The following is a 128406-nucleotide window of genomic DNA, read 5'->3' as shown; positions in this document are numbered from 1 at the left end:
TCTTTCTCAATCCAATCTTCAGAGTGATGTGTACTGGGATAGTTACATCCATTTGCTAGAAGTTGAACATCCTCTATGTCAGAAGCCACTTTTTCATTCTTTTTCTAGGACTTCCTCATAGACAACAAGTAATGTTTGACCCAGCAGTAGACCTTTAGGACTCCGTTTTTTTGTATGTATGGTGCTGGGGATTGAGCCCAGGGCCTTGCATAGGCTAGTTCTCTGTCACTTAGCTATATCCCTAGCCTTTTATATTTTATTTTATTTTAATTGTGCTGGTACTGGGGCTTGAATTTAGGATTTGGGTACTGTCCCTTAGTGTTTTTTTTTTTGCTCAAGGCTGATGCTCTACCATTTGAGCCAAACTTCCACTTTTGGGTTTTTGATAGTTACTTGGAGATAAGAATCCCATAGACTTTCTTTCCTACCATGGCTGGCTTTAAACCATGATCATTAGATCTCAACCTCCTGAGCAGCTAGGTTTGTATTTTTATATTGAGATAAGATCACAATAAGTTTCCCCAGGCTGGCACTAAACTTTTGATTCTTTTGTCTCATCCTCTTGAATAGCTGTGGTTACAGGTGTGTATCATTGCATTCTACTGTAAAGAATCTAGTATTGTGAGTGGCAACTGTCTTGATTGGTCTATGTCTGTTGGGTACCACCTGTCAAATATTTTGAATATTATTCTTGGGATGGACATCAATGAAGATACTATGGAGAAATACCTCTTCAATTCTGGCTTGAGACTCCCCATATAATGCTGGTCACATCACTTTTTCTGATGGAATAGGGGGTAGGAGTATAAGGATGAAAAGTAGTTGGGGAGTTAGGCACTGGTGGTTCATGCTTATTATCCAAGCTACCCAGGAGGCTTGGTTCTGACGGTCAATTTTTAAAGCCAGCCCATAAAGAAAAATCTGTGAGACTATTTCCAAATAACAACCAAAAAGCTTAAAGTGAAGGTGTGGCTCCAGTAGTAGAGGTGCCAGCATTGAGGGACAGTGCCCAGGCCTTGAATTTAGGTGCCAATGCTCTCTTTCTCTCTGTCTCTGTCTCTGTCTCTATCTGTCTCTCTGTCTCTCTGTCTCTCTCTCTCTCACACACACACACACAAATCTGGGTATCTCAGTGCTTTCTGTCCATTTCGAATTACTTTCCTATTACCCTTCACAACTTGCTTTGCTTTGAAGACCAGGTACCATTAGGCTCCCTCCTGCCCCATGCCACACTTTGAAATATAATTAAAGGGTATAACCAGAGAGATCTGAGCTATTTGGCAGTGATTCTGCTGGCATACCTAACTTTGAAGAACTGTCCTAAAAGCATAGAACTGAAAGCTGATTTGTAAATCTGCAACCTCACTAAAAATAAGTATCTTTCTCCTGCGTTTTAAATTTTGGAGCTTCATATTATAGAAAAATCAACTTAGTTATCCTCCCTTTTCAACTCTAAGTGCTAATGAAACCATTAGTCATTTTTGTTGTTTGCACATGCCTCAAAATTTATTTGGTACTAACCAATACTTCAGAATTAAGATAGCTATTAGGACTAGAACTAAATCTTGTTACTTTGGTTATTTATTTATTTATTTAATGATTTTTATTAACATTCATTGTGCAAGGAAGGTTTTATAATGACATTTCCTTACAATACAGTGTGTAATACATCCTGTTCAAACCCTTTATGTCACTTTCCCTCATCCTTTCTACTTCTGAAAAAAATTCCACATTTCAGTGTTCTATTATTCATACATGCAAATGAACTCCATAGAACTTATTCATCATTGTCCCTGTTTATTGGCCATTTCCCACCCCTCTCTGTAATCCAGCCCTCTCCCCAGTACAGCCTGTTTTACTTTCCTGTCATTTTTAGTATGTATCATGGTATTTCAGATGGTCATACATTATATTGTGTTCAGAATAACTCTCCCTATCATTTTGTCTTTCCATGCCCCTTATTGATCAACAACTTTGAGATTGTGTGGTGTGTGTGTGTGTGTGTGTGTGTGTGTGTGTGTGCACATGCACAAAAGTACTAAGGTTTGAACTTAAGGCTGGTGCTCTACCAGTTGAGCCATAGCTTTACTTCTGTTTTTTATTTGAGGAGGGTTAATGGAAGATAAGACTGGCTTTGAACTGCAACCTGCAGATCTCAGCCTCCTGAATAGCTAGGATTACAGGCATGAGCTATCATTCTCAGCTTCTCAGCTTCATTGAGATTTTTTTTCCACTTGTGGGGCTTGAACTCAGGGTCTGGGCTCTCTTCCTGAGCTTTGTTGCTCAAGGCTAGCTCTCTACCACTTTGAGCCATAGCTCTACTTCCAGTTTTCTGGTGGTTAATTGGAGGTAAAGGTCTCACTGACTTTTTTGCCTGGGCTAGCTATGAACTGTGATCCTCAGATCTTAGCTTCCTGAGTAGCTAGGATTATATATGTGAGCCACCAGCACCTAGCTTCACTGAGATTTTTTTACACCTTATTTACAATAGTTGCAATGTGTTTAGGAATAATTTATTCTCAATCTTTTTCCCTTTCCACTCAGGACTGTATTTGCTACTTAGGGTTATTTATGCTTGAATATGAAAGTTTCGATTTGTTCTATCTATGTGGAGAATGACATTGAGACTTTGATAGGTATTGCTGTGAATCTGAATATTGCTTGAATCTTACTATTTTGTGCCTTTATTGCAGAAGTACATCTGAAACTGGGCATGGTGCCACACATGAAAACATGTTCAACATCATTAGGTATCAGGTAAATGAAAATAAAAACCACAATTTCACACCCACTGCATATAAATTTTTAAAATTACCAGTGTTGGAGAGAATGTGGAGGAATTGAGACCCTCAAATGCTGTTGGTGGGATATAAAATGGTTGCAGGCACTTTGAAAAACAGTTTAAAAGGTCTTTAATGAATCATTGCTTGGGAAAACAATCACTGGAAATTATATGGTTAATAAGTCATTCTTACAATTTGATGAGTTTATTGGACTTTCTTGTATCCTCTTTGGAGAAATATCTGTTCAAATATTTGGTGTTTTTAATTTTTTACATTTAAATTTTAATTTTTTTGGTGCTGGTAATGGGACTTGAACTCAGGGCCTGAGCAAAATCCTTTAGTTTTTTTTTTGTTCAAGGCTGGTACACTACCGCTTGAGCCACAGCTCTATTTCCAGCACTTTGCTTGTTAATTTGAGATCAGAATCATGGACTTTTCTGCCCGTATTAGCTTGGAATTTTGATCCTCAGATCTCAGTCTCTGAGTAGCTAAGATTATAGACATGAGACACCAGTACCAGAATTTTTTGTTCTTTAAAAAAAAATGGGCCTTGTTGTGGTGGTTTCTTTCTGGCACATTTGTTAAGTTTCAAATGGGCCTGACTCTGCCACATACATTATATAGGAACTAACCAAGGCTTGAAGACAGATTGTCTCTAGCATTTTCCCACATCAGAGATTGGATCCCACATGTGGCAGAATGTCTCATATGTTTACTTTCACTTTCTACAGACAGACTGACAGATGCTATCTGGCTTGAGGAGAGTCTGTGCTGAGGGGTGTTTCTCTATCCCTGTGATGGACTTGTTTTTTAAACAATGGGCCTTTGTCTTTTTGTTATTGAATTATAGGAATTCTTATGTAAATCATATGTATATTTAATTTCTTCTCATTATATAGATTTTTTTTCATTTCTTTCATAGTGTGATTCAAAACATAAAAGTTTATAGTTACAATAAAGTCCAACTCTATCTACTTTTTGACATTTAAAATTTTGATGTCATCTTAAAATCATCATGTAATTCAAGGTAATAAAAATATATACAGAAGCTGGGCATGGTGGCACATGCCTATAGTTCCAACTACTTGGGAGGCTAAGACAGGAGGATCATTTAAGCCCACATATTTGAGATCAGCGTGGGCAGCATAGTGAGACCCCATCTTCAATTTTTTTGTTTTTATTTTTCCTTTGTCAGTCCTGGGACTTGAATTCGGGACCTGGGTGCTGTCCCTGAGCTTTTTCACTCAAGGCTAGTGCTCTACCACTTTGAGCCATCACTCCACCTCCCATTTTTTTAATACATATGTTTTTATAAGGTTTGAAAATAGTTTTAGCTGTTACATTTTGTTTCAAATCAATTTTGAGGTAATTTTGATATATGTCTGAGGTAGCACTTGACTTCATTATTTTACATGTGGATATTGTTGTTTTTTTTCTAGGCCCTTTCTTGAAAAAAATTGTTTTTTCCCCCTTTTTTCAGTATCATTTTTGGAAATTAGCTATAAATACAAAAGCTTATTTTGAAATTCATAATTCTATTCCTTTTTTTCATTTACTATATGATATCTGTCTTTATGCTAGTACCACAATGTTGATTTTCTTTCTTCTTTTCTTTTTTTTTTTCTTTTGTGGTGCTGCCAATTGAGCCCAGAGCTTTGTATATGCTAGATAAATACTCTACTACCAAGCTACATCTCTAGCACTCACAGTGATTTGAAGTCAAAAGCTGACCATTGTCCCTGAGCTTTTTTGCTCAAGAGTAGCACCACTTGAGCCACAGTTCTACTTCTGGCTTTTTGGTGGTTAATTAGAGATAACTGTCTCATGGACTTTTCTGCCTGGCCTGACTGCAATCCCCAAATCTCAGCCTGCTGAGTTTCTAGGATTACAGGCATGAGCCCTAGGTTCCTGGCTTTTTTTTACAAGCTGACATATGAAAGTGTACTACTATTAGTCTTAGAAAGCTCTGAAATTAGAATGCTGAATGAAGTAGTTTATGTCTGTAATCTCAGCACTTGTAATGTTGATACAGGATGATCATGAATTCAAAGCTAGCTTAGGCTATATGGTGAAACTGTGTGATGGAGGTATAGAGATATTTTTTCAAGGTGCTTTTGACAGCCTAGCCTGTATTCCTGGCTCACTTCATGTCTCTAATAACTAATTCATTTATTTATTTTTTTATTGTCAAGGTGATGTACAGAGGGGTTACAGTTACATATGTATGGTAATGAGTACTTTTCTTGTCAAACATTGTTACCAACTAATTCATTTATTGAGATCTGTATCCTGCAGAGAATTGGCTTCTAGGACAATTACAGTAGCAGATATTTATCCACACTATTGTGTTGAGTTTTAGCTATGTTTTAGATTCCTTGTGGAAGCTCTTTTAGTATTATGATTAAGTCTGATGTTCAATCTTGCTGTTGCCCAGCCTCATTTGACATAGTTACATGTTTAGAGTTTGAAAGTTTACTCTAGTACATTCTCTTATTTCTACTACCCATTCAACACCCCATATTGAAGTAAATGATGAGGCACTGGCATTGGTTATATTTATTCATTTATTAAAATATTTTAAGAAGCAATACATCATTAACTTTGAGGACTGGTGCTCCATTTTTGGGGTTTGGGGAGAGGAATAGGCACACTTTGTGGATCTTGTTTTCTGTTTTGTTCCAGTTATTCCATGACTATTCCCATTTTCCTCCCCCAGCCAGCCCCTGGCCCTGCTTATTTGCAGAGGCCTCTGAGGAAACAACAACAAAAACAAAATCACAGGAAAGAAAACAATGAATTACAGATTAGCAGATTAATAAATATAATTCCACAAACCATATAGCCAATCAAAGTCCCTTATAAGATGGAATGGTGTGAATGGTTTGGTTGCTTTGGTATTCGTTTCTATTTGTTATGAAACAAATTCTATTTGTGTCCTGAGGGAAGATGATGTTGACTTGAGCTGTTTCTTCTAACTTCATCATTAACCTGAATCTCTTCCTTACTCTTCCCTTGTCCTGTATGTAAAATCCAGTACAGGGCCTATTATGGATAACTGCTTATCTCCTATAGTATTGACACCAGAAGTCATTAGTGGTAACTCAAATCTATTAGCTTTTTCCTTCCCTACTTTTCTTCCAACCAGGAATTACCCACCTAGCAATTCTTTTGCAACTGGTATCAAAGATGCAACCAAACCTCAGAGCTTTGGCTCCTAATGATTTCTGGGCATAACTGAGATGGATGTTTGGTGACTGGTCCCACCACCTGAACAATCATATTATTGCAATCATAGTTACAATGAAGTCCTGAAAGGAGCTTATGTTCTCAATGGCCAAGGCAACTCTCTGAAGAGAACCATCACTTCTTGCTTTGTGTGCAATTTAGTACATACATGAGCAGGTGTTCAGCAAGAAGGTAGCTGAGTGATTTAGCAAGCCATTTCTGCTCCTGGGCCTTGTTATCTAATAGTTTGGCTCCATTTTTGGCTCTAGTCCCAAATCCAGGTGGTTTGATTCAATATCATTCTGACTCAGGTGGAAGGACAGAGAGGATGAAAGGGAATCCAGATGGTACAATAGAGCAATATCAGAATTACAGTGCACATTGATCAATAGTAAATACTTCAGCAAAGTAAGCACAAGAGATGGATTTCTATTACAGTTCACTATCATCAGTGATCAAAATAATTACAAGACATAGCCCTGCCTAGTCACTGCTAAGATAAGACTTCCTTCTATTTCCTTAAGTTTGTCTGGAAATTTTCCCTTTGGGAAAGGTTCCTCTGAGAAGAATGCAACTTGGTTTCCAACTCTGTGAGTGTGTGTTCAGATGTTAATTTGTGCAGCCAAGGAGGAGCCAAGTCAACTACAATGGAGATCTTGCTAATTAGATTGAATACCTCCTCCTGGGAAAAACAAGTGAGGCAGAAAAAGCCAAAGTCACAGCAACAGCACACTCCCCACTCAGATACTCTAAGTTAACACATTTTGATGCTTAAATGAATTTAAAAATGTTTTCTGTCATATTTTCACACTGACTTTCTTCTTTAGTTGTAGAGCTAGGACTTTGTTTTTGGTCTGGCACAGCCATCAGACGTTTGGAGACTATTCCTTTTTTTTTTTTTTCTTTTTTTAGTATTTTTCTCCTTACCCCTGCAGAGGTGGAACACAGGTGGCTGGTTTAAGTGGGTTAGGCTGGTGTTTCTAGAGTTGAGAACCAGTGCTTGAGTCAGGATTGTGCACCTCAATGAACCAGCCATTAGACTGAGTCAGGGGACTGAGACACTAAGTTGAGAAGTGAGGAGAGGCCAGTTTTCTGAATTTCTTTTGATAGTGGGAAGGGACAACTTCTCCAAAGATATGAATTGAGGATGAGGTGTGGGTATAAGAAGAATATAGAGAAAACCTCTCTGGTGGTGGGTTTTGAGTAGATTTGTCTGACTATGAACATACATTAAAAAAATCAATTTAGAATTTGGAGCAATTTAGGCTTAGTTTGTTTTCACAAGTACTTTAGAACCACGATGGACTTTTAAGTTTTTATTTCCCCAGGTCCATGTTCTTTCTAGTCATTCTGATTGGCCCTCTGTTACTCAAGGGAAAGGGACAAGATGAGAGCTTTGAAGTTAATTTGGAGACTGAGTCAATATGGAGAAGAGTGTAGGCTGTGACTTGATTGTAAGACAGTCCCTAGCTTGGGCATCCAAGCAGCCAGAGCTCAAGATCTGGTTGCTCCATGTAGTCTTTTTATTGGGGAAGAGGGCAGTATACATTGGGGCAATTGCTGATGTTGTATTCAGGACAAAGCATAAAAGGCAGCATATGCCCTCCTAGCCCCTTCTGTAGGACATTAGTATTTTTGTTCCCCTTCCGTGGCCTGGTTCAGAATTTTAAGTGGGTGTCAGATTCAACTGGGATATAGATAGATCCCAGCTACTTCTAAGACACTAAAAATGCACCAAAAATTAGAAGCTCCACCAAGAACTAGGGCAGAGATGTATGTGTGTGCAGAATAATGGGAGTAGGGAAAGATTCCTGGGTTAGCACAATAAATTAGAGGGTCACTTAGAGGTTGAGTTGTATTTTCAGTTCTTAAAAATATATTTATATATACATATACATCTTTATGTCTTTCTATATAATCTATACTGCAGCACAGCGGCAAAACATTTAGTTAAAAATTCAGCGCAAATGCAGGGAAACTCCATGGAGGCATGTGAGGCAGCAGGAAGGGAGCCTGTATGGTTGCCCTGAGGGGTGAATTCCAACCAATGCACCCACCCAGCCACCAGAGCACCACCTGAACATGTGCAATGACATACATGCACACAAGGAAAAATATTTGCAGAGAGAGAGAGAGAGAGAATATATAGGAGAGAGAAAGTAAGAGAAGAGGATGTGAGAGAAAAAAGTGAGAGCAAGAGATTATAAAATAAGAGTTGAGAGTAAAAGGAAAGAGAACAGAATATGAGAATGCAAGCAAGCTAGCAAGTGAGAGAGATTGACTCTCATGTCTGAGAGGAAAGATTTCAAATAATCATTGTAGCAGGCAAGCAGAAAAGCCCCCAGGACCTAGATCATCTTAATGACCCAACTAGGGGACATCTTTTGAAATTTCAATTTGTAGTTGGCAAGGATTGAGGAAGAAACTCAACCAAGTTTAGCTGTCCTTCCCCTATGTTTTCATCTCTCTGAGAGTCATTCATTCATTCATTCATTCATTTGGGTTAACAATTTCTCTGCCAGTAAGATAAAGCCATTCCCAAACTCCCTGATGAGGTACCCTCCTTGGATCCCTATAGACCTCAGGCCATTCAGAAAGAGCTTATCCAAATACACACTGTAGTAGTTGCTCAAGATACACAAAGAGAAGGGGAACTGAACAAGACAACTCAGAACAAGAATCTTTGGCCAATGAGAAAATATAAACCTCTAAGGAGACCTGATTAAGTCCAGGGACAATTAATGCAAGGAATTTGAGGGTCTTTCTTGGTGGTGCTCATGTTTGTTCAGAAATAATTTAGTCCAGCCTATATTGAGGTTTTCAGAGTTTTAGTAGAATTCTAAGTGCTTTGAGTTCTTCCAGATCTCAAGGGCTACAGTTGAGAACTTGATGATGTTGGAAGATCATCACCCTTTGTTTCATCTTTGCGATATCTGCGATGCCACAGATTCCCTTCAGAGGAAAAAAATAAGGATGGAAATAATAAGGTTAGTACTTTGCCAGATGCTCAAATATGTGAACCTCAAAGAGAGTAAAAATTCTATTAGGAGATAAACTGGTTTGCTTCTATTTTATCAACCGTCTCTGAATCATTGAGAAGGCCAGCTGATACCATATGAGCTAAACACAAAAGGAAGGAAGTTTTTGAAACTAAATACATTTTAAGCCAGGCACTGGTAGCTGATGCCTGTAATCCAGCTATTTAGGAAGCTGAGATCTGAGGAATGTGGTTCAAAGCTAGCCTGGGCAGGAAAGTCCATGAGACTCTTACAATTAACCACCCCAAACCGGAAGTGGAGCTGTGGCTCAAAGTGGTAGAGCACTGGCCTTAAGCAGACAAACTCAAGGACAAGGTCTCAAACCCTGAGTTCAGCCCCTTGACTGACAAAAAATACATTTTAATAGAAAAACAAAATACAAGATAACTCTAATCCTTTTCTGGGAAGAATTTTTAAAGCCTGATATTCTATGGAATAGATATCAGTTCTTTCAGTCTTTAGAAACAACTGCTCTCAAATACCATGGAATACCATCTGGCAGATTCTTAAGGAATCAAACTAGGTTGACCATACTTGGGAAAATACCTCTTATTCCAAGATATTCTCTCTTGGTATCTGGGTGAACTCTTAGTTCTTCAAGACCAAAACAAACTGATACCATCGAGCCTTTTTTCTGATGCCTGCTACTGCTATTATCTCATAAGTTTTCAGGTTGTCTGGGGCTCTGGATTTAGTAGAGACTATAGATATCAGAGTTAACACAACTAACACCTATAAGAACTTTCTTTAGTTCACATTGACTTGCCAAAAATGCTTAAGAGCAATTATGAAGGAGGACAAGATAGAACCAAAATCAAACAAATCTGTAGAAAACTTTTATTTCCTATTTCTAAGGACTGGCTATATACATAGCAGAAAGTATTTAGATGGATAATTTAACCTTTTCCTATGCTTAGAAATGATTCAAGCAGAAAAATAATTGTTTGATTGCATTTTCTTTTCAGTTGTGCATAGAAATTGTTGTGCTACATAGAAATATTCCTTCTCAAGTTGTCCCCCTACTAGTACCATAAAACTTTTTAACTCTTACATTTTCTAAGAGACTGCTTGACATTAACTAATATTGAAAACCACTTGGATTCTCCATAACTACCACACCAATGAATATTTTAAATGGGGGCATCAGGTTCCTTAGAGGCACCCAAGCTACTGGGTATTTTTCCATGAGCTCTATGCTTATAGAGGAGACTTACCAAGAAAACCATGGAATCTTGGGGCTGCTTTAGGCTTGTCTTCCTCTTCTAGCTTTTTTTTCCCAAATTTGAGAAATTTAGCTTTTATCCTGAAGCTTCTACTATCAGTATCAGAAGACTTTTCCTGGGAAACAAAAGCAAGAAGAAGGTTGAAATGGTAGTTACTTAACATTCCAAATAATTCCTATGGGTCCAGTAAGGTGGTGAACAGGAGAGCTACACAATACAGGCTGATCTACTCTCTATCTAGATATGGGAGACACTCCTACTCACTGGACACATCCTGAGAAAAGAATTGATTATTACCAAGAGCCTACTCATTGCCAGGTACCTTGCTAGATAGGTCAATAAATGTTCTCCTATAAGCTTCAAAATACTCTCATACACCAAAGTGTTTCATATAATTTTTATATTAGAAATAAAGCAGAGGTTCAGGGAGATTTAAATATTACATGTGAAATCATATGACCAGGGATTAGAAGTGTGAAGCGATCAGTATCTTAGCTAGCTCATGACACTTGCATGAATTAGAAAAATCCTCTCTTTCTTTCATACATACAGTTGATGAATCCCTGCTCAATCTCTTAACCAAGTGCCTCCTATAGGGAAAAAAACCTGGCCTTCCAGGCTATCCACTTCCAGTCTAGAATGCAAAGGACTCTAACCACATCTCTAATTATGAATATGGGCTCTCTTTTTTGCAGATAATGTAAGCCTGCTGGTTGAGTCTCACTCCTAAGAAAGTGTTATCAGTATGCTATTAGTCTCAGCATAACAATCTGAGGTTGACTTTCTTGCCATAAAATCCAGCCAAACATATTCCAAGGCATTGGGGTCATCTTCCTTTCAGGATTATTTATACCTCCAATCCTCTCTATTAGGAGAAAAGTATAAACTTATCTTCCTCCTCTTCCTGCTCTGACTTCCACTTTACCCTCTATGCCATACTACTACTTCTGGCTATGTATACCAGCTTTCAGAATTAACCTTTCAGAAGTAACCTCAAGAAAAGGCACAAAACTGTACTTGCCACCAAAGCCTTGAAAAGCCCAATGAATAATTGACTCTTAATCTTGTTTTCCCCAGCAAAGTCGCTGGCTTCCCTCTGCCTATCTTCTTTATAGCCTCCTTCTGGAGCTCAGAAAAGAGCTTATGTCCTAGGCCAGGGAGATTCCCATATAAATTAGGATCTCAGGGTATAAACTGTTATTTGTCTAATTTATTTTAATATCTATCCCATTTGCCTAGCTTAGGAGCTTGGTAAGACATAGCTGTACTAAGTAATTATGTAATGGGGATAAAGAGATTACCTTTCTTACTCTCTAACAGTAAGTTTTCTTTCCCCAGAGTATTACTAATCAAGAATATTGAGTACAAAAGGCCTAAGGTACTTGGGTCATCAGCAAAAACATGCAAGAAAATGTTTTCATTTTTAAGATATGTTATTTATATGGATTGTTCTCCAAAATGACAGTACACATGTCTAAGTATGTGTACATAGCTTGTTCACATGCATATAACTGGTATTGGAACCAGAAAGAAGTATAGTGAGGGGGCAGAGATTCTAACAGATTGAAATGAATGTTTCTGTGGTAAGGAATTTTTAAGAAAAACTGAGAGATCACACAGAGATAATTTAATTATGTGTGAGCATATTTGAGTTATTTAATTTATGAAAAACAGATAATTCTTCAAAGTTAGAGAAAAGCACAAACTCAAAGCACAACTCATAGTTGTCAAAAATGACATCATCCTTATAACTATGCTATTGCCATTCTTTTTTTTTTTTTGTCAGTCCTGGGCACTGTCCCTGAACTGTTTTTGCTCAAGGTTAGTACTCTTATCACTTTGAGCCACAACTCCTTCTGGTTTTTGGGTGGTTAATTGGAGGTAAGAGTCTCACAGACCTTCCTGCCCAGGCAGTCTTGGAACTGCAATCCTCAGATCTCAGCCTCCAGAGTAGCTAGGATCATAAGCCTGAGCCACCAGTGCCTGGCCATTCTTTATTTTCTCTTAAGCCACATATCTGCTGAGGCAGGCACTGGAAAGATCTTGCTAACCTCACAGTGGCAGGAGTCAGGGACAAGGTCACAGGCCGGAAGCAGCAGGGAGAGATAGCATTTGGAAGATTTAACTATCAATATGACCTGAACATCACTTAAACAGTTGTTGCCTGTAAACAGCTAGTATGGCCGTGCTGGTATGAACCAGATGAACTTTAAGCACTGGTAGCAGGTACTGAGTAGGGAAAGTTTACAGTCAGAATAACATAAAAAAACAATCTTGCCCTTCCTTGTTTTCCATTTTCTTGCTTTTTTTCTTTCCCTTTCCTCCCTCCCTCCTTCCCTCCCTCCTTCCCTCCCTCCCTCCCTCCCTCCCTCCCTCCCTCCCTTCCTTCCTTCCTTCCTTCCTTCCTTCCTTCCTTCCTTCCTTCCTTCCTTCCTTCCTTCCTTCCTTCTCTCTCTCTCTCTCTCTCTCTCTCTATTTCATTCATTCTTCCTTTCTCACAAGCCACCACTCCACTTTTAGGTTTTTGGTGGTTAACTGGACGTAAGAATCTCATGGGCTTTGCTGCCTGGGCTGGCTTTGAATCAAGGTCCTCAGATCTCAGCCTCCTGAGTAGCTATGATTATGGGTGTGACCTACTGGAGTCCATCCCTTTTCTTTCTTGAACATGTCCTGCTATAGGGTTGGTCTTTTTTTTCTGGTTATTTTCCCTTAGTTATCTAACTTTTCATGTTTTCTGCCTTCTTAAGGGGAACAGGATGTCCCATCCAGGTTGAAGTTGAAAGCTGCGACTAACTCCCTCTATTACATCAGGCACTATGTAGGGACCCACATGGAAAGGTAAGGAATCAAGGGAAAATTCCTTTCTTCCTTTTTATTTCCAACTTTCCAGGTTACTCACCTCTGGAACAAGGATAGGATTCATCCAAGCGATCTCTGATAGTTTTTCAAACTCTCTATTCATGGCATCTAGAGCATTTTGTAGTGTGGTGTTATCTTCAGCATTTCTCAACTAGTACAGACAGGAAAATCAGTGAGTGTCCAATGCCCAGCACCTGCCTTCATAGACTCTTGTTCTCTTCCCTACTACCAGTCCCTGCTTGTGGGGAAGATACTAGAGGGTGAGAATTTATAGCTCCTTTGGTCTATAATCCATTTTTTTTTCTTTTTCAAGAAAGGTAGGATTCTTCTTGGGGCTGAGCATGCTCACAGTTTAGCAAGTAAAAGTTTTTTTGTTCAGCATGAATTAGCACTGAGTTTTCCCTTACAGCTTAGGGTCTAGGACAAGAGTCCTACACTTCACCTCAAGTTCCTGGAGCCATCCTAGAGTCCTTCTAGAATAATAGCTACCAAGCTTTGAGCACATGGTGTATGTTAGGCACTGTGCACACAATGTTATTCCAGCTTCCACAATAGCTTTATAATACTTACCAAGATACTTTGATTCTCATTTCATAAGTGAGAAATCAGACTCAAAGAAGTTTAGTGCTCAGGATCAAATGACTAATAGAACCATATCTCAAGATCCTACCTTTCATACAACACTGTTCTAGTTGGCTAGATGCTGGAGGAATCTGTATTACATACGTTCTATAATTTCAAAGCTATTTTGTGAAGTGAGGAAAGAGAGCTAGAGATACACTGCCTCAAATATTTCCTTTCTGACAGAGGACCCGCCTCAATAGGCTATGCTGTAACCCCTAGCCATTTTCTCTTAGTAATTAAAAACAAGTTCCAGGTGACTTGTTCCATAGTTTTGGGAAACCAAGCTTAAGTGTTCCATAGTAGCCACCAGAACCCACAGTATAAACTCCAAATAATGTCATAGAAGATTAAAATAGATTTTTCTAAGACAATCTCTAATTCAGAAGATTATTTATATTCAAGTAGGTAATGAGCTTGGAACACAGAAACATAGTTATATATTTAACTCTGACAGTCTTACAGACAATCTAACCTGGCCTTACTTTCCTTCCTCATTATCTACTTTTCTTTCAATAGAACTTTTGTGGCTTTTTGCTCAAGGCTGATGCTATACCATTTGAGCCATACCTCCACTTCTAGCATTTTTCTAGTTAGTTGGAGATAAGAATCTCACAGACTCTTCTTCGTGGGCTGGCTTCAAACCACAATCCTTCTATCTCAGTGTCTTGAGTAGGTAGGCTTGAGTCACCAGCACTAGATTATAATAGTTTATTAAATCTTCACAACAATCTAGACTGCTAAAGATTGTAACTCATATTTTGTAGTTATGGAAATAAATACCCAGAGATGTGAAGTTACTTCACACAGCTAGTATTTTGAGTTGAATTGTGTCCCCTCAAATGTTGAAGTCCCAGTTCCCAATATGACTTCATTTGGAATTAAAGTCAATGCAGATATAATTATTGTTGAGGTCATATTGGATAGGGCAGACTCCAGCTCAACATTACTCATGTCCTTAGAAGACAGTAAGACAGACACAAAGAGATTGCTATGTGAAGCTGAAGACAGATTAGAATGATAGAGCTATAAACCAAAACACACCAAAGATTTCTAGCAAACCACCAGAAATAGAAAAAGGAAAGAAAGTCTTTCTCTACCAGTTTCAGAGGGAGTACAACCCTGCTGACATCTTGATTTGGGATTTCTAGCTTTTAGAACTGCAAGGCAGTACGTTTCTGTTGTTCTAAGTTCTTGATACTTAGCTATGGCAGCCTTAAAAATATATAAGCATTAAGTAACAGGTTTAAAATTTGAGCCCAGATTTCTCCAGTCATCCCTTTATTTCAAATTGCCTTCTTTGTACATAGAGGAAGAGGTATGTAGAAACTTGGGATCTATAAAGCAGCTCAGAACTCACTCTTTTATGTTGTATAAGGTATGAAGAGAACAACACTCTACGTTTGATTAGCCTAATCTACCTGGGAGATAATTTGCCAAGGGAGAGATTTTCTTTCAAGGGTATGTAATCCCTATGACTTAGCATTATCTATGAAATAATAAAATCAGTGACAATCCTGGTTGACAAAGCAAAACTTCTGGGCAGGCAAAATGTTCCCATGTTTCCAGTACCCTTGAGTTAGGTACAAACTGTCTCCATCTTTACATGGGATGCTTTGCCCTCCCATGCTCCAACCCCCTGCACTCACCAAGTTTTCTTCCAGGAAAGCTTTGGTGTCATCGTAGAGCCCTTTAAGACTAAATGTAACATCTACTGCGTCATTTCTGCTTAGAGTCTGAGAGAAGGAGGAAAGGAAAGGAATGGAAAGGAAGTGGACAAAGACAGAGGAGTTGTTGGTTAGTAAGCATGCAGTTGGCTTCTCCATTGGAATGTAGGAACAGGCTAGTAGGATGTGGGCTCTAAATGAAAAAGTAATATTCAAAATATAGCACAACAAGTGCACCAACCAATCAGAACTGATACTAGCTTTAACTAGTACAGGTGCATCCTATAAATTGGCACGGCACAACTTAGCTTTTAGCATCCTTTATTAGGTATAGTGGGTATAGGAAAATAGGAAATATGTAAACCAGAGAGCAAATATGAGGAGATTAGTCCTGCCTAATAGAGTTAGGCCCAACTATATAGGCCTTAGGTTCTGGGCCTCCTCTAACTAAGTTATGGCCAAAAATAGTCAACACACATTTTAGCAAACCCTGGCTCTATTATATTTTATTGCCTATATTTTTGTGCCAGTCCTGGGGCTTAAACTCAGGATCTGGGCATTGTCCCTGAACTTTTTGCTATCACTTGAGCTACAGCTCCGTTTATGGCTTTTTGGTAATTAATTGGGGATCAGCATCTCATGGATTTTCATGCCCAGGTTGGCTTTGAACCATGGACCTCAGATTTCAGCCTCCCAAGTAGCTAGGATTATAGGCACAAGCCACTAGCACTTGCCTTAAAATTATCTTTTTTCCAGTGCTGAAGATCTAACCCAGGGACTTTTGCCTTCTAGCCAAGGGTTCTACCACTTATCAATATCCTCCAGTTCTAAAGTTACTTTTCTTTATTTTTTAACAAAAGGACTTTTTATTGTAAAGATGATATACAAAGCTAAAGTTACTCTTTTTATTGTTGGTTTTGGGCTTGAACTCGGGGCCTGGATGCTGCGCCTGAACTTCTTTGTGCTCAAGACTAGTGCTCCACAACTGCAGCCACAGCACCACTTCTGATTTTGGAGTGGTTAATTGGAGATGAGTGTTTCACAAGGACTTTTCTGCCTGGGCTGGCTTTGAATCATGATCAAAAGATCTCAGCTTCTTGAGTGTCTAAGATTACAGGCGTGAATTACTGGTGCCTGGCCTAAAGTTGCTTTCTAAAGCATCATTTAGATCTCTTGAGAGTGGATAAACCATGAGATTCTACATTTGACACTTAAGTGTCTTATCTGGACCTTTCCTACAGGAGGGAAGCCAAAGCACTCTGAAGCTCTGGTTACAGTGGTGAGAGTCATCTTCTGAGGTTACACAGCAAACCACCTGGGATAAGGAAGGTCTGAGACTAAGTTTCTATCCACTCATTAACATTTTTTCCTGAGGCTATGGATAGCTATTGGGAAAGAAATCTTGTCCTCAGATGGATGAAACCTGTTGTGGGATTCCCTAAGGAAGTAGCCTTTTTCTTGCCTTTCAAAAAGTCAAGGAATGCCTTCCTTCTCATCTACTCTCTTCATTGGATCCAGGTGCTAATGCACAACCTCTGGTTCACCTTCCTTCCCTTTCAACCCTTTTCTTATCTAATTTGACTCCTGTCCTTCATCTGTCCCTTCCCCCTTACCTCAATGGGAGTACAGAAAACTGCGGCTGCCTCACTGTCAGTGTCTTGTGGATAAAATAGATCATTCAGGATGTTAGTGCTGGCATTTACAGAATCCATGAGGACAGATACATGCTGGTGGACCTTGCTCAGGTCATTGAGGCTGTAATAAAGTAAAGAAAGATAGATGAACTAGAAGCTTTAGGTTTCTGGCCTAGATGCTGATGGGTAAAGTATAGAAATAAAAGCTCTGGGTACTGGATTTTAACTCTTTACTCCTTCTTGTTATTTTTGTTCTCTACGTTGCCACAAATAACAGAAAATGTTTTTACTCTTCTCTAAGTATTCATCCTTGTTTATGTTTTTTCTCCTGAATTTAGATACAGATATAGGAATTTGAATAGGTTGAGGGGCTACAATAAAGAAAGGTAGCTCATTCCTGAAGAAACTCCAAGGCCTTTCTGATAGTTAAAGGCAAGGATAAACATTTTTAGTTCTGTTGGGTTGGCAGCAGGAGGAAATCAATATTTATTTCTGGATCTAAGGAAAAATCTTGAAACTAGCTAAATGCTGAAAAAAAAAGAATATTTCATGCATAGAATTTTCAGGGCTGTTAATCTTCAGAGGATTGGATAAGATACCTCTCTGAGGCCAACTTCCCCAGTAGCTGACAGACAAAAATTGGCTGCTTCACACTGTTCCTTCTTGGATTTCCTAATCCTGTATCTAGTCAGTCCACTTACCTGCTAATGAGGTTTTCTGCAAGCTGAGCTAAATGCTTCATCTGGGCATATTCCTCATCAGAGAGGCTGTCTTGAGATTCTTGGGAGTCCAGCTGGGGTTGAGGTATAGCTTGAATTTCAGTATGTTTGTTTTCCCATATTTTCATTGAATTCTCAAAGTCCTGTAGATGGGTACAGTGACATATCCTAATGATTGCTGTAGTTATGAGGGCATGTGACAGATCTGAGTCTGACATTTGTTGGTAATGTGTGGGTATAATGGTTAAAAAGGAAGCAGGGTCCGCTGTTCATTCCTCTGTATACCATCTATGCCTTTCTCTATTTAATCTTTTCTGTTCTAGGTACTTCTAGTTTTTGTTGTTTAGACTCTGGGTTATAAGAGATCAGTCTTAAATTACACAGATAATTGCTTTCAAGAAGCTTGGATATGAAGACACAATTACCAGCGAGTAGAGTACCTTTCATACTCCTTTCTTTGTCAAATATAGGATATACATTATGATAGAATTTAGAGTAAGACTATCAAATATAATTTGTGTGTGTTGTGTTTGTGTGTGTGTGTGTGTGTGTGTGTGTGTGTGTGTGTGTGTGTGTGTGTGTGTGTGTGTGCCAGTGCTGAGGCTTGAATTCAATCCCTAAACTTTTTTGCTCAAGGTTAGCACCCTACTACTTGAGCCACACCTCTACTTCTAGCCCTGGTATCTTTCTCTTGGATAGTGGTTTGCAAATGTCATTATGTATTTCAATGTCTTGAGGAATTTCTTTACAAAATACAAGCTCTAGGAACCCCTTCTCTCCATTCTGTTCATTGGGTCTTCTGTGGGACCTAGAAGTATGTATTTATAACCAGCACCCCAGGTGACTGGGTTGCAAGGAGCATGGAACTTCCTTTAGGGGAGTTCTTATTTGCATACTCATGTGCTAGCTATAAATAAAGCAGTGTCAGGATCCAAGTTGGGCCTGTCTCCTCTTACCCGATCTCTCATCAACATCTGGGCAGCATTTTTGTATCTAATCTTTATTAGGCCTGGCCTCTGGACCCAGGCTTCCCCATCCACCTGTACTGGAATACCTTCTTCACCATCGATGGTTATCATCACCTCGCGGCACTGCCAAAGAAGAGGAGAGAGAATAAAGAAGAAAAAAATGAAGTAATCACAGTAGACTAATATAGATAATCTCATAGTCACAACCTGAGTCTGAAGTAGCAATGGAAAAGTTATGAATCAGATTGTTCCAAGGAGAAACACCTGTTTCCTATGACCTTTTATTCTTTAGTCCCTGTCATTTCCATCTCTGTCCTCAGCCAGCACTTTCCTGTCTGCCAGATAACCAGCTTTCTTTCACCTTATAACTCCTATACCCAAGTAATCTCTGGTATTACCCCATGACCCCAAAAAACTCAGCCCCTTCTTGGTGCCACTCCAACCCCATGCATACCTGGGCAATTCGATGGTGATGCAAATTGATGATGCGGGACATGGCCATCTGCACAGAACCAAAGATTGCCACGACCTCCAGCTTCCCATCATCTATTGCTGGAGCCTCATATTCCTAAGGAGGAAGAACTGTGTCACATCCCCTCTCCCCTTTGAGAACCATACTTCTTCTATAGCCAACAATTGTGCTTTGAAGACTCCTGATGATATTTTTCTAGTTTATGTAGAGTGGGAAAAAGTTATTAAAAAGGGAAAAGTTGAGGTGAGGAAGCTAAGCTGGGAAAAGGATAATGATATTGCAATAACTTTGTAGTCCCCTTTAAGATGACAACTCAAAGCTGTTTTTCCCCTTGTTCAATTTAGCACTATTAATACCCAAAACCTCATGGCCTTCTTGGGTAAGTTCAGAGGAAATTGTTCATGGTTTGTTTCCCAGGAGATTTTGTTGGTAGACCCCTTTAGGAAAAAGAATACAGCCTGTAACCTTTTGAGGATCTGTCAAGGCTGAGGAGTGGGAAATTTAAAAGCCTAGGCATCACCTAAGAATTAAACTAATCTTAAAGCATTTAGTTAATTCTGTGCTCTGGGATGGTAGTTGCCTAGGCCTGTGGGTATGGCTTCAGTGGTAAAGCACCTGCCTAGCAAGTACCAAGTCCTGGATTTTAAACTGCAGTGCTGCCCTTTAAAAAAATAGCTATGACTTAGTTGCTCTGGGTCCAAGAATTTACCATCAAGCAGCATCTCCACAGCCCAGAAAAAGTTACTCAGTTAATTCTGATATGGAATTTGTCTAAAAAAATGATCCTACAGCTGCTGCTGTTAAAGATTTCCAGACCATTTCCTTTTCTCCCATTTGCCATTTCCCACTCCAGCCATCCTAACTCCTTTCTGAGAGACTACCAGGTTCATGCCTTCCTCTCACCCTGTTCTCTGTTCCATACTCACCGTGGTTGCTGTATTGCTTCCCCAGAAGTTGACACCTCCAGCATAACTGGTAATATTAAGCACTACAATTCCTTGCAGATTTGGCAAGGAGATAACTTCTCCATCACACTGAAAGAAAGAAAAAAAAGAGTAGCTGTTACTATCTTTTGCGTGACTTGTCTTTTACATGCATGCTTCCTTTTGTCATTGGAATGTCCCAACGTGAAGGGACATTTTATATTGTGGATGAGATTTTAACTCAGTTCCTTGCATTTACAAAGCAGGTGCTTTACTACTGAGCCACACCTACAGCCCCAAATATCCTTCTTAAGGCAATATTAGGTTTGAACTTAGGGGTTTTCGCTTGCTAGGCAAGAGCTCTACCACTTGAGACACATCCCCAGCCCTGTGAAAGGAAATTTAAGGAAATTGGAAAGGGCTTTCTTTCTCTTTTTTGTCTTTTCTTTTTTGGTACTGGGGATCAAACCTAGGATATTGCACTTGCTAGGCAAGTGCTTTGCCACAGCTACATCTCAGACCTCTCTTTTCTTCATGCTATCATTTTCTTATCCTTAAATGGAAATATGTGAAGTACTGGTAGCTCGCACCAGTAATCTTAGTTACTCAAGAAGTTTTAAGCCAAGACAGGTAGGAAAATACTCTTATCTCCTGTTAACTGCCAAAAAGCTGGCAGTGTAGCTATAGCTTAAGTGGCCCAGCACTAGTCTTGAGCAAAAACACTCAGGGATAGCCTCAGGAACAGCATACACACACAAAAAAGGAAATTCATCCTCATGCCCTCCCCTTCCTTTCATGCATGGTGAGTGAGGATCACAGAATCAAGTCTTTGATCATAGGAGAAAGTTAGTTTCCAAGGCTATGTAATTTCCTTTTTCATACACAGGAAGGACCATTCTTGTTTCTTTTTTATATGACAGTTTTTTAAAATTACCATAAATCAGTTACACAAGGAGGGTTTTAACTGTGACATTTTCACACAGTATACATCATATACTGTTCAGCCTTACTCTATCATTCTTCCCATTTCACTCCCCATTAAAACTTTTTCAACAGGTCTCATTGTTTGATTTCAACCACTTCCATTTCTACTAACCTCCAGGTGCAATCGTTCTTCCAGTTTCCTGTAAGACCGCTGCAGTAGTTCCTTGCCTCCCAGAAGACCATACCATATCTTGTTCTTAAAGCGACTACTATAAGGAGATTAAGGAAGAGAAAGATACTCAGGAGGTAGGATAATATAAAGATAAATGAATGGGGAAAAGGAAAGGGAAACTATTTTATTCATAAATGCCTTCTTATAGAGGGAATCATGTTAGATGGTAGCTGGTCAGAAGAGGTCTACTAGGACTGGTATTCTCATCTAGCTACTTCTGGAAACTGATTGATGAGCTTCTCTGAATCTATAGTATTCTGTTGCTAGATAAAATTTCCACTTCTCAAGCTGGTGCAGGTGGTTAATGCTTATACTCCCAGCTACTCAGAAGGTTGAGATCTGAGGATTGTGGTATGAAGGCAGCCTAGGAAGGAAAGCCCGTGATACTCTTATCTCCAATTAACCAGTAAAAAGACAGAAGTAGAGTTGTGATACAAGTAGTAGAGTACCAATCTTGAGCAAAAATCCTAATAGACAGTGGTTAGGCACTGAGTTTAAGTCCCAGTACTAGCATAGACAAAAATCCCACTTCTCCTTGCTGCCAGTATTGGTCCAGACTTAAAAGAAGCAAGCTATATTTAAAAAAAACAGTGCTCAAAAAATAGCAATGCTCATAAAAATCTATGAGCAGAGCTAGCTGACTTACAATAGCTATCCTCACAGTGCCCTTCTAGGAGCACAAGATTTTATTTGCTTGGGATCAATTTTATTTTAAACAGCTGGTTCTTTGTAATATTTTGAAGCAGTGACGTTTTGGCAAAGTGGAAGTTGTTTCTAAATAAAAAAAACAATATATTAAATACTTAATTCAGTGTCATAGAACAGATCTCGGCTTAGTAAGAAAAATTTAGAGAGGAGCCACTGGAGGAAATTTAAGACAAGAAAAGGTCAGGAGACTTGAACTGGAGTTGGGAAGAACAGGGCCTTGCTAATTGTAGGATTTCTGATTAAAAGCAGGCAGGGAGCTTACAAGCACTAGGTAGATATCATTTATGAGCTTTTAAAGCAGAGCCACAGAAATGAGGTTTAAAGTAAATGTTTTCTGGGCATTTTAGTTCACTCATTTATAAAAAACATACAGTTATATGGGAATATAAAATGACTAGAATAATCAAAACAATTTGGGGGGGAGGTAAAGGAACAAGATTGGAGGATGTTTTCCTCCTGATTTCAAAAATTACTATAAAGCCACAGTTATAAAGGCACTGTATTACTTGCATAGAATGGACACATAGATCGATAGGACAGAAGAGTCCAGAAATAGACCTGTACATTCTGACAAAGACATCGACACCGTTCACTGGGAAAATGATAGATTTAAAAAAAAAAAAACAAACAAAAACTGTGGTGGATCCAGTGGCCCAGGCCTGTAATACTGGCTACTCAAGAAGTAGAGATTAGGAGACTGATTTGAGGCCATCCCAGGCAAAAAGTTCCCAGACCCCATCTCATCAGAAAAGGTTGGTTTTGGTGGAGTGTGCCTGTCTTACCATTTATGGCAGGAAGTTTAAAGAAGAGTATGGGTCTTGCAAAAAGCAAGTCTGTATCTCAAAGTTAACAGATCCAAAAGGGTTGTAGGCATGACTCAAGTGGAAAAGCACCAGTTCAAACTGCAATACTGCCCCCAAACAAACAAAGACTATGGTGCTAAGATAATCAGGATGTCCTCATGTACACAAAGATTAATCGAAAGTATAACATGCACTTATGTGTAGGAGCCAAAACAATAAAACTTAACAAGAATACTTAGGAGCAAAATTTTAAGACCTTGGGTTAAGCAAAAATAAATAAATAAATAAATATTATCAAAAGAAGCCAGCCAGGAGCCAGTGGCTCACCCCTGTAATACTAGCTATTTAGGAGGCTGCGATCTGAGGACTGTAGCTCAAAGCCAGCCTGGGCAAGAAACGCTGTGATATTCTCATCTTCAATTAACCAAAAAAAAAGCTGGAAGTGGAGCTGTGGCTCAAGGGGTAAAGTAACATCCTTGAGCAAGCAAGCTCAGTGCTCAGGCCCTGAATTCAAGCACTATTTTGTGCATGCACGTGCGAGCGCACATGCTCACACATACACACACACACACACACACACAGAATCAAAAGCATGGTCCATAGAAAAAATTAATTGGATCTCATCAAAATTCAAAACTTTTTTTTAACTTAGAAAGATACCACTGGAAGTGGTGCTGTGGCTCAAGTGGAGAGTGCTTACCTTAACCAAAAGAAGCTCAGGGACAGTGTCCAGGCCCTGAGTTCAAGCCCCAGGACAGGTAAAAAAACAAACAAAATAAAACAAAAAGATACTACTAAGAAAATAAAAAGACTAGTACCACGTGGAGAAACTATTTGTTATCACATATCTGATAAAGTAATTTTTCTTTTCATCCTAGAACTGCTCTAAAGAAAGAGTTACAGTGGCAAGTATATTTAATTTACAAGTACTCTGAGGCTGCCTTAGGGTATATCTGCCTTAAGGTACAAAGGTTCTAGAAGATAAAAAGAGGAAAGGTAAAAGTACTAGATAAGGTAAAAAAAAAAAAGTACTAGATAAGGTAAAAAAAGGTGGACCCTTTGCAACACTGAGATGAACAAGTCGTTATGTCAAAAAAGAACTTTACAAATTTGGTGGGGGTGGGGCAGGGAGGATTGGGTGGGTGGGGGGAGGATGGGAAGGGATGGGAAGGGGAAACAAAGAGGAGGTCACAATGCTAGATAAGAATTGTACTCATTATCTTGCCCATGTAATTGTAACCCCTCTGTACAGTATTTTCACAATAAGAAAAAAAAAGTACTAGATAAGGTAAAATCCATGAATGAGTAGAACCAGGTTAGGAACACCCAGAACTAGTAAGGAAATGTGTGTGTGCGTGTGTGTGTGAGAAAGAGAGAGAGAGAGAGAGAGAGAGAGAATGTGTATCCTGGGTGCTGTTCTTGAGCTTTTTGTTCAAGGCTAGTGCTCTATCACTAGCCATAGCTCCACTTCTATTTTTTGGAGGTTAAGTGGAAGTAAGTATTTCATTGACTTTCCTGCCCAGTTGGGCTTCAAACCACCATCCTCAGATCTCAGCATCTTGAGTAGCTAGGATTGCAGGCATAAACTACCTGTGCCTGGTATAATAAGGGAATTTTTAATACTTTTTAGCTTTACCAAGCAAAAATAGGCCTAAAGCTACTACCATGACTCTTGCAGAGAGAACAAACCTAGACAAGTCACTAAATGTATTAATATTTCATGCCAATGATACCAATATCTATATGTATACATTAATCTATAAGTATAGGCTAGAAAGAGCTCCAAGTTCAGGATGCCATTGGAGTCCTTACAGATAAGCTCACAATTTGGGACAAACTGACCCGCTAGGCTAAGCTTGAGACCAACACATTTTACCTCCCAAAAACCTTTTGTTTTCTGTTGTTTCTCTGAGAAGTAGGGAAAGTAGGAACATATAAGATCTTGTAAATCTGTGATTTCATGCAGAGAAAGGAGCTTCTTTTCCTTACTTGTATTGTCCTGGGCGTTCTTCTCTTCTGGTGTTGAACTCCAGAGAAATTTTCGCATCCAGTCCAATTCCAAAATAGTTGTTCATGACACACTTTTCTTTGAAGCGTCTGAAATCAGTCAAGGGAAAAGACAAACACTAATGAAGAAAAGAAGTGCTTTTGCCGTTTGGTTTAGCAGATATCATCTGCATGGTTAAAAACCACTGAAAGAAGGTCTTCTCTACATTGTGTATAAACAATGTTCTTGAGAGGTACATTGAGATTTTCTGTTGTATTAACACTTGATAACTGAGAGGACCACTAAGCTAGTTGGGAAGTGTCTGTGGGATTGGGACTTATAGTAAAGAAGTATCATTTATGATTTTAGCAATCTTTGAAGACCTCCAATGTGAATAGCCATATATTTTTCTACAGGGAAATATCACTGGATTATTCCTATGACAAATTTTTGAGCATCCATCCCAGATAAAATGTATCTTGAGAGTTAAGTGTACATCAAAAGGCACATATTTGGGGACAAAAACTGAAAAAAGAGGGCATATAAGTACACAACAACAAAAAAGGCAAGTAGTTTTTTTGTGTGTTACTTCCATCTATCTAGTGTGTCATATCAAAACCCAGTACTGTGCTAGAGCCAGTTCATACTATGCATGTCAACTGATTATGCATAACTGTTCCCAACTGGGTTTTTTTTTTTTTTGTGAAAATACTGTACAGAGGGGTTACAATTACATGGGCAAGGTAATGAGTACATTTCTTATCAAGCATTGTTACCTCCTCCTTTGTTTCCCCTTCCCATCCCTTCCCATCTCCCCCCACCTCGCTCCCGTCCCCCCCTTCCCACACCAAAGTTGTAAAGTTCATTTTTAGACATAACGTCTTGTACATCTCATTGTTGCAATGTGTCTACCTGTATCTCTATTTAAACAATTTGTTTTTTCCCTTCCCCTCCACAAATTATACCAACATCAAATACAGTGAAAACAGGGTTTTTTTTTTGTTTTTTGTTTGTTTGTTTGTTTTGCTGGTCGTGGGGCCTGAACTCTGGGCCTGGACGCTGTCCCTCAGCTGCTCAGCTCAAAGCTAGCACCCTACCATTTGAGCCACAGCACCACTTCCAGCTTTTTCTGCTTATGTGGTGCTGAGGAATTGAACCCAGGGCCTCATGCATGCAAGGCAAGCACTCTACCCCTGAGACACCTTCCCAGCCCTGTTCCCAAATTTTAATTCGAAGACATATCAGTATCAGTATCTTGAAATAGTTCATAGTGGGAGGGTTTACACAGGTAACAAATCAGTGCTTCTCTCCCTGGAGAATTGGTTGTGAAACACTTGCAATGAATGTTGATCAAGCCTCATTAGTAAGATCACTGAGACCTCAGCCATGAATATAAGCTAATGGTGAAGTGCAAGGGAGTTGGTGGTTGGAGGTTAGGAGTAACAATAGTTTTCTTAAATTATTTAAGGAAACATAAATAATGGCTATTTGTGTTCTTTTGAGAAACTAGAAACAGGTATGTTTAGCTATTTAATAATAGGTAACATTTTAGAGATTTTTATCAGCACATATTAGTTGTATAAGGAAGAGTTTCATTGTGACATTTTCATACATACATATATATATATATAAAATCACATTCATTCCCTCCATATTTCTCCCTCATCCTTTTTCCTCCTTCTTAAAACAATTTCAGCATGTTCCATTTTTGTATTTTTATACATAAAATACTTTGACAATACTTTCATTTGTCCTTTCCATTGGTCCTCTCTCCACTAATACCCATCTCTAACATGGCCTGTGATCCCTTTTTAATTTTTAAAATTTTAAAAGTAGTTGTTATCTTTTCAAATAGTTACTAAACTGACCCTATCTCTCACATAAAAGATTTACCTTCCTTCACCATAGTCCAGAAATTGGAGTTTCTCTATCTAATATCTAAACCAATGTTAACTGGACTCAAAAAATAAATGAATGTGCCAGAATTTGACTGCTTGGAATAGTATAAGGAAGTAGGAGAGAGAGAGAGAGAGAGATGTCCTTAGATTTGCTACCCTGCCCCTTAAATAATCATTTGTTATTTAGACTCTTCAAGCATTTATAGTTGGTGCTGGTGGCTCATGCCTGTAATCCCAGTTACTTAGGAGGCTAAGATCTAAGGATTGTAGTTTGAAAACAGCACTGGCAGAAAATCCATGAGATTATTATTTCCAATTAACCAGCCAAAAAAAAGTAGAAGTGAAGGTGTGGCTCAAATGTAGAGCTCTAGACCTGAGTGGAAAAAAACAAGTAAGAGCACAAGACCCTAAGTTCAAGCCCTAGTTTTAGCACTAAAAAAATTACAATTAAGAGAAAAAGTAGAAAAATAGTTCTCCGAAGTAACAACTAACACTATTTATAACAATGTTAGTAACTGCTAACACATATAACACTTAACTGTGGATACTCAACTCAAGAACTTTTCATATATAAGTAAAAAAACCTATGTGACAGTTTCTTTGTCATTATATGTGAGAAAACTGAGGATAACATTGGGAAAGGAAGTGGCACTGTGGCTTAAGTGGTAGAGCACTAGCCTTGAGCACAAAGAGGCCCAGGTCTTGAGTTCAAGCCCCAAGACTGGAGAAATATATTGTATGGTTATATGCTATGACACTTTTGGCTGGGAATGTGGCTCAGTGGTAGAGTGCTTGTCTAGCATTCATGAAGCCTTGGCTTTGATTCCTTAGTACCACATAAACAGGAAAAGCCAGAAGTGGCAACTGTGGCTCAAGTGGTAGAGTGCTAGCCTTGAGCAAAAGAAGCTCAGGGACAGTGCCCATTGCCCAGGCCTGAGTTCAAGCCCCAGGATTGGAAAAAAAATGGGTAAGTCATTATCTAGTTCATATGACTAGTAAAAAAGAGTCAAGATTTGACTCTTAGTGAGAGGTGGGGTGGGGTGTGACACAGAAATGGACAGTGGGTACCACCCTTGTCATGAGAGGCTAGCTAAGACCCGAGGAGAAGCTGCATCACCTTCCTTGCCAGTCATTCCCCCCCCCCTCCCCCCAGCCTTCCCCGTTGACACCATGCTGCAGTTCTTGCTTGTATTTACTTTGGGCAACATGGTTGGTATTTATCTGGCTCAGAACTATGATATACCAAACCTGGCTAAAATAATTGAAGAGAGAGATCAAAAAGGACTTCAAAGCTAAGAAGAAACCTAGTTCCTGAGGCACTCTCCAGAACTGCACTTTAGATACACGGATTCTGCCCAGCTGCCCTGGAGAGCTCTTTCACCTATTTCGTCTCAGCCATTGCTTCCTTGCTAGACCCTTGGTGTTGCCTCAGAGCAGATATGGGGCCACAAGTTCAAAACTCCTTTCTGTTTCCAACAGTCTTGCCTCTCCCCTATCTTCCTTCTGTCTACTTGGGAGGCTCTAAGACTGGAATTATGGTGTTGTATTAGCAAACAAGACCTTTACTTCATAGTTTCTCCCCTGTTCTTTATAATTTCTACTATCTTTTGTTAAAGAAAAATTGATGAGTTTTTTTTTATAGCTGATCAAATATAAGTAATGCTGATTCCATAGTTTAGCAATTATGATGGGTGTTTGTTAAACACTTGTTACTAAATTTTGTTGCCTCAAAATAATTAGAATTAATGTATAGAAGCAAAAAAAGATTTGACTCATAAAAAATAAAAAAGTAAAAACGAGTAAAGAATTTTTTTAAAAACCCAAAAGTAAAAAAAAAAAATTGACAAACAAGACCACACTAAAGCTACCAGCACAACAATGTTTATTGCAGCATTATTTACCATAGCTAAGATATGGAACCAACCCAGATGCCCCTCAGTAGATGAATGGATCAAGAAAATGTGGTATATATACACAATGGAATTCTATGCCTCCATCAGAAAGAATGACATTGCCCCATTTGTTAGGAAATGGAAAAACTTGGAAAAAATTATATTAAGTGAAGTAAGCCAGGCCCAAAGAAACATAGGTCCCATGGTTTCCCTTATTTGCAATATCTAGTATATGTATGAGTCAAGCGGAAAAGGTCAGATAAAGTGATGTCAGGAAAATGAACCCTTAGATATGTATTTTAATGTTTTTTTCTTTCATGCATGTGTTTCTAACGCATTTATAAGATTATCTCTTTGTTGCTTTGTATGTCCCTCCCCCGCAGTATAACCCCTGCTTTCACTATATTTGATGTCAGTATAACTTGTGGAGGAGATGGGGAAAAACCAGTTGTTTAAGGATACAGGTGGACCTGTTGCAACAATGAGAAGTACAAGTTGTCATGTCCAAAACGAGCTTTACAACATCGGTGCAGGGGGGGGGGGGAAGGGAGGGAAGGAGAAGGATTGGGATTGGGGGGGAGGGGGGAGGCTGGGAAGGGATGTGAAGGGTAAATCAAAGGAGGAGGCTGCAATGCTTGGTAAGAAATGTACGCATTATCCTGCCCATGTAATTGTAACCCCTCTGTACAGTATGTTCACAAATAAAATTAAATTTAAAAAAAAACCCAAAAGTAAAAAAAAAAATTGACACTTAATATTCTGATACTATGCTCTTAACCAAACAAAGGAAGATACCATTAAAAGATAATCAGTTTAGAGCCAGTGCTCGTGGCCCACATATGTAATCCTAGCTACTCAGGAGGCTGAGTTCTGAGGATTGAGGTTCTAAGCCAGCCTGGGCAGGAATGTCCATGAGACTCTTATCTCCAATTAACCACCAGAAGTATTGCTGTGGACAGTACCCAGGCCCTTAGTTCAAGTTGCAGGACAGGCACACACACACACACACACACACACACACACACACACACACACACACACACACACACACACACACACACACACACACATCCAAAACCATAATAGGGTTAAATACTTACATTGTTTCAGGATTAAAATGTAGATGTTCCAAGTTAAGGTTGTCTAGGTCCTCACTCTTGAGAGAAGGGATAGAAGACAGTGTACCATGAAGAGAACCTAGACACAAATATAACATTGGAGTCTGATGCAAACAAAAACCTCTTTCTCCCTACTTGTGCTCAACCCTGTTTTCTCTGCTGGAGGAAAGTTAAGCTCAATGACTTTCCGCTAAATAATATTCAGAGATCTCATTTGAAAGGGGAATCTTTTTTTTCCAGTCCTGGGTCTTGAACTCAGGGCCTGGGTAGTGTCCTTGAGCTTCTTTTGTTCAAGGATACCACTCTACCACTTGAGCCACAGTGCCACTTCCAGCTTTTTCTGTTTATGTGGTGCTGAGGAATCAAACCCAGGGCTTCATGCATGCTAGACAAGCACTTTACCACTAAGCCACATTTCCAGCATCTGAAAGGGGAATCTTCTTAGAAGGACAGTGAAGCTGGGTGCTAGTGGCTCACACCTATAATCCTAGCTACTCAGGAAATTGAGATCTGAGGATCACCATTTGAAGCCAGCTGGGGCAGAAAAAGTCTGTAAGACTCTTATCTCCAAATAAATCACAGAAAAAACTGTAAGTGGTACTGTAGCTCAAGTGGTAGAGTGCTAAGCCTTGAACCAAAGGAGCTCAGAGACAGCGCCCAAGCGCAGAGTTCAAGCCTCAGGAAAAAATAAAAATAAAAAATAAATACCAAGATTATGCTACTTGCTTGTTGGCAGTTAAGGCATTCCCTAATCTTGGTTCTCATAAGGATAGCCTGATATAAGATAATATAGAGGGATCTTACAGTGTGGGGTTTCTGGAAAAGAGGGAGGTTCCTCCCTCTACTTCAAAGAAGGATTATGGCTAAAGAGGAATGCATAACAAATATTTATTTTCTTCTTGGGAACTAAATGACAGTGATGAAGGCTAGAATATTAGAAATAAAGAAAGAGTCTTACGGTGTCTTGGGCTCATCTGGTTAAAATCTTCTGAGTCTTCATCTCCCAGGAGTAAAGTTGATGTAAAGTTCTTGACTGATATTGTTTGTCTGGTTTCCTTGTCCAGAACTACAAAAGACAGGGAGGGAGGATTAGTCACATTCATTGAACATTTGTTGAGCATCTGTTTAATGTATTAAATGTCAATCAGTATGTAGACAAGGAGACCCTCATTTTCACTACCACCTATCCTCAGTGATGCTTTAAGTACTTCTGGCTTCCATATTGCATTGTTGCCATGTCTTTTTCATGCCCAAACTTTCTGTTTCCCTGGATACTCTGTTCATCACCTACCACACATGGTTATGAGTAGAACCTTGAGTCCTGGGTAGGGATAACAGAGTAGAAAATACTTTGCCCTTCTACTTTCATTCCACTCATTCATTTATTCACATGACTTGTCCAGCCATGTGCCTCTAGGATCATGCTACCCTTTTACTTAGATATCTCATCCATACCTACCACATCTGAGGTAGTTCCTTCCTTTCAGCAATCTATATGTTTTATAGTTCTGGTTCTTAGCCCGTACCAAAGCTCGTACATTCAATCTGTCCTTTATAAGGAAGCATTTATTTGTCCCTTAGACACAAGATTCACTTCTAAATCTAATATATGTGTTAGTGAAACAGACTGAGGGTCAGTTGTGACAGTGATGGCTGTGTCAGATTAATCTAACTTTCATCATATAGAAATAAAGGCTACGTGTTTAATTCTTTCATATTGAAGAAGAGAAGTTTCCTTTCTTTCTTAGCAACATGGTTGAGGTTATATCTAAAGTTATCTAGGCAGGTTAAGGTATCACAAATAAAAGTCAAAGGCCAGGCAAAGGGGATTCCTTTGCTTTATGGAACTTCTGCTTAATTTCAATAGATTAGTTGGTACAAAATTTTTACCAAAGATCAAAATTAGGATACTCTGAATCTTATACTATCTTACCACTCTGTTTTTCAGTCATGATAGGGAAGAGATAGTCACCAAAATGTTATATGAGGAAGTTGAGGCACCTGGTTTTTTTATACTTAGTTTGAAAACTATCAAGTGTTCTGAGCAATGGCAATCTGTGTCAGAGCCACCAGGATAACTCTTGGGGCCATTATGCCCAATTAATACTGTCAGACATGCAGAGATGAGCACCATTTTTTAAACAAAATAGTCATAAGCTAGTGAGTAGACCTGATGGTTAGAAAAAGACACGAGCATGTAGAAAAAAAGTCCATGACTACAGGTGAAATCCCACAGAGCTTTGAGCCAGGCCACTTAGCACCTGTAATTGTTTAGTGTGAATGTTCTCAAAATAACTAAGAGGGCTGGGAAGGTGGCTCAGTGGTAGAGTGCTTGCCTTGCATGCATGAGGCCCTGGGTTTGATTCCTTAGCACAACATAAGCAGAAAAAGCCAGAAGTGGGGCTGATACTCAAGTGATAGAGTGCTAGCTTTCAGCTGAAGAGCTGAGGGACAGCACCCAGGCCCAGAGTTCAGGCCCCACGACCAAATAAATAAATAAATAAATAAAATAAAATAACTAAGTAGAGATAGTTGAGAGGTTAAGAGGAAGAAGGAGTCAAAGGAATTGCTCATAGGGACTGATTGTAACTTTTCACATGAGTTGTCTGAGGACTGACTTCAAAAAATACTTATTTTTTTTTAAGACTGACTTCAAGTGAAACATGAATGCAGAATCTAGTCAAGCTTTTGGTAATGAGGTCAGATACTGTTCAATCCATTGAAACTTTCTCTTTCCCCTACCCAATTACCACACGCCTGGTGTTCTTACCTTGTTCAACTTGGAATATGATGAGTTTCAAGGATTTCTGGAGATTCTTGGCTCTTGTGGCCAGATCCAACTTGCATTTGGTTATTTGGTCCGTTTGAGAGATGAAGAAGGGCGTTCCACTTGCTATGCCATCATCTTCACTTTTCTCAGCTGAGGTAGCTGCTGCCTCCTCAGCCAGGATATCAATCAGGACACTGAGCTTATCATACATTAAGTCACTCTAAAAATGAAGAAACAAGATGGGACATTGTCATGAAGGACCAGTGCTTGAGAGGACAGAATGAGGAATGTGGATGTATAGGGAAGGGTGGCCATAGTTGCACAGAAATGCTGAGCACACAAAGTCATGTGTGAGGTGATGAAGTACAGAGGGTAAAAACTATACGGGTAGATGTGATACCAAATGCATGATAGTGGAGCAAATACATTAGTTTCTGAGCAGCCTGAAACATCTATATAGGTTTCCTAATCTATCTCAAGTCAGATTGGCCTATAAAATGATGATGCATAACATGGCAAGTTTAGGAAAGAAACATGTCTACAGTGGCACATGCTTCTATAGATATGAATGTGCCCCTCTCTCTCTCTCTTTCTCTCTCTCTCTCTCTCTCTCTCTCTCTCTCTATATATATATATATATATATATATATATATATATATATGATTGAGGTTGTAAATCTGCTGCATGAGTTAAGACATTGATTCCTAGAGCCATCATTTAATGGATGAATATGATGTAAGGTAAGTTACTTGTTCTTGAATGAGCAAGCTTTTATTGTTTTAATAGTAATCATAGAAAGTACAGATTTTGTAATTAGTGAAGAACTGATCACAGTTTTTTTTTTCCCTTCCCCTACTTCCCTCTTCCAGATAAGAGCAGCTTCTTCTTCACTGAGTTCCCAAAAAGATTTCTGGCAGACTTGCTCCTTTGTCAGACTGATTAATCCTTTTTTTTTTCCTTTGTGCCATTACTGGGGCTTGAACTCAGAAGCCTGGGCACTCTCCCTTAGTTTGCTCAAGACTGGCATTCTACCACTTAAGCCATGCTTCCACTTCTGGCTTTTTGTGATTAACTGGAGATGAGAGTCTCATGGACTTTTCTGCCTGAGCTGACTTTGAACTGAGATCCTCAGATATCAGCTTGTTGAGTCGCTAGGATTATAGGCACATGAGTCACTGGTCCTGGCATACTCATTTTATTAAAAACTTTATTTGGATTCAATATATCATAAAATCTATCTTTTTAAAGTGCATGTAATTTGATAGTTTATAGTATATTCACAATGTTATATAGCCATCACACTATCTAATTTTACAAGATTTCCTCCTTCCAAAAGTAACCTACTACTCATTATCAGTCATTCTCTATCCTCCCCTTTATATTACCACTCATCTACATTGACCTCTATGGATTCAGGCAAGTTACTTAACTGTGTTCATCCATACTCTACAGCAACTCTGAGAATTAAATAAATTAACAAACACATCAGAAGCATGCAAAATCTTCTCTGGTACAGAGTAAGTGCTATATAAATGTTGGCTAGTGTTATAGAGGTGAATATAGGCATATTTCTAGTGTGTATTTGTAGGCGTCTATTTCCAAAAATCATCTCATATATAACCAGAGTGCACATATATACTTGGGTGTATGCTGTGAGTGGATGCTTGTGGCACTTGTATATGAATGCATAGCATAATTTTTCCATTTGGCAAAGATGGAAAATGATGAAATTGGACCTTCTCTATTAAGAAGGCTACTAGCTGCTTCTCTCTGTCTTTCTTTTACAATTTCCAGTAAGAGGCACATTTGCTTTTATTGAAAAGAGGATCTTGGTTCCACAAAGAATATAGACAAAAGGAAAAGAAACTTTCTTTCTTTTTTTTTCTTGTCAGTCGTGGGGGCTGGGCACTGTCCCTTAGCTCTTCAGCTAAAGGCTAGCACTCTACCAGCGCCACTTCCTCCTTTTTCTGCTTATATGGTGCTAAGAAATCAAATCCAGGGCCTCATGCATGCAAGGCACCTTCCCACCTTCCCAGCCCCAGGAAACTTACTTTCAAAATCACAGACTCTACTGCTGTGTTGTTCTGCTTTATCTGCTGCCAGGTCTTTACAATATCAATCACAAAATCTTCTGCTGAAGAGCATAGGAATCTGGAAAGATAAGATAGAATGCATGATGTGCTGTGCTCTGTAAATCCCAGAGCCCTTTTATCTTATAAAATCATTAGTCTCTCTTTCTCTTCCTCTTTGTCTCTTTTCTGATCTCCCCTCATCACTTCCTTCTTTGTTTTTTTTCCCATTGTACTTATGGCCAGATAAGTTCTATCTCCATTTAATTTTCACACCACTTCTTACGTGAAATACTTAAGGCAGATTGACTGGCATTTCTTAGTCCTATTTCTGAATCTCCAGATTCATCTCTGGTCAGACGTTTTATTCTGCATTAGTCAGCTGAGATGATAAAATACAAACATAGTGACTTTAGGAGAGCTCTTTTGTGAAGAGTATTACTCAAACGAGAGTTCTGGAAGGAATAAATGATCCACATAGAAGGGAGGATGTGTTACTAAGTTATACAATAGCTGCTAGTTATAAATAAGTGCTACAGAGACCTTTTCCAGTGTCAAAGATGGAAAACAAGGTGTCTATACTGTTGAATGGTCTGGCATGTTGTGCTTCTCTTTGTAAGGTCTGCACAGGGACACCTCTCTACCTCTTGTCTAAGTTTCTGCCCAGTATCTGTTACCTAGGTAACTGGCAGACCTGGAAGCAGTCACCTTCCCCTCTTGCTAGGTCACATCATGGGCCACCTCTAGTCACATACCTCCCATCTGACATTAGGAGGGTCCCTGACCCTGAGGTCACATCCAGAATCAGTATGGCCACACCTTTCCCCCACCTGGCCACACCTCTTCCTGTCCCTCCCCTAGATAAATCCTGACCTAGGGTGGGTCACCCCCTTTCCTTTTCAGCCATGCCTCTCCACTATGCACGCTGGGGGCAGCAGTTCAGTAAATAAATTTCTGCAGTTCAGTAAATAAACTTCTTCTCCTGTCTGAATAGCGCTTGATGTTCTCTTCATCAGCTACCTAATGAAACCTACTTATTTAATATACCTTACATTCTTCTGTAACATTCCTTCCAAATACCTGGCTTATGACTTTGTCTTTTTAGATCAGCAGGAAGCCTCACCTGAATTTCATCTTTCTTTCTTAAACTTTCTTTTTCTTTTTTATTTTTGGTCTGGTCGTGGGGCTGAACTCTGGGCCTGGGCGCTGTCCCTCAGCTCTTCAGCTCAAGGCTAGCACTCTACCACTTGAGCCACAGCACCACTTCCGGCTTTTTTCTTTTTGCTTATGTGGTGCTGAGGAATCAAACCCAGGGCCTCATGCATGCAAGGCAAGCGCTCTACCACTGAGCCACCTTCCCAGCCCTTTCTTAAACTTTCTAATCAGAGATTTGAGTTGGGAGAAATCTGACTTGGAAATATAAACATATTTTCCTTGGCCTTGACACTCTGCACTATCAAAATGAGCCCCATATCTGACCTTGGAACAGCCCATAAAGACTAAGAAAATGCACCAAAGGAAGACTGACCTGGTAGCGATGATCATCTCTGTGGGATACTTGGCCTTTAGGACTTTGTTGAGCTCAGTGGCTGCAGACTCCAAGTGTTGGATAGCAGCAGCCTAAGGGAAAAAGTGCTCAGTCCCAGAATCTTAACACTTGCACCTTGTGTGCTGTCTACCCTCATTCCCTACAGTCTTATTGCTCCCTCATGCTTCACCAACAACTCTGCTTTAATCACAATTAGAGAATTCTCATAGAAGGGTACCAGAGATCATCTTGGATCTGTAGTCATTCTAAAACTACTCTAACTTGATTTTTCTAAGTTAAATTAATCAATTAATCATAAAAAACTAATGTAAATGGGTTACTGTTTGTTCCATGTTTTGGCTGAGTAAACAATCTTATATAGCTAGTAAATAAATTTGATTTATATTCATATCTTTTCAATATCAGCATGTTACCTCTTAAATAATAATATTACTACTAATAACAGTATCTACTTATATATGTTCTAGGCTTTGTTCTGTTTTATATATATATATATATATACATATATATATATATATATAGTTTTTATGTAATCTCAGTAACTATATTAACAGATTAAGATTATCCTCATTTCACTGAGGAGAAAACTGAAGCACAAAGAAGAAGAAGCTTAGACTGGATTCCAGCTAGTCTGGGTCTTGTATATGTTCTCTTAATTACAGTTACTTCATGCTCTCTATCACTCCTTACATTCAAAAATTTACTAAGTCCTGATAATTCTCATTTTCCATTTTGTCTCAAATATGTTCAACTCTCCTTATTACTGTTACTACTTCAGCAGTTGAAATCATCATCTCTTGCATAGGCAATTTTAGCATCTCCTAGATTTTCTTCCTGTTGCTAGAATTATAGAAGCAATTATAGAACTATAGAATCCCTCCACTTAAAACTCTATTGTTATATAGAAGCATGGATTGGTTGCTGGATATGTATTAAATCAAATAGGGTGAAAAATATTGATGATAAAATCTACCATTTCAGCTCCTCTGCTGAAATGTCTAGAATTTTTTGGGGGGAGGATGGGAATGGTACTGGAACATGAACTCAGAGCTTTGTACTTGCTAGGTGAGTATTCTATCACTTGAGCCACACCTTCAGCCCTTGGAATTTTTTAAATCATAAGATACAGAAGAACCCCCTCTAGAATTCTCATTAGTCTTAGGATAAAAGTCTAAACTTCCTACCATGGTTTACAAAGCCTTCCTGGTCTGGCCCCTTATTGCTTGTCTTGTCTTTCCTCTCTCCTCTCCTCATCTTCTCTTCTATTCCCTGTCTTCTTTCCTCTCTCTCTTACCCTCCTTCTCTCTCTTCTCTAGCCATTATAAATATGTTTCAGTTCTGTGATATTCTATACCTATTCTTACCTTTGGAACAATGCATGCCTAATCCATTTGTCTATAACAGCCTTATACTTTCCAATTTTTCTGCTTAACTTGTCCTAGTCTCTTCTTAGATGGCATTTATTCTAAGAAGATTTTGCAGACCCCACCCAGATTGATATAATTTCTTTCTTTGTCTCTCTCTTTCTTTCTTTCTTCCTTCCTTCCTTCTTTCCTTTTTCTTTCTTTCTTTCTTTCTTTCTTTCTTTCTTTCTTTCTTTCTTTCTTTCTTTCTTTCTTTCTTTCTTTCTTTCTTTCTTTTTCTTTCTATCTCCCTTCTCTATCATCTATGTGTACTTCTACTTCCTTATGTTCATATTACTTTATTATTTTTCTATCTCTCCAAGTATACTATGTGCTCCATGACAGCAACAACTATGCCATTCTTCTTTACTCACTAGCATAAGAACAACTCCTAGACTAGTATTTTACATATAGTAGTTACCTCATAAATATTTTGAAATAGCTGAAGGAATTCTATCCCCAGTGCCTAACACATTCCTTAACTGATTAACTTGTTCATAGTCCTCAACCATCTCATCCTTATTAAGTCTGTAGAAATAGAAAAGCTTCTTTTGGGGAATCTGCCCACTACTTCATTCGTGATAAATATGTTGACCTGAATTACAGCACGGTAGTAGTTACCTCAAATTCTGGTACATCCATTTCAACCTGTCCTTTTAGCAGTGGAACTTTTCTGGGAGTCTCGCGAATCATCACACTCCATCTGAAATGAAGTTCAAAGGCAGATATTTAGAGTTCTGCTTTATCATAGGTTGGAATCCACGTATCATGTCAAGAAAGAACTTACAATGTTTGTGTGGTGGAGGGAGGTGGGTTATAAGGAGTACTTTAGCAACCTCTGGCCACCTGGTCTCAAAATTTACCACAAAAGGAGACTGCCTCATGATTACTCTAGGCCAGTGGAATGGAAATTATTCTTCCCAGGGCTCTCAGTGAACAGTGATTCCCAACCAAAGGTAGCATCAAGATCATTGGAGGTGATTTGGTAACATACACATAAACAGGACCCTGCCCAAGTCCTACTAAAGTCCTTTGTATTGGGCCCAGATAAGTATCTTAAAAGAGTACCCCACTAAAAAAGAGTGCCCTACTAAATCTTTATGAACAAGCATAAAACAAATACCTGAATATTCTGTAGCCTAGAAAGTCTTCCTTTTTGGAGATAGTATGGCAATAGTCTCTCTTGTCTGCAATTATTAACAAACTTTTCCTTTGTTTGAGAATCTGATATATATAGATAAGATTTCCCAAAGGAAAACTACTCTTTTGGTAATTAAAGGGGGTTCACAGGATCTTTGAAATATAGCTGTGAGATCCCTTCTCACAGATCTTTTAGGTTTGAAGAGGGGCTTCAATGAATTTAACAGATACATTATAGACTCTGGCTTCCCAAAAGACGAACTTGCCTACACTGAGTCCAAAAAGGATGCAGGGCTCTCTGTGTGAGAATATTCCTGATGGAGATGATAGAACTGGGAGTAACTGATATGAACTGGAACTCACCTGTCAAGAGTCCTCACGCTAGCCTGTTCCACTCTGTTGAGGATGTCAAGTGGTGATTTGCTTTTGCTCCAGAATGCACCCCAACCCAGGACACGGGACAGATCATTGCCAGTTCCAAGCGGTATGACTGCCAGCTGACACTGTATGAATAGAAGGAAACATCCTTTAGATTCTAGGAACTATAATAGAAGGATATCAGAAGTTGTATGTGATTGTCCTTAAAGAGTTGGACCTCACTTTTAGCAATAAACTACTCAGTAAAGTAGAACGTTACTGGAATACATTAAAACTCCTCAGAAAAGAAAAGTACTAGAATCAGAATAGAGGGGCTGGCTACCTAGAGACTGGGGGAGAGATCAAAGAAAGCTTGTGGCCCCTTTGTTTTGTTTACTCTCTTCCCTTTTGGCTCTTCATTTTCAAGTTTAGGGAATGATTACTACTCATTTTTTTGCTTCCTACTCTTTTTTTGTTGGTCGTGGGGCCTGAACTCTGGGCCTGGGACTTGTCCCTCAGCCTTTCAGCTCAAGGCTAATGCTCTACCACTTGAGCTACAGCACCACTTCCAGCTTTTCCTGCTTATGTGGTGCTGAGGAATCAAACCCAGGTCCTCATGCATGCAAGGCAAGCACTCTGCCACTGAGCCACCTTCCCAGCCCCTGCCTACTCTTTCCAATCTTTTTCACATGGGGAGATGACTGGAAAATGGCTAAATTTGTCAAATTAGCTTTTGGCCTTGTAGAATATACACATTTTATTGTCAGGGAGAGTAAAAACTTTGGACTTTTTGGAGTGGCCAGTTCTGTACCCTTGATGTTTCTAGCAATGGCTAAACTGAGTCAATCAAGGACTTACCCTTTCATGTAATCCAAAGGCATCAACCAGAGATAACACCCAGCTCACACTGCCATCTCCACCGCAGACCAGAACACGAAAACGAGCAAAGTTCTTGAACATACACAGCCTGGAAAGAAGATAGGGAAATGATCATTTCATGAATAGCTATATTAAAAAAATAATTGTCCTACAGTGTATCAAGACTCAAGTGCTAGGATATCCCTATAACAGACTACTTGCCTTCTTTTCCTTAGCCTCTATCTCTGGGTATACTCACAGACAATCTCAGAGATCATGCCTTGCCTCAACTTATATTCTATTGTGTCTAGCCTTGCTGTGGAAGCTATTAGTAACGTATTCTAGCCCATTTGCAATGCATTGCAGAGTGCCAGTGAACTCAAAGCAACCAGGACTGAGCAGCCAGATGGTCTAAAAATTAAATAGGCCTATAGTAGTGATGCTTGTGTGTAATCCCCAGGGAAAGAAAGAACAGATGGACAGAAATATCCATTTGCTGCTTCTTCTGAAGGCATAATTTTATTTTTTTGCTGGTCCTGGGGCTTGAACTCAGGACCTAGGACTGTCCCCGAGCCTCTTTGTGCTCAAGGCTAGCATTTTACCACTTGAGCCACAATGCCACTTCTAGCCTTTTCTGTTTATGTGATACTGAGGAATCAAACCCAGGGCTTCATGGATGCTAGGCAAGTACTCTACCACTAAGCCACATTCCCAGCCCCTAGTTTTATTTATTTTAATCAGAAGTGGTAAAAAAAAATTGGGGAGCAGGACATGAGCTTGAAAGGATTTCTGAGAAAGAACCAAAAGTTCTTCAACTAATCAAACCCAAGTGCTCTGGAGGTATATGCTTGTGTACCTGCCCAGGTGCAAGGATTGATTCTAGGAACCTATTCTAGTCTAGAATGTATAGAGGAAAGCTCTATTGCTTACATTGTACTTACCCTGCTTCAGGCCCGCCCTTTGATAAATCAAACACTTGAGACGGATTAAGGTATTGCTTGAATTTTCGGAGGAAGACGATCCCTTGATGATCGCCACTTTTGGAATTAATGAAGATGAGTAAAGGGCATGAACAAGCAGATGACCAATCGAGATTCCAGAAGTCTGAAGATACTACTAACTGGCCTGAGACAGACAGAGAAAAAAAGAGAAAGGAGAAAAAAAAACAGGTCATTTTGATGGAAATGAGAAAAAATAATTTAGCATCACATTTTGAAAAAAATTTATAAAAGCAGTACTGAAAGTTGAATTCAGGACTTCATGCTTATTAGGAAAGTACTCTACCACTTGAACCAAGACCCCAGCCCTTTTTGCTTTAGATATTTTTTGGATAGGATCTTACATTTATGCCCAGGGCAGCCTGGACTATGATCCTCCCATGTATACTTCCCACATAGCTGGGATCTCAGATGCGCACACACACACACCACATTCAACTATTGACTGAGATGGAGTCTCAGCATATTTTTGCCTGGGCTGGCCTTGAACCACATTCCTTCCAATCTCCAACTCTTAAATAGGTGTGATAACAGGCATGAGCAACTGTAACTAGTTTACAAAGACTTTTTGAGCACAGATCCTAGTCTCTTGAGATTAAAGGCCAAAGTCAAGACCTCAGCAAAAGGGACTTGAAAGTCTTTTTCAACTATTTCTAGACAAAAATGCATTGTTGTAGCAACTATTACATACTAGCTCTTGCCCCCAAGCTGAGGAGACAAATGCATACACAAACAAGTGGGTTAAAATTCAAGGAGTAAAGAAACATATGCCACACCAAATGTTAGTGAAACTCTGTGGAGAAACTAAGGAAGGAGAAAACTGAGAGCTTAGGAGAAAGATCAACACTCCAACTAGTTCTCTCTGTTTGTGTTACCTCAGTTCTCACAGTGAGAAGATATCAGGACAGCAGAGGGGAAAGAAAAGCTGTCATTTAGGGTGGAGGTAGTTGGAGAACGTATTGGCATGTGGTGAAACAAAGAATTATAATCACTTCTCTACATCTCTGGTAGAGCCAATTCAATGTTATCAAACCACTTTCAGAGGAAACAAGTCTAAAGAGAAATTATCTGGAAAAGAGAGAGGCTTTTAATAATCCTCAACATTGAGGTCATCCATGGAGAAGTGGAGTTGTAACACTAAATAGCCAAGCTCTGCCAGCTCATGAGCTCAGTCTTGATGTTGGCAGGGAGCTAGGCAGGAAACAGTGGCCTCCTAGGTGAGGGCTGCTGGACAAATAGCAATTCCCCAAACCTCTGAGTTCATAACTTTCCAGAGATGACCCAGTAAAAGAGGATTCACAGGGGAAAAACATGTGGCTCACTTCTAAGTAGGATGTGTGGGCTGAGATATACGATTTATTGTAACCTGCATGAAAAGGAGCCAGAAGAATATCTCCTTGAAGAGATTTCATGGCTGTTTGGTCTGGAAAGAGTCTATGAAGTCTTTCTCTATGGGACAATTCCCATTCACTGGCCAGTAGAGTTTGAAGGCATTCTAAACCAAACAGTCAAGCACCAAAATTCCAGGGCTTGTCAGGACTTGGAGCTACAAAAGGAGCCTACTGGGTCCCATCAGTAGTTTAGCTTGGAAGTAGTTACTTTCTCTGAGTACAAGTAATATCCTTATCAGCATTTTTAAACAAATGTTGATGTAATGCTAATTCTGACACATTGATGCATCCATTCATTCAACGAAGATGCACTGATGCTTTCTCTTGGCCTTTACACCCTCCTCCTTCCCTCCCTCCTTCCCTCCTTTCCCTTTTTCCTCCCTCCTTTCTTCCCTTCCTCCCTCAGTATATTTCTGAAGTTAAGATTTAGCTACTCACCATCGCCTTTGGGATCGCTCAGAGCTGTGGGAGGGACTATGGATGAGCGATGAGTCCCGAAGCAACATTCCTTGGAAAACCGTCTCCGACAGTCACTGTGCACCTGAAACGATAAGAACAGAGCAGAGAAAAAAAGGAGGGGGAGAGAAAAGAAGAGCTTTGATCAGTTTCGAGTTCCAATACAAAGAATTAGATAATATTCAAATCTCCCTTTCTGACCTAGCTTTATATATACTAATTTACCTGACTACCCCTACTTCACCTTGAGCCTGCCCTGAATGCGGAAAAACATTGGTCCTTTCAAAGGTGAATTTCAGAAGATACCTATCTACAGGTATTGAGAAGTCATTAGTTTTGGTTCAATCTTAGAAACCCACAGAATGAGAAGCTTTCTTTCAGTATGAGTCCTATTCCTGGTAAAATGGTTTTACACTTCAGTCCTTACAACAATAATGTATGATAAAGAAGACATTATTAGATTCATCTTGCAAAATGAGCATATGCCAAAGGTAAAGGGTCTTGTTTAAGGTCAAAGAGCTGAGAGCTGAAAAAAATTGAATGGCTAAAAGTGGTTATTCTTCTTAGATTTCTGGCATTTCTGAGGACTGGATAATTAATTACACAATTTCTATGGGGAACTGGAACTGGTTGGGTTATTCAAAAGCAATTAAAAGAGAGTAAATGGAGAAACAAGAGTCTTCAGTGAAGATTCAGGCTGAGTTGAACACTGGTGGCTCATGCCTGTGATCTAGCTACTCAAGAGACTGAGATCTGAGGATCAAAGTTTGAAACCAGCTTGGGAAGAAAAGTTCATGAGACTCTTATCTCCAAATAACCAACAAAAGTTGGAAGTGGGGTGTGGGCCAAGTAATAAAGTGCCAGCCTTGTGAGAAATAAACCAAGCAAGTGTGAGTTGCCCTGAGTTCAAGCCCCAGTACTGACACCCTCAAGGAAAAAAGACAAAAAGAAAACAGTTTGAGGGATGCATTTAACAGAAAGTCTAAATTAGCATCTCTCAACATCAGTGTTGATATTTTGGGCTAGATAGTTCTTGGCTTTATCCTGTATATTGTAGGAAGTTTAGTAGAATTCTAGGCCTCTACCTACTAGAGGCCTACTACTACCAACAGCACTTCTCCTCCCCTCAAGTTGTAAGAATCAAATATATCTCTAAGCATTGCCTATGACTTCCTGGCTGGGGGAGGAGGGACAAAATTACCCCCAGTTAAGCACCACTGGTTTAGAGGCATGGCAGTGTTTGTAGTTAGCAGCCTGGTCTTTACAGAATTATGTAATAATTAAAGCAATGTTTTCTGGTTGCATGATCTTAGACAAATCACTTCACCTTACTTAACCTCACTTTTCTCACCTGTAAAATGGGTACAATAAAGTCAATTTAAAATTGTTGTAAGGACTGATATAATGAATATAAAAATATTCAGTACACAATAGTAATGATAATTTGTTCATATCATATTATAAGCCATTATTAATTTATAAAGATTCCAAGTCTTTAAGGAGTATTGAATGAAGAAGGAAGAAATTTCTTAAGGATAGACTCTGAATTCTATTTTTAATTGCCTATTCTATCACCATTAGAAAGTTTAGCTTTTCACCCTCGCCAAAATAGCTCAGTTGGGAGAGCGTTAGACGGAAGAAAGTTCAGCTTTTACTATTTGCTAGAAGATCCCACCAATTAAGAATCATCAGATTTAAGCATCTTAAATCTTTCTCCCACAGATTCTATAGCTAGATCTAGAAGGACAAGATACTGAAATCTATACTGTGGAATCTATATAATATATTGGGATAAGGGAATCTGAAATTTCTAGCTATGTCTGCACTATTAAGCTTCACTCCACCCCTCCTCTAGAAGCTAAGTTTTTTATCAATGAGATGGGAAGAGTCTTACCGTAGCATTGCACCAGAGACAGCGGAAATCTTGAAGTCTTTCATAACTGCCACAGCTCTCATGACATACTGCACATTGAGAGCTGATAGGCATATTTCCTTCTACCCACTGATGGGGCATTGTTTGCTGAAAGGAACAAAAAGACAAAAAATAGATGTTAGTGATGAAAGGAAAGAAGGGCCGGCTGGAATAATTGTAGGATGCAGGGAAGACATTAGGTCAAAACCTCAAGTTCTTAGTGATCCTGCTCTCCCTATTCCAATGGTAGTAACCAATGAAAGATAGAAGTGGAGTTTTAATTATTTGAGTTTGACTGGATTGAGAGCCAGGGAAAAAGGCCTACTTTGCTTGTCTAGTGACAGGAAGAAGTCTTCTGTTTTTTAAATTAAGAAGAAGTCTTTCTATTCTTATGTGTCATGCCTGAATTGAGGGCACAGGAGAGGATGACTATGGAAGGGCACAACTAGTACTTACTATTTCATCTGCAGGCAGCAGGAGGTCATCAGTAATAGACAAGGTATTCCACTTGCAATCTTTGTTAGCTCTCAAAGCACATAATCTGTGAGATTTAACTTTGCACACTGTGAGAAGAGAAGAAAAAGAATGGACGTGAATCTAGTGACAACAATTTGAATTCCCTTTCTTAAGCCACTCTGAAAGTTAGAATCCACATGATTCTAATTGGTTCTGACTCACTTCCAATGGCCTTATTTCAGATATAAACCAGAACCTTTTGATTCTTTCTTTTTATGATGGCACTGGAGGTTGAACTCAGGGCCTGGGCACTGTCCCTTAGCTTTTTTGTTCAAGGCTAGTGCTCTACCACTGGAGCCACAGCTCTACTTCTGGCAATTTGGTAGTTAATTGTAAATAAGAGTTTCACAGACTTTCCTGCTTGAGTTGGCTTCAGCCTCGTTTTGATTCTTAGTGGTTAAAATTTGTATTCTCCAACTTGAATGGAACTTAATGGTAGGAATGAAGTAATTTTTGCCTTTCCAATCCTGTAATTATATAGTCCCATTCTCTCATACCCAACTCTCCTTTTATACACGAAAACTCCCCTTTGTGCTAGTTTCTCCTTTTCTTGGCCAGCGTTAACCATATACATAGTCTGTAACCTAATATGAGTCAATGATACTAAGGGTACATAAACTTCACTTCTACCTCCACCTACTGAGGTTCATTGAAAGGAAACAGATAGGTACCTTCACAGATGATGGCATCTCTAGACAAGGCAGGAATAGTCTCTCGACAAACATTGCAGTGCTGTGTCCGGGGACTGTGGCTGGAATACCAATAGTGCATTCCGATAAGGAAAGGATTATTTTCTGCTGCAGGTATCTAAAATAAATAAAAAAGAAGAGAAAATGGAGGATTAATCACAGAGATGAATTAGGGAAAAAGCAAGGAAAATCTGCTGCTAGAGCTAAAATGGTCTGCTATGCAGGTGTCAGAGCATGCCAAGGAGAAGACTGAAAGTTGGAGCCAATTCCTGGCTTTATTCTTGGTTTGTTTTTGCTTTGCTAGTGGCTTTAGAAAGGGCAAAATAGTGGAAAGGATCCTGATATAGGAGTTGAAAGCAGGAACAGTGCTCTTTCTACTGCTTGGCCAAGCACTAAACTTATTTAGAACAAGCAAAATTTGTTCTTTTAGCCTCAGTCTTTGTTCTTTTTAAGTAGAAAGCAAAAAGGGGGTGGTAAATTGGAAGTGATTTCCAAGTGCTCTGTCCAGAAAAATGGGAAGTCAGGGCTCTGAAGGCAGGGTAAAGGATTACTTGTCAGGTTTTAGGTAAAGGATTACTTGTCAGGTTTTAACTACCTCTTGGAGGTACACATTGCTGCCAAGTGAGTAGAGGTTGCTTAACCTAGGCAACAGTTAAAGGATCTTTAGTTCCCTATCTCAGGAGCTTCTGATTCAAGTATTCTTTTCTAAGGACCATGCTCTGACTGCCTACAGCAGTCTCCCAGTTAACTTAATTCATTTAATAAATTATTCATTTATTAAACACACATTTGTTGAATGACTACTATATTGTTGGTACTTTTTAAGGCATTTAGATGTTTTGATGAACAACACAAAGTCTCTGTCCTCATTGACTGACATTCTGTTTGGCATCAACAGTACTGTATTTAGTATTATTGTTAACATGCTTATGAATCCTGTATCTGTATATCACAGCCTGACTCTCATGATTGGGGGAAGGCATCATGTATACCAGCAATACATTTGTGGTAAATTGGAGAAGGAAAGAGTGATCACTGAAAACCCTGACTTTGTTCTGGGTATACTTTTTTCATAGGACTTTCTAATTCCTGTGAATGTCTGATTTTTCTCCTTCTCTGCCTTCCTTTAGAATGTATACATAGACATAGAAACTGCTTTTCATTCTTGACATTATACTGTGTTGAGTGTATAAAGCTATGAAAAGACATTGAAAAGGACTATGTATTCTCCTGGATGTCAGTTTATAGTAGGTCATTAGAAGGGGAATTATTGAGGGATCTCCTAAGACTTGGTCATTGAATAGAAGTTAGGCACAGCTTGCACATAGCACTCTATGATCTTCATCTCTTCCCCTAGCAGGCTACATATGTACTAAGTTACTGCTGTACTGACCTGGGCATTTCTAGAAGTAAAAGCTATTCTGATTATCTAAAGGCTTATCAAATAATAGCCTTGAAATTTTTGTGAATGAAATGTATTTCATGTACCTTGAGACCTTAGAATGCTCAAAGAATATCAGTAGCAAGTGGGTTGCTTGATGTAGTTAGTTCTTCCAGCCTCTTTCTACTCATCAAGTTATTGTACTGTAGCTCTAACAAGCATCTTTCCTCCTTCCAATCTATTCCCCTCCTTAAATAATTACTACAAGATTCCATTGTGTAATGTAATAAGCCACAGTTGTTGCCCTCCAGGAGCTCATCATATGCTGGAAAAGACAAATTCTGAAAGATCATTCTAGTATAGAGTCACAATTGCACTGTTTAATCCTGCACACTATAATCCTGGCTACTGAGGAAGCTGAGGTCTGTGGACCACGGTTTAAAGTCAGCCTGGGCAGGAAAGTCTGTGAGACTCTTATCTCCAATTAACTACCAAAAGCCAGAAGTGGAGTGATGTCTCAAGTGGTAGAGCATCAGCCTTGAGCAAAAATGCTAAAGGAGAACACCAGGGCTGGCACCAACAAAAAATTGCAAGGTTCTGCAGAATCAGGTAGAAGAAATTCAGAATTCTAACTATGTAGTATGTTGAATATTATTAAATATAAAGGAATGAATTGAATGATATTGCTTAAATTCAGCAAATAAATAGAATTTATATTTCTGTGTTCATCTTATTCTATAAGAAAATTTATAGAATAAGATTCTCGTTCAACCCTGGATAAGAATATGTGGTACTTTGAATTATGTCCCCTAAAATATGTTTGAGTCTTAATCTCTGGTATTATGAATATGACATGGTTTGGAAATAGGGTCTTTACATATGTGATCAAATTAAGATGAAGTCATGCTGGATTGGAGTGAGACCTAATCAAATGACTGATGTCCTTATAAGAGGTTAATATGGACACATTCATAAAAAAGACCTTGTGAAGATATTGAGCTCACAGACATGGCAAACACATGATGAAGGTAGAAAATGAGTGATGCATCTGAAGGCCAAGGAATGTCAAGGTTTGCCAGTGATCTCCAGAAACCAGGAAAAAGCATAAAATGATCCTCCTGTAGAGGTTTTAGAGAGACTATAGTCCTGTCAACACCTTGAATTCAGACTTTTAGACTACAGAAATATGAGACTACATTGCTGATTTTTTAAACAGCACAGTTTGAGATTATTTGTTACAACACTCTTAGGAAATGAGTAAGATTTTTGTAGAGTATGTAGATGCTTCTGGAACAAATACCTAAAAATATGGAGGTAGCTTTGCAGATATGTAATGGGTAAAGGATGTAAGAAATTTGAGGCACATGATAATAAAAACCTAGATTGTCTTCAACAGAATGTTGCTAGAAATAAGAATATTAAAGAGGTTTCTGTCCAGGAAATGGAAATAAAAAAACTGTTTCTGGTGAGATCTCAGATGGAAATGAGAAACATTTTAGAAAACTGGCAGAAAGGTGATCCTTTTTATAGAGTGACAAAGAACTGGCTCTGTGGTTGGGTAGAAAGTAGAAAGTGTAAGTAATAAGCTGAAGGAAGTATGGAAGGTAAAGTCTGATTACTCTCTACTTTCATATAAAATACAAGAGGAAAGAGACACATTGAGGAAGGAATTTGTATTAGTTCACTCAGGATTCAGTGGCTTAAACAGTAGAAATCTCTTTTATTTACTTATTTATTAGCATACATTAATACAGCAAATTATTTTCTCATATAATTCAAAGCTGAGAAATCCAAGAGAAAAGTGTCAACTAATTTGATTCCTAGTGAGCACTGTCTTAACTGATTTTTGATGGTCACTTTTCCTCTTTATGCTTACATGGCTTTTCCTGAATGTATGCATGTGGAGAGTGCGTGAAATCTCTCTTTTCCCCTTTCTTTTCCTATGAGGCTAACATTCCTATTGGATCCATTTAAACTTAATTGTCTCCTAAAAGTTCTGTGTTCAAATATTCATTTTAGAGGCTAACAAGTCAATATATGAATTTTGGAGACTAGTAGAATACAATTCATTACAGAATAGAATTATTAAGTGGATCACATCTACTCAAGAGACTGAGATTGGAAAAATTATAGTTCAAGGCCAGCCTGGGAAAAAAGTTAGCAAAACATCATCTTAACCTATGGCTGGGTATAGTGGTACATGCATGTCATCTCAACTGTGTGGGAGGCTGAACTCAGAATGATTGGGCCACCTCAGGCAAAAAAAAATCTCATAGATTTCCATCTCAATAGAAAAAGCTAAGCACCAAAGTGCATGCCTGACATCCAAGCTTTTGTAGGAAGTGTAAATAGAAATATTACTATCCAGGCCACCAGAGAACAAAGAAGAGTCTATCTTATATTTTTTTTAAGGGCTGGAGGTATGGTTAAAGTGGTAGAGTGCTTGCTTAGAAAGTGTGAAGCCCTGGTTTCAAACCTCAGTACTGCTAACTCAGTGCTGGCCAAAAAATAAAGAGAGAGAGAGAGAGAGAAAGAAAGAAAGGAAGAAAGAAAGAAAGAAAGAAAAAAGAAAGAAAGAGAAAGAGAGGGAGAGAAAGAGAGGGACAGAGAAAGGGAGGGAAAGGGAGAGAAAGAAAGAAAGAAAAAGAAAGAAAGAAAGAAAGAAAGAAGGAAGAAAGAGAAAAGAAGGAAGAAGGAAAGAAAGAAAGAAAGAGAAAGGAAGGAAGAAGGAAAGAAAGGAAGAAAGAAGAGAGAGAAAGAAGAGAGAGAAAAAAGAAACAGAGGGAAGGAAGGAAGACTGGAGAGAAATACAGAGAGAAGGAGAGAAAGAAAAGAAAGAAAAAAAGAAAAGAACTTGAAGATTTGGAAAATTCTTAATCTAGTCGTATTACAAAAACAAAGGAGATTATATTCTGGAAAGAACATCAAGTACATATCTGGAAAACTTTCTAGGAGAGATTAGGTGTAAGACACATGGATCTAATAAACTTTCATTTGATTACTGTCATTATGAATAGAAAGTATAGGCACAGGATAAAATGAAGGAAGACAGATGAGATTCTACAGCATGGAACAGAATGATAAAACTATTCAGCTTTGAACTTGTATTATCCTTCAGTGAAAGAGAAGAATGACTTCCAAGTATAGCTGAGAAGCCATTAAGTCTGCTAAGAGAGGTTCAGAAAGGCCTCATAGGGGTGTATGTCTATGGAACAATGTCATCGCTTCTTTGACTCCAGAAGATGGAATTGTTTTCTAGGTTCCAGAAGGTGGGTCACTGGTTTGGTTATAGAGAGAGGATGCTACTCAGGTGAGCTGTAAGGGTGGAGCCAGAGGACAGAACATTAAGCCACAGATAATTATGCTCAAGCCAGGAAACCTAATGGGAATTTGCATTTCAGGTTTTTTATCTTTCTTTAGACCAGTAGCCCTTTTACTCCTTCTATGTTCTCCCTTTCATAATGGCAATGTCTGTTCTATGTCACTTTCAACATTGATTTTTAGAAGCAAATAACTTGTGTTCTAGGTTTCATGGGTATACGGGTAGAGAAGAATTTTACCTAGTGTCTTACACACGGATAGAAGGTAAGATTTTGGAATTAGAGTTAATGCTCTAAGAATTGGCTAAATCCATTGATGATGTTAGGATAGGGTGAATACACTTTGTACATAGAGGGTGTAGTTCAAGTCCAGACCTCTGGTATTCGAAAATAGGATCTTTGGAGATGTAATCAATTTAAGATAAACTCACTTTGGATTGTAGTTTGGCCATAGGCCAATGACTAGTATCCTAATAAGAAGAGGGAGATTTGAATACACCCACCAAGTGGTCAATTTGTGAAGATACAAGGCTAACACTGTGTGATCACTGATGCACATGTTAGAATGCTATGTCTACAAGCTACAAGCTAAGAACAAGGCACTTTAGCAACTACCAGAAGCAAGGAAGAGGCAAAGTTATCTTTCCTTAAACCTTCAGAGAGATCATGATTTCTGACCTCCATAACTGAGAGAATGTTTCTCAGTTGTTGTTGTTGTTGTTGTGTATGCCAGTCCTGGGGCTTGAGCTCAGGTCTTGGGCTTTGTCCTTGAACTTTTTTGTTCAAGGCTAGCACTCTACCACTTGGGCCACAGCTCCACTTCTGGCTTTTTTGGTGCCTATTAGGAGATAAGACTCAGGATTTCTTGCCCCTTAGATGGCTCTGAACTGTGATTCTCAAATTTCAGCCTCCTGAGTAGCTAAGATTCTAGGTATGATCCACCAGCACCCTGCTAAGTTTCTGGTTTTTGTTTGTTTGTTTAAGTCACAATTTGTGTGTGTGTGTGTGTGTGTGTGTGTGTGTGTGTGTGTGTGTGCTGGTATTGGAATTTATAGGGTTCTTCCTTAGCTTTTTGACTCACAGGTAGTGCTCTAGCACTTTATCCATGCCTCCAGTTGTGGCATTTTGCTGATTAATTGGAGATAAAATTGTCAAATTTATCTCCCTGAGCTGGCTGCAAACCAAGATTCCAAGATTTCAACCTCCCAAGTAGCTAGGATTATAGGCATAAGCCACTGACATACTGCTAAACCACAAATTTTGTGGTAATCTGTTACAGTAACCCTAGGGAACTTAGTAGTAGTTCTGAGGTTTGAACTTAGGGCCTTGCACTGACTCAGCTTGTTTGCTCTACCATTTGAACCATGCCTCCAGACAAGCTTTTTTCTGGCCAACTCAAGGTGGAATCTAGTGGACTCTTCTGGCTAGACTGACCCCCAAGAGTGTTCCTCAGGATTTCAGCCTACTGATTAGTATTATAGGCATGAGATATTGTCACCCTACTGGCCTTTCTGTTTGTGGATATAGATTTTTAAATCCATTTTGAAAATAGATTCAAAACTGTAGTATGTAAACAAACCACAAATCTCTAAATGCTAAGTAAGTCATGCTGATTTAAAGCTTTCAGTTTGTGGCTTTTGGCTATTTGTGTTTGATTTTTATCATCTCTACCTAGGTGAATATATTCACCCATAGTCCATTGTTCCAATCAGAGCACTTAAATGGAGAAAACTTTATGTAGACCTTCCCTAATTCATATGCTGAAATCCTAACCCTCTATATTATGGTGTTAGGAGATAGGGCCTTTGGGAGTTCATTAGGTTATGAAGATGAATGGTATTAGTCCCTTTACAAAAGATACCAGACAGCCAGGCCTGGGTGTCTCCTTCTTGTAATACTTAGCTGAGGCTGAGATCTAAGGATCCAGGTTTGAAGCCAGTCAAGCAGGAAAGTCTATGAGACTTTTATTTCCAATTAACCACTCCCAAAAGCCAGGAGTGGAGCTATGGTTCAAGTGGTAGAGCACTAGCCTTGAGCACATTCAGAGACAGTGCCCAGCGGCCAGGCCCTGAGTTCAAGCCCTAGGACTGGCACCAAAAAAAAAAAAAAAAAGACCCTAGACAGTTCTCTCCTTTTACCATATGGAAACACAGAAGACTGTTACCTGGGGAAAAAAAGAAGTACCACTATAACAAATACCCAAAATGTTGAAATGGATTTGGAGCAAAGGTGCTGGAAGAGTTTTGAGGTACATGCTAGGAAAAGCCTAGGTTTCTAAGAATGAGACTTAAAGGCCATTTTGGTCAGCACTCAAAAAGAAAAGAGAGTACCTACCAACATTTTTAAAAGATAATTGGGAAAGGCTATTCTGTTGAGGTCTCAATGCAAATGAAGACCATACTATTGGAGAATAGGAGAAAGTGGCAAAGAACTTGGCTAAACTCTGTCTGTATTCTGTTTTGTGGAAAGTAGAATTTGGGATTGATGAAACTAGATTTTTAGCTGAGGAGATTTGGTCCCTTTTGGTTTGTTGTAATGAAATGTAAGAGGAGTGATGCTAGCAAGATGACAAAACAGTTGTTCAACTTTACTCCCTACCCAGAATATCTAACTAAGAACTACTCACAGGCAAAAATATGAATTTCCTAGGACTCAGCCCATCCCACCCTGCCTTGGACTGCAGAACTAAAAAAAATCTGTGACAGGAAGGTAGGAAGGGTGGATTATTTTTTAAAATTGCACTCTGTTTCCCCAAGCTATTACATTACCACATATAGAGAATTTCTTTGAACACACATTTTCTATAGTGGAGAAAAGTTTTAGAAGTGGACGTTCAGCTTTCCCACTATCCTGGGACTCTTTGCAGAATGCTCACTGCTGTCTTTTCTCATTAGAAGTATTGTGACTACATGCAAGGCAAGACCACCTGGGTTCAATTAGAAACAAAGATCAGAGATGGGTTTCATATGTACATTGTGTGGTTGCTCTGGATGCTAGCCAACAGAAATATCACACCAGAGAAACTATCCAAACAGCATCACCCTGAAAGAAATAGTCCCTGTCTTCCAGGTCCAAATACCCATACTGCTTAGGTAATTTTGGGTATTTCCCAGGTAGAGGCAACTGTAGGTCAGAAATTACCCATAGAGGGTAATTTCCTATCTCAGTAGCAAAGAGGTGATCTAAGTTCTGGTGCTTCTTTAACTCTTCCCTAAACCAAGAAATTCTCCAGACCAAGGACAGCAATTATTTGCTAAGGAAACATCTGGCCTCATCTCACTGCTGTTACAGACGGGTGTCAAGGCCTTGGTGCTTTGTTTAAGTCTACCATAAGTCTGAAGGTGAGCCAAAACCCACACATAGCTGGGGACCAACATTTTTGCCACCCTATGGGATTGAGTAGCAACTCCAGAAACCTCATCAAACCATAGAACCATTCATCCCATGGCTCTGTCCAACTAGAAAGTCCAGTAATAGTACTGCCCAGCTAAGGAAGAAAACTTGTAACCCTGCCCAGTCAGAGATAGACTGGCTACAGAACCAAATCAACAATCTCACCTAATGGTAGAATCCTGCCTATGGCTTCACAGGACCATGGAACAGAACCACTAAAACCACTGGACCTCAGAATCCAGGCAGTAACCATGTCTAAGTAGAGATATCAAGACTGGCCAATTTCAGTTGCTACCAGTTGACTCAGGGTGAACTATATAGTAAAGACCTATTATCACCAAAGAGTATCTGCAGAGGCCAGAAGAGTTGGACATCCCTAAATAAATAGCCATATGAGGATGCAAGTATGCAAAATCAGGAAAATGTGACCACCAAAAGAAACTAATAAAATTCTAAAAACAGACCCAAAAGAGGGAAAATAGCTATTAAATATCTAGTATGACTTTATCACAATACTTTTTAAAAAGTTCATAAAACTATCAAAAAACCCCAGAGAAATTTGGAAAATAATTCATGAAGGGAAAGAGAAGTTTGATAAAGAGAAACAATTAAAAATAGATAGATAAGCTGGGAGCCCGTGGCTCACACCTGTAATCCATCTACTCAGGAGGCTGAGATCTGAGGATCATGGTTCAAAGCCAGCCCAGGCAGGAAAGTCTGTGAGACTCTTATCTCCAACAAACCACTAGAAAACCAGAAGTGATGCTGTGGCTCAAGTGATAGAGTGCTAGCCTTGAGCTGAAGAGTGCCAGGGACAGCGCCCAACCCCAGACAGCACCCAAGTCCAGAGTTTAAGCCCCATGACCACAAAAAAAAAAAAGATAGATAAATTCCCTGGAGTAGAATTGTTGGATCCTAGTGTAGTTCCATGTTTAATTTTTTTTTTTGAGGAACCTCCACATTGCTTTCTATAATGGTTGAACAAATTTATATTCCCATCAACAGTATTTAGGGTGCCCTTTTGGCCACAGTTTTGCCATCATCTGTTATTGTTTGTTTTTTTGAGAATGGCCATTCTAACTGGGGTGATTTGGAATCTCAATGTTGTTTTAACTTGTATTTCATTTTTGGGCAAGGATGTTGAGGATTACTTCATGTGTCTATTGGCCACTTTTACTTCTTCTAAGTAGACCTTCTTTAGCTCATTTATTTATTGGGTTGTTGGTTTTTAAATGACTTTATTTTTTAAGTTCTCTCTATATTTTGGATATTACACCATTGTCTGATGTGTAGCTGGCAAAAACCTCCCATGTAGGCTGGCTTTTTATCTTGCTGGCTATATCCTTTAGCCACCAGCATACCCATGTTTATTGTAGCACTATTCACCCTAACCAAGGTATGGAATCAGCCCAGATGCCCCTCAGTGGATGAATGGATCAAGAAAATGTGGAATATACACAATGGAATTTTACTCACCTATTAGAAAGAATGATATTGTACCATTTGTAAAGAAATAGAAAGACCTGGGAAAATTGTTAAATGAAGTAAGTCAGGCCCAGAGAGACAAAAGATGCATGTTTTTCCTTATATGGGGAAACTGGATTTAGCTTATAAACGTATAAGTAAATGTGTTGGGTGGTATGCAACTGTATACAAATGTATTAACTGAAATATAGTGGATTCAAGGAAGGGCTCAAATAGAAAAATTCCTTAGAAAGACAAAGTCAAAATTCAGCAAAATAAATTACCAAGAAGTGTGTACTCAAAAAGAATGGAATGAGGTCAAGGAGTGGACAAATGAAGAGAAGAGGGGGAGAATGCAATCAATAATTCAATGTACATCTTAAAAAAATAACCAAAGTGAGGGAAGAGGTGAATAGAGAGGGATGGATGAGCATATTGAAAGGGGTGACAATCAAGATATAAAGCTTTTTTTAAATTATTTTGATAAATATTATTTCATATTGCCAGAGGCACAGAGGCATTGTGCCTTTGTGTTCCTCCCCTAAGAGATCAAGATATTTATTAACTGCTTTGTTAAATGGCAACTCCTTTGTACAACTACTTAAAGCTAATAAAAATATCAAAAAATAAATAGAATCCTACAGATAAGAAGTACAATCACAGAAAAAAACTCAGTAAAAGTTCAATAGCAAATTTTATCAAGCATAAAACAGAACCAATAAGCTTAAAGACAGGGAGTTTGAAGTTATCCAATCAGTGGCCACAAAAGAAAACAAAATGAAACAGAAAGATCTTTAAGAATTATGGGACACAATAAAATGAGCTAACTTTTGCATAACGGAAGAGAAAGAAAGAGAAGGGCCTAGAAAACAAAAGGAAGTAATGGCTGAAAATCTTTTTTTATGTGTGCTGGTCCTGGGGCTTGAACTTGGCCTGCGCATTGTCCCTGAGCTTTTGTGCTCAAGGCTAACACTACCACTTTGAATTTCAGCTCATTTTAAGCTTTTTGGTACTTAATTGGAGATAAGAGTCTCATGGCCTTTCTTGTCAGAGCTGGCTTTGAACCACGATCCTCAGGTCCCAGCCTCCTAAATAGCTAGGATTATAGATGTGAGCCATTGGTACCAGGCTGAAGTTTTTTAATGTAAGCAAAGATGATCATATTCATATATAGGAAACTCAGTGATTGCCAATCAAATTCAACCCCCAAGGATGTTTACCAATGAAAGTCAAAAAATCATTAAGAATAAGGGATAATAAATTGATACTAAAAGCAGCAATATAAGAAACAAATGGAATTCTAGAAAACTGCCACAAAGCTTTCAGTGAATTTTTTAGCAGAAATCTTATACGTCAGGAGAGGGTAGAATGATGTCATGGTTTGAATATGAAGTAACCTCTCCCCCCAAAAATAACTTCTGTGTTGAAAGTTTGGTTCCCACCTGGTGGGACTATTGATATGTAATTGGATCATGAGGGCTTTACCTTCTTCAATGGGTCAATCTACTTATGAATTCATACTAGAAGGACAATTAAGAAGTGGGGTCTGTTGTGCAATGGTGGTTCATGCCTGTAATCTTAGCTACTCAGGAGGCTGAGATCTGAGGATGGAGGTTCAAAGCCAGCCCAAGCCAACAAATCTGTGAGCCATTTACCTCTAATTAACTAGAGAAAAGATAGAAGCACAGATGTGGCTTGAGTAGTAGAGTGCCAGCCTTGAGCAGAAAAGCTAAGGGAGGGAGGGTATATGAGGCTGTGAGTCCAAGCCCCAGTATTGGCGTGTGCACACACACATACACACACACACACACACACACACACACACACACACACGCACGCACGCGCGATATGGGGCCTGGTTGGAGGAATTAGGTAACTAGGAGTGTAGGTATCTCTTTCAAGGGAATAACTTGTCCCTGCCACCACCACTACTTCTTCCTTCTTTCTTCCCCTCTTCCTCCTCCTCCTCGTTTTCTTCTTCTTCCCCTCTCTCAGTCATATCTTCTCTCACTCTCATTCTCCATCTTTCTCTCTCCTTCCCCTTCCTGGCTAACATCAGGTGAGCAGCTTTTCTTCATCATGTCCTTCTTCCCCAATGTTTCTGCCTTGCTACAGTCTGAAAATGTGAAGCCAGCCAACCATAGACCAAAACTAATGAAACCATTAACCAAAATAAATCCTCCCCTGCTTAAGTTATTTTCTCAGGTACTTTATCACAGAGATGAAAAGGTGACTATCACAGATCATTTACTCAAAATAATGAAGAAAAAAGAACCCTGCCAGCAAAAAAACACTTCACCCAACTAAGCTGTCCTTCAGAAATGAAGGATAAATAGAAACACCCAGAAACAAAAGCAAAGGAAAATCATCATCACACATTGCTTAAAAAATTCTTTAAGCTATAACAAACAATGTTAATTAATAACAAAATATATGAAAATTTAAAAATATAATGTTTATACTGAGCATCCTCTTATACTGAACGGGTGGTGTATAAAGCAAATTTTTTCCTACTAGGAGAGTCAGAAAATGAAGCTATTAAAAACAACCAGAGACATAATAAATTGTTGAGGGATAAATTTAAAATAGACAAATGCCAATGTTCATATTACAATCATAAAAGATAAGGAAAGAGGGAATGAAAATATATTTTGTGTGGACAAATAAGGCAAGTGATTGTTAGTTTAAGGAAGCCTATTTTAAGAATAAGGTATTTTATGTAAGCCTCCTGGGCTAATCACAAAGCAAAATCCTGTAGAGGTTGCATAGAATATTAAAATAATGGATTCAAGCAATATAATCACCAAAAATATCAAAACACCAAGGAAGACAACAAGAGAGGAAGAATTAAAGGAGCTGCAAAACATTCAGAAAACAAACTGCTACATGAAAGTAGCAAGTCTTTGCCTTTATATAGTTGTCTTAAATGTAAATAGATTCAATTCCTCAATAAAAAGGCATAAAAGCCGGTGAATGACCAGAAAAGCAAGATTCAACCATATGCTGTTTATACAAGGTTCACTTTACCAGTAAGGACACACATAGACTGAAAATAATAGGATGGAAAAAAGGCATTTTATGCAAACAGAAATTAAAAGAGAGAAGAGGTAGCTGTGCTTATATTAGATAAAATAGACTTTAAGTCAAAAACTATGAAGAGACAATGAAAATCATGTATGATGATAAAAAAGAGATATGAGAACAGGCAGGCAAGGGAAATAAATAACAGGCATTCTATTAGAAAAAGAAGTAAAGAAATATCTTATTTGCTGATATGACCCTATATTCAGTCCACATAGACTCTAGCAAAAAACTGTTAGAACTGATACTCATTAACGTTGCAGGATACAAAAATCAATACAAAAGCCATTAATGTTTCTACATAGTAATTATGAACTACCCAAAAAATTAGGAAAATAATCTCATTTATAATAGCATAAAAATCCATGGTGAATTAAACCAAGGAGGTAAAACTGAAAATTATATAACTATGGTGAATCAAATTGAAGAAAGCATAAATAATTGAGAAGATATCTGTATTCATCAGTTATAAGAATTAATATTATGAAAATGTCCATGATATTCAAAGTTATATACAGATTCAGTGCAATCCTTGTGACAATTCCAAAGTCATTTTCACTGAAACACAATTTTGTATAGAACCACAAATACCTCTGAACAGCCAAAATAATCTGAAGTAGGGAAAACAAAGTTGAAGGTATCCCCCTCCCTGATTTCAAAACACGAAGTGATTGTAGTCAAAACAGCACAGTACTGACATTAAAAAGACATATAAGCCAATAGAACAGGATTAAAAAAAAACAGAAATAAACTTGTGCATTTACAGTCAATTAATCTTTGGGAAAGATGTCAAGAATACACAGTAGGAAAAAGACAGTTTTATCAATAATGATGATAGGGAAACTGTACATACATGTGCAGATGAACAAAATTAGGTCTTAATTTTATACAAAAAAAGCCCTCCTTCAAAATAGGTTTAAGACTTGAATATGAAGAAGCTGTAAAGTTTGTAAAAGGAAACATAGGAGTAAAGCCACATGACATTGTTCTGGATTGTGACTTTAAAAGATAAAATTATCCAAAAGTACAGAGAATGAAAAAAAAATAGACAAATGTGATGGCATCAAACTAATGCTAAAACACAGAACAATAAATGATTAACAAAGAGAAGTGAAAGCCTTCAGAATGAGAGAAAATAATTGTGAATCATATATCTGATAAAGATTTAATATCCAAAATGTATATGGCAAGCCAAACAACTCAAAAGTAAGCAGAAAATTTTTAAAAATTTAAAAAGTGGAGAAAGGGCGTTAAGTAACCTTTCTCTGAAGAAGATACGCAAATAACCAAATACATTGAGCACCATTAATCATCAGAGAAATACAAAGTAAAACCATGGTGAGAATGGCTACCAGCAAAAAAAAAAAAAAAAGAACCACGACTATAACAAGTGTTAGAAATGATGTTGAGAAAAGAGAGCCTCTATATACTGTTTGGGAGAATGTAAATTAGCATAGGCATGTGTGTGTTTGTGTGTGTGTGTGTGTGTGTGTGTGTGTGTGTGTGTGTGTGTGTGTAGGTGTGCTCGGGAGCTCTCCCTTAGATTTTTCCTCTGGTCCTGGTGCTTGAACTCAGGGTCTGGGCACTGTCCTTGAGTTTCTTTTGCTCAGGCTAGTGGTCTACCACTTGAGCCACAGCACAAGTTCTGGCTTCTTCTGTGTAGTTTATTGGAGGTAAGAGTCTCACAGATTTTCCTTCCCAGGCTAGCTTCAAACTGCAACTCAGATCTCAGCCTCCTGAGTAGCTAGGATTACAGGTGTGAGCCACTGGTGCCTGGTTCTCCCTTAGCTTTTTCACTCAAGGCTGGTGCTCTACTACTTGAGCCACAGCTCCATTTTGGGCTTTTTAGTGGTTAATTGGAGACAAGAATCTTATCCACTTTCCCACCCAGATTGACTTTGAACCAATATCCTCACATCTCAGCCTTCTGAATAGCTAGGATTGCAGGCATGAGACACGGACATTATGCCAGCTATCATAAGCATTATGGAAAACAATATAGAGGTTCCTCAAAAACATTTCAAACAGAACTACCATATAAGCAATAATCCCACTTCTGAGCATATCAGAGGAAACAGTACTCCCAATTCAAGCCCAGCCCAGACAAGGTTAGAAGACCTTTTCTAAAAACAAAAGCACTTAGTGATTGTGATAAATCAGTGAATATTTTTATAAGCTACCCAGTCTTCATAGACAAAACCTAAAAAAGTTGAACTTATAAAAGTAGAGAGCAGCCAGGTGCTGGTGGCTCACACCTGTAATCCTAGCTACTCAGGAGGCTGTGATCTGAGGATCCTGGCTGTAAGCCAGCCCGGACAGGAACGTCCTTGAGACTCTTATCTCCAATTAACTATCATACAACTGGAAGTGGTGCTGTGGCTCAGTTGGCAGAGGGCTTGCCTTGAGCTGAAGAGCTCAGGGACAGAACCCAGGCCCAGAGTTCAAGCCTCATGACCGACAAAAAAAATAGAGAGCAGAATGATAAGTGAGGGGATGGATATGGTAATCACCTTTATTTAATCATGTCAGCTTATATACATAAATCAAAACATTATATGAGGTGGGCACTGGTGGCTTGCACCTGAAATTCTAGCTACTGGGAGGCTGAGATCTGAGAAATAGGTTCAAGGCCAGCCAGGGCAGAAAAGTTTATGAGACTCTTATATTCAATTAACAAGCAAAAATCCAGAAATGAAAATGTGGCTCAAGTGGTAGTGTACCGTCTTTCAACAAAATAAGCTAAGGGAGAGCACCCAGACCCTGAGTTTAAGCTCCAGAACTTGACATACACATTAAGAAAAAAATTTAGATGGTTAAGTGGGGCATGGCTAAGTAGTGGAGCACCTGCCTTACAAGTAATACAAGGCCCTGAATTCAGTCTCCATTAACAGCCAAAAAAAGTACAAATAAGGACTGGGAATGTGGCTTAGTAGTAGAGTGCTTTACTAGCATGCATGAAGCCCTGAGTTTGATTCGTCAGCACCACATTAACAGAAAAAGCTGGAAGTTGGTGTTGTGGCTCAAGTGGTAGAGTGCTAGCCTTGAGCAAACGAAGCTCAGGGACAGTGCCTAGGCCCTGAGTTCAAGCCCTTGTGCTGACTAATTAATTAATTAATTATAAGAAATAAGGCTGATGATGAAGCTCAGTATAAAGCATTTTCTTAGTACAGAAAAAGCCCTGAATTCCATCCCTGTACTGACAAAAATAAATAAATATAATAGTCTGCTAGTCTTTTAAATTTTGACTACAGTTGAATTATAACATTATGAATATATATTTGGTTAATTATTAAAATAAAAAACAAAGAAAAGAGATTAAAAAAGAGATGAGTTTAAGGTGGAAATGTTCAGCAAATAGGAACTCAAATTTTAAGATTTGGCTAACTCAGCCCATATTACAAAACAATGAGAAAATATGTTTGGAAGGGTGTGACAGACTCACTATCTGATTGAGAGCTTAGTGAGGATATGAATGTCAGATTAATCAACCATAGGAACAAAAGCCAGTAAGAGATGAGATTATATTAGCAGATTATATTGCAAGCTGAGACTAAAGGAAAGAGAAAATGGAACAAAATGAAAGGAATACTGTAGGATTTCTTAGACATTAGGGGACTGGACAATAGAAATATTTGGCTGCAAATTCAGGCTATTCTTCAAGAAGAAAGAAGGGCCCCAAAGGTGATTCCTGGATCATCAGGGCTGTCACTCTCACCACAGACTCAAAGTACTCAAGCTTAGAGAGTAAGACTGCCTCAACTTCATTCCAAAGATTAGCACCAATGTCTAACAGATCTGCTCTGGTTAAATCAGTTTGATAGACCTTGAGGGAATGAGCCTTGTACCAGCAAGTAACTGTGGCCTGGGTGAGTCACTGCAGAAGGGCACTGTATTGGCTGATCCCTCCTGATCTGTGGTTTTATTTTGCTATCCAAGTGGGTCTGGAAAGATTATCCTCTGTTCCAGTGGGTTTGGGATGTGGGATTGCCACATGAGTGGGTCTGGAAGGCAAACCATCAAGCCAAAGAAGGTTTAAGTCTTAAGATCTTAAGGTATTTGCCAGGTTCTATTGGCTCACATTTGTAATCTTAGCTAATCAGTAGGCTGATATGTGAGGGTGTGATTTGAAGACAGCCCAGGCCTGAAAGTCTGTGAAACTCTTGTCTCCAATTAATCTGGTGGAAGTGGGGGTGTGGCTCAAGTGGTAGAAGGATCTCTAGTTTTGAGTGAAAAACCAAGCAAGAATGTGAGGCCCTGAGTTCAAGCCCCAATATTGGCACATATACACATACAGACATGCACATACAAACTTGCAATCTGGCATCCCTTTCTCACATTTGCCTTTTAGAATAAGAATGCCTGTCCAAAGCTTGTCCCATCATTGTGTGTTGGAAGCACATAACTTGATTCACTTCACAGATTTACAGCTGGAGAGGAACTTTGCCTCAGATTGAATGTTCCACCCATATCTGATATAAATATTTAGATATTTGGGGTTTTTAACTTTAAAACGAATGCTGAAATGAATTGACTTTGGGAGTTGTTTGATTGGAATAAATTTATTTTGTATGTGAGAAGGACATGAGCTTTAGGGAACCAAGGACAGATTATTCACACACTGAATTTGTGCCCCTTACAAAGTCATATGTTGATAGAAGAATTCACGCTGTGATTATTATAGGATGTGGTAGAGTCCTCATTAAGTGAAATGAATACTCTTATTAAAAGGAATCACAGGTAGCTCTCCTGCCCTCTTTTTGGCCATATGTGGACACAGAGAGAAGCCAGTTATTGTGACCCAGGCTCTAACCAGACATAAAATCTACCATAGCCTTGATCATGGACTTCTCAACTCCAAGAAATCTGAAAATAAATGTTGTTTAAGCCAACCACCCACTCTATGGTGTTTTGGTTATATTACTATGAACTAAGACATTGCTGTGCTAGGGCAACTAGGGCTATTTCCCCAATTCCAACATCCCTTTAAAGTACAACAGGGACCTAAAGTGTGTGCATTATTTGTACATGCACTCTTTCAGTCCTAGTGCTCTGTAAATTCTAAAGGCTTATCTAAATGTGATGATTTAATACTATTAAATATTTGAAAATTGCATAAAGTGTCAGTTGAAACATCCCATAATACACACAAACTCTTCTATAGTTATAATTCCTTTAAAGGACTTTTGTTTGGAATGGTTTATAGAATGAAAAGGTTGCAGGTTTTTATTTATGTAGGGGTTGGGGGTGGGGGGGGAGGGGTTGGTCCTGGGGATTGAACTCAGGGCCTGGGCACTATCTCTTAGCTTTTGTGCTCAAGGCTGGGACTCTACCACTTGAGCTTCAGTTCCACTTCCGGCTTTTTGGTACTAGATATTCCTGCCTGGGCTGGCTTCAAACCATGATCCTCAGATCTCAGCCTTCTCTTGAGTAGCAAGGATTACAGGTATGAGCCACCAACAACGTTTCTGTTTCTCTAATCAATAGTTCCATAATAGTTTGTTGGGAAGAACAAATCTGTTAATGTAGCCTTCCAAAGAGCTCCTTATTTCAATTTTTCCTCTATAGACCTTGTTTAAACCCCCCAGTCTCAGACTTTTTGTCTGTAACTCTTTTCCTTCCTTCCTTCCTTCCTTCCTTCCTTCCTTCCTTCCTTCCTTCCTTCCTTCCTTCCTTCCTTCCTTCCTTCCTTCTTTCCTTCCTTCCTTCCTTCCTTCCTTCCTTCCTTCCTTCCTTCCTTCCTTCCTTCCTTCCTTCCTTCCTTCCTTCCTTCCTTCTTTCCTTCCTTCCTTCCTTCCTTCCTTTCCTCAGTGCTTTTGGACAAACTTAGGGCTTCTTGCATGAGACACAGACACTCTACCATTAAGGTACTTACTGGTACTGGAGTTTGAACTTAGGGCCTTAAACTTGCCAGGCAGTTTCTCTACCACTTGGTTCACATCTCCAGCCCTTTTTGCTTTTGTTACTTTTTGAATTGCCTCTCAGTTTGGTCCAGCCTGAACCACAGTCCTCCTATTCACAACATTCTCAGTTTTTTATTCGTTTAGGTATAGGTCTCACAAATATTTTGCCCAGACTGACCTCTGATTGCAATCCTGCCAATGTCCACTTCCTGATTGATTAAAATTACAGGTGTGAGTCACCATGTCCTGCTGCCTCATTCTTATGTTTAAGTTCTCCCTTTTCCCCAAGTTAGTATTTACTATTTGTCCCCCTTTCCTATCCTCATTCTGGGCCTTAACTCTGTGTTGCCTAAATTGATCTATAGCCTGCTCTCTGATTTCTGGTCTCTAGTTTTCCTGTTGTCTAACCAATCCTACATTTCTTTCTTTCTTCTTTTTTTTTTTTTTTTGGCCGACTGTGGGGCCTGATCTCTGGGTCTTGGCACTGTCCCTGAGCTATTCAGCTCAAGGCTAGCGCTCTACCACTTGAGCCAATGCGCCACTTCCAGCATTTTTGCTTATGTGGTGCTGAGGAATCGAACCCAGGGCCTCATGCATGTGAGGCAAGTATTGAGCCACTTTCCTAGCCCCCTCAATCCCATATTTCTAAAGAGTCCCTTTAACCAACTGTCTTCCTTCTCCAATTCTTCTTGAAATGAATTCTAATCATATTATCTTCCCTTCCCTACTCTTAGCATTGAAAAGCCTCTCTACCTTATCTCTACACATGTTTTTTTTTTTTTTTTTTGCTGGCCCTGGGGCTTGAACTTAGAGCCTGGGCTCTGTCACTGAGCCTCTCTGTGCTGAAGGCTAGCACTCTACCACTTGAGCTACAGTGCTACTTCTGGCTTTTTCTGTTTATGTGGTACTGAGGAATCAAATCCAAGGTTTCATGATGCTAGGCAAGCACCCTACCACTAAACCACATTCCCAGCCTTTACACATGATTCTTGTGCTGACATTCCAAAACTAAACTGGTAGAGTAGATTTATTCTTTCACTGTTTCTATAAACGTTCTGTTTTCCTGTTACTCTGTATTTCTTATCCCAGTTCTCCTCCTCAGGACTTTACCCTGCCCCAGTCCCTTGGCAATAATAAAATCTTATCCATTTTTCAAGATTAGTCTCAAATTTCCTATCTATTAACTCTTCTCTGGGGATTCTAGCGTATTTACGTTTCATTCCTTGAAGTTTTATACAATTTTGCTTTATTCATCTGTAGGTCAATCATGCATTGCAACATCTATAAAAACAACTTATCTTAAGCTGGGTGCTGGTGGCTCACACCTGTAATCCTAGCTACTCAGGAGGCTGAGATCTGAGGATTGTAGTTCAAAGCCAACTCCAGCAGGAAAGTCTGTTAGACTCTTGTCTCCAGTAAACCACTCAGACAACTGGAAGTGGCACAATGGCTCAAGTGGTAGAGCACTATCCTTGAGCTGAAAAGCTGAGGGACAGCGTTTAGGCCCAGATTTCAAGCCCCATGACTGACAAAAAAATTTATCTTGATCACTATCATGTAATGGTTTCTTTTGTGTGTATTTTGTCTCTCCAACAACCTAAAAGCTCATTGGGGCCAGAAGTCAGAATACCTTCTTTTCACTCTCTAGGGTACAGAAGTGAGCACCTAGTAGAGGCTGTCTCAGTAATGTATGCTGAATAATTTCCAATAGATTATCCAATTATGTTGTCACTACTTTGATAGACCACTAAATCCATGATTAATCTTTCCACATCCTATTTGTCAGGCATTGGTGGTGACAGAGGGTAGAAGGAACTGTCAGAGATAAGGTATATCTCAAAGAAAACCTATGTAGCTATTTAAACCTCAAGCAAGATGAATTGCCACAATGCTTATGGTGAGATATTTTTCTATCAGCTAAATTTTATGTTCCACAGAGGTAGTGATTACAACCTGATACAACTCTCCTAAGAGAGTTAAGCAGGAAGATTTTTTTCCCTTTTAACTTCATGCTGGGTAGTCAATATGTAGGCATTTAATTCAATGGAGTCAGGAATAGCACATCAATTCTCTGATGACATTCTATAGCATTTTTTGCATTCCTGAAGCAATAATTGAAATTAAAAATATACTTTGTGACCTTTTATGCCAAACTGGAAAATGTTATGTGATTCTTAAGAAGCATTTCAGTTTGAACAGAAGTAATCAAGGGAAAGACAGAAATTCCAGAAATGAGAATGGAAACGAAGTATAGAATGCACAACTCTTTGTGATTACCTCTAATGCTATGTCATATTGTCCACATTGCCAGATAGAGGATGTGCTTCTCAATCAGGAAAGAAAGAATAAAAATTACAAAAGAATTAACTGCTAAATGCTAGTTATGTGAAAAACACCAGATACTGAGCAAAGGATCTCTCAATGAAATGTGTACATTATGGGCCTGGGAAACCTTGACCATATGGCATGTTCCCATATCATAGGGTAGCAGAGTATATAGTTATGAGACTAAAAAGCCCAAGACCTGAGAAGTCCTACATATGTGGGGATAGATGGCTCATCTCAATGTTATTATTCTTTTATTTCTAAGCTCATTTTTAGTGAGTCACAGTGCAGGATGCTCTGTCCCAAATGCCTCTAACAATTATCTGCCCTCTGCTAGTTATTTAAGCTTCAGGATCTTTTTCTCCTTGGCATTACTAGGAATAGGACCTAGGGACTTGTGCATGCCAGGCAAGTACTCTGCCACTGAACTATGCCCCCAGGAAGACATCAGAATCTTTTAAAGTTTGTATTTATCTTCCCTTTTTTCCCTAAGACCCTAAAAGAACTTTGCTTTAGGATGAACCATGCATCATTCCCTCTCCAAACTCAGTCATTTATTCATTAAAGATATTTATTGAGCCTCTGTTTTGTGCTGGACACTTTCCTTCCTTCCCTCCCTCCCTCTCTTCCTCTTCTTTTCTTTCTTTCTTTCTTTCTTTCTTTCTTTCTTTCTTTCTTTCTTTCTTTCTTTCTTTCTTCCTTTCTTTCTTCCCTACTCTCTCTTCCTTCCTTCCTTCCTTCCTTCCTTCCTTCCTTCCTTCCTTCCTTCCTTCCTTCCTTCCTTCCTTCCTTCCTTCCTTCCTTTCCTTCTTTCTTTCTTTCTTCTTCCTTCCTTCCTTCCTTCCTTCCTTCCTTCCTTCCTTCCTTCCTTTATATTAGCCCTAGAGCTTGAACTCAGGGCTTGAGTGCTGTCTCTGAACTTTTTTCCTCCTCAAGGCTAGTGTTCTACCATTTGAGTCAGAGTTCCATTTTCTGGCTTATTTTTGTTTGATTTACTAGTTAATTGTAGATAAGTCACATAGATTGCCTGGGATGGCCTTGAAAAACAATCCTCAGATTTCAGCCTCCTGAGTAGCTAGATTACAGGTGTGAGCCCACCAGTGCCTAGCTATATTCTGGACATTTTAATTTTGCTTTTTTGGGGGGGGGGGGTCCGATCGTGGGGCCTGAACTCTGGGCCTGGGCACTGTCCCTCAGCTCTTCAGCTCAAGGCTACTGCTCTACCACTTGAGCCACAGTGCCACTTCCGGCTTTTTTATTTTTGCTTATGTGGTGCTGAGGAATTGAACCCAGGGCCTCTGGCATGCAAAGCAAGCGCTTTACCACTGAGCCACCTTCCCAGCCCCTATGCTGGACATTTTAAAAATGAAAATTAGTTGCCTTTACTGTGCTAGAAACAATATTATAATATTATTGGCATTTCTTCATATAGAAGTTAGCTTTTAGTAACTAATTGCTTTGGTATGACAAAACCTAAAACTAGCTTCATTGTCTCCAGACTAGTTTCTTCTTACTGATCTTACACAGCTATATGTGCTGGACATGTTTCTAAGTTAATAAATGATATAAAATCTCCCTCTTGGAACTTATATAACTATACAAATATAAAAGATCAGGCTGAAGGCAGAACCAAGAGTTTAAATGGTACCAATATTGTTAGGGATCAGTGACCAGAGATTTGATATTGTCAGGGAGGAAAAAAAGAACCCTGATAAGCTTTTGGGAGGACTGCATGTTATTCTTCCTTCTACATTTGTGAAGGGGGAAAATAAGAAAAATAAGATTCCTTGCATAGTAGTTAAGGTCATAAGCTTTGGAGTCACACAGACTGGGTCTAAAATCTGGTTCTGCTACTGAATATTTATTGCATATTAATTGGTTCCTTCCTCTTTCTGAGATGCAGTTCTCTTGGTTGTTACTATAGTCATTCAGCAGACCCAATTCAAGACCACTGGTTGTAGCTTTGTTAACATACGGGCATCTAAGGTAGCTTCTCACATATCTTTTGAGTGCTTCATTCCTTGGTCATATGGTGACATCTACATATCAAGTGGATGTGTACAGAAATATCTAAGTTGCAAATTTATCAAGGTTTGAGTCTAAGTGAGTTACCTTTATTCATGAATAGTTCTAAACAAGTTCCCTAATGTTATCTATAATTTCAGACCAGATTGTATCTGCTTCCATTTTATTTTTTCTCTGTTTGAAAAGTGGCTTAACTAATGTAATTAAGTATTAACACATGAAAATTATATGCATTCTTTATACTTTCCCTTACCTTGCGAACTTCTCCTTGTTGGACAGTTTTTAAGATATTAATCCATTCTTCCATGTCTTTTCGGTTGGATGCGGCCAGGGTGACTTTTCGTTCTGGTGTAATAACCTGAAAAAAATCATATTATTAGTTGATTCTCATTCCATGGCATTTCCCCCAAACAGAGTCTGTGTGCTCCCTTAGGAACTAGACATATCTACCAAGCACATCCCTAATCTCTTCTTCAATATAAGACACAAATTCTCAGGGCCATTCATAGCAACTTAGATAGCCATCTAAAAAGGATAATAATGATAATAATTAAGACTTTAATAGCCCTTTCTGTGTGCCAGGAAATATTCAAAAGCACTTTATAGGTATATTATTTAAATCCAACTTCATTACAACCTAATAAAGTAGGTATTGTTATTTTTCCCATTTTATAGCCAGGAAAAAACTAGACAAAGAAACTTAAATGATATGCCAGGGTCACTCAACAGGTAAAAAGCTAAGCCATCATTGAAAACCAGATTTTTTGGTCTTTGAATCCATGTTCTTACATATTATGCCATGTACTTACTATTTATTATCAAAACTGGGTTGCTGCTCTGTCTACCTGAAGTAGTAAAAGTTAATTTACTTCATTAAAGTTTGTCTCTTTCTGTTTGGGGAGAAAAATGAGATGTCTCTAAGTCCAGTTTCTAGATTTCTTATGGAAAGAGACAACCTGAAGAGATTTTACAGTGGTCTCAATCCTAGAGAGAGAGGCATAAACCAATATAGAATATAAGAAAGCCAGGCTGAAGGTCTAGCATACACATGGTAAACTTGGTCTTTTCTAACTATGGAATGTCATTGCATTGATGCATCTATTTGTTTTTATCACCAATGCCTCACCTCCCCAACAAGCAAGTTTATTTTTCCTTTCTCATGCAGCACAGGGTAAGTATATTGGGATCATGATCATAGACTTCTTTGGTCCTGACTCATTCTTATTTGGGGATAATGGACGGTGCTTCTGTGTTTTCATTAGACTAAGAGAAAGCCTAAGCCTTAGATTTCTAAGTGGAATAGAGACCCAAGACATTAGCCTACAGGCTCTTCATTCAAAGGTGCCGATTAGGGGGAGACCAGTCAAGGAAACCCCCAGTTTTATCCTGGGCCAATGTGATGTAATGAGATAAAAACAAAAGCTGAGGCTCTCTCTTCAATTTAGCTGCTCTCATTTCAAAGGATAGAACATGGGGTAGCCCTAGAAAAAAGGCACAGAGTCTGAGACCTTTTGATATGCTAAATTATCCCTTTCCTACACAAAGGATAACACTAGTCAGTTTTGGATGAGTTGAGTAAGAGAGTCCTAGGTCTATGGACTCACTATTTATCAGAGTTTTATGGTCTTGAGTTCACTTGAATGACTCAAACCACATGATATTTTGAGCACAATAAGCCCTGAATACTTTCTTAGAAAATCCTCTGCTTTCTTTGAGGTACTCTTTCATTATTAATCTCAACATGGAATAGATTTTAGTTTGTATTTAGACTCTTATCTAACTCATCAAAGGAAAAGATGTCATGTAACTTGATTATCCTGATGTTTTCTATGGCATGTTAGTCTCTTGAAAGCCTCTCAGTGATACTCTTCTAAATCACCTTTAGCAGGAAGACTGAATTTTATAATGGTCACAAATTCCTTAAACCCCTGAAATCAGCTTAGTTTTATGTTAGGCTACTAATATGGAACAAGGCCATTACTTTCTCCCTCTATCAGTAGACTGGTAGACATTTGTCTGAATAATGACACTTTATGATAGAAGACGACTTGGGAAGCTTGATGTCCAGATGTAACAAGTTGGTATAGTAATCCACTTACTGGATTGCCTAACCACTGTGGTTGCCTAGTTAGCCCTTACTCAAGTCTTTAGTCATTCCAAATCTTACTTACACAAAAACTGTGGCAAAGATTTCTACAGCTGCTTTCTGCCAAGGTGACTTGCGAAAGATCAATTGTTTCAAAGTGTACAAACTGGAAAAATATAAGAAGGAAAGGGAAAAGAGACAATTTGGTTAACTGGGCAAATACAGACATTAAAAAGGGAAACACATACATACATACATACATACATGCATACATACATACATACATACTCACACACACTGAAAGGGCATTTTAGGGCAGTCATGATTTTTTTTTGGTCTTGAGGGCTGGAATTTATTTAGCACCATTATTTTTGTGGATATATTTTGTGACAAAAAAACTAAAGTACAATATTCTCAAATCTTTTATGTGGATTTATAAGGAATGTTTAGTTGGTCAGCTCAGAATTAGTCAAATATAAAGGTTAATTCTAGAGAAGATAATAGAACATTGTCTAGCAAAAATGCCTAGTAGTATAGATTGTTATTGATTCCTATTATTTTGAGTGGCAGCTTTTGATTATATTGCTTGTCTTATTTAGTGTATGCCTCTATCACTTTATACATTGGATGTAATAGATACTACCCAGCCAGCAGCATGAAATCAGTACTACCAATATACACAGAGCTAGTTTCAGCAGTCATCTCTGCAGTCACATAGGATCCTGTGTTCAGAGGGCCTCACACTTGGTTTGGTGTTCTGCTATCATCATCTTCAAATTCTTTTATTTTTTGTCCATTGTGAGGCTTGAACTCTTTGCCTGAGTGCTGTCCCTCAGCTCTTCAGCTGAAGGTTATCGCTCTACCACTTGAGCCACAGCACCACTTCCGGCTTTTTCTGCTTATGTGGTACTGAGGAATAGAATACAGGGCTTCATGCATACAAGGCACTCTACCACTGAGCCACCTGCCCAGCCCCCATTTTCAAATTCTTACTAATAATTTTATCTTTGAGCTTGTACTTTATAAATGAAGTCCAACGAGACAACGAGCCATGCATATGAGCATAGGAGATAGGGCTCAATATGCTTGTCTATCTACATGTCTTCCTCATTACATTTGCATTTATGAGTATAAAAAAATCCAGTAGAACTATTACACTGGGAATTTAGTGTTGCAGCCATGTTTCTAGGAAACATTAACAACCAGGGAATCCTATTGAGAATTTTTCTTCCTAATGTTTCTTCCCTGTGTCAGCCAATCATTTATGCTATAGTGTTTTAACTTCCATCTTATTATTTGTCAGTATACCTTTACCTATTTGTTCTCCCAATCCACTCATACACTTCTTGGCATCCACTCACTAACTCAAGTGATAAGATTCTATGTATTACCGCGGGATGATGTGCAAAGTAGAGCTTCTGTCCTTGAACTAAGAAATATCTAAGTTTCCATCTTTTGAAGGAGGTGCAGTTCTTCAGCAGAGGTCCTTCCTTCAATATTTTCTGAAAGATAAGAATCAAAGCAGTTGATTGATTAAATCAGTTTTCAAGACCGTATTACTTGTTCTCTCAGGTAGAAAAATAGTTATCTATAAGACTGCATCTCTAGGCTGGGAAGGTGACTGAGTGGTAGAGTGCTTGTCTTGCATGCATGAGACTCTGGGTTTAGCTCCTCAGCACCACATAAGCAGAAAAAGCCGGAAGTGGCACTGTGGCTCAAGTGGTAGAGCACTAGCCTTGAGCTGAAGAGCTGAGGGACAGTGTCCAGGTCCAGAGTTCAGGCCTCATGACTGACAAAAAAAAAAAAAAAAAAAGACTGCATCTCTGTCCCATGGGCTAAGAGTAAACACAAGGAAGTTAGCTCTACCATAAAAAGCATTATTTACCCACATATAACACATTTAAAATGATCTAAGCTTCAAGTATCTTAGGATACATGGCCCAAGAACTGTGGAGAACACCTCCATTCATGGTAGAACATAAGAGGGAGAAACCTAGACATAAATATAAAAATAACACTTCTAGGACATATTTTTTCCAAAGTACCTGGGTTATTATCTCTAGAATAGGGTCTTCCTATCAGCTCTTTTACAGTACCTCTTTTAGAATATTAAATGGGATTATGTCCTTTCCCTGCTTCTAATCCTCCAATAGCTTTCTAATACTTTTAGAACCAAATATAAAGTCTTTACCAAGGCCTTTAGGGGACTCATGATCTTGTTAAAGAATTGGCACATTAAAAGAACTCCAAATGACACCTTCTTGTAGCATTCTTTACATAACTCCTAGGCCACTGATTTTGAAGTTACCTGCAAAACAGACTGTCCTAATGAAATATGGAATACACTTACCACTTTCACAATTGAATACATTCTCTGTTATGTTATAGGATACAAACTAACATAGCATGGATACAATTTGGAAGAAATAATCAATCCCACCAAGTCCAAAACAAGCCTACACTAACTAGACAAAGTGCCAGATATGTAAATCTCCACATCAATTCTTTTTTCTTTTTACCTGAGTTTGCCTTTATTCTTTTTTTAAATTTTATTTTCTTGTAAAGATACTGTACAGAGAGGTTACAGTTACATGAGTAAGGTGATGAGTACATTTCTTGTCAAGCATTGTTACTCCCTCCTTTGTTTTTCTCCTATCCCTTCCCTCCCCCACCCTCCACTACCCCCGCCCCCTGAAGTTGTAAAATTCATTTCCAACATAGTGTCTTGTGAACATTGTTGCAATGGGTCATCCTGTGTCTTTGTTTCAGCATTTTGTTATTCCCTTTCCCCTCCCCAAATTAGATAGATGCAAGGTACCAAAATCAAATACAGTGACAACAGGGATATACCATAGGAGGAAGAACATACAAAACAAACAAAAAAAAAAATCACATAGTACATTAAAAACAACAACAAAGAAAAACCTCTTGTATCCATATCTTGGGGTTCATTTCGCTTAGCATCATTTTATATGGTCATATGTACATAGCTTTTGGGATTTTCTGTTCATCTGATAAGATTATCTTAGACATATACTAATTATTGCAAATAAGGGAAACCATGGGATCTATATTTTTTGGGTCTGGCTTCACTTAATATGATTTTTTTCCAAGTATTTCAATTACCTAACTAATGAGGTGGTGTTATTCTGTCTGATGGAAGCATAGAAATCAATTCTTTACCATGAATTACCCCTATCATCTAAATTAGAATTCACTACTGCATGACTTCAGAAGTGTTTTGCTTGGCTTACCTAATATTTTTCAAAGATTTTAATTAGTTGATATTTTAAAGGTAGAATATTTCATATAAAGTTTAGATTTCCTGTTTATTTAAAATATCAAAAAATCCAACAACAGTGCATTCTCATATGACAACAATGTGATTCAACTATATAGCAGTTGCTCTCCTCAGATGGAATGCCTGACTCAGTAGGCATTTGAATTTGAGACCCTGATCTAAGCAATTATTTGCCATTCCCATTGCCCCCATACAGACACACATCTATATATTCTGGTTCTCTAGCCAATTAAATAGCACTAATGGACAGAATCCCTGTATGTCAACTTATCCATCAGTTCATGACCAGTCACAATTTGCCTAAGTCTTTGTGATAACTTAGGAGAGTTTCAAGGTTATTGTTCTGCTCTCAAGATGCAAAAGAATGGAGCTGAGGAGAGGGACAGAGAACAATAAGACCTTGAGGGAGAACTGGGTACCTATGGCTCATACCTATAATTCTAGTTACTCAGGAGGCTAAGGTCTCAGGATCCTGGTTTGAGGTCAGACCAGGCAGGAAAGTTTGTGAGACCCCTATCTCCAATTAACCATCGAAAAGCCAGAACTGGAACTATGGCTCAAGTGGTAGAGTGCTAGGGACAGTGCCCAGGTCCTGAGTTCGAGCCCTAAGACTGGCAGGGGAAAAATACGATCTTGGGGAAAAGGAAGACATGGCATAGAGAGTGAGAAATTGTATTTAAATGGTTGAAATTGAGGTATCAATACGAAAACAATACATCTAAGCATAATGAATATGTTTTCTTTCCTGTCTCTTGCCAGGTGACCTATAGTAGACTATTTAAATGAGGGCATTATATTTTCTCTGTTCTAACTCTCTCACTTCTGCCATATTATCATCCACATTAAGTCTTTGTGATACCCAGAAGGTCATATTTACCCCATTCTGTTAAATACTTAAATTAAAAAATTTAAATGTTTCACTTCTATTATAAACTGAAGCCACACCCATTATTTCTGTCCTTTCCCTCAAATTATTCAGCTCTGTCAATAATTAAATACTTTCACAATTCTTATTTTGTCATATATGATGCATTAGTAGTATGCTTGTTTTATTGTTTCTGGTCAGCTATTTGTCCCTTCTATATAGTTTCCTTTTAATTACCACATATTAATATAAAAAGTAAGAGGTCTTATTGTGATTATCAAAGCATGCATATAATATATTTTAATCATGTTCACCCTCCATTATTCTTTCCCCCTTCCCTTAGCTTTCTCTTTCTCCTTCCCAGTAATCCTCCTTTTACATTCATGACCTTGTTTTTTACCCCTAGCTTCTACAAATGAGAGAAAACGTGATATTTTTCTTTGTAGGACTGGCTTATTGCACTTAGTATGATGAGCTCTAATCCTATCCATTGTCCAAAAAACTACATAATTTTATTCTTCTTTATGGCTCATAAAACCATTGTGTGTATATGCTACATTTTATTTATTCATTAATCTATTAACAGACACTTAAGCTAGACCTATACCTTGGCTGTAAACTATAGCTTATGAACAGTGCTGGAATAAATGTAGGTACTTATAAAACCTTCCTTTGATTTTCAGTTTAAAGCCTATAACTCAGATTGACAGATATCTATACAATTACATTCTCTTCTGAAAGGTACCCTCCCTTATAGAACCTATAGAGCAGTAAGCCAAGATCTCCTATGTTGTAACCTGTGAATATGATAGCCCAAGAAGACTGAGATTTTAGCTTAGGCATATCCCAAGCTCTTTCAAGATATTACTATAAGGAAGAAGGAGAAAAATGATATATTTCTTTAAGTTCCTATGTTATTTACAATTAGACCACATCTCCAGAAAACCATACATAACAAGGACTTCTCAATAACCCAGCCTCCCATCCCTATGTCAGGGGACCTTAGCCAAGCTCTACAAATCAAGGGGTCATTACAGGTAACAAAACCTTAGAGGAGCAATTTTTCAATATATCATTATAACTAATGATAAACATGAAGTCAACTCCAATAAGAATTATATTGTGGGGCTGGGCATAATTGTACATGCTTATAATCACAACTACTTGGGTAGTGGAGGAAGAGGAGGTAGAGGGATGGAGGTCCAAAGTCCAAGCCCAGACAAGGAAAATGTGTAAGACCCTATCTGAAAAATAAAGCAAAAATACTAGGGGCACTTTCCTAGTAAGCACAAGGTCTGAATTCAGGCCCCAGTACTGCCCCTAAAAGATACATATTACAAGCTCTAGAGCAACTATCAAGAAAATAACTTTAAAACTTTGTTAAACTAGGAACCAGTAGCTCATGCCTGTTATCCTAACTCCTCAGGAGGTTGGGAGCTGAGGATCATAGTTTGAAGCCATCTGGGGCATTTTATCTCCAATTAACCACAAAATAAACAAGAAGTAGAACTCTGGCTTAAGTAGTCAAGTGCTAGCCCTGAGCAGAAAAGCTCAGGGACAGCACCCAGGCCCTGAGTTCAAGCCCCAGAACTGGCACACACACAACCACCATGAAATGCCACTTATTAGAATGGCTAAAATCCAACATGTTGATAATACCAAATTCTGGCAAGGATGTAGAGCAACAAAGACAGTCATTTATTGCTGGTAGGAATGGAAAATAGTACAGCCAGTTTGGAAGACAGTTTAGCATAAAATTTACCCATTGCGATCTTTGGTGTTTATCCAAATGCACTGAAAACATGTTCACACAAAAACCTGTGTATAAAGTGGGAACTGGTGGTCCTAGCTACTCAAAAGAGGCTAAGATCTAAGGATTTCTGTTCAAGGTCAGCCTGGGCAGGAAAGTCCAAGAGATTCTTATCCTCAATTAACCACCAAAAAGCCAAAAGTGGAGTTGTGGCTTAAGTGGTCAAGTGTTAGCCCTGAGCAGAAAAGCTCAGGGACAATGTCCAGGCCCTGAGTTCAAACCCCAGGATTGGTAAAAAAAAAAATCTACTCACAATAGAAGTTTTACTCATAATTATCTATCCAAGTGTTTCTGTGTAAAATTTGTGGTTTTCCAACAGTAGTAACTTATTGAAAAATTTAAATATCTGTTTGTTTGTGTTTCTAGTACTAGGGTTTGACTCAATAGTCTCACATTTGCTAGGCACATACTTTACCCTTGAGCTACACTCCTATTTCTTCTTAACTTTAGTTGTTTTTTTTTTTTCAGATAGGGTTTCTTGTTTTGCCCAATTTGCATCAGACCATTATCATCCTACCTATTTCTCCTGTGTTGGTAGGGTCCCAGATATACACCACCATGCCTGTCTTTTTGGTTGGGATGGGTTCTTGATAACTTTTTGTCTGGCCTGGTCTCAAATGGTGATCCTCTCTATCCTTGTCTCTTGAATAGCTGGGATTTGTGTGTGTGTGTGTGTGTGTGTGTGTGTGTGTGTGTGTGTGTGTGTGTGCTGGTCATAGGGCTTGAAATCAGGGCCTGGTCATTGTCCCTGAGCCTCTGTGCTTAAGGCTAGTACTCTACCACTTGAGCCACAGCTCCATTTCCAACTTTTTGGAGATAAGAATCTCAGGAGCTTTTTTGCCTGGGCTGGCTTCAAATGGCAATCCTCAGGTCTCAGCCTCTTGAGTAGCTAGGATTAAAGGTGTGAACCACCAGAGCTTTTATCTTTTTTTTTTGTGCCAGTGCTATGGCTCGCTCAAGAATAGCATTTTACCACTTGAGACAAAACTCCACTTCTAGATTTTTGGTTGGTAATTGGACAATAGAGTCTTATTAACTTTTGCTGGGCACTGGTGGCTCACATCTGTAATCTTAGCTACTCAGGAGGCTGTGGTCTGAGGATCGCAATTTGAAGCCAGTCTGGGCAGAAAAGTCTGTAAAACTCTTATCTCCAATAAACTGTTCAGAAAAAGCCAGAAATGGTGCTGTGGCTCAAGTAGTAGAGCTCTAGCCTTGAGCACCGACAGTGCCAAGGTCCTGAGTTCAAGCCCCAGGACCGAGGTGTGTGTGTGGGGGGTGGGGGTGGGAACGAGTCTCACATACTTTGCTCTCCACGTTGGCTTCGAGATCCTCACATGTCAGCCTCCTGAATAGCTAGGATTACAGAGGTGAACCAGGCCTACTCTGGGTCCTGTTTATTTGTTTAAAGCAGCCCCAGGACACCAGTTTGAACAGGCAGAAGCTAAAAATCACTCAGTCAGTGGATTTTCTCAATCAATAAAATATATGCAGACAAAACAATCTTTACCTACTTGAGGCTACTAAATTGAACAAGGACTTGAGAGGAAAAGTAGAAGAAGCAAGCATATAAGCAATCAATCCATGCTTTTTACAGATAACATTTTCCCCTTCATCACAACCAAGTAGAGTGTCTTTTCTAATTTCCAGATGTTAATTTTGAAAACTTGGGCATTTTTCACTACTTTGGTCAAAGACTTCCAATTACAAAATGCTGATGGACTCTGTGCTTTCTTTCCCTATGACAAGGAAACTGGGAGTGCTTGATTAATTAATATGTACAGAGCAGAGTGAACACATACCCCATCTTACCCCCAACTAAACTTTGTCCTAAAAGACAAGGCCCCAGATAGCTAAGAATTTAAAAGTTATATAAAAACATTTTTAAAAAGGAGTTCTGTAAACAATTCTGAATACTCATAACTACAACTGAGTTCATGCTTCCCTTGAAGAAGCAACAAGCAATACTTCTTTATCTAGAGACCTAATGTTTCATGGTGAGTGAATGAGTATTCTGTTTTTTTAAAAATAAGTGTTCAGGGACTGGGAAGGTGGCTCAGTGGTAGAGTGCTTGCCTTGCACGCATGAGGCCCTGGGTTCGATTCCTCAGCACCACATAAGCAGGAAAAAAGCCAGAAGTGGTGCTGTGGCTCAAGTGGTAGAGCACTAGTCTTCAGCTGAAGAGCCCAGGGATAGCACCCAGGCCCAGAGTTCAGGCCCCAGAACTGACAAAAAATATAAATGTTCAAAGCCAGGCACCAGTGCCTCATGCCTGTAAGCCTAGCTACTCAGAAGGTTTAGATCTGAGGATTGCAGCTCAAAGCTAGCCTGGGCAGAAAAGTCCAAGAGAGGGCTGGGAAGGTGGCTTAGTGGTAGAGCTCTTGCTTGTCTTGCATGCATGAGGCCCTGGGTTGGATTCCTCAGCACCACATAAGCAGAAGAAAAAAAAAGCCAGAAGTGGCACTGTGGCTCAAGTGGTAGAGTGCTAGCCTTCATTCAGCTGAAGAGCTGAGGGACAGCACCCAGGTCCAGAGTTCAGGCCCCGCGACCCGACCCTTCCCCCTCAAAAAGAAAAGAAAAGAAAAGTCCAAGAGACTCTTATCTCCAATTAACCAGCAAAAAGTCAGAAGTGGAGGTATGGCTGAAGTGATAGAGAGTACTAGCCTTGAGCGAAAAAGCCAAGTGAGAGCATGAGGCACTGAATTCAAGCTCCAGTAATGGACCACACACAAGATCGAGTATTTAAAAAATACAGCAGTGGTCCTCACTAGACACTATATGGAAAATGAACTATACAAATGTGGGTGGGGGGAAAGAGCAAAGGGTTCACATGACTTGTGTAACTATAACCCCTCTGTATATCACCTTTATAATGACAACAAAATACAGTTTATTAAAAATCAAATGTTTAAGACTGACAGAAAGACTAACTGGAATCCGCATGTATACAGTGCCTTGTAATTAATAAAATTCATTTATTTTCATTATGAAGTCATTCTAGCAGTCCCCTGAAGTAGATAGAAAAGTCATCTTCTAACTTAATTTTGTCCTATGAAACACAGGTTAAACTTTACATTTCTTTACATGGCTTGCCCATATATTTTTATTTTAAATGAATTAACATAGAATTTGCCATTTTTTCTCTCAAATAAGATAGCTCATTTTGCTTTTCACTTTTGAAACTTTGCAGCATCCTGGAGCTAAAACACTTGTCAGAAGAATATATTTCTTAGGTTAGTGTGAAAGGTAATGAAGAATGGGGAAATTTTCTGGGTGGCAATGTTTATAAGCACATAAATGTTTTACAAAATAAGACATACCTATTATCTTCTTGGTTTAAACTCCGCATTCTTATGGCAAATATCAGTGATATAGCAGATAGGGAAAAGTCAGGAAAGGTTGCAGGACCCTTGTGCATATTGACACATGCTCACACCACCCACCATCTTGCACTTCTTAAACTACAACACACTGTAGACACTGGCATCAAAACTCAAATAATACCTTGGTCTCTGCTACTAAACTCTCAAGGCCAGATATTTTTCATTGGGAGCGAGTGTTAGTACTAATGAGTCTATTGTCCAATTTCAGACACTACAGAGATCAGGAGGCTTCATTCAGATCTCAAGAATTCAAGATTCCAAAACTGGGTGTTGGTGGCTCATTCCTGTAAATCCTAGCTATTCAGGAGGCTGAGATCTAAGGATTTCAGTTCAAAGTCAGCCTAGGCAGAAAAATCTGTGAGGCTCTTATCTCCAGTTAACTAGCAAAAAACCAGTAGAGGTGTGGCTCAAGTGGTACAGAGCTAGCCTTCAGCTAAAAAAGCCAAGTGAGCATGTGAAGCCCCAAGTTCAAGCTCCTGTACCAGCACACACACAAAAGAAAAGAATATAAGACTCCAATTTAAACTTTGTATGCAGCCTTCACACAAAATGTCTGCCAAAATTGTAGCAGACTTACAAAAAAAAAGAGCTTTGGGAAACTGTTTATACTTCATTTTCAATTTTCTTTGATAAGCCAGTCCCCAAATCCTATTATCCTAGAAACTCCCACACCTGAACAACAGGTAGTCTCTCTCCCTGATGCTCTCTACAACTCATAATGTATACATTATTTCACAACAGTGAAAGTAAGCATTTCCTTTAGCCCATACTTATAAAAGAGGTTTTATAAAATATCTCTTTAAAACAGCCCAGTTTTCTAGATATAATTAATGTCTACCTGCTGCTTGGGAAAGAGCAAGTACCATTGCTGCTATGACCTTTTCCTATGCTCCTTCCAACTCTCCAAAGCTTCTAACTATTTTCTATATCTCTTTTTTCTGTGGCTTGGTGGGGTTTTGATGCATGAGGCTTCAGGGAAAACTTTACCCTTTCCTGGCTAATAGAACCCTTATGACATAGCCACCCCCACCCAAGCAAAAGTAGGCAAACATCAGAACATGCACTGCTACCTGTCAGGAGCTGGCTGCTCTTCTGTTTTACTTGCTCATGGTGCTCTTGTGAGGGAGGCTGGATCAAGATGGGGGGATGATCACTCTTTAAATGAGAACTGGACTCCCACTATGGGCACAGCTGCAGAGGTCAGCTGGATTTTTGCCTATGGCTCCTTTGGTCCCCAAACCTAAACTATATGTTCTCTTTGCTTTGGGGGTAGGGGGATGGGAAGAAAGTCATTTCTTAACACAGGCTTGCCCAAGTTGCTTCAGAGCAACAGTGTTTGACTTAGTTAAAATGCAACTCCATGTGCTTTAGACTTTAAGAAAGGCCAGACTCTCTGCTTTACTGAAAGCTTTACATTCCCCAGGGTCAAGTTGACATGGCAAGAGTCAGACAGACTGGCTCCAGCACTTACTAACTGTGTGACCTTGGGCAAATCACTTAACCTCTCTGGGCCTCAATTTTCTTGTCTATTAAATGAAGATACCCTGAAAAGCATGTCTACCACTCTGTGAATCCTTTGTAACTTGAAGATTGTGGAGGTAGGGGATAAGGTATAGGTCCACTCACACCACTATGAGAATCATCCCTCCATGGCCGGCTAAGGGCTGCTGCAAAAGGATGAGAAATAGGATGACTTGATGTCTGGCTTCCTTAGGAGTTTCAGCACTAAGACCAGGATAATTGCAGCAAAATAAGACCTGATGATTAGCCTAGCACTGGAAAGCCAAATCTTTCTATCTGCCAGGACTGCAGGTACTATAGCTATAAATCCTCTTCTGCTACTTGCTGTGCTAGGAAAGGACTATAGAGGATCATCTGTGTGTCAGCTCTTTATCAGGGAAATGAAAGAAGGCCAAGGATAATGCTGTATGCATTTATTTTTTCTAGATGTGTAGAAACTGTTACCAGTTCTTCTTGTATCATCCTAAAATAATTTATACACATAAATATATAATCACATGATTAGCAACTTTCTGATTGGGTACAAGTAGAATTCAATTTAGCTATGTAAAAGAGGATCCTTTCTTTTCCTAGGAAAGAGTTAAAAAATTCACTGAAGCCTCGTGCATCAAAATTCTACCTAGCTACAGAAGAAGAGACACATAAATCAGTATCCTGTGTATAATATTTCTTGCTTTACACATTTAATATATTATGGAGCCCTTACAATATTGGCATTGCTGAGTAGCTTCATCTCTTTTTACTGCATGGATACATAATGTCATTTGTTTAAATGGATTTAATGGGCAATCACTTCAGATATCATTCTATTACAAACAAGACTGCACTGACTTTTTGTACATGCATGTCATTTTTCTCTGGTGTAAGTACATTGATAAGATAAATATCAAGGGCTGATGATATTAAAAGTAGTCCACTGAGATAATAAAGCATAAACACTCATAACTTTGGGGGGAGCTAACATCTTAGAAGCAAGAAATGTAGTGAAAGGAACAGTGTGAACTAGAGGCTTAGCCTAGAAGCCCGTGCCTTCTTAAATCTTTATATGCCTCCCCCTTTCCCTTTTCTATTACTGGAGTTTCCTAGGAAAGGTAAGGGCTACTAATTGCTGAGAAGGGGGAGGTAAGCTATCTGGGCCCAGGATGACAGTAGAAAGTAGAAACTTGGCTCCTGGTAATTAGCCAGCATCCAGAAAGGGAAAATAGCTCAGCTGAGCCTTCTAAGACCTATACACAAGTATGCATATTAGTATTATTTTTTCCAAATATGCAGCCTTTATTATAAAGCAAAGAGATACAAATGTTCCAGGGTAGAGTACAGTCAAAGAACCTCCAAACCAGGACAAAGTGTCAGCACAGATCGACCCATAGCGGCTCCCAACCCCACACACAGGTTGGCTCTGGCCTCCTCTTAGTCCATGTACATTTGAAGAAAACCAGGGCAGCAGGAATCTGCCCCTAAGGAGTGGTCTTCTGACCTCTTGGGGGGTAGAGTTAAGGTCAGAGCTTACACTTCCTTTTCTTGTGAGTGCTTCTAGATGCCTCTGTCCACTGTCCTGAGATGGCCTTAGCTACTGAAGAGGAAGAGGGCTGTAGGGCTGTTGGCTTTTGGAAAACCTGGAGTGTGTGCTTGTCTGTGGGGAACCTTGCTTTTCCACTTTAAGCCCTAAATGAGGCTTCAACTCCAGTTTTGCTAGTTTTGTTACATTACTGGCTGTGCAGCCCTGAACAAGACATTTTACTGTTATGAGTAAGTTGGCTCATGGGGACATAAACTCTGATCTACTTAGTTCAAAGTCTGTGCTATTGCCACAAAATTTCCTTTTAACTTTCTGAACAAACTTTGACCTTAGTAATTAATAAATTATTTTAGACCTCTTTACCTCATTAGAGATGTTGAAAATACAGCCTCAAATCATGGTTCCAAGCCAGCCTAAGCAGAAAAGTCTATGAAATTCTTACCTTCACTTAACCAGTAAGAAGCCAGAAGTGGAGATGTTGTTTAAGTGGTAGAGTGTCAGCTTTTAGAAAAAAAAAAAGCTAAGGGATAGTGGGAAGCTTTGAGTTTAAGCCCCGTAGTGGTGCAAAAAATAAAGAACGAATGAAAGAAAGAGAGAGGGGGACAGAAAGAAAGAAAGGAAAAAAGGAAGGAAGGAAGGAAGAAAAGAAAGAAAGGAAGGAAGGAAGGAAGGAAGAGAAAGAAAGAAAGAAAGAAAGAAAGAAAGAAAGAAAGAAAGAAAGAAAGAAAGAAAGAAAGAAAGAAAGAAAGAAAGAAAGAAAGAAAGAAAGAAAGAAAGAAAGAAGAAAGAAAGAAAAAACAAAAAAAAGAAGGAAGGAAAGAAGGTCTTGGGAGAGGCTGCATGTACTCAAGTCAAATAGCAAATTAGAGACAAAATTTGAACTGGGCCTTTGACCACCATATTTAGAGGAGGCTTTTTCTTTGAAGTGATGATGAAATGTTTATTGTTGAGTAAAATCTATAAGATAGGTGGCTATACAGATATGCATTTTATACTGGTTTATACTGGTTTCTATAAAAGAAAATGCATTTTATAGCAGATTAATACCTACATATCCTTTGTTTATTGTAAAGGTGATGTGGAGAGGCTTATAGTTACACAAGTCAGGTAATGAGTACATTTCTTTTTGAAGTGTTACCCCTCCCTCATTTTCTCCCAGTTTTTTCTCTGCCGACCCCTCTCCCCCGAGTTGTACAGTTCATTTCCAACTAGTGTCTAGTGAGTATCACTGCTGTATTAGTTCACCCTTTGACAAAGGAAATTTGTTTTTGCATCTTGGAAGAGTCAAAATGCCTAAGAATCAAGAAGTGTAATGAAACACTAGTGTAAGTTTAGTGGAAGACCTCTACTACAACAGTAGCAGTTTATTGTCAACTAAGTAAGGAAATTCTGTGGTCATACCAAGTCCCTAAAAGAAAAGTACCAGGATAAATTGGACTCTAGTCCTTACCTTACCTTAAGTATAAGAGAGGATACCAATTAGATTATCTAGTGCTACCAGCTTACAAAGAGTGACAGAACAATAGCTGCTTCCCACTGCCTTTCCCCACCCTTCCAGTAGCCATTAACTACCAGAGATAAAGGTTCTAACATTCTAGTAATGTTTCCCTTCTCAGGGATTTTCAACTCACTACTTCTCACTTACTTTACCAGTAAGCTACCTGTCTTCTATCTTAGCCACATACTATAGACCGGTAACTCCTGTTCTGACTCTGATGAGGTTTCTCATTAGAAGCAATGGAAGCAGCAATTTCTTCTTAAGTTTTTTGTCAATCATTCTCTTCCAAAGAAGATGGTTACATCTGGCTGACAAATGCGTGTTATTTTCTCTTGCTTTATATGTATTATTTTAGTTTTTGCCCAGAGGAAGTCTTATGAGGACAATTGAAAAGTTGAGAGTTAGAACAGTTAAATGACTAGTGCTAAGTTATAGCACTAGTGATTTGACCCTCAATCTGTTTGATCTACTGCCTGTACCCCTGTCTATTAATAACAAATATACACATGGTGGGCATCATGACACTTGGGTGACAGATCTAACTTAGGGATCACTTCAGCTGACTTATTTTATTTTATTTTTATTATTATTATTTTTTGGGTCCAGTTGTGGGGCCTGAACTCTGGGCCTGGGCGCTGTCCCTCAGCTCTTCAGCTCAAGGCTAGCACACTACCACTTGAGCCACAGTGCCACTTCTGGCTTTTTTTCTTTTTGCTTATGTGGTGCTGAGGAATCGAACCCAGGGCCTCAGGCATGCAAGGCAAGCGCTCTACCACTGAGCCAACTTCCCAGCCCAGCTGACTTTTTTTAATCCTAGGGGCTACTGTTGTACCTAGCAGGAAATGCCAGAAACCAGCTTATACCTGTGGATTTCCACCTAGTTTTCTTGAATTTCTTGAAGGAAATGATGTATAGAAAATAGTTTCACAAACAGGTTGAATAAAAAAAAAATCACAGTCCTTTGGAGAGATATAACTGAACTGTCATGAGTTAAAATTTTGCATCTATCAATACTTAGTAACAATATGATATATGATATACCATGCCTAGGAACTATTAAATCTGGACATTTTTGTTTTCAGGGTGAATTTACAAATGCTTTTAACCTAACACTAAAAAGGAAACTATTTGGCTACAACTCCTTCAAACAGTGAAACAGTGAAGACTCAAATTTTGTGCTTTCTGTGCTCTAGTCTTGCCAATAATTGCTGTAAATGTCTCTTAGATTGTGGAGGTATTGAGTCTATATGCTTAACTATACATACTTAGGAAGTAGATATTTGTTGAGTTGGTTAAATTGCCTTATTGCCAAACTGGTCCCATGCAGCCAGCCATCTGAAGGCCCATGTAGGAAGTAAGAAAACATTCACTACCAACTTCTCTAGGGATGAAGTTGTCAGATAATAGAGGATGTCAGGGTTTGGCTTTTTTTTTTCTTAGCCTAATGGAGTAGCATTGACAAACTTGAAAACAGTAGACAGGAACTGATGCCTAACCAGCTGATTCTGCATGCTTCTTGCAGCAATTCTGATCTGGAGCGATGAAATCCACAAATTCTTCACTAGTGGTTGTGTATGAAAGATTAGAATGAGGGGCGCGCACGCGCGCGCGTGCGTGTGTGTGTGTGTGTGTGTGTGTGTGTGTGTGTGTGTGTGTGTGTGTGTGTGTGTGTGGTATGTATTTGAGATAGAAAAAAAAGAATGTTTTATCTGATCTGCCTTTCCATAGGAAGGTAAGAATATGAGTAAGTTATCAGGTAAAGCCAACTCAGAGGTGGAATTGGCTTGGGGATAGATTGAAGGAAGATTCAAGTCAACCCTGAAAGCTGTGGATAGCCTTTATGCCTTTAAGAAGGAGATGGTCCTTGCATAAGCAATATTAAATGTAGTCAGAAGCAAATAGGGAAAGGGAAGGAAAAGCTGTGATTAAAAGAAACACTAAAATCTGTCATAGAAGAAGCTGCTGTGGACCTTGGTTCCAGAGAAATTACTGGTAAGGTAACAAAGCTGGAAACCTTGCCAACTGGTAAAGGAGGCCTCCAGATACAAGCTTCCTGGAATAGTAGTTGTAGTAGTAGTAGTAATACAAATTTCTAATTCTTAGTGAGTCCTTCACTGTGTGGGATGATCCTAACAACAACACCAAAAGGTTGTTATCATGATAATCCTTATTTTGTAGTTGGAGAAATTTTATAATTATCTTGCAGAGACTAACTAATTTCTCCAAATTGAAGAGCTAAAATCCTCTTGGTCTTCACAGGACACGAATGACCTATTATTTACTCAGGATGAAAAAGTAAGGTTTAAATCACTGGTCTTATTTCAAGTTATACCCTTATCTAAGTCAATGGTAGTTATTCTTCACTTTTGTTTTTAATAGTGAATGCTAAAGTAATTGAGATCATCACTATTTAATTTACACAGCATTTACTAGACTATAATGATCTTGAAGGTTCTCAATTGACTCTGAAGATATCTCTAAGAGATAAGCAAGATAAGCATTGCTACTGGCTCTTATTTCAGGTAAGAACACTGTTACACAGGAAGTGAGGTAAATGAGGTTCCCACAATCACTTTCTGGTAAACTAGTTCTTACTTCCCCACTTCTGGTACAGGTCTCTTTTCACAGTATCTCTACATTTTATATTATCTATATTTGATACTATTTTAATCAGCAGTTCGTAGTTCAAAGCCTGATTTCTATATTTTTGCCATCCTGCATTATAACTCTGCCATCATTGTTGACAAACAAGTATAACAATAAAAATGGATCATTGATAGGTATCTTTGGTTCATGAGGTTAATGCTATGCTGGACCAAAGGGAAATTCTTCTCTGATCTGGATACGTCCTAGTAATATTTAAAAAAAATAAACTCAGCCATGCAACTTTTGCACAAAATCATCCCACAAAGATCTCCTGTTCACTCATCCCTTGCCCTAACCTTCCCTACTTGGCTGCTGTTTTGAAGTTTGCCCTTCCCCAAATTGGGATTTTTACTACAAATCAATTTTATACTGATTAAATCAGTCCTGCAGTACTTGATTTAAAAAAAAAAAAAAACCAAACCAAAGCAAAACAAAACAAAAAACAGAGCAGCCAGGCACCGGTGGCTCATACTGCAATTCTAGCTACTCAGGATCTGAGATCTGAGGATTGAGGTTTGAAGCCAGCCTGAACAGAAAAGTCGGGGACTCTTATCTCCAATAAACTACTAAGAAAAAGCCAAAAGTGGCCTGTGGCTCAAGTGGTAGAGCACTAGCCGTGAGTACAAAGAGGCTCAGAGACAGCACCCAGGCCCTAAGTTCAAGCCCAGGACTGGCAAAAAAAAAAAAAATTGAAAGCTCTGCTCTTGTAGTTGTCTTCCCCTCCCACAAACCACTTCCCACAGCTATTAATATGTCTTCCCTTAAGACCTACAACTACCCTTGTATGCTTTAGGGACCTGCATTTATTTACTTCCTTGTTGAAATACCATCCAGATCAGTATTCTTTTTCTGCATCTCCCTGCTGGCAAACACCTGGTAAAATCACACATTCTACTCCACTCAAGCCAGGCTATATGTAAGGGATTAAGGCTTCTCAACTCCTAAATGGCCACTGCTTATATTAATTAAATTCTAACACCCACTGGCCAGCCTTTAGAGCAAGCTGGCTGTTACTATGAGGATTTTGTGCTGATTGACTCTTGATAGCCTATGCAAAAGGGATGGAGAGAAAAGTACAAATTGACTAAAAGAGGAAATGGGGAAAGAAAGAGAGAGAAAGATCAGTGGTATTATAACTCAATCTTGTAGGCCTGGAATGGGGAAGAAGAGGAATAAAAAGAAATCAGAATATTAAATTGGAGAGCTGGGCAAACACTCACAGTCTTATAGATCTTATAGATATCAAGAGATGCTCACATCTCTGCCAATGATGCATAGGATTCCCACAGGTCCTGGAACAATCTCAGAACTACCTTGTAGTTGGCTCTGAGATTATATACCCTAATCAGAGTGTGCTGTTCCCTGTTCAAAGTTGTTAGGGAAAAAGCAGCAGTGACTAAAATGGGAAGAGAATTGTTATCAGCTGCAATCTGAGGAACAGCTAGTCTTGAATTGCACAAAAAATAAACAGTGGGCAAATTTGTCCTGGGGGAGGGGAAAGGGAGGGGAGAAGGAACTGTCCTTTAATTGGAAACAGGTCCTTACAGGGCTTAAGAAAGGAAAAGATCAGGAGAAAATCCAGTTTGAAACAAACTCACTAATGGCAAATTGAAGCATAGAGAAATAGAGACTCAGTTATCCCCCACTTACCCTTTCTGTCTCTATATACAAATTAGTGAAATAACATTCTCATCAGACTAGCATCTGATACCCACACCTTTTCTGAAACATCCTGCTAGGATTTTGTGTAGATTAGTGCTAATACAACAATATTGTAAGGAAGGAGTACAAGTACAGTATCTCCCTCCTACCATAAAGCACTGAAGTTCAGAATGATGACCCAGTTCTCAAAAATCATACATAGTTCCAAACAGCTATGAGTTTAAACTTGTGTTTCTGATTCCAAAGCCTGATTTTTATTTATTACATGATATATACTATATAAACTGCCTCTGTATCTTGGAAATAAAGATTGGTTTTAGGTGAGAGAGAGAAAGTGGATAGTCTGAACACCCATAAGAGATGAGAATGAGCCCATTTGTGAGTTTCAATGCAGCATTTGTATACAAGTACAATATGGACAGCAATAAGGCACCTGGGAGATATGAGGGCCTAATTGGCTCTAGATTCCATGGAGTTTGACCCTCAGTAGTAAGATGCATATAAACAAGTCACATCACTTCCCAAGTTGCTATCTCCTTGTTTCCTTGCAAGGAATTGTGGATAAGGATAAAATCAATGGAAGGTAAGACATAAGCGAGTGGGGGCGGGGGGAAAATTCTAATGATATCATTCAGGTCTTTTGACATAGAGTAGCTTTCTTCTGAGGTTTAGATTGCATGTATAGCTCTTGGGCATAGAAATAGGAATTTTTTCTTTTTTTTGGGGGGGGGGGTCCAGTCATGGGGCTTGAACTCTGGGCCTGGGCGCTGTCCCTCAGCTCTTCAGCTCAAGGCTAGCGCTCTACCACTTGAGCCACAGTGCCACTTCCGGCTTTTTTTCTTTTTACTTATATGGTGCTGGGGAATCGAACCCAGGGCCTCATGCATGCAAGGCAAGCGCTCTACCACTGAGCCACCTTCCCAGCCCAAAATAGGAATTTTTTCAAAGCAAAGAAAAACCTCAGCAGAAAATTCTCTTGGTAAATTACAGTATGTGTCATAGCTGTACCTAACAGGCACACTACCCACAATGCCACAACTTAGCCATAGCAAATGCTAGATAGATGTTTATAGAGTGCAAATCAATGGTGAAAACTCATACCTAGGGAAGACAAGGAGAAAGGGCATTCTCAAATGTTCAGGAATCCAGCACTTACCAATTAAATTCTAAAACTTAATTGTTCTTACAGAAAACTTGCACATTCTTTATATCCCACAACTTATATGTAAGCCAAATCCAATTTAGTAAGATTAAAAGGAATGCAGTGTTTTTGGACTTAAGCAAAACTTGAAAATCAGCTCCATTACTTACAGTACTAATTGTAATTAATTGTATTTGGAAGTCATTTGATATACAAACATTAGAATTTTTATCTGAAAAAGTACATATAGTGACATTCAACTCTAATAAGGACCAAGATAAGGGATGGAAGTACCTAGTGTGAGGTAGAAATGTAATACATATTTTTTTTCTTCCTTTTTATAGATACAGAAGTCATACTTTTTGGGCCAGTAAATTCGAACACAAGGCTTCTCAAATGTGCGTATTTTTTTGTTGTTTTGGGGATTTTTTGGTCAGTCATGGGGCCTGAACTCTGGGCCTGTGTGCTGTCCCTCAGCTCTTCAGTTCAAGGGTAGCACTCTACCACCTGAGTCACAGCACCACTTCCATGTTTTTCTGCTTATGTGGTGCTGAGGAATCGAACCCAGGGCCTCATGCATGCAAGGCATACACTCTACCACTGAGTCACCTTCACAGCCCAAATGTGCACATTTTAAACAAGATTTGGTAGCTTCACTTGAAATCAATGTTTGCCTCAAGTTTGGGAGCATAATTTACATATAATAGTCCAAGTTGAAGGAGGTCTTTGCTAATACAGATAAGGGTGCTTTCACTCTTTGTGAATTAGTCCATGAACATGAGTATTATTTTCTTCCCATGAGCAATAAAGTCAGGATCACTGGGAAAGGAAACAAAGCCTATAAATAGAAAATCAAATCAAGTCTTCAGAGGAATTTGTGACTATGTCCCTATAAAGACCCTCATTGCGCTGGGATATATGAGTTCCTGAGAAAAAGCAGAACCTAGAACATCAGAAGGACTTCTGTCATAAGTATGAAGATTTAGGGTAAGTTCAAAATAAAATTATATTTAAGACTGGAAACTTAGAAACTTAGAGACACTAGAAACTTAGAACAAGTGGTGATAAGCACAGTTAGTGAACACAAGTGCTTGTATCTCTTTAAACTTAGCATGTAGAATTTTCAAATCGAATATGCTTTAATGTTTATATTGAAACAAAAAGACAATTAATTTTCAAAGTCCAGAAAGGTTGACTGAGTTGAAAATATTCTTCTTTGTTGTATTACTTTACCCAAGCTTTGGGAAACATAGTTTCAAAGGGTAATATAGTATGTCATAACTAAAGTACCATCATTTACCTGTTAATAATTTCTTCTCCTCATGTGATATTCTAATTCTGGGCCAAATACCTAGGAGGAAACCACTACCTTTAAAGACTAACCTTGAAAACTCAATACCAGTTAAATGAAGAAAGAGTAAATATCACGAGTTCAATTTTCCACATGACACATGACTTTAAGGAGCAAGCAGGGTTTTATCTATGACTTTACTGCCTAGCATTTAGAAGTCTACAACTATGTACTAATGTTTTTGACATATACAAAGACAAAATATTGTTCTTGTCATTCAAATACTTTGGGATCTTAAGAGAAGTCAAAATGTACATTTCTACAATGAAAGCTAGCAAGTGCATCTTATTTTATTTTTATAATTTTGAAAAGCTTAAAAGGGTTGGAGTAGACTACATGATCAAATATCCTTCTCATTGCTTGTATGTATACGGGATGACTGTGAACTTAAGCCATCTCAAGTAGCTGTTCTTCTCTTTCTTAAAGATTTCTCTTCCTCTAATCCTTGATATAGAGAAACTGTTTGTTCATTCTACTTAGTTTTTATTTCAACTGAAGACTTGCTATAAAAACATGAGACCAATGGAAAACAAAGGATATTTTTTTGCCAGTCTTGGGGCTTGAACTCAGGACCTGGCACTGTCCTTGAGCTTCTTTTGCTCAAGGCTAGCACTCTACCACTTGAGCCACAGTGACACTTCTGGCTTTTTCTGTTTATGTGGCACTGAGTAATTGAACCCAGGGCCTCATGCCTGCCAGGCAAACACTCTACTACTAAGCACATTCCCAAACCCCAAGAATATTTTTAATGCAGAGCTAGTGTAGAGTAAGCAGACATAGCTCAGGCAGATAAATTCTCTCTGGTTATTACAGAAAAATTAGGTATAAGGGAACTCCCAGTGGTTTTCCAGATGAGAAAAACTTTCATCTTAGTGTTTCCAACTTGATGTTTGCTTTTTAAATTTTGGTCCAGATATTTCTTACCTGGAGATATGGCCAGACTCTGTTCCAGGCTAATCATGACTCACTAAACTATATTTACTCAGAAGTAGCATCTTACATAATAAAAATGCCAAGGGAAAGGTGAACTGAAAACCTCAAGTAAGTATGAAAGGGAACAGTCTTTCTTACCTCAAAATGTCTGAAGTACATAAACATACTATCTTTTCATTCAAGGACTCTGAAGGATCTTGGGTTCCCTTAGGTCTATTTCAGTTATTTAATTGAGTCCCACATGTACGTGGCCTCCAAATAGCATGTTTTGAGCTAAGTGGATGTGCTGATTGATGGCTTTAAACTAGGGTACTTGAATGAGAGAAGATGATTCTGTATGGAGTAGATAGTAGCATCAAAGACAGAAGCCATAGAAGGAAAATTGTCAGTGAAGAGATAACAGGAAAGCAAAATTCAATGTATAAAACCTTTTACTGGATGGAAAATGCATATCAAGCACACAGTTGTCATGAAGCTTAAAATGTTTTATACACTCTGCCTGATTTGTCCTTTCCACATCCTACAAAGGCAATTGAGGAAGTAGGTTATCACTTTTATTATAACTCATTGCCTCAATAGATAGTTTATAATGTAGAAAACGTCATATTTTCTCAATGACATCTGTTTCAAAGAAAGTGAAATGTATTAAAGGCAAAGTTCATTTTGTATTATCACCTTATCACTGTATATGTGTATGTGTGTATATATATGTATACGTATGTATTTATATATATATATATATATATATATATATATATATATATATATGTTGTGTGTGTGTTTATAAAACTGGATTTTATGGCTGAAGGTCCAAAATCCAGGAGGTCTGTATACCAGGTCTGGCCACTTGTTCTATACACTAAATAAAGAGATAATGATGGTGAAGGGCAGAGGAAGGAGATTTATTAGGTAGCAAGGGCAGCCACAGGAAGAAAACACTTCAACCCATGTTCAACTATCTTTGGGGTATGATATGAGCTATAAGTTTAAGTAGACAAAGAACTATTTCGGAGACAGAAGGAGAGAGGTATGCATAAATAGTCTCAGTCACACAGTTATGTTTTAGTGGTTATAGGTGGTCATGGCAAGTGGTTTGACAACCCCATTGTCTCAGGATTGGTGAGTCACTGGTAGCTGGCAAATGATTTGGTCTCTAGTCTGCTCATTCCTGAGTTCCAAGATGGCTGTAAAGTGACTACAGAAGAAAATGACTCAGGGCAAAAGATACATGTATAAAATGTAAGCAAGAATGCCTAGCTTTTATCTTGCTTTTAGTTAATTTGTGAGCCTAAGTAAGGAGTTAGTGCTTTTCAGTAAAACTAGCTTTTAAGCACACAGGTGTTTCTTTCTTTCTTTCTCTCTCTCTCTCTCTCTCTCTCTCTCTCTCTCACACACACACACACACACACACACACACACACAAACAAACATGTAAACTTTTTAGTAAATTAGAATAAATAAGTAAAAATGATGCCATTTGCTGTGCAAAATGCTTACTATACCAATGGATCTTAAGAAATTCCATTGATAAAATCCTTTATTGTTTCCTTAAGTTCTATATTCCAATGCAAACTGTAGCGCCCACAGAGGTTTTTGAATCAGAATGCTCAATTCCCCAAGGTAAAAGTCACAAGACTATTTCCTCATAAATAAATCATAACTATATAGAGCAACTAAAAGCTAAGAAATATGTGTGATGCTCATCTTTTTCAAGCCTTAACAGGTGTTCTACTTACATTGTGTCTAAGATATACTGCTGTTTTCGGAATGGAATATGTCATCAATCAGGGTCACATACCCTTATTTAAGGGAAGCTATAAAACACATTCTAAAAGTCAAATACACTTTCATTAGTCATGCCCCAATTGAGAACTGATTATTATAAAATCTTAACGAAACAACCCTATTAAGATTTTCCATTCAGCAAATCCTTTGTACAACTACTTAAAGATAATCAAATATTTAACAAATATTTTACTTGTTAAATAAAAGATTCAGTTTAACAATGAAACTGTAAAACTCTGGGATCATCCAAGTCTAGTATCTATTCTCTTTATTAAGAAAAAATGACCCTGCTTCAGGACATGTGATCAGCAAGACAAGTGTGAAGCAGCTCTTTTTACTTCTATTTCAAGATAATTAGCTGGTGCTAATTAGCCACGTAGGCTCATGTCTATAATCCTAGCTACTCAGGATGCTGAGATCATGAGGACTGATATTTGAAGTCAGTTCAGGCAGAAAAGACTCCATGTGCTCAAGGCTGGTCCTATACCACTGGAGGCATAGCTCCACTTCTGGCTTTTGGGTGGTTAATTGAAGATAAGAGTTTCATGAACTTTCCTCCCCAGGCTAGCTTCAAACTGTAATCCTCACATCTTAGCTTCTTAAGTAGTCACCAGTGCCAGCAAGCTTTTGCTCTTTAAATTTTGATTTTTAGTCCCTTTTATTAAAAATTGTAAGCATATACTAATAGTACAGATGAATAAGCGTAAATGTATTTCCATACATACATACTGTGCACACTGATCAAATACAGCCTCACTTTATCTGCTTATCCTATCCCTTTTCCTTTTTCCAACCTTGAATTATTCTAATAATTACTATTCAACTTTTAGGTCATCAGAATTTCATGAATTTTAGATTTTTTTTTATAGATTATAGATAAAGGTTCTTTTTTGTATATGTGATTTAAACATATTTTCTCTTAGCTTGTAATTTGTGTTTTCATCCCCTTAGCAAGACCTTTTCCCCAAAAGACTTTTAAATTTATCAATTTTTTTCTTTTGTAGATCACACTTTTAGTAGCACCTTATTATGTGCTGGCTATACCTTTAGAGAAATATTCCCTGAGAGTTTTTTTCTGCTGTTTTCCAAGCCTTTTGAGATTTTATGTGTGTGTGTGCACATATACGCCAGCATGTATGTGAACACATGCCCTCTTGTGCATAATTGCTAATACACATATACTTTGTACATATAGAATCCATAGAACCATAGCTTCTAGAACTGAACATAATACTTCAAAATATAATTTCTATTTAGTCATGGTGGCTCTCGCCTATAATCCTAGCTATTGGGAAACAGATTGGAATGGAAATTTGAGGTCAGCCTGTCAAAAAAGTTGGCAAGACTCCATCTTAATCAAAATACTACTTGGTATAGTGTCATATGCCTGTCATCCCAGTTATGCTGACAGCCTACTATAGGATCACAGTTCAGGCCAGCCTTAGCATAAAGTGATATCCTATTCTTAAAATAATGAAGGCAAAAATGACTAGAGCTGAGTGGTAGAGTGCCTGCCTACCAAGTGTAAGGCTCTAAGTTCAAATTTCAGTATATTATCTAGTTTACAATGTCTGATGTGAGCAAGAGAAAAATGGCTCATAAAGTTACAAATATAACTGCCCTCTACATAGGGAAAAGAAATAAGGAAGCCTAATACACACACACAATGCAACATAAATTTATGAGATCTTACCTTGGAAAATATGGGGCCATACACAAGCAAAACAAACAAACAAGAAATCTTTTGTCTAAAACTAAAGATCTCTTTACTTCTAGTAGAAACAGTATATACTTTTACAGTAATTGAGCCCTGAGGCTGACATATAACAAATTCTTGAGAAAGTTACTTTACTAAGACACTAACATGAATCAAAATTTAGTAAATTAGAACTCACAACAAAATACTGGTTTTATTGTTTTGTACAAGAACAATCAGATTCAACAGTTTACATTGTAAGCTGCTGTCTACTTGTCCTTACCAGCCAATTTTTTTTGTACTAGTACTGGGGCTTGAACTCAGGGTCTAGACATTGTCTTTTAGCTTTTTCACTCACAGCTAGGGTTCTACCACTTAAGCCACATCTCCACTTCCAGCATTTTTTTTGGGTCCGGTCGTGGGGCCTGAACTCTGGGCCTGGGTGCTGTCCCTCAACTCTTCAGCTCAAGGCTAGCACTCTACCACTTGAGCCACAGCGCCACTTCCAGCTTTTTTCTTTTTGCTTATGTGGTGCTGAGGAATCGAACCTAGGGCCTCGGGCATGCAAGGCAAGCGCTCTACCACTGAGCCACCTTCCCAGCCCCTCCACTTCCATCATTTTATTGGTTATTTGGAGTTAAGAGTCTCATAGAATTTTCTGTCTAGGCTGGCTTTGAATTGTGATTATCAGATCTCAGCCTCTTGAGTAGCTAGGATTATAGGCATGATCCATTAGATCTTGGCCAATCAGTCAGCTCTTGAAACCCTACTTGGACCAAAGTAGGGCTAGATTTCTGAGGTATCTCATGATTTCTACTAATACTTAACTGTTGATTCCTGTTATTTTCATAATAGTTTCTTGTGTTTGGGGGAGACATAAAGTCAAAGTGACTTGGTTGGATTCCCAGTGGGAAATTCTCTCAGGAATGGGGGTACAACAGCCCAAAACTTTTCTGAACTCTTTTTGAAAAAACTTCTGGACATAAATGCTGCTTTCTTTCAAATGAGTATCTTAAAGATCATCTAACAAGTTAAACATTCGATATACTATTGTTACTCCAATTCACATTCAGATAACTGTGGTGAAAGTTTATTTGGGATCCTTATGCAAACATATCAGCAAAGATCTTTTTTTTTTTGGTCCAGTCCTGGGGCCTGAACTCTGGGCCTGAGTGCTGTCCCTCAGCTCTTCAGCTCAAGGCTAGCGCTCTACCACTTGAGCCACAGCACCACTTCTGGCTTTTTTCTTTTTGCTTATGTGGTGCTGAGGAATCGAACCCAGGGCCTCAGGCATGCAAGGCAAGCACTCTACCACTGAGCCACCTTCCAAGCCCCTCAGCAAAAATATTTTAACCCTTTGGTAAGTACAAATTAAAAAGGTCTCCAACCACAGGGTTGGCTCAAATTCAAGAGCCATTTATATGGTATTTCCCAACATTAAAGAGAAACTAGGCATCTGACAGGGGCTATAACATCCTTTGTTCATAGAAGGGGTGTTTTTAACCTTTTGTGAACCTTTCTCTCCTCTTTTTCTTTCCCATCTCTAGGACCTCTAGCTTGCAGGTTCTGGCCCCAATATCTTTTTCCTAGATCTCAAACAGCTGATTTTAAATTGGGTTATTTAATTTGGGGGGAGTTCTCTAAAAGGCTTTTATTTGATATGAACCTTTTTGGAATCAGCCTAGTCTGCATAGGGACATCTGGAGGTATGAAATGCTTTCTAAGCAAATTGCTCCATTAATTCTCCTGAGAACGCCCCTCATAGGACTCGACAAAAAAAAATAAAAATAAAAATAATATGTATAAACTAGTAAATATATATTTATATATTCCTACAAAGAAATACTAACTCATACTGGCAGGAATAGAAACATACTTATATTATCAGGGATAAATTTATATGAATATACATAAGTATACAGAAAGGCACAAATTGACTCAGTGCATGGATGGAGGTGAAGTAGCAGGTGACAAGCTTAAAAATAGATTTTCTTGTCCTTTTGTGGGCCTGTAAAAGTCTCCATAACTATCAAGAGCTCACCACGAGTATTAGATAACCAACATTCCTTAACAGTGGTGACTCAGAAGATCAGGTGCAAGTTATGAGTCATGGTCCAAGGTGTCCCAATAGTGACCCAACAAGTTTCATTCCACAAAAGCTAAAGACTTCCTGACCTGGAACTCCCCCTGCAGGATTACCTGGGAATAATCACTTTTACTGTCCCAGAGGGACAGTATCTATCTATCTATCTATCTATCTATCTATCTATCTATCTATCTATCTATCTATCTATATTGTGTGTATGAGTCCCAGCACTGGGGCTTGAACTCAGGACCTCAGACTCTCCCTTAGCTATTTTGCTTAAGGCTGGCACTCCATCACCTGAACCACACCTTCTCACTTCCAGCATTTTGCTTGTTAATCGGAGGTGAGTCTCATGAATTTTTCTTGATACGAAGATCTCAGCCTCCTGAGTAGCTAGGATTACAGGTGTGTGCCACTGGTTACTGGTGTAAAGTGGCATTTTTTTTTTTTTTTTGCTGGTCGTGGATCCTGAACTCTGGGTCTGGACACTGTCCCTCAGATCTTCAGCTCAAGGCTAGTACTGTACCACTTGAGCCACAGTGCCACTTCTGACTTTTTCTGCTTATGTGGTGCTGAGGAATCAAACCCAGGGCCTCATGCATGCAAGACAAGCATTCTATCACTGAGCTACCTTCCCAGCCCCATAAGTGGCATCTTTACCTATAGTTAGTCTTTAAGCTTTTTTCTTCTGGATGAGGGATTGTAAAGCAGAACTCATTGTTGTCAGCCTCTGTAGTCTGCCAAAGCAGTTTTATTTCTCGCAAACATTACCAGTGTTTTTATCACTATATTGATACTCTTGGGCAAGAACTCCAAGCAAGCTCTTAAACAGGAATTATATGACAAAGCATGTGGTGACACACAAAAACCCCAAGGACTATGTGCTCCTCCTCAGGGAACGGGCAGAGAGAAATAAGTAACAGCCTCTAAGACATTACCCACTTGAAGCCTCCTGTCTTCCCCTACTCCTCCCACTTCGTTATTCCTCAAGTACAAGCTGACAAGGACCCTCTCAGGTGTAATGACATAGTCAAATGTCCCATCAATAGCCATTTCTCAAATGATGTATCTGCTATGGTGGAAGCCTTGATCAAAACAGCTAAAACAGAGTTAAACAGCAATAGGACTAGAAGACACTGAGGAAAGAGAAGACACTTTGATTATTTGTTTATTGTTCTTCTCTATGTCCAGAGTTAGAAAGAAGTTATATGCCAGAGAACAGAAAGTTTATGCTGCCTCTGAGCAGAGTATAGTGGGTTCAGAGCAAAGTAGAGTGGGTCCTGGTCCTAATTATCAGACTCCCTAGAAAAAATAACACATTCTGGCTGTAAGAGTTGAGGAAGCTTACAACCACCCATCCCTATACTGTTCTTTACACAACTGGTATGATGTGTTCATAGCTTCTACAACTGAGTTGAAGCTTTCATGGATGACTTCTCCAGCTATATTGATTAATTTTAATATGTATAAGAGTGTGTGTGTACGTGTGTGTGTGTGTGTGTGTGTGTGTGTGTGTGTGTGTGTGTGTGTATGTGAAGCTAGCACTCTTATCACTTGATCCATAGTTCCATTTCTGGTTTTTTGGTGATTAATTTGAGATAAGAGTCTCATGGATTTTCCTGCCCAGGCTTGCTTTGAACTACAATCCCAAGATCTCAGCCTCCTGAGTAGCTAGGATTACAGGCGTGGGCCACCTGCACCCAGGAATTTTATTAGTTAATTGTACAAAGGACTTTTACTGTGATCTTTTCATACATGTATATAATACAGTTCAATAAAATTCACCCTTTCGCTGGGCACCGGTGGGTCAGGCCTGTAATCCTAGCTACTCAGGAGGCCGAGATCTGAGGATTGCGGTTCAAAGCCAGCCCGGGCAGGAAAGCCCATGAGACTCTTATCTTCGATAAAAACCACTATAAAACAGAAAGTGGTTCTGTGGCTCAAGTGGCAGAGCGCTCACCTTGAGCTGAAGAGCACAGGGACAGTGCCCAAGCCCAGAGTTCAAGCCCCACAACGACCAAAAAAATTTTTTTTCACCCCTTCTACTACTCTTTCTTAATCCACTTCCCTTCTGCTCCTCTTTTAAATGCTTTATAGGGCTTAGTTGTGCTATTTTCATGCATACATTTACTGTACTTTGATCATGTTTACATGTCTCCTTTTCTTTTTCCTCTTCCCACTATTGTCCCCCCATAAACAATTGCCTTTTTACAATGTTGCCATATTTTTTAGGCCTAGATTCTGCATAAGCAAAAACACAATCTTTATCTTTCTGAACTTGGTTTATCTTGGTCTACATGATGATCTCCAATTCCATCTATTTTCCTGCAAATGGCATGATTTTATTCTTTACAGTCCCAATGCTTTAACTTTCCTTACACAAATTTCCCTGGTAACCACAATAGAGCCTGTAAAATTGACTTTAGGCTAGAAAGGATATACTTTTTAAACATTTTCTTCCATAAATCATTTTTTTTTTTTGGGTCCAGTTGTGGGGCCTGAACTCTGGGCCTGGGCGCTGTCCCTCAGCTCTTCAGCTCAAGGCTAGCACTCTACCACTTGAGCCACAGCGCCACTTTCCGGCTTTTTTCTTTTTTTGCTTATATGGTGCTGAGGAATCGAACCCAGGGCCTCAGGCTTGCAAGGCAAGCGCTCTACCACTGAGCCACCTTCCCAGCCCCTTCCATAAATCATTGAAAACATGCATATCAGCCTTTTGAGATGGAAACAATGGACATATCTTGTCATTCATGCTGGAAATGTGCTACAGATGAGAGTGATGACCCGTCATGTATACACATGGCTATAAATATACAAACCCTATCCTCTACACACAAACCCTATTTTTGAGGCCAGTCTTGTCCATTACTTATGCCAAGTGTTTTCATACCTTTGTAGCTAAGATTCATTTTATGTCTTGGAAGCTTTTCTTCATCTTCTAGGCTTCTCAGGATCTTACCTCTTACTATGCCTGCTGTTACTTTCTAGTAATTGTATATCATTCATACAGCATTGAATCAGAAGAATCAAGGTGTGGTAGGAACCTGGATGTTGCTGGCATAACTTTTATATGGTTGATCTATTCCATCAGTGAGCTCTAAGTGGCAGCTTTCCACTGCATGTCAACTGTGGACAGATTGATTCTGTTATAGGATAAAATGTAAGCTGGGTCTGCTCATACTTCCCAGAGATACAGACCTGTCTCTCCATAACCAGTTATAACCATTTGCTTGGAACTCAAATTTTATTTGTGCCAGTTCTGGGGCTTGAACAGAGCATCCTCTGCTCTCCTTTTGAATGTTTCTTCTTGAAGCTGGTGCTCCACACCTTGAGCCACACCTCAGTTTCTGGCTTCTTGTTGGTTAATTGGAGATAAGAGTCACATGAACTTTTCTGCTCAGGCTGGCTTTGAACTGTGATCCTAAGATTCCAGCCTCCTGAGTAGCTAGGATTACAGGCATGAGCCACTAGCACCTGGCTAAATATTATCATTAAACTACTAAATCTAAGAATTGTCCATAGGACAGGCAATATGTGCTGCCATGATCATCCTCTATGACATCTCAAGGATTCTTCATGCCATGGATTAAATACTTGAATTTCTTGTGGTCTCACCTCTTGGTGGATAATTAATTGTACAAGAATCATCTACTCCTAGGATCCTCAGGATCTTGAACACATTTTCAGGGCAGCCAAAATTAATGTCACGGTTCAGATTTCTTAATATTAGCAAGTGTTACACTACCAATTACTAAACAGAATATACTTATCTGCCTAGTTTTCTGCTCACTCATATCATTTCATATGTGGGAGATGTGGCTCAAGTAGTAGAGCTCCAACCATGAGTGAAAAAGCAAGATGAATGTATGAAGCCCTGAGTTCAAGGCTCAGTACCAGTAATCCTATGTTGCAGTCACAAACTACAAGGCAATCCTTGTTTTTGGTGGTTGATTCAAAACAACTCTTATTAAAAGAGGTGGTAGAGGACCAAGAAGCCAGTAGCTCATGCTTGTAATCCTAACTACTCAGGAGGCTGAGATCTGAGGATTGTTATTTAAAGCCAGCTAAGGAAGACAGGTCTGAGAGACTCTTCAATTAAGTACTAAAAGAAGCTGTAAGTGGAGTTGTGGTTAAAAAGCTGTACATGGAGCTCTGGTTCAGGTGGTAGAGTACTAGCCTTGAGCAAAAAAAGCTCAGGGACATCTCTGAGGCCCTGTGTTCAAGACCCAGTACCTGTAAAAACAAAACAAAACCACTCAATAAGGAGAGAGAAATCTCTGCTCTAACCCTGTCTCCATACACTTTACATTTGTCATTTTTTCTTTGTCTTTTTTATAGGTTTCACTTTTTAGCCTAGGCATCCCTCAAACTTCCCATCTACTTGTGTCAGCCTCCAACTTTATATGGACATTATATTTATTTTAAAGCTATGCATTGATTTACTGAATTTGTAAGGCATCCTAGATACTCTATGATGAGAAGTATGCTTATTTACAAATGGATAAATAAGAACTGAGCGATTAAAGGATATGCCTCAAATCACAAAGGCACACCTAGGAGTAGAATCAGCCTCTTAAGTTGCAATTCTGAGCGTACACCACTACACTAGTGTGTTTTTAATCCATTAAGCGCTATAGAACTCTTTGACAATTCTGATTTTAGGAAGCCAAAAACCATTTAAAAGATGAATCATTACAAATATTCAAAATCAGCTTTTACCTTTTAAAAAAGACAATAATTACAATTACCTTAAAACTGTATCTCATCTTAAGTCAATAGTTTGGTTAGCTTTAAAGAAAATAAGTAGTACTAAAATGAAAGCAGGTGGTCCCCATTTATTTCATTTTGGTTAAAGGAACATGAATAATTTCTGGTTTAAAAACTTTATACTAATAAGCTTGAGATGGGTTATGGATTGCTTTTTAGTCAGAGGCCTTGAACTAGAATCTTTAGTCCTTTAGCTTTTGTTTTCCTAAATGAAAAATAAGGATGGAATTGATATGGTTAATTCCAGGGTTAGGTGAGCATTCACTGATATAGACTATGGAAAATGTGGCCAGGCGCTGGTGGCTTATGACTGTAATCCTACCTACTAAGGAGGCTGAGATCTGAGGATCATGGTTCAAAGCCAGCCTGGGCAGGAAGTCTATGAGACACTTAAAAACCATTAGAAAACCAGAAGTGGTGCTGTGGCTCAAGTGGTAGAGTGCTAGCCTTGAGCTGAAGACCTGAGGTCCAGCACCCAGGCCCAGAGTCCAAGCTCCACAACCAACCAAAAAAAAATTTCAAAAAAGAATATGGAAAATGTGAAAACATTTTGTAAGGCTGTAGATACAAAAATCAAAGTCTAGAAAAGTCTAGAAAACCACTATATTTTATGGTTATCACATGCTGAATTTGCAATGTCAGCATTTTAACCACATAAGGAGGGCCAATTAGGAGTAGCACCTTCTACATGCATGACAAGACTTTCCAAAGATATGGCAATCGTTCCCTCCCTCCCTCCCTTCATCCCTTTCTTCCTCCCACCCTCCCTCCCATCCTTCCTTCCTTCTTTCCTTCCTTCCTTCCTTCCTTCCTTCTTTCCTTCTTCTCTCCTCTCTGACTCTGTCTCTGTCTCTCTCTCTCTCTCTAGTACTGAGGCCTGGGCACTGTCCCCTAACATTTTTGCTCAGAGCTGGCACTCTATCACCTGAATCACGACTCCACTTCCAGCATTTAGCTGGGTAATTGGAGATAAAAAATATCACATATTGGGGCTGGGAACATGGCTTTGTGGTAGAGTGCTTGCCTAGCATGCATGAAGCTCGGGTTTGATTCCTCAGTATCACATAAACAGAAAAAGCCAGAAGTGGTGCTGTGGCTCAAGTGGTAGAGTGCGAATCTTGAGCAAAAGGAGGCCAGGGACAGTGCTCAGGCCTTGAATTCAAGTCCTGGGACTGGCAAAAAAAAATCTCACATACTTTTTCTGCCTGGGCTGGTTTCAAACCGCAATACTCAGATCTCAGTCTCCTGAGTAGTTAGTATTAAAAGTATGAGCCACTGGCATCTAGCAGTTCCTCCTTCTCCTGTTGCTTCTCCTCCTCCTCTCCTCTACCTCTCCTTTGCAGTATTGGGGATCAAACCTTACCTCTTAATCTTGCTAGCAAGCACTAGAACTGAGCCACATCCCCAGACTCCTGACATATGCAGACGGCAAAACTGAGTCTCCTGAATACTACTGATTCAGTATAGCTGCTGCTTTGTGTAGAAATTGGTCCTGTTTGAAATGGACAGGGAAACTGATCTTTTCAGACTAGGTAATTTCTGAAAGTCAATCAGAAGTTACTGAAAAAAATTATTCAAGATCTCTTTTATTTGTGCTGGTCCTGGGACTTGAGCTCAGGACCTGAGCACTGTCCCTGAGCTGCTTGTTGTTGTTGTTGTTTTTTTTTTTTTAGCTCAAGGCTAGCATGCTACCACTTGAGCCATAGCTCCACTTTTGGCTTTTTGATGGTTAACTGGAGATATATGTCTCATAGACTTTCCTGCTCAGGTTGGCTTTAAATGGCAATCCTGAGATCTCAGCCTCCTGAGTAGCTAGGATTACAGGCAGAAGCCACTCACATATGGCAAGATCTACTCTTTAAAATAATTTTAAACTATTATACCTTTTTCTTCTCCTTTATCTTCTAGTAGTTCAACCTCTAATTCAAGTATTTTCTCTAAACATCATTTTGCCTACATTTATCTCTCTTCTCTCATATGATCCTACTGATTTAGTTTTATTGCTTTTGATGCAAATGGAGAGTACACATTTTTCCACCCTGCCTACCTTTTATTGAAAAACATACACACTTTGGTTCTTTAACCCATAAGTTCTAGTCTCTCTTTAATCACTGCCTTGAGCTTAGCCTCATCAGCGCCTTGAACTCAAATTCTCCAAAACTGAATTCCTAATCTCTTCTAGTTGTTACTTAAGCCTGATCTTAATTTTACAAAGTTCAGAATTATCATGGTTTTTTTTTTTTTGGTTTTGTGTTTTTTGTGTTAGTACTATGGCATGAATTCAAAGCCTGGGTACTGTGCCTTAGCTTTTTCACTCAAGGCTAGTGCTCTACCACTTGAACCACAGATACACTTTAGCTTTTTTGGTGGTTAATTGGAGATAAGAGTGTCATGGATTTTCCTACCAGAGCTTGCTTCAAACCACAATTCTCATATCTCAGCCTTTTGAGTAGCTAGGACTACAGGCATGAACCACCAGCGCCTGGACGGAGTCACCTACTACTCTTCTCTCCCTAATCAACCAACTGCAAACCAAATCCTAACAGCATCTTCTATAACTTCTTCCTGTATCTATTGCCTTAGGTTTAAGCCCTCAGTATCCTCTACCTAGACTGTTACTTTCTTGAGAGTCTTCTTTCTAAAGCATTATATATACTGACAGTTTTACTTAATCTGAACCTGATCATGTTGATTTCAATCAAAAACCTTACAGGATTCTCTATTACTTAGGGAAGAAAACACATATTCCTTCTCCAGTCATATAAGTACTTCTCCAAAGTAGCTCCTGCCTGACTTTTCCAACCTTTCTTGCTAATACACTAAAACTTCCAATCATACTTGTGGGATTTCTGACTCTTCCATGTCTATGTTCAAGGTATTCTGTATGTATAATGGAAGTCTTTTCTCATGTCCATTAAAGTCCTACCTACTCTTCAGATACAACTTAGACTTTGCCTGCTTCAGACAACCTTTATAACTGAATGGCTTTCATTTCTACATAGCACTGTTCTTCATCACTAGTAAACCATCAGTAAAGATTTACATAATTAAACTCACATAAGTGCAAGCAGACTTTAGGAAACTCACTGCTTGTGGAAATGATACAGGCTAAAATATGTTAAGTAGGATGCTGAGCAAGGAGTTAGCAACAGGGCTCCTTCACTCCTTCGTATGCTTCAAAATCTCTTTCTCTCTCCTCTTCTCTCTCTCTCTCTTTCTCTCTCTTTCTTTTTCTCTCTCTCTCCCCCTCCCTCCTCCCTTTCCTCCCTCCCTCTCTGCTGTGATTCTACAACAGGCCCATATTTTATAAAATAGAATAAGTGCTCCCCTAAATCAAATCTCTATTGGTGCACATATGCATGCCTACTGGGCTATTCAGCAATTGGAATACATATATCTGGGTATGTTTCTCACAGTGAATGTACCAGTATGTGTTTGTGGCTGCTTGAGCCATTAAATTCCTGTTTTGATTCTTTGTTACACATGTCTGTTGTAAAATGGTGCTCAGATTAAATGTGATATGAAATATAGTGGGTACTTCTAGAAATCAGTCTGAGCATATTATTTCTTGGATTCTAGGAAGTTGTCATGGAAGCCATTGTATTTACTCATAATGAATTAGTATCAAGGTCAACCTACAAGACACTTTTGGCCAATCATGAAAAGATAGAGTTTCCTAAAGATACTTCACTTTAATTTGTCACATTGATTTTGTTAGAGTAAGGCTTTTGACTACTATCTGCCATAAAATTGTTAATGATGATAAACATCTATGATGTTTATGATCTATATTATCTTAGGAATGGTTCCTTCATATAGAGTCCAACCTACATAACTATGTGGTGATCCTGCCCTGCAGAAATTCTGGGAAGGGTAGACATTTTCTATTTCACCTAAAAAAAAAGCTGTTTCCTTTTGTTTGGATACAAGATGACTGTTTGAGTACTGTGCCCTCTGAATTAAGATTCAATGTTCTTTTTATAAAAACTAGACTACTTTCAACATCATGGGTGTTAATCTTATCAGAGGCACTGGTAAAACAAGTTAAGACTTTTCCTATAATTAGTGAAAAGCTATTTTGGACACAGGTTGGACTGCCAAAGGAACATCAAAGCTTAGCTGCTACTTCTCAGTTCTTAGGAAAAAAGGAAATCTTGGAATAATCCCACTGACACCTAGTTCCAAATTCAAGTGTGGACTACAAGAGAAATTTAATACGAAAGTAATGAGTTACATTATAATTAGATTAAATTATGATTAACAATTAAGATTAATGAAAACAATATCACATGATGGTTATTTGTTTATACTTGCTGTTTACAACAGCATAAGTAACCATAAACATATGTATATAAATATAACATTCCCAAATTTTAATAGCATTGAATATTTTAACAAATCCTTTTTGTTTTTCTTGAGAACTGTCTAGATAGTTTATTGTTTTCATTTTTTATCAAAATTAACTATGTCTATGACTGAATACTAATAATTCAAGAGTATATAATCAGAACACAGCTACTCCAAGTACATAAAGTACCTCTAGGAGTCACAGCTCTCTGAGAAGATAGAAGACAGCTCTGCTTGGTATCTACCACCTACTTGTAAGGCACCTGAATTGCTAAGTCTATTTTTTGAGAGCTGAATATATTAAAACATATTTACTTAATTAATCATATAATGTTAAGAACAAATATCATGGTCCATATAGAAATTACACTAAAATAGACTAACATTTTCCATATTTTAATTTTTATTTATTTATTGTGAAAATACTGTTCCATATTTTTATTTTTAAAATATATAAGAGCTAATTTTTCAGATGGATATTTGAGATGTTGGATAGGCCAGTTATCCTGATCATTGGGTAATATATGGGAATATAAAACTATTCTATAAATATATACAAGTACCATGTCAACAGTAAAATTTACTTTTTCATCTAACCTTTACAATATTTTTCTAAGATAGTTATGCTATTATATGCTACTGTACTACCTAGCATACTATGCAGTATGCTAGGTCCTAAGTGCCTTGTTGTTATACACAATTTGGTGATCTCAGTATATGGCACATGAGAAAAGTTTGCATCTGGTGTTCTGGGAACCAGAGTAAGGGTATCTACCCAACATAGGGTACTATTGAAAGCTTACAGGAGGAAATACCTGAGCTTAATCAATGGTACATTTTTAAGCTTCATTTAAAAGAGACATAAAAGGGTAAACAAAGGAGGAGGCTACAATGCTTGATAGGAAATGTACTCATTATCTTGCCCATGTAATTGTAACCCCTCTGTACAGTATGTTCACAATAAAAAAAAAGAAAAAAAAGAGACATAATCCATGAGAAGAGCAAGCCATTTAACTTACATTGCAGGACTCTCCAAAATAGAACCATGCTAGAATCAAAGAGAAGTTACTCTTAATCTAAGAAAGAGTCACCAGGTGCTGGTGGCTCATGTCTGTAATCCTACCTACTCAGGAGGCTGATATCTGAGGATAACGGTTTGAAGCCAGGCTGGACAGAAAAATTCCTGTGAGACTTGTATGTCCAATTAACCACTAAAAAACTGGTAGTGAAGCTGTGGCTCCAAGTGTTAGCATGCTAACAAGAGAGCTTAGGGATAGCTCTCAGACCCGGAGTTCAAGTCCCATGACCAATGGAGGGGGAGGGGGGGGGAGGGAGGAGGAGGAGGAGGAGGAGGAGGAGGAGGAGGAAGGAGGAGGAGGGGGAGGAGGGGGAGGAGGGGGAGGAGGGGGAGGAGGGGGAGGGGGAGGAGGGGGAGGGGGAGGAGGGGGAGGGGGAGGGGGAGGGGGAGGGGGAGGAGGGGGAGGGGGAGGGGAGAGGAGGGGGAGGGGGAGGGGGGGGAGGGGGAGGGGGAGGGGGGAGGGGGAGGGGGAGGGGGAGGAGGGGGAGGGGGAGGAGGAGGAGGGGGAGGGGGAGGGGGAGGGGGAGGGGGAGGAGGAGGGGGAGGGGGAGGGGGAGGGGGAGGGGGAGGGGGAGGGGGAGGGGGAGGGGGAGGAGGAGGAGGAGGAGGAGGAGGAGGAGGAGGAGGAGGGGGAGGAGGAGGGGGAGGGGGAGGGGGAGGGGGAGGAGGAGGAGGAGGGGGAGGGGGAGGGGGAGGGGGAGGGGGAGGGGGAGGGGGAGGGGGAGGGGGAGGGGGAGGGGGAGGAGGAGGAGGAGGAGGAGGAGGAGGAGGAGGAGGAGGAGGAGGAGGAGGAGGAGGAGGAGGAGGAGGAGGAGGAGGAGGAGGAGGAGGAGGAGGAGGAGGAGGAGGAGGAGGAGGAGGAGGAGGAGGAGGAGGAGGAGGAGGAGGAGGAGGAGGAGGAGGAGGAGGAGGAGGAGGAGGAGGAGGAGGAGGAGGAGGAGGAGGAGGAGGAGGACGACAAACTTTTAAACCACTGGCTACAGTATATCATTGAGCCCCATGAGAAAATAATATATTTGAGAATGTTCTATATTGGTGTGCCTGGCAGGCACTTGTATTTGTATATTAGAAAATGCAAGCACACTTAAATAACCCAAGCCTACAGCTTTCTAGGACAGCTAATTAACACCTATACTACAATTCTGGCAACCTTCAGTTCTTAATTTTGTGGTTGCTATTGCTTGCTACAGGAAGATGTACTACATAAAAATGAGGTATCAGCTCAAACTTCCTCAGATACCAACTTTAAGAGGCCTGAGTCATTCAAATCATTCCCCAAAGTCCTTCAACTACCCAGAATCAGAAAAAGTACTGCTAATTAAATGTGCAATTAGAGTTTATTATAACTGCCACACATTAGTTTTTAAGTCTCAACACTACTTTGTATTTTCTTTGTCCTGTTTTTATTTGGCTTAATCGTCCTGATATACATATAATTCTATAAGATATATTCTTCCTGGATGAAAGAGTATAAATTCTCAACAATAGATTCAATTTATGTACAGATGACTCTTTTATAAGCTTCATGTATGCATTATAGTACACTAGGGTACCTTACAAAATCAGTGTGTAGGCTACATTTATGCCCACTTATAGGACTTGGAACAAGTTTGTTGTTTTAAATGTTTATGGAGGCTTTTACTACATATTTTAAATTATCTCTATAATTTACTTGGTGTGCTGTCCTTATTCAGGAACACAATCCTTAATAATAATGTTTCTAATAATATTTCTATAAGCAAAAGGAACTGTAATGCAAATCTACTTTATAGGATAATTCTAACACATTTGGGGGGGTGAGAAAAAGGAACTTTCAAAAATGACTGTATTGAAAATAGGCTTTTACTATGTTCTAGAATATGACAGGCCAAATTTTAGATTTTGATTTCCCTCACCAATATGCTCCTAAGTCACTAGTTTTCTTGCTAAAGAGACAGGAATAAACAACCCAGTGGGTTGCCTACTGCATTATTAGCCTAAAATAAATAATTAGGAATATAATTCCATTACAGCCCTATTTTTGCATAGAAGAAAACCAATGAAATACTAGTTGTTTATGTTAAATATCAAGTTTCATTTATGATTTCATCAAGAAAAAACTAACAATATACCACTAAAATGTTTTAAAAACATTGAAAAGCTGATCCTCAAAGACCCTTTTCAGTACATTTTATAAATCTATAATAGTGATTATATGTTTCACTGGATTCCCGATACGGTATCATATTTTCATTGTGGAAAACACTGAGATATGAAGTAGAAAAAAGTATCTTAGAGAAAGTAGACCAGACTTACAAAAAGTGAGATATGGGTCAAAGAAGGCCTGAAACAGTAGAAAAATGGCACTATAATTTGTAATTATGGCCAAGTATCAGTGGCTCATGTCTGTAATCCTAGCAATTAGGGAGTCTGAGATATTTGAATCATGGTTTGAAGCCAGCCTGGGCAAGAAAAGTCCATGAGACTCTTATCTCCAAAGAAGTACCCCCCAAAAACAAAGCCAGAAGTAGAGCTATGACTCAAGGGTAGAGCATTAGCCTTGAGCAAAAAAGCTTAGGGAAAATACCTAGGCCCTGAGTTTAAGCCCCAGGACTGGCCAAAATTGTAATTATGTTTGCCTACTTTAGTTTTATTTAGATTTAAGTGACATATAAACACTGGAATATTCATTTTTTAATTATATGCCACATCAGTACACCCTCCAGTTCAGCTATGTTATACCTATCAATAGGCTTCTAATGATTACATCATCAATCAGATATATAAAATTTTGACAATTTTCTTCATAGTTTCAGTAAGATTTGTCCCATTAACTTTATTTTCCATAATATTTCAATATGTGTCTTGTGATTCTATCAAAATTCCTTTTAGAATTTTTTTCTTTGCAGTCCTAGGATTGGACCTCTGGGCCCTGTGCATACTAGGCAAGCACTCACATCCCCAGCTCCAAAGAGTACCCATTTTTTTTGAGACCAGGGCTCACCATGTAGCCCAGGCCGGCCTCAAACTCCCAATGCTCTCTGGAAGAGCATCTTATATTAACTATTCATCAGAGCTTCACTCTTCTGTCTCCTGGCCCTGGCCTTACCTGTCCAATTCAAGCACAACCTCACTTCTACTGATAATTTTTATGGCCATTGCTTAATTTTATTTATATATCTATTTTTATTTCCATAAAAAATACCTCTCAGCCAGACACTACTGGCTCAAACCTGTAATCCTAGCTACTTAGAGGAGGCTGATATGTGAGTATCGTGGTTCAAAGCCAGCCAGGGAAAGAAAGTCTATGAGACTCTTATCATCAATGAACTTCCAAAAAAGTCAGAAGTGGAGCTGTGTCTCAAGTGATAGAGCACTAGCCTTGAGCAAAAAAGCTTAGGGAGAGCAGCCAGGCTCTGAGTTTAAGCTCTACCATCAGCACTTCCCCCAAAAAGCCCACTTCATATCAATGTCTCCCATCAAAGATGGGAGAAATTCTTTAAAAGTTTAGTGCTGAAGGGATAATGGAAAAGCAAAGTAAGACCTTTTCAGGGATTTCTAGTGTGAGGAAATCTGAGAAGAAAGCCATTAGCTGAGTATTTTTATTCCATGTGAAACCAAAGTGAATCTCCACCACCACAAGGTCTGGAGATCTTGTCATCAAGTTGAATAAATTAAAGCAGAAGAGACCACATCGACATCAAAATGATCATTTTAATGAGTTTTAACAGTCAAATAGCATAAGCAGTTTGCTGCCAGAGGTGGAGGATAGGAGAAAGGTAGAGCAATATCCAAATTTGGGGGTAAGAGAAAAGTTATGTTCTACTTCATCTGACAACAGGGAAATTGTCACTGTAAGCATTAGTTGAGGTTAGTGAGAAGGTTACCAAGTTGTTAACTTTTGGAAAGCAAGAATCTCATTCTGTAGCTTCATTTACTTTTTCCTTAACTGTTGATGCTTAGTTCTTATAATAAAGCTGTATAGTATTTACACTACAGGGAATGTGTATAATGATGTAAATAAACCATGAAATAAGGTTGAAAGTGCATATTAAATGTAATTATACTTATCAAAGGAAAATTAACACTAAAGGTCTTTATCAAATGGGATGCTGAAACTACTACTGTTAGAGTTAAGGTTCAGAGAATGGCACCCTGGTACAAAAGCTAGGAGGACTCAACTGACAGATACCAGGGCTAATAGAAACAGTCTTGGGGTTTCAAGTCTCTATACACAGTCAAGTAACTTAACCAATTTTGTTCAACAAGTACTATTAATTTTCTGCCACAAAAAAGAATCTCAGAAGAAAACAGGCAGATACATGAGCTGCAGGAGAAAGCAAATTAATGAATAGGATTAGGAAGATGCTAGTTAAGTCCTATAAGTAGTATTTTCATCCTCCTTCTCTTCTTGGAGTGGTCCCCAGGACCCTGGCTCTTGTTTTGGAAGAAATCTGCAGTTTGGGGCCAAGGAGCAGCAAATATATCTCTCAGAATACCAGTTATTGATTAGGAATCTTCTGACTCTGGCCCTGTGCTTGAGGGAAAAGAAGTGTGAATCTCTGTCCCTTGGGGCCAATATCTCTTTTGTAGGCTCTTTAAAGCTAGAGGCTTAAACACTAAATGCCTATAATGCTTTGGAAGATGAAAATCTCTAAGTGCTACCCAGACAAGGCTGAAGAATATGATCTTACTCAATAATGTATTACACTTGCCTTTTAAAGTAGATGAATTGAATATTCTATTTCCTTATAATAATTGATAATGTCTTCATACATATTTTCCTTCACAGTAGGAAGTATCCAGCTGATCATGATATGGTAATTGTATTAGAGACAAGGACATGAGTAACTTTTTGCATGTGGTTAAAAGTGATCCAAACAGAGGCCCAGAAATTTGGGCCAGGCCTGGTAGCCTAAGTTACACCTGTAATCATGGCTATTTGGCAAGCAGAGATTGGGCAAAGTTTAAGACCAGCCCTGGCTAACTGCAAGATACTACCTGAAAAATAACTGAGGATTTAAAGGGCTAGGAGCATGGCTCAAGAGGTAGAATACCTGCCAGATGTCAAACACCTCTATGACTTAAATTTACTTTTGGGAACTTAATAGTGGAAAGATGGTGGAGTTCATTCTAGATCCTTTTCTCCAAGGGCAAGTCATAATAGCTAGACAAATGACATCTGTGTATCCAAAAAGTTGAAATCTGAGATAAAACTGACATTTTTATATGGGAGCCTCTAAAATTCTGTCTCCAAATACATATACTCATTGCTTTACATAGCACATCCATACCTAGATTTCAAGTATATTTCTCTCTCGCTCTCTCTCTCTCTCTATATATATATATATATATATATGCACATATAATTTATTGTTATTATTAAGGTGTTGTGCAAAGGAGTTACCATTTCATAAGTCAAGTAATGAGTACAATTCTTTTTGAGCAATGCCACCCCTTCCTTTGCTTTCCCTCAGTTTTCCCCTGCCCACAAGTTGCACATCAAGTACTTGTTTACCAATGAAATCATATAGGAGTCAGATGAGATAAATTAATACATGTTTCCTAAAAACAATGTATACAATGACTAAGTTACAATAATTACATGTGTGGGATGGGTGAAGAGAGGAACCACTCAGGAAGAGGAAGGCTATGACACAACTGTATATGACCTGAAGTCTTACTATGTAGACTAAAAGTATATATTCTAAGAAAATAAAAGGAAAAATATAGCATGATATTAAAGGTGATTAACTGTCAGAGGTGGAGTGCTAGAAGGCTTTTATTTACTTTTTGATACCTTCTTGATTTTCCACATTTTTCATCTTTCCTTTTTTTATACTGGTATCCGGGCTTGAACTCAGGGTCAGGGTACTCTCCTTTAGCTTTTTCACTGAAGGCTGATGCTCTACCACTTGAGCCACACCTCCACGTTGAGCTTTTTAACAAAATTATAGATAAAGGTCTCATGGATTATTTTTTGTGTGCCATCCTGAGGCTTGAACTCAGGATCTGGGCTCTGTCCCTGATCTTCTTTTGCTCAAGGCTAGCATTATGCCACTGGAGCCACAGTTCCACTTCTGTTTTTTTGTGGTTTTTTTTTTTGTTTTGATTGGAAAAATTCTCACAGAATTTCCTACCTGGGGTGGCATCAAACCATGATCTCAGCTTCCCAAGAAGCTAGGATTACAGATAGGATGAACCACTAGTGCCATAGCACATTATCTTTATTGCATTAACTTATTTGTTTGAGAAGAGGTATACTAAGAGGTTATTAATAGTGACTATCTTGGCAAAGCATCTGGTAAAACAAATAATCACCACATATTTTCATGTTTGTTTTGGTAATTGAGTCTTTTACTTACTAGTTTGATTTAAAATAAGTCTCACCTATGTGATTTTGTTGAATAAGAAATCCTCAATGTTAGCACATGGTAAGAACATGGCACATAGAGCAAGTATTAAATTCAAATTTTAAGTAGCAAATGAATTTTAAAGTTTGGAGAGCTAGATGGGCACCAGTGACATATACTTATAATCCTAGTTATTCAGGAGGCTGAGACCTGAGGATCACAGTTTGAAGCCAGCCTGGACAGAAAAGTGTATGAGACTCCTATCTCCAACTAACTACCAAAAAGCCAGAGGAGAGGTGTCTCACGAGTTAGCCTTGAGCAAAAAAAGCTGAGAGACAGTGCCCAGGTCTTGAGTTCAAGCCCCAGATCCAGCACAAAAATAAATGGAGGGCTAAAGTATGGCTCAAATGATAAAGTACCTGCCTAGCAAGTACAAAAAGGCCCTGAATTCAAACCTCAGTACCACAAAAACAAACAAACAGAAAAACAGAAAAAGAAAAACATTGAGTCTTATTTCTTGTGTGTGCTATTAGTGGGACTTGAGCTCAGGTCCTGGTGCTCTCCATTGGCGTTTTTGGCCAAGGCTGCAGCTCAATCACTTGATCCACACCTCCATTTCCAACACTGAGTCTTATTCTCTGCTTATAAATGACTTGCATGTTTTATAGGTCTGTGAAAATCAAGTCCTTTATCACCCTACAAGAAGAGACATCAAAGACAGTGCATAAGGGGACTGCAGCAAGATAGTATGTCAGCCCCATGATGGAATTGGCTAAGCATCCTCCCCTGCTAGGTAGGGGCATGTGTCTTATTGTAAGTAAATAGCAAGATTGTCACTACTATAGGTTTTATGATCAAGTCTTGATTCTCATCAATGGTAGACGAAACAAGGATGCAACTAAACTATAAGTCATTTCTGTTTAGTCTGGAAAATAGGTATGTGGCTTTTCTCCTAACAGGTTTACCTTCCTCATTCTTTCTCCTTGAACTGAGTCTGACTTTCCTGTGTTCAGCCAATAAAAAGGTAAGAACAACTGAACCTGGAGCAGAGGGAAGGAAGCCTGGGATTAGTAAACATGTAAACAGCTGAATCTGAGGCTCATTGGCACCCGCCAAAAATGGTATATATTGCCAAAACACTAGTGTCTCATACCTGTAATCTTAGCTACTTGGGGCTGGGGGGGGGGGAGTCGCTGAGATCTGAGAATCATAGTTCAAAGCCAGCCTGAACAGGAAAAGTCTGAGAGGCTTTTATTTCCAATTAACCACAAAAAGCCAGAAGTGGAGCTGTGGCTCAAGTGGTAGAGCACTGGCCTCAAGCAAAAGAGCTTAGTGACAGTGCCCAGGCCCGGAGTTCAAGTCCCAGGACCAACACAAAAAAATGGTATGCATTGCCTTTCTTTTGTATAATAATAGTCTGAGTCTGTGGAAGTGATAGGTGGAGAGATGGATTTTGTTTAGAAGACAGACCTGAAAGGACTTTCTCTTTTCTCTTTGTTTTTGAAAAATCTTATTAAAGCAAGAAAGTTCCAAGGTTTTGGTGAGATTATGACCAATTTGCTTTGGGTTAAAAGGGTTTCTCTTTTTTTTGCTTATCTTTTTTCCTCTTAGGTGTGTAGAGAAATAAAGTCCATCCATTGGTTTTAGTGAAATTGAAAGAATTTCCTCTTACGATAAGATTTTTATTTAAAGTATATACCTGTGGTGAAGCAGTAACTCTTTGCTTGCAGTGGAATTGAAGAAACAGTCCTTTTCTTTTGTTGGTTGTGGGGCTTGAACTTAGGGTCTGGGCACTATCCCTGAGCTTCTTTGTGCTCAAAGCTAGCACTCTACCACTTCAGCCACAGTGCCACATCTGGTTTTTTACTGATTTGTTGGAGATAAGAGTCTCCGGGGACGTTTTTGCCTGGGTTGGCTTCAAAGCAGTATCCTGAGATCTCTGCCTCCTGAGTAGGTAGGATTACTGGCGTAAACCACTAGTGCCCAGCTGGAGCAGCTCTTTTTAAACCTGAAGGACTTCCATTTGAAAAAAATAGAAGCTGAGCATGGGATCACACCTGTAATCTCAGCACTCAGGAGGCTGAGGCAGAATTGCCTTGGCTACAAGCATAGTTCCAGGCTAGCCTGGACTACATAGAGAAACCTTATATTTTAAAAAATGAAAAGAAAGGTAGAAGAAAGGGATTATGAAAAACAGCTACAAGTGAGAACCCCTGGGAAACCTTCCAAGGAAGGTTTTTTTTAAACTTTTCTAATAGAAATAAGTTTTTGGAAGAAATTATATTAGGAATACCTCTCCTTGACAAAAAATTCTTTTTCTTTTTTTTAAAAAAACAGTGAAGGCTGAAAGATAATGTGTCCCTTAAAGAGGCTAAAGACTTTTTGCCTTATTGTACGTAAGGCTGAATTGACCAGAAATAACATTAAATGTCTTCAAGAAGATAGGTGTGGAGTCTGGTCAACGTGGCTCATGGCTCCTCCCCCTGGAGGGAAATTATGAGGTTTGCAGTTATAGCAAGCATATGTAAAATCCAGACCTTCAACAAACAACTTGGGCATGGTGGTGTGAGCCTGTGGTCCTAGCTGGGGGCGGGGGGGGGGGGGGGGGGGTGGAGAGGAGAGGGGAGGAAGGCTAGGAAGATTGTGATCTAAGGCCAGTCCCAGGCAAAGACCAGAGAAGTTATTTGAAACGTAATTCAAGCAAAAAGGACTGGAGGCTGGCATAAATGATAGAATGCTTGTCTAGCAAGTTTGAAGTCTGAGTTCAAACCCTAGGAATGCCAAAAGAAGACCCTGAGTTCAGTCTGGAGAACAAAGGGTATGTACGTGTGTCAAGGGGTTCTGAGAAATCCTCTTGCTTTATCTTTTTTTGTTGTTGTTGTTGTTGATTGTGGGGCTTGAACTCTGGGCTTGGGCACTGTCCCTGCGCTCTTCAGCTCAAGGCGAGCATTCTGCCACAACACCACTTCTGGTTTTCTAATGGTTTATTGGAGATAGGAGTCTCATGGACTTTCCTGCCCGGGCTGGCTTTGAATCGTGATCCTCAGCTCTCAGCCTCCTGAGTAGCTAGGATTACAGGCATGAGCCACCCCTCTGGCTGTCTGACTGTGTACCTATTTTTCCATGTTTAAGATAAAACCCAGGGCCCTGAGCACACTAGGCTCCACCACTGAGACACACACACACACACACACACACATATACACACACACACACACACACACACACACACCAGCCCCTTTTATTTATTTTCTCATTCTCAATCTCCTTCACTCCTTCTTCCCTCTCCCTTCTTTCCTTTCTCTCTTCCCCTTCTTGATAGGTCTCCTTTTTTAAATTCTCTCTCAAACCTCACCCCCCTCTACAGTATTCCTCTTTCCATTTTGTCACTCTTTCCTTTGATTTATCTCCCCATTTTCCTTCCTCTTGTTCTCTATTCCCCTCCCTTTCTCTATCGCTCTCCTTCTCTTCCCTATTTGCTCTCTCTCCTTGTTTCTTTCCCTTTCTCCCACCCCTTCCTCTTTTGAATCTTCATCTCTCAGGAACACATCTTCTTCTTACAGCTCTGTGTCTGCCTTTCTTTATCTTTCTCTCTCTTATACCTCTTCCCCTTTCTCTGTCTCTGCCTCTCACACCTCTTCCTCTTCTCCTTATCTGTCTCTCTCCCACCTCTTCCTCTTTCCTCTGTCTGCCTCTCTGTCTCTTCCTCTGTCTGTCTGTCTGTCTGTCTGTCTGTCTGTCTGTCTGTCTGTCTGTCTCTCTCTCTCTCTCTCTCTCTCACACACACACACACACACACACACACATCTTATTTTATTTTATTTTTGTTTTGCTTGTTTTTGTGCCCATAATGGAGCTTGAATTCAGGACCTTGAGCTTCTCTCTCTTGTTTTGAAAGAGACATTCCATAACTTTGGGGGCATTTTTGTTTCCTGAAAGTAGAAAAAAAAATTAATCCTATTCATGTTCTGCCTTCTCCCCCCTGACCCCCACCATGCCCCTAAAATATGTTCACTTATTTTGAGAAAACAATGGAGGGGCTCTGTGGAGGCTGGGTATGCTTTCCCTTAAGTAATCATTCTTGACTTTGTTTCTCCTCTACTTTCCGATTAAAAAAAATCTATACTAAGAATAAAACATTTGACTTTTGGTCAACTGTCATTAGAAGAATTTACTTCATTTTTTTCACCTTTAAAATAAATGACATTTGTTTACCTTGTGCTTTGACAGTAAAGTTTGAGTTTTGTGAGATTGGAGGACTTTTCTTTGAGAGAACTACGTTTTTATTTCATTAATAATATCTGTGCTGCCAGTACATGCCTTTTATTAACAATTATACTTTTAGGGCTAGGAAGGTGGCTCAGTGGTAGAGTGCTTGCCTCACATGCATGAGGCCCTGGGTTGAATTCCTCAGTACCACATAAGCAGAAAAAGCCCGAAGTAGCGCTGTGGCTCAAGTGGTAGAGCCACTCAAAGCTAGCGCCTTGAGCTGAAGAGCTGAGGGACAGCACCCAGGCCCTGAGTTCAGACCCATGATGACTAAATAAATAAATAAATAATGATACTTTTAGAGTAAGCTCCTCCTTGGCCACTTTGGGGTTTTTTTCTTTGTTTCTTTTCCCTCTTGCGTGGAATTAAAATTTCAAGACATTTTATAAGATTTGCGTCCCACCTTTAATATTTCTTTACTTTTTAAAATTAAAATGAATGTATGAGGGGGACAGTATAATTCATTGGTTGGTGATTTTAAGAGTATCTCTCCCTGAAAAGCTTTCCTTTTACATTTTTCTTTAAAAAGTTAAAAAACTTATTTCTTTATTTGTTTATTTATTTATTTTGTAAGGCCCTATCCCTAAGAAGCTCTCTTGTTTGAAATTATTCCTTCAATTTTTTCAAGTTGTTTGTTTATTTACATTTTTGTGGGAGAATATTAGTAAGCTTTTGGAGGGATTTGTTTTGGTTTTGCCAGTTCTAGAACTTGAACTCAGGGCCTGGGTACTGTCCCTGAGCTCTTTTGCCCAAGGCTAGTACTCTACCATTTGAGTCATAGGTCCACTTCCAGCTTTTTGGTGTCTAATTGGAGAGAAGAGTCTTGTGGACTTTTCTGTTCAGGCTAGATTTGAGCAATGATGCTCAGATCTCAGCCTCCTGAATAGCTATTATTACAGGTGTGAACCACTGGCACTGGTGACAATAGGTTTATCTTTAGGTTGGGAATATGCTCTAATTCTTTTACTTATTTTTTTTGAAAAGAGAGGTAACTCATATACTATACAATTCATTGGTACAATCCTATGAGTCTTAGTGTATTTTTAATATTGTACAAGAATCAACATCATACAATATTAAAATATTATTATTACTCACATTATTATTACTTTCTTGTATCCCTTAGCCATCATCCCTTTATTTTCATCCATTTTCTTCCAGACTCTGGCAGCCACTCATTCTTTTCCACTTCTAAAGATTTGTCTATTCTGGGCATCTTGTAGAATTAGAAGAAATAATGTTAAGGAGCTTTAGTGAAGTTGATGTAGCTCCCCTTTGGAAGACTTATCTTCATCCCCCAATTTGTACTAGGAAATAGGCATGAGAAATGGTATACAAATAAAGTTTATAAATTTCATAAGTTTTAAAGATTAGAAATAGTGTTTAACATGGTGATTTTTTAAATCTGGGGGGATAGCTCAAGGAGTAGAGTACTTTCCTAGAAAGTCTGAGGACATGAGTTCAAATTCCAGTACCACCAAAAACAAATAAATAATTTCTCATTTTTAAATCATTTTTCTTTAGGAATAGATGCTTCATAAGCTTTGATGAGGATAAAAAATACTCCCTTTAGGCTTTCTTCTGATAGTTTGTGTGTGTGTGTGTGTGTGTGTGTGTGTGTGTGTGCTAGGACTCAGGTTTAAACTCATGGCCTTTTGTTCTCACTGGGCTCTTTTGCTCAAGGCTGGCATATCATTTGTTCTCACTGGGCTCTTTTGCTCAAGGCTGGCATATCATTTGTTCTCACTGGGCTCTTTTGCTCAAGGCTGGCATATCATTTGAGCCACAACTACCCCTCTGGCTTTTTGGTGGTTAATTGAATGTTAAGAGTCTCTTGAAATTGCCTTGGACTGGGAAGGTGTCTCAGTGGTAGAGCGCTTGCCTTGCATGCCTGAGGCCCTGGGTTCGGTTCCTCAGCACCACATAAGCAAAAAGAAAAAAGCCAGAAGTGGCGCTGTGGCTCAAGTGGTAGAGTGCTAGCCTTGAGCTGAAGAGCTGAGGGACAGCGCCCAGGCCCAGAGTTCAGGCCCCACGATTGGAACCCCCCCCCCCCCCCCCCCGCAAAAAAAAAAAAGAAATTGTCTGCCTGAGTTGGCTTCAAAACACAATCCTTAGATTTCTGCCTCCTATGTACCTAGGATTATAAGCATGAGCTATACAGCCTGGCTCTTTTAATATTTTTAGTACCAGTCCTGGAGCTTGAATTCAAGGACTGGACACTGTCCCTAGCTTTTTTTTTTTGGGTCCGGTCGTGAGGCCTGAACTCTGGGCCTGGGCGCTGTCCCTCAGCTCTTCAGCTCAAGGCTAGCTCTCTACCACTTGAGCCACAGTGACACTTCCAGCTTTTTTCTTTTTGCTTATGTGGTGCTGAGGAATCGAACCCAGGGCCTCAGGCATGCAAGGCAAGCACTCTTAACACTGAACCACCTTCCCAGCCCACTGAGCTTTTTTTCTCAAGGCTAGCACTCTACCTCTTGAGCCACAGTTCCACTTTGGGTGGTTTTTGTTTTTTTGTGTGTGTTTGTTTTTTGCTTTTTTTTTTTTTTTTTTTTTTGGTTGTTAATTGGATATAAGAGTCTCTTGGACTTTCCTGACCAGGCTGGCTTTGAGCTGTGATCCTCAAATCTTAGCCTCCTGATTAGCTAGGATTAGAGGTGTGAGTTGCTGGTGCCTTGCTCTTTTACAAATTTCAGAGGGAGCATGTTTCATTACCTACAGTGACTATGCTTTTCTTTTCTTCATAAAAAGTCATAAATTCGTTTCTCTAATTTGAGAATAAGGCTTATTTTCTTTAGTGAGGATGGGGCATCTCCCTTTATGAATGATTGCTTTCTTTCTTTTTAAAGAAATTCTTTTTTTTCCACTGAGGAAATTACAGTCAATGGTCTTCGGAATGGTTGAGTACCCTATTACTATCTTCAGCAGTATTTCTTTTTTTTTTTTTGTCGGTCGTGGGTCTTGAACTCTGGGCTTGGGCGCTGTACCTGCACTCTTCAGCTCAAAGCGAGCGCTCTACCGCTTGAGCCACAGCACCACTTCCAGTTTTCTAGTGATTTTATTGAAGATAAGAGTCTCACGGACTTTTCTGCTCCGGGCTGGCTTTGAGCTGTGATCCTCATACCTCAGCCTCCTCAGTAGCTAGGATTACAGGCTTGAGCCACTGGTGCCTGGCTTCAGCAGTATTTCTATTTATTACCTTTCCAAAAAAAAAAGTGTTTTCTTTGGGAGTAATATATCCAAGGTCTTGTGTGTCTTCTCTTTCTTTCTTAGGCTCCTGTTCTATGCTGGTCCCCTCTAGGAACATTAGAAATAGAGTAGCAACCATTGCCTTAGAAAAAGTTAGAGCTGGTGAAATCTGAGCTAAAATACTGTTGTTAGACAAATGAGGATCCTGTATGTCACAGAAAGCCATATATTGGATATTTTAAAAATACATATACATATAATAATCAGTACATCCTATTAGCAGTTAAGTTATAATCTTTGTTGTTCTCTACCATACTGTCTTCTTTGGGAGATATAAAGGGTTAATGTTGCAGAGAAAAGCATTCTGTAAATTGTAAAGTAATACACTAGTAGAAAAGATTATCAGCCCTTATTGTAATGTCCCTGAGTGGTTTCTTGGCCTCTATAGATTTTTTCACCTTTCCTTGGAGACGCTTTAGGAAAAGGCTCAGTCTTTCCTTTTAGGCTGCAGATTGGCAGAAGCTGCAGTTGTAAATTTCTGTAAATGCATAATAATTGTATACTCAGAAAGAAAAGACCCACTGACCAAATACCTCATTATCTTTTCTAGAACATCCTGCAGCAAATATCTAGGAGCTCTCTGAAAATACCAAATAAATCATATGGTACCATTAAAGCTTGGCAAAGAAGGGGATAAAGGCTGGGAAGAAAGTAATTCCATTCTGCCCTTCAACAGGTTAAATATCTGAATCTATAATTCCAAAGCTGTTCATAGTCACTGCAGAAATTTGGTTCACTTAGGGAAAAAAATCATTACCCACTCCTGAAACAAACACCACCATTAGTCTGCTGCTGTCATGACTGCATAGGATAAGGACACTTTGCAAACCATTAAATTTTTTTAGTAGTTTGTTTCTTATCTATGGTTCCATTGTCCATTCTGAAAAAACTGACTGTGTCCTTAATGGCTATATATTATAGGATATTTAAATAAGTGTATTCTTTTAACTCATAAACCGATGAAATACATTTTTATTCACTTGCAGCACTACACTTTATATTGCTGGAAATAGAGTTAATAAGTTTCAAGCTTCAGTAAATGTTTCCTGAGTAATACAGGGAGACCATATTGTACCAAGCACAGCGAAAATCCTACTTTTGAGGGGCTGGAGAGGTGGCTCAGTGATAGAGCGTTTGCCTTGCATGCATGAGGCCCCGGGTTCAATTCCTCAGCACCACATATGCAAAAAAGCCGGAAGTGGTGCTGTGGCTCAAGTGGTAGAGCGCTAGCCTTGAGCTGATGGGAGCTTGGGGACAGCGCCCAGGCCCAGAGTTCAAGCCCCACGACTGGCAAAGAAAAAAAATCCCAACGAAAATCCTACTTTTGGTAAGCTCACAAATAGGTAAAGTAATAAAATATTCATACCAGACATTACATAAACAACCAGTGGCTACTTTACATGAAAATGTGTGTCAAAAATACCAGTTTTATGTTCAAAACCTGTTATATTTTGAGTAATGGTAATTACTATGTAGTCATTAGTAGGAGTGTACATATTCCTTCCCTCTCAAATGAATGCCACAAAAACATAGTTCTCCCCAAATTTTCATCAATCATTTGTTTGGTGTGATCATAATTTCATATGTAGTCAAAATCCAATAAATAACAATACAAACTGTTTTTCTTCAAGCATAGCTGAAGGGGAGGAAACTAATATGGTCTACTTCATATAAACCCCATTCCCCCAAAAGAGTGATAGCATTGTTAAAGAACCAATTCTCATGTCCTTATTTATACTTGCTGCAACCAGGTGGGAGACCATGGCTCATTTCCTGGGAATCAAAGCATTTTAGAATGGAAGAAATAGACAGGTTTGATTCATAGATTGTGTTACCCTGGTAGCTATTTGAAAGAAAATGTAAGCCCACTTTAGTCAGTTTTTACTCTCATGCTCAGGAAAGGATTCCAACAGCAGGATCTGAAACCTTACTGAAATCCCTAAAAAGAACAGAATACAGGCTTAAGGGTTTATTTATTTACTTATTTACTGCAATACCAGTCAGCAAAATTACCTGGCAGAAATTTTCAGTCTTATTCAAACACTTGATTTTGCTCATTATTTTCTTTTGAATTTTCAGGCTAGTTTCATGATTATCATGTAGGTATTCATTGTATGATGCAACTTGTATTTTGTTTTATTTTCTGATTGTGTGTGTGATTGTTTTTCCCCAAGTTGTCCTCAAGGAGGCAGTGTTTGAGAATAATGTCACTCCAGCTAAGATGGCAACCTGTTTGTGTTAAATGTTAAGATCAAGTCAGCTGGTTGCAGGTGGATGCAGAAAAAAAAAATGGTGCTATCACTGAAGATCAGATATTCCCAAGTGCACAAGGGAGCAACTGCATAGCAACACGGAGCCTGCTGGAGAAGGGTTGGGCTCCTAGCAATGTAAGCATTTGCCTAAATCCTTCAAAATCCTCCGGAGCCATCCATTAGTTAATCAACATGACAGAATTGTTAGATAGAATTCTTAACTCTGTTCTAGAGATAAATGATTCAACTAGTGTCTGGCTCTTCTGGTGACCAAGTCAAAATACTGGGGTCTTTGTCTCCTACCAGTGCTGCCAGTGTCTCAGCCAGCTGGTCAGCACATCTATGGAGAAGAAGCTAAACCAATTCCCCTTTCCTTAATCCTCCCTATCTGTCTGGCAGACATTTTCTTGTTAAGCTGCTGGGAGATGTTTCCACACTGAAAGATAATTTTCATTGGGGACAAAGGTGGCGGATACCTTCCAGAGGTCAAAAAAGGATGGTTTTGTAGACAATCCAGGTAATTGAGGTGTCAGTTTCTTTGCCAGGTTTCCCAAATTTCACTTAAGATGGCCACAGTTCAGGTGACTGGCTCATCTCCCTCCCACCAACTTAATTCAAACTCTTCCAAACGACTAGAGCAAGCCCCAGGATTAGAATGAACTCCCTGTCTAGCTACCTCACTGTTTCTTTTCTAGAAAACTCCACTGAGAAAGGTATTTGCAGGAAGGAGAAGGATCCATCCCCTGGTGAAAGCAGATATGAATTTTGTTTTAATGTCTGAGTTTCCTACTGTTCATTTTATTTATTTTTAAAAATGTGCATTTTGTATTCTGTGAAACTTCTCTTTGCCCTAGCTTTCCACTTCTTTGTCTTTTTTCATTGCAAATTAGATGTTTTGCATCTCCCCCACCCCAGAACTCAGGAAGCAAGCAGCACTTCCATTTTATGATTTCAAACTCTACTCCTCTGTCTCCCCATCTACATTCTACAGGTGTGCATCCCCAGCTAAAGGGTTCCCTAACCACATCCCTAAGCCCAACTAAGCAACCAGATGGACCAGCATTGTTAATGTGTTGTTATTTGCGTTTGTGTGTTTCCCTTTATTGGAAGCTAAAGTGAGGTGTATATATGCATAAACCACAGTTTCGTGAAACAAAGTTTAGAAGAATGAGTAGGGGGACCAGAAACACCAAAAAAGTCTCCCACTGGAAAATGTACAGAAGGGGAATTTTAATATTCAGGGTAAACACGAAACCTTCTTCCTCCCTCCCGCTTGGACTGTTGTAGGAGGTCCCTTCACTTCCCCCTTCCTCCCAGCTAAGTGCCACGTTTTCTAAGACATCTCTGTAGACTGAAGGGTTTCTGTTACAAGCTCTTAAACCCCAACTCTTATTTTTTAATCTTTTAATCAGGACTCTAGTTGTACCATTCTAATTGATCTTGGTGCAGGATTCCAGTTGCGGGCTTGTGATATATCACTGTATCACTGCATTTACCTGCTGGGAAATCCTGCAGACAGATGGAATGGTGGCTTCAGCACACACACTCTAGCTCTCCCCCTCCTCCCAGCGAACCCTGCCCTTCCCCTGCAGTGCGCGTGGGCGCCGCCCATCCCCGTATCCCGATTGGGAGTACCAGCTCCCAGCAGCCAGCCAAGGTGCTGGACACCTCCTTGGAGCTTCGCCAGCTGTGCCTGGGTTGAGGCGCCCCCTCCTCAGTGGCAGGAAAGGGGCCAAGCAGACAGTGGCTTTGTAGCTTGGGCCTCTGCGGCAGTGACCATCACTAAAACTCGTGTCCCACTGCCCCCACTCAGTACCATCAGTTATGTATCCAGGTCAGCTACAAACATTTCACATCTCTTGAACCCTCCTCTCCCCCAACCCGCTATCCAGGGCGTCTTCTACCATTTTCAAGACAGAGGCACTCACGGCACTGTGGCTCCCTCCCGGGGGCAGGGGGGATGGGGGGAGGCTGCCCTCTCTCCCAGCTTTGCTGTCACTATCCCATCCCTAGCCCTAAATAGCCCACTCTCACTTCCCACATGTTGCTTCCCGCCTTCCAGTCTCTTCCCATTCCCCCATTCCCTCATCTTTCTGAGCATCTTGGTCCACCAGTAGTGGCCAGGTTGTAAGCGATACCCTGAGTCTAACAAGCTCCATAGCCACCCTACCTCGCTTATTTCTTTCCTTCATCCGTTCTTTTCCTTACCTTTATTCTGGACCATGTCACTGGCGTTCGGGGCGATGGCAATGGCGAGGTCTTTAGTCCCCTCTCTTGAGGGACCACTGGACACTGCAATCGGCATGGTGCTGGACTTGGCTTCCTACAGGTTTCTGGAGCTGGTTCAGGATAGGACTCTAGGCCCAGCTCGGTGACAGGTTCTGGGGCCGTCTCTGGAACTGTTTCTGAGACCGGCTCCTGGGCAGATTCTAGGACTGGCCCTAGGATAGGCTCTGGGGCCGACTCTGCGGCAGATTCTGAGACTGGCTCGGGGACCGTCTCTATGGCTAGTTCGGGGGCCAGCTCCGGGGCCGGCTCTGTGGCTAGTTCAGGGACCAGCTCTTTGGCTGGTTTTGTGGTTAGTTCGGGGACCGGCTCCGGGACCGGCTCTGTGGCTAGTTCGGGGACCGGCTCTGGGGCCGGTTCTGCGGCAGGTTCTGGGACCGGCTCCGGGGCCGGTTCTATGGCTAGTTCTGGGACTGGCTCTGTGGCCAGCTCTGTGGCAGGATGGGTGTCTAATTCTGTGGCTGGTTCTGGAGTCGCCTCGGGACAGGGTCCTGGAACAGGCTCTGGACAGGGCTCGGGTTTGGGTTCTGGCGAAGGCTCAGAGAGCGGTGGAGGAGCTGGTGGTGGAGGAGCGGGTGGCGGAGGGACAGGCGGTGGAGCTGGCGGCGGTGGCGGCCAAGGCGGCGGTGGCTCTGGGGACTCTTCGGGCTGCTCTCCATCCTGAGGCGGGGCAGTGCCTTGGGCCGCATCAGCTTCGCGGTCCATAGCTGCACACCGCCTCAGGTCTGGGCAGCCTGCGTCCCTAAGCTTGGAGGGCTAGAGAGCCCTCGGGCGCCCCACCCACACCAGTCTGACATCCCCTCGCGGGGTGCCAAACTTTCACCCGCCGCGCTCCATGGCTGGCTCCGCTCTGAAGTCTAAGCTGGGGGCGCAAAGCGGCTGTCTGTGTCGGAACACGCCCCTCGGTGAGCGCACACCTCTCCGTAAGCAGCCACCAGCCTGATGGGCGGGAAACAGAGGGGCTTGAGAACGCGGACTGGGCAGAGAGCTTGATGACCTCCTAGCGACGCACGGGAGGGGAGGGGGGAGGCAAAAAGAGGAGGGGGAGTGGAGAGGCTTGGTTGGAGGTTTTGATGCCTGGCTGCGTTTAACCCCTTAGTGACTCAAGTGGAGTGTGTGTGGGGGAGAGGGGGACTAGAGGCAAAGTTGAAGATCTTTGAAATCCCCCCAAACCACATCAGCCAAGTTGCTGCTCATCCTATGGATGTTCTCACCACTTAGCAGCAGGTGAATCTAGCCAGGAAATAACTGATAACTCCCCTCCCCCTTCCGCCCCATCTCCAAGCCTTGCTGGGCTTGTAAACCTTTTTCTCTAACCCCGGGGCGGTGTGGGGGGATGGAGAAATCAACCTGCAAGGGGTTGAGGGGAAGACACTTCCTTTAGATTAAAGTAAAAATTATTCCCCCTCACAGACTCTTCCTCTTCAGTTTTTGCATTTCTGCGCTGTACCAGATCCTAGAGGTTTGCTGTTGGATATGGGGTTTATGGTGCGTTCAGAAAGGAACGACAAGGAGCTAGGGCTTTCCGCAGCCTGCAGAGGTAGCCCCAAGACCAAAGCAAGTGCCCTGGTAGCTGGTGGCTTGGCGGCTTAAGCGCTCCCTGGAGCTAAGGGGAGCTTTATCTCCGCAGCTATCTGGCATCAGTCTGTCTGGGCTTTGCAATACATAGATGTCTTTTGCTTTCAGCTGGATTTTCCAGGCATTAGCAGGACCTTTCTCTCCCTCCCCGCTGCGTGTGTGTGTGTGTGTGTGTGTGTGTGTGTGTGTGTGTGTGTGTGTGTGTGTTGGGAGAAATTCACAAATTCACGACAACACCCACGCCTTTTTCACCTCCTGAAGCATTCTGACCTGAGGTTC

At 39.4% G+C, this 128406-nt stretch overlaps 1 protein-coding gene and 1 non-coding gene across 2 annotated transcripts; one reads left to right on the top strand and one right to left on the bottom strand.

Moving 5' to 3' along the window:
- Positions 1 to 3334: 3334 nt before the first annotated feature.
- LOC122121060 lies at positions 3335 to 3476 on the top strand. Its single transcript, XR_006149869.1, has one exon. It is a non-coding gene; the product is annotated as a small nucleolar RNA SNORA12 (small nucleolar RNA).
- A 5404-nt stretch (positions 3477 to 8880) lies between these two features.
- Dgkk (diacylglycerol kinase kappa) lies at positions 8881 to 127254 on the bottom strand. The gene is made up of 29 exons (XM_042695269.1): positions 126748 to 127254; positions 126472 to 126654; positions 72170 to 72280; positions 70864 to 70944; positions 68946 to 69050; positions 45786 to 45921; positions 45055 to 45161; positions 44581 to 44706; positions 42669 to 42771; positions 40783 to 40966; positions 39842 to 39950; positions 38990 to 39129; positions 38108 to 38189; positions 36063 to 36154; positions 34517 to 34616; positions 32465 to 32684; positions 30653 to 30760; positions 29677 to 29773; positions 24789 to 24896; positions 21229 to 21325; positions 20136 to 20243; positions 19192 to 19305; positions 18726 to 18860; positions 17752 to 17912; positions 17030 to 17171; positions 15399 to 15485; positions 13169 to 13279; positions 10261 to 10384; positions 8881 to 8960 (listed from the first exon to the last, which is right to left on the bottom strand). Exons 1-29 carry the CDS (start codon positions 127252 to 127254, stop codon positions 8881 to 8883), a joined length of 3858 nt encoding a protein of 1285 aa, XP_042551203.1.
- Between the last annotated feature and the right edge of the window lie 1152 nt (positions 127255 to 128406).

This window comes from Dipodomys spectabilis, unplaced genomic scaffold (genome assembly GCF_019054845.1).
Source record: "Dipodomys spectabilis isolate Male_0828 unplaced genomic scaffold, ASM1905484v1 ptg000180l, whole genome shotgun sequence".
Lineage (NCBI taxonomy): Eukaryota > Metazoa > Chordata > Mammalia > Rodentia > Heteromyidae > Dipodomys > Dipodomys spectabilis.
Note: the sequence above shows the minus strand (reverse complement) of the source record. Positions and strands in the feature narration are given on the sequence as shown.

Coding starts and splice junctions, on each gene's coding strand:
- Dgkk (XM_042695269.1), bottom strand. CDS start 127,254: ATGGACCGCGAAGCTGATGCGGCCCAAGGCACTGCCCCGCCTCAGGAT. Junction 72,281..126,471: donor TGACATGGTCCAGAATAAAG/GTAAGGAAAAGA, acceptor CTTATCTTTCAG/AAAATATTGAAGGAAGGACC. Junction 44,707..45,054: donor TGCTGCCTGCAGATGAAATA/GTAAGTACTAGT, acceptor TGTTCCTTTCAG/CAAACAATGCCCCATCAGTG.